Source organism: Crotalus tigris, unplaced genomic scaffold (genome assembly GCF_016545835.1).
Source record: "Crotalus tigris isolate CLP2741 ecotype Arizona unplaced genomic scaffold, ASM1654583v1 scf7180000024506.7606697, whole genome shotgun sequence".
Classification (NCBI taxonomy): Eukaryota; Metazoa; Chordata; class Lepidosauria; order Squamata; family Viperidae; genus Crotalus; species Crotalus tigris.
The window spans coordinates 2,622,483-2,766,661 of record NW_024100678.1 but is presented as its reverse complement, the minus strand read 5'-3'; the positions used below and the strand labels follow the sequence as shown (position 1 = coordinate 2,766,661).

The 144,179-nt window shown below is 38.6% G+C and overlaps 3 protein-coding genes across 12 annotated transcripts; 2 read left to right on the top strand and 1 right to left on the bottom strand.

Annotated features, from left to right (window-relative positions):
* Positions 1-55,748: 55,748 nt before the first annotated feature.
* On the bottom strand, positions 55,749-74,967 carry MAFF (MAF bZIP transcription factor F). 6 transcript variants are annotated; one of them, XM_039333599.1, is made up of 4 exons: positions 74,710-74,967; positions 62,457-62,635; positions 61,954-62,036; positions 55,749-59,094 (listed from the first exon to the last, which is right to left on the bottom strand). In XM_039333599.1, the coding sequence occupies exons 2-4, from the start codon at positions 62,566-62,568 to the stop codon at positions 58,681-58,683; spliced, it is 609 nt and encodes a 202-aa protein (XP_039189533.1). In that variant the 5' UTR covers positions 62,569-62,635; positions 74,710-74,967; the 3' UTR covers positions 55,749-58,680. The 6 variants fall into 6 exon arrangements, with proteins under 6 accessions (XP_039189533.1, XP_039189535.1, XP_039189534.1 ...); XM_039333601.1 differs by having other exon boundaries at positions 74,717-74,967; XM_039333600.1 differs by lacking the exon at positions 74,710-74,967 and adding an exon at positions 73,303-74,695.
* Positions 74,968-80,385: 5,418 nt separating this feature from the next.
* Positions 80,386-110,694, top strand: PLA2G6 (phospholipase A2 group VI). Of its 3 annotated transcripts, none has more exons than XM_039333549.1 (17): positions 80,386-80,545; positions 84,568-84,815; positions 85,518-85,733; positions 87,880-88,063; positions 90,010-90,197; positions 94,014-94,110; positions 99,074-99,256; positions 100,132-100,240; positions 100,652-100,789; positions 101,461-101,551; positions 101,843-102,006; positions 102,925-103,075; positions 103,449-103,585; positions 104,653-104,807; positions 106,349-106,516; positions 108,110-108,183; positions 109,399-109,593. In XM_039333549.1, exons 2-17 carry the CDS (start codon positions 84,607-84,609, stop codon positions 109,442-109,444), a joined length of 2,310 nt encoding a protein of 769 aa, XP_039189483.1. In that variant the 5' UTR covers positions 80,386-80,545; positions 84,568-84,606; the 3' UTR covers positions 109,445-109,593. The 3 variants fall into 3 exon arrangements, with proteins under 3 accessions (XP_039189483.1, XP_039189484.1, XP_039189482.1); XM_039333548.1 differs by having other exon boundaries at positions 80,418-80,545; positions 109,454-110,694; XM_039333550.1 differs by lacking the exon at positions 100,652-100,789 and having other exon boundaries at positions 109,454-110,694.
* Positions 110,695-110,828: 134 nt separating this feature from the next.
* BAIAP2L2 (BAR/IMD domain containing adaptor protein 2 like 2) lies at positions 110,829-139,433 on the top strand. 3 transcript variants are annotated; one of them, XM_039333552.1, is made up of 15 exons: positions 113,876-113,914; positions 117,311-117,386; positions 118,095-118,181; positions 120,372-120,433; positions 122,602-122,673; positions 123,003-123,119; positions 123,956-124,102; positions 125,407-125,547; positions 129,973-130,096; positions 130,798-131,029; positions 131,887-131,940; positions 132,514-132,700; positions 134,326-134,408; positions 137,167-137,207; positions 139,296-139,361. In XM_039333552.1, exons 1-13 carry the CDS (start codon positions 113,876-113,878, stop codon positions 134,404-134,406), a joined length of 1,419 nt encoding a protein of 472 aa, XP_039189486.1. In that variant the 3' UTR covers positions 134,407-134,408; positions 137,167-137,207; positions 139,296-139,361. The 3 variants fall into 3 exon arrangements, with proteins under 3 accessions (XP_039189485.1, XP_039189487.1, XP_039189486.1); XM_039333551.1 differs by lacking the exon at positions 134,326-134,408 and having other exon boundaries at positions 110,829-113,914; positions 139,296-139,433; XM_039333553.1 differs by lacking the exons at positions 118,095-118,181; positions 134,326-134,408 and having other exon boundaries at positions 110,829-113,914; positions 139,296-139,433.
* The last annotated feature ends 4,746 nt before the right edge of the window (positions 139,434-144,179 follow it).

Genomic DNA, 144,179 nt, shown 5'->3' with positions numbered 1-144,179 from the left:
GCAATAAGTTGTCCTATAGAGAGTTGGCCATAGAGAGTTGTCCCACAGCGAGTTGGCCGTGACAAATTGGCCATGGCGAGTTGGCTGTGGTCAGTTGGATGTGGCAAATTGTCATAGACCCTATTAATCAAGCTAAGTTTATCTATTGGGCGAGGAAGGCAGAGTTTCAGCTTCTCTAAAAGAAAAACATGGGAACTATATTTTTAGTCAAGTAATTTGTAAAGAATATAAAAAATACAAAGTTACTAACAATAACTAGCATAAAAGTAGAAAACCAGCAAGGAGAGTGTGCACTCCAGCTTATTTCATAGATTGTCAAGTGTATAGAGCATTTTGCCATATGGGCATAAGTTGTGGGTTTTTGCTTGGTATAAAGAGCTCCTGATTTTGAAGGAACAGGTCTGTTTCCTTCAAATCAAGGTGACTGAGCTGAATATATTTAGACGATCACAGTAATAGATATATGAGACCTTTTGAGCTAAGATACCTTTATTCCTTTCTAGGATAACAGCTAATTTACTGTGAGTTAGAACATGACTTTTGAGAAACAACAGTACCATTTCAAGAATAAAGGCAGCACAATCAATGGGTGATAAATCTTTATTATCTCATACCAGGTATATTCCTCTGGGAAGGTGAGAGATCTTTTGGTGGTAGGTAGATCATTAAAATACAGATATTATGCTTTGTAAAACTTACGTAGATTCAACAAGAATATATTTTTGGAAATTATTTTGGCTATAACATTAACCAAGGTGGATTTTGCCTACTTTCTAGTATATCAATGCAATTATCTACAGAGTTGGGTTTTTGTGATTTCTAGTAATTATATCAAATATTATTTACATTTCCAAAAATATTTTTAAATATTTAGAAATAAATACATTGAAACTTTAGAAGAAATTGTTCTAATATTAATAGATGGATTGAAATTCCATTAAGTCTGTGGAGTAAAACTGATGCTGTTGAAAAGAACATGTTCCTTTATCTGATTGATGACCTGAGAGGTATCCCAATGTTAATTCCAAATAAATATTTTCTTATTGATCTCAGAAATTGCCATGACCTTAGTGGAGATAAGTAACTTTCCAGCCAGACCCATGGAGGATAATATTCTACTAAATTTTCATTCCAGATATTATGTGTGACAATATACATGCTCAGTGACAATTCTGCACGCAGAAAAGGCATCTTACTTTTAGAGTATGTGCAGTGAGAAATATTTGGGATTTACTGGATCACAGATTAGATTCTGATACTGAAACTAATTAATATTTAACTCTTTGGAAGAATTCTACTTTAAAAATAAGTGGTACACGTTTTAATAGAAATTATGGGCAGAAACTCAGAGGGTCCCCCTTTTTTGTATTCTTTTTGGCTGTTTGTTGTTCAGGGGTTTTTATAATTAATTAGCTTTTTAGTAATTCATTGTTTCATAATTTATTTTTGCATGGTTTATTTTTTATAATCTTTCTATAATATTGGAATTGGTGGCTATGACAAATCTATTGCAACAACAACAATTAAAGGAGAGAGAAAAAATTGATTTGCCTGGTATGCTATAAATGTTGTTATGTCACATGCTATTTAAATAAGCTGTCACATAGAAGAAGAAGAAGCAGTAATTTATGCTTGTACAATTGGAATTGTAGTTGATCAGTCCTGGAAGTCAAATTTAGCCTACTAAGTAAGCCATGAGTTCATGGGTAAAGATAACAATCATGGAATAAAAAGAAGACAAAACTTCTGTGGAAAAGGGTGATGTCAGAAACATTTGAAAAAAGGATATAATGTATAGGTGTTCTCCTACTGTTAGAAGTCTTCAAACAAGATGGAAGAATTAGAGGACTTGGTTGTAAATAAAAATATATAATGGAAAGCTATAAGAAGTTGGTGGTATAGAGAGAATCAAAGAATACACATATTTTTGGAGACAAACGTTATAAAAAGAATATGAAGGTAATGTTGCTTTTTATACAAAGCATAGTATTGTTGCTTGAAAAGTATTGTAGACATATCTGCAGGAAGAAGGGTAGGGGCTGGATGACAAAAGACATGCCATAAACCTACTCCTTTGGAAATGCAACATGACAATGGTGCAATGCACTTCTTTGTCATTGTGATGAAAGCAGTGAGTTTCTTTGACTGCATAAAATCATGGAAAAATGAAAGGCCAGATTCTTTCACAGAATACCCTGTGCCAAGGTCAAAGATCCCTTAGCTCATATGGTATGGAATACTTATTTTACTATTTTAGTTCAAAACTCCCTCTAATTTATTAATTCATTAAGTTTTTATCTGCTATTTTCTCTTTAGGAGTTTAAGACAGAGAACATAATACCTTTCTATACTTCTGTTCCTAAAAATTAACTGTGTAATGTAAGTTAGACTGAGAGGTCTAACTTACAAAGTTCAAAATCACACAATAAATTTTCAAAGCCTTCATTTTGCATAATGTTTGTCCTAATCACCCTTCTGTTAGCTTTTTGTATTAAATGTATTAAGGAATTTTAATGCATACTTTGAATAGTCATTGTATTAACTTCATATACTTAATACAGAATAACAGAATAGGAACCTTGGAGGTCTTTTAATCCAACCCTCTGCTTAAGCAGGAGAACCTATACAATTTCAGACAAATTCCCTTTTTAAAAACCTTTAGTGATGGAGCACCCACCATATTTGAGGAAAGCCATTCCACTGATAGTTCTCACTGTCAGGAAATTTCTCCTTAGTTTTAGGTTGGATCGCTCTTTGATACGTTATCGTTAGTTACTTCTTGTCCTGCTCTCACGGACTTTGGAGACCCTCTCTTCTTTGTAACAATTCCTCAAATATTGGAAGACTATCATATCATCCCTAGCCCTTCTCTTTGGTAGACTGCAGTATATATACCCAATTCCTCAACCATCCATCATATATTTTAGTCTCCATCCCCTAATCATCTTTGTTGCTCTTCTCTGCACTCTTTCTAGAGTCCCAACATCTTTTTTGTATCATGGTGACCAATACTAGACATAGTATTCTAAGTGTGGTTTCATCAAAGTAGTATAAAGCTGTACTAACACTTCACATGACCTTGATACCATCCCTCTATTGATGCAAATCTACGACTTCAAGTATAGTCACTTCACATGATGATGATGATGATGTCATCTAGTAGTATTGTGCTTGCTTCAAAAATAAGTCCACTTGAACAATTACAGCATTTACCCATTTTTCACTGAAGCAGTCCACTGTTTTCAAGATTTTGCAAAAGCCTGCAAAAAGAGTATGTTAAAAGTTGCATTTTTTTCCAGTTTTGTGCAGAAGCTTGATAAAAAATTAGTTACTTCCAAAGAGATGGTATACGCTTGTGCTTCTGCAAAATTTTTCACTTTTGATGCATTCAGGCCCTATCATCTCAACTACATTTAATCAGGCTAGATGATTGTTCCACAAAATGATATGGAGAGCACTTTATCACTAGTATTATTTCACGGCTGATTTTATTGATGTTAGTAATATATTCTTTTTTAGTTACTTTTGTAAGTCACCTTAAGAGGGTTGTCAACATTTTAAATAAACTGTTTTGTGGAAATGAGGTAAATTATTTCCTCAAAAGACTCAATATCTACTAAAATCTTGGTTTTTAAAAAGGAGAGACACTCATTCACGTGATGTAAAGATGCTTCAGATCACAGTAAAATTATGTCTTCTTTGCCAAAAGGGAGGGCATAGATCAAAAGTCAAGATGGTGAACATGACAATACATGAAAAGATGTGATTTCAATCATATTTTAACAACTACCATTTATTTTTTGATCACCATCCCACAAACAAGCTGTTCCATTATCAGGTTTTCAATTCTTCTTTTTCCTCATTATTCTTTCCAGTTTAATATTACTCTTACTCATTTTTGGGTTTTCCCCCCCAAAATAATAGTCTAGAAACCATTCACCTGGTCTGAAAATTTCCAGTTATTTAGGGAAGTTGCTTTTTACACGATATTAAATATTTTTAGACATATTTTTATTGTACCGTATGTTTCTTTGCTGCCCAGAGTTTTAGATCCCACTTGAATACTAGTAAATGTTACAGCTTTTTTTTCTTTTTTCTGTTTTTTCTGCATGCCAGTTCCTAAGTTGTTGTTGTTGTTGTTTTAAAGCCCATCAGGGTTTGTTATGTTAAAAGCAGGTAAAATGGCTTGTGCTAACAAAGAAAAATGTTGTTGTCAAAAGTAGAGTAAGAAATCTTGTGTTTTTTTATTTGGAGCCTTCTCTTTCTAATAGACACTATGTATAATGTACGGCTGGGTTATTTTTGCATCAGTCTATCCATATTGCATGTGCTTATCCATGCTGCAGTTTTATGTGCTTCTAAATGATGATGTACAAGTAAACAAATAAATACTCCCTTAGCTTTTAGGACTTGTACAGTATGTGTGTTGCATGTGAGTACCTTCAAGTCTGTTTTTGACTGCTAGAGATTGCTTGGACCAATTCCAGCATTTTTCTTGTCAAGGTTTTCTTAAGTTGCCATTGCTTTCTTCCTAGGGCTGAGAGCCAAGACCAGCCAACTGACTCATGTCTAAAGCAGAACTAGAATTTATGGTCTCCCAATTTCTAATCTGATGCCTTAACCACTACAAACAAACTTATATCCATCCTAATACTATATTAGAAGATTGTTTTTTCATTAATTTAGGCACTTTTTAAAATGCATCCTATACTAGATTATTGCCTATACAAAATAGCAAGTACACAATAATCTTTAATGTGCATTCTGTCTGCCAATGTCTTCACTCCTTAGATCAGAGGTAAACAGCAATCAAACAAGGAAATGACAACGAGACTCTATTGTTAAAAAGCACCAGGCAACTCTTGCTATTGAAGTTCACCAAACGTGGATCTTGATAGATGCCTTATTACTTTTTTGACATATAGCTTTCTTCTTTAGAGCTTCAGAGAAAGAATAAATCTCTCAAACCAATGTTCATTCCTTGATCTAACCTAAAGATGGTGAAGGAGAAGGCACTCATAAATTGTTTGCTATCAAGAAATTTAGGCCCTTAAGAATAAACAATTATCTATTATTATTATTATCTTGAGTTGAGCTGCTCCAGCAACCAGCTGTGTTGAAATATGTCTTTGCTTCATTAAGATTTCAATGCAGTTAATTCTTAAGAAGTTTTTAAGCAGATAAACACAAAGTACATGTAATTGACCAATAACTGAAAATTGTTTGAAATTGATCATATTAAAAACAACTGTAAAAATGCAAGTAACATTTTTACAAATAAAAAATATAAAAATTCATGTTCATTTTTTTCTAAATATGAAAATATATTTAATATTAAATGATTTTAAGAAAGATAATATATCCTTATATTTTGTGAATCAGCTGTTTATCTATGCTTACTATAACTCTAAGAAAACCATTGTAAATACTGTTTTAGAATTTAGTTAGCAATGTTTCCCCCCCCTACAAAATACTGCATGGGTTATGTATGCCTTTGTTCTCTGATGAATCAATGCTTTCAAGAGAGCAATACTTGATCAGGTTGCCATCTTTTTTAATGCGGGCATTAGATCAGCACTGGCAAATCTGTATAGATTGACCATGGATGCTGGTCTAATATTAAATGCTTGGATAAAGTTCATTGCTTTTGCATCAGTTCAACTGTAAGAAAGACAAAGGACCTAATTGCTGTGCATCTCAGTCAATTCGCTTTTCACACAATTTTATTATACAGTACATATGATCCCAACTGATGGAATGACGGGATTTTTCTGTTCTCCTTTCCACCCTTGATTTTGAGTGTTATTTTAAATCTTGATTTCCCAATAAGCCTACAAAAAGTTTAATTAATAATTAATTAGAAATAATCTTAGAGAAGCATTTCATGAATCCCAAATTACAAGCTATCTGGTTTCAACTCACTAGATGTATGCTGTTAATAATTATTATATTGTCTACATTAACATAAACAAAGATATATTTATGCCAAATACACTTACATCCAGGGTATCAACTTTGCTATTTTTGCTTTAGAGTTCCTAGGTATCATAATATGCCATGGTATATATGGTATATATATATATGAATGAAGTAAATATATATATATATATATATATGAATGAAGTAAAATATATCATAGTGTTGTACACAAATCTTTAATGTAGCATAACATGCATTCTAAAATGTTGTCTGGATTTAATTCCTAATACAGAAATTATATTATATTGGATCACCTGTATAACATTATGAATGTCCCATAACTATAAATCATATGGCAGGTAATTATGGGCTTAGTTTACATGTTTAATTGTTTTAGGATACTTATTTCTACTAGGATTATTTTATACTATGAAATTCTTTATCTTTCAGCTTGATCTGTAACCAATTTAATATATTTAATCAGCCAGGTTCTCAAAAACATATTGTCTTCCTACCAATAGTAGACATTAGTTGAAGAGTTTGTGTTGTTAAGAGTCTGAAAGCTGGAAGTGTTATAACTCAGCAACCTTAATAAAACTGTTAATTTAAGAAAGCACTTTTCATGGGTAATAAAAAGTATTTACTGCTCAATAATTCAGAAGGTGATAGGAAAACTGCTAATCTCTAATAGCATTCAATTACTAAAGTTAGGCAGGGAACATGAAAAAGGATAAAAAGGGATAGTGGCAAACCACTACCATAATGTCAGAAAAATAATATGATTGTGTCTGGATTAGCATCAGATGTAAAACTTAAGAATGTATTTTTGTTTAAAAGTTGGAATAATTCTAATTGTTCTATTATTTTCTCCTAATAATAATTCTATTATTCTAATAAAACAGAAAATACTAAGATTTATATGAAAAGGATTATATGTTTCTTAACAATGAAGTGATTTAAATTCAGAAATGGTTTTGAATTTAAGCTTGCATAACTTTTATTTTTTTAAATGGAACTTTTTTATTTAGAAATGGTGATGAATAATTAGAGAGATACTTTTACAATACAAATAATTTAAGAAAAATGGCTAAAATACTGTTATGTATTTATGTAGGGTGACTAGCTTCTCACTATTTATGCAACTTTATTACAATGAGACATTTAATTATAAATGATAGATTGAGCACTTTTTCCTGAGATTCTTTTGTTTCAAAGTTGGCTTAATTAGGTCAATATGATCCAATTAAAACTTTGGACAAGAAAATATATATACTACAATACATCTGTATTGTATGCCCCCCCCATTCTTTTTGGTCAAAGCTTTCTGATGAACTAGATAAGGTAGCTTAGGGATTCATGCCCTCCTTGGCTGCTTTAGATAACTTGGGGAATGCATGTTGCTGCTATGTGGGAATGTCCTGAGGGACGAGGTGAAGAGATACTGCATAGGGAAGGAGAGACTAAGAGGGCAAAAAGCCAGAGTTGCTTAATAGTCAGAGAAAAAAATTAGGAAGGAGCCATCCTAATTGATTAGGTTATAAAAGAAGATGGCAGGAGATTTGTACTTTTAGACTTACAATATTCTATTAAAAGTAGAACTAGCCTGTCTGGTTTATCTGGGAAGGTTGACAGTAACTGATAAGTCATACCAGACATCCTAAAAGAGGAGTTGGGATGTTCCCTTCAGCTATAAACACCCTTCATGGTCCTGCCTATCAGCAACATTTTGTATCACTGACTTTAGTACATTCCTCCTCCCCCTCCTCCTCCTCCTCCTCTTTATTATACAATAACATAATTAAATACAATAATAGAGAAACCACCTGTGAGATTTGAGAGTTCAGTTATATTTTTCAATAGTTTTGATTTTCTTTTAAGCAGGCATACCAATTGGTTGTGGTAAGAATGAGTGTCTAATATGTGTTCCCTTGGAAACTTCCACAGGATGGAATTCTATCATCTTTACTTTTTTAATATTTACCTGAAACTCATTGAGAACTTATCTATAGAGTTGAGATGAGAAGCTGATACTCAGGTGTATATCTCCAAACCAGGCCAGACTGGAGATGCTGTGAAGATTTTGACCCAGTGTCTAAAGCAGGGGTGTCAAACTCAATTTCATTGAAGGCCGCATCAGCATTGTGGTTTCCCTCGGGGGGCCGGGTGGGCATGGCCTACTGTGGCTAGGGTGGGCACGGCCTACTGGGTGGGCATGGATGGAGTGGGTGTGGCCTACTGGGTGGGCATGGCCAGCTCTACATCGTTCATGTCAAGAGTGCCTGTGGGGGCCTGGGCAGGATTGGGACAGACCTGAAGGTCCCTGGCAGAAGAGGGTGGGACCAGGGCAAGCGCCAAGGCATGTTCCACTGGAAGAGCCTGCTGAAACCCCTCCCCTGGAGCCCATCAAGCCGGATATGTGAATTAGGCGAGGGCCATTTGCTGGCCACTTCCAGGCGATGGTGCATTTCTTCATTCCTCACAAAGGGTGACACCTCCCCAGTGCGCACCCAAGGGGTGGGGCTGATGCAGCAGGGGTTGGTCTCTTGCTGTTTCCAGATGGCCTTGTGGAGCTAAAACTGAATGCGTTTCAGCATAGATGGCCACCACAAAATTGTACATTGGCTCCCGGGCAGCCAGGGCCAGGGCCAAGGCAGCGGGGGCCATTCCCTCACTGTTTCCAGGATGGCTTTGTGGGCCACATGAAACCATGTCATGGGCCGCATCTGGCCCCCAGGCCTTGTGTTTGACATGTCTGGTCTAAAGGCTGTAGGAACCTGGATAGGATGAAGCAGCCTGAAATTTAAATATAGCAAGACAGGGTTGTTATTCATCCAGAAACCATTTCAAACTAGAACCACTGTAAAGCAATGCTTCTGATCTCTAACCCCTGCAGAAGGATAGCATAGTTTGGGTGATGAAATAGGACCAGAGAGCTCTATCTCCCCATTCAAGTGCTGATAAAAGATACCAATGCCATTTTGAGACCAATGCCATTTTGGTTCCACATCTTGGTCTAAATCCTGACTGAAAAGGGTCCATATGATCTGTATCCTCTAGATCTCTCTGCAACAATTCACAACATTCATTCCCAACAATATCTTTAAAAAGAAAAGGTGGAGATCAGGCATTAGATATCAATGCTGTTGGTTCAGAGAAAGCCTCTTCAAAAGTGGGTGCACCACAGCATATTAAAAGGCAACCAGAGCAATATCCTTCAGGACAGAGATATTATTAACTTCCAGGATTTAATTATTTACATCTTCCTGACAACCCACAGGAATGAAAAAGAACAAGAGTTTAGACCAGGCATGTCAAACTGCATCACACCAAAACAGTGCCCACCCCATTGCCTGCAATGGGGAAAAAGTCGTGATATATCGCGTGACATCACGTGACATCTCAAATTTGTCATGCCTGGTTTAGACTCTGTTTGGTGAAGGTCATGACATAAACCCTTTATTCATTTCCTCAAAGCTAATTAACCTGAAATGTATTAAAGTAGAAGATTTTTCTCTAGTTCCTTTATCAAACTCTGGTAACATGAAGTCAAGATTTGGTGCAGATGAGTAAACTGATTAAGTGTTGAGCAAAATCATTGTGATGATAGAATGATAGAAGTTGCTAATTAGTCCTCCTTAAAAGGGAACAAGTAACTTTAAATAGGGCCACTGGGTATCCTGCAATTTCAATGAAAAATGAGAATATTTGTTTGCCTTTATCTCCACAGGATAGATGCAAATACGAGTTCTTACCCATATAATGTGCTCCAGATGTTGTTTTTGTCACCATCTCTTGAAGCTTTTCTGTAAAGCAGGAAACAATCTGAAAACTGATAAGAGAACGATGAGGAAGCATTAAAGAATTCTACACTGTAATAAGATGGAAGAATAGCATGGAAAGTCCAAAACAGCCCAAGCATTAAGGTTCTGTATTAAGACTGGGGATGGTACACCTGCCAGAAGACTATTGTCATAATCTTGCATGAAACAAATAAAGCAAATGCTAATAAAGTTGCAGTCACCTCTGCCTGCTTATTGCTGCCAGACTCTACAAATATTCATCAAACGAATGATGAATGAGAATTAGTGATCCCTTCAGTAAGTTCAATAAATTATTAAAAGCTGATTATTAACATTCTGAGGTTGTAAGTGAAGGAAACTCTGATGATCTGAGAGACAAATGGAAAAGGCACAATAGATTATGGGAACAATGACCGGTTTAATGCATGACAATCTCTTTCTTAATTTAGCTTAAAGCAATGGCAGAACATCCCAGAGAAAATGCTAATACTTGGATCATGAATCATGGTTCCTAAGAAAATATATAATAGATTTTAAATAATAGGATCAAGGATTTTTAAGTGGATATCCCAGGGATTGTAACCTGCTCTACAATAATGCAGAAAAAGGAGAAAGTAAACATTTTTTAAAACAATCAAGCGCAGTGAAAAAACAGCAGTGTCAAGCACAAGGACTTGACCTCTAAAATATGAGTCAGAGTTCTTTTTAAAAAGTGTTGCCTCAGATAAATGGCCCACTCCCAAACCTGATTGATTCTAAGCATTAGAAGATGAAGAATCACCCATCTCAGAGAGTTTAGATAAATAAAGAAACAGAGACACAGGGTTATAACTTGAGCAAAAAGATGGATCAAAAAGAGTTTCTTCATCAAAAAATAAAGAAGACCATCCTTAAAAGAGTCTGAACAAGAAGCAGGATTAAAGAACAGTTTGTTAAATGAGTAACATAGGACCAAAACCAAAACAGAAGAATACAATAAAGGAAGAATGGAATAGCATTAGTAGTGTAAAGAAGAACCCTCCACAGTTTGTTAAATATTTTTTTCCTCTGAAAAAGAGATAAATTCAAAGGCAGAAGAAGTAGAAGAACATTGAATATTCTGAATTTTAAAAGGAAAGTTGGTTACCAGTTCTTTCAGACACATTGAAGGGATGAAGCAGAAACTGGAACAATGTTAACAATCAATATCAAACTTAAAACATCTGTTTAGCACTAAAGTTATGGTGTTTCAAGCTAGAGACATTTTAAACTAATTATTTTCCACATTTATACCTTTTAATCCAGGAGGTAACACTGAAATCAGCAGAACAGTATTAGGGAAAAAACTATCAGGAGTTCTTTATTCACAAAAAAAGAGATACCAAAAAATAGTATTCTGATTGTAGGATTCAAATCCCAGAATGTTGCTTAATTAACTGCTATACTCACAAAGGCATGCTTTAATATGGAACAATATCATATATTGGCTTTGTGTAAGAAATGATCATTCTTTCAGTTCAAATGATTAAATGCCTTTTATTTTATGCACAATGAGAAATGTATTTGAAAGTTTTCATAGGCTCTTAACATTAATCATAGCTATGAAAGTGAGAAAATGAAAGAAGACAAAAGATAAAATTTTTATCAAAAGAAAAAACCCATCGTTCTTAAGTAGTTAGGCATTTATCCACAACCTATTTAAAATTCTGAGAATAACTCAGTTATTGTATTCACATATTGCACTAACCTATATGGTACTTCTATTGTTTTTTACTTAGTCTATTTTGCAAAACCAGTCATTTGCTTTATCTATCATGGTTTATATCCTAGAATTAAGTATTAATACTATTGTGGCATGCTTCATTAATAACAGTTAAAGAAATTATTGCTTAGTGTGTATTAATGTAGCCCATTTTGTACTAAATTTGAGCCATTCTTTTCAGTGAAGAAACAATCCAATGAATGTTTATCTACATTCCAGTTAATCAAATAGTGTTCATTTCTACATAAATATTTTTATAATTCCTGCCATGGAAATTTTGATTTTATTTACATATACTACTTAAATAGAAATTTTGATTTTATTTACATACAGTATATTACTTACAGTATAATACTATTTGTACCTAATTATTAATAATTAATAATCACTTTATATGTTTGTATATATTTATTATATAGACACACACACTCATAAAAACTTCACAATATAAACCAAAAAATATTTTGTTAATATATTTTTGTATAATGTGAATCCATTGTACAAATACATATATTTGTGAATTATGAAAACTGGGTTGTTATGAATAAGCCATTGATCGAGGCTTAATGTTAAGTGCAAATTCAATTAATTGGGTTTATATGTTGCAAATATTTTTTCTCTTTAAGTGAATAACAGTTTAAGTGATACGTAGCAGTTTCTGATTATTTAGCAACATATATATGAAACAAGTAGCAATATAATTTAAAATTATAATTGGACTGGATTATTTTGTGAATATCATAAAACCACATCACATTTCAAATAATGTTTCTGTATAGCTACATATTTCATCCTTAAAAGCACTTGCCATTCTCTATTATACTGTAATAAAGGACAAGGGGAAAAAAACCAGGGGTCTTTGGTGCTCTTTGAGTTTGGTTGTTTTCTTGCCGATGTTTCATTACCCAAACTAGGTACTGTGTTTCCCCGAAAATAAGATCTGGTCTTATATATTTTTTTTGCCTCCAAAAGAGGCAGTAAGTCTTATTTTGGGGGGATGTCTTATTTTTTCCCAATACATGCCTTGCCTTGTGGTGGCAGCACCAACAGCCCCATCCAGCAGGAGCCCGCGGGGCTGCTGGCCCACTTCTGTGGCCACTTGTGGCTACTCATGGCAGGCTGCATGGCTCACCATACTGTGCCACCATGAGGCGAGGCAGGTGGAAGAGGGGGTGGAGCTGCCTCAAGCACCCCACAAGCACCCAAATACTTTTTGCCTAGAGAGAGACTGGAAGCTTTGTCTGCTTGCAAAAGGGGCCCTTAGAAACCGAGCGATTTGCTCTATCTCCAAGCAACTCATTTGCAAGCAGATGAAGCTTCCAGTCTCTGTCATTTCTCTGTCCAGGTGAAAAATGTTTGGGTCTGTATGGACTTTGGAAATGGAGTGCTCCATTTCCAAATGCCCCACGGGCGCCCAAACATTTTCACTCAGAGGTGTGCTTACAAATGGGGCACTTGGGATCAGGGCTGATCGCTCCATTCCCACGTACCCCATTTGCAAGCTGACAAAGCTTCCAGTCTCCCTTTGGAGAAAAAGTGTGTGGCGTGTCTGGATTGCCTGCCTTCCCCTGCCTCTACCTCCACGCTCGGACTTATCTGCACTGTGCCAAGGGGCCAGTGGGCTGTGGTTGCTGCTAGATATCTTCAGCTCCCACATGCTTATTTTTGGGATAGGGCTTATATTAGGCCCACCCCAAAAAATCAGACTAGGGCTTGTTTTGGGGGAGGGTCTTATTTTTGGGGAAACACACTAATATCATCAGTGATATTTGGGTAATGAAATGTCAGCAAAAAAACTCAAGAGCATCAAGGACTTTTCATTTCAACCCTGAGCTACAAATATTCTCCTTTATTAGAAAAACAAACAAGCAGCTCAATTTTTTTTTTCACAGCAATTTGAAATTATGGAATTTTTTTCAGGGATGCATATTGATCTAGAATCTTAAAAGTGATGTGATTATTTTCAGATTCCCAGATTATCTCTGGATTATTGAAATGATGTACATGAAGTGACATAAATATGGACTGTATGTTAACATTAGTATGTGTCTTCCAATATAAGAACTTTTAAGGCCTGGTGGTACAGTGGTTAGAATACAGTACTGCAGCTTAATTCTGCTGACTGTCAGCTGCTAGCAATTTGATCCTCACCGGATCAAGGTTGAGTCAGCCTTCCATCTTTCCAAGATCAGTAAAATGAGGACCCAGATTGTTGGGGGCAATATGCTGACTCTGTAAACTGCTTAGAGAGGGCTGTGAAAGCACTGTGAAGCGGTATATAAGTCTAAGTGCTATTGCTACTGCTATTTAGGGTATCCTTTAAAACTATGAAGTATGAAGATTTAAGATGGATAAAAAGAAATACTTCTTTATGTAATATATAAACTGTGGAATTTTCAGCCATCAGTTTAGGTAATTTAGGTAATAGCTAATTTAGAAAGTTTTAAAAGGTGAATTAATGGAAGATTGGCTTTTGATTTTTTTTTTGCCTCTGAAATCACATGGACCATACTTTAAATACTAAAGGAAGATCCATAACTCTCTGTGTTACCTAATGCAGCTGGTTAGGTCCTGGGACATACCAAATGTTGGGATTAAATGATTCATTGGCCTAATTAATTATATTCTTGGTATAATTATATATTATTTAGAAAATATAATAATAATAATAATATTAATACTTTTATATTTATTACCGTATATGCTAGCGTATAAGATGACTTCCGGAAGTGCTAAAATCGGCGCCAAAGACGGGGGTCGTCTTATACGCCGGGTTGCCTAATACGCCGGCATATACGGTATATTTTATTATCTTGAACGGCTTTCACACTTCCTTCTACAAATTTTTGCATTGTAACACATTATCAAGAACAAAATGAAAAATCTGAGACTTGATAAATATTTCAAAGTTGCATTTATTTCTTGTTTTGGATTATGTATCAAGTTAATCTTGAATCTTTGCAACCACATAGAAAGACCCAGGTCTCCTAACAATATATCTATTTGCTGCAACTGAGTCCATCTACCTTGCTGTTGGTCCTCTTCTTCTCTTTCCTTTCACCATTCTGAACATTATAGAAAAGAGAGTTGGGCCTTTACATAATAGAGCCAAAATACAACAATCTGAGCCTGTCACTTGTGCCTCAACAAGGAATGCTAGAAAGGCAGAAGCTATTCATTGTTAAATCTAAGATTGTTTGCTGTACTTGTCATTAGTTTACTCTTCATTTTATTTAACTTTAGTCCCATTTTTCATTATGATTCTTAATTTTCATTACTAGAACTTGCACATCATTTGCTTTTTCAGCTCTGAGACTAGTGACATCAGCAGAGCTTAGATTATTAACACTTCCTCCAGTGTTAATTTGAATAAGTAAGCAGGCCTCACACAGCTTTATTTCACTCCTTTGCTGACTTGGAGCTAGTCTATTCACCGTGTTCCAAATGGGCTGTGGAGTTCAAGTTCTTCCTGAATTGGACTATACTACTTCAAAATAGCCCTATCAACATCCTTCCCTGCAAAATGCTTAAAAACCCACCACTTTAGCCATCTGTTAAAACTTGCCTCCCCCTGGGCTCGGTCCCATTCCATATTTTTAAAAAGGTAACATTTGAAGCCAAAGAAATGTACTGAGTTTTTTAACATGCTCCATATTAAAACTGTAAGAAATGCATAGGGCATAATTGTAGCAACAATTTCTGGCTTCTTAATTGGTGAGTGCAAGTGGGTGACTGAAGTCTACCCCTTTTTACATGCATACAACGGATGTGATGTACATGTAGATGTCCCTACACAGCACCATTCTGACCTCATTACTGCAGCATTTTCAAAGCAACATAGCTGTGACAAAGATGGTGTTAGAATTCTCAAAACTCTAGCTTGTACTTTCTACTCATTCTATCCAAATTGCACCCAAGACTCACATTTTTATGGGGGACACAATGGGGGAGAGGACAGCATCAGTCTCAGATCAGTGAAGACACCTGTGGAAGGAAGTGGAGGAGGGATGCAACTGGAAATAGCAACATAACTCCAGGCTGCAAACTTGCCTGAAAAGCTGCACTGGGTGTGAAGCATTTGATTCCTAGGGGAACTATAAAGTGCTTTCTTAGATCTGTTAAATAGCTGGTCAGAAAGTTTGAAATTGAAGGGAAATCTCACCATCAAGTCAGGTGTCCTACTTATACAATAAAATAATACAGAATTGTTATGTAATAATTACAACTTGCTCCTTGTTTTTCCTTCCAGCTCTCCCCTCCTGAAAATTAGGGCAGCTTTCAAAAAACCGATGTCCCTTTGACAACATAATTATCAGCATTTTTAGAACCAAACCGTGGATTAAAAAGCCTCTTTAATTCATAACAGAAAACAGGGCGAGAGAGAGATACCGCAAGACGCCTTCTCCTCTACAAGCAACTAGATATGCTCCCTCTTCATCTGTTTTGGCGGATAGAAGCTGCTTTCGTGGTAAACCCCGCCACGAGGATAATGAATAGCTCCTCCCATAACCAAGACCGTAGGCAGTTTGGATTTGGGCGCTGCTTAATCCCTTTCGATCCCGGAGCCCTTGAAAAGGCGTATTGTTACTTTTTCCGTGCATGGCCCTGCCTTGTCGAACTGAAGCGCATTTCTTCTCCGAACAGCCTGAAGAACGTGGGGCACAATTGTTGTCTCCCTGCCTGCCTTTTATTTATGCAGAGGGTTTCTAACCAGTAGTCTTTAAATTAGAAACACAAAACGAGCTGGAGACCGACAAGATGCCTCCCTTACTACTTCCTCCCTTTTCTATAATGATAAGCGAGGGGGGAGCGGGGGAAAAGAGAGATGAGGTTGGAATAAGCAAGCAGGGAGGTCTGGCAGCGTGACGTTGCTCACAGCTACCAATCAGATCGAAAGTAACCCTTCTGCTCCACCCCTCGCTAGAATTTATGCCGCTGTCCTTTTCCAGGGCTAGCGGAATCTACCGATGCAAGGCGTGATGTAGGTCATATGGTGGGATTTATTGCAATTTAGGGGTAGCCGGTTCGAGAATATTTAGCTTCATTAGTTATTGTCTCCAGGCGAAACTGAACTTTACCTCACCATTTTGACGGCTTTATGTCAGATGGGCCATCATGACAGCGTGAATTAAATATAATATTACCTCCCATACACTTTGCTCGCTTGATATAGTCTAGCCCTGTTTTCAGGCGCAAAGCGATCCCCGCTCTATTGACTTTAGGAAACAACACAGCATTTTAAATAAACGAGGCATGGAAGTTCCTTAAAGAATGTTGGCGAATCAAAATATTTTTTTTTTGCTTCTATTATTTATGATTGAAGGTGTGATCGATCTGTCATTCCTGACATTCCTCGTTTCTATCATATAAACATTAAAGGAAACGTTAGTTTTTAGCCAGTTTTATTATGATTTAGATTTTAGCGTTCGCTGCAGAATGATCAGGGTGAATATACCTGAAGATTTTTTCCAAGTGGTCTACAGCTGAACCTTGAAACTGCACATTCGTGGCACGTTCTAAGTGATTTCGCACCTCTTCGTAGTTATCTGAGGATAAATTATATAAAATCCATGGGATTTACTTGTTTTCTGCTACATTATCGCTGGAAATAACTTCTTGGATTGATAACATAGTCCCAACATTTTAATTTGTGCCGAGACGCTCAAAAACAAGAGTGGTTCGGTGCTGATTACGGTGAGTAAAATATGAATAGCGAGACTTTTTAAAATGTTATTTCCAGCTATCCAATATGAAAGAATTTAAGCAACACATGTTTATTAATTTAAAGTAGAACTTTGGGGTTTGCTTCGCTCTCATTCCTTGAATTTCTATTAGCTGTACGGTAGCTCACTCATGACAGATTTCCGCCCCTCTTGTTTTATTCCAACTTAGTGATTCGCATATTAATTAATCACCTCCTTGCTGTGTGCCTCGGTTTCTACGATCTGCCTCTAGTCTAGAAGCAAGGAAGTTAGGGAGATTTAGACGTATCAGTGCCCTCGTAATAAGAAGGGATGAAGGCAAAATTTTGCGATCGTGCAGCTTCACAGAAGCGGACGGCTAATTTCAGATAACACTGAGAAAGAGAACGAAGGGCTTCAGAAAAGGAGCTGCTCGGTAGTGCTGGGGAAAACCCCTCACTTCCCAATGAATGGCGCCAGGGCTTTTAATTGACAGCATCGCGAAAACTTCCTTCCGTCCCATCAGCATCTTCGCTCCCCTTCCCAACAGGCCACTGGGGAAAACCCCCTCTTGTTGAGCTTTCCGGATCCGTCTTTCTCAGCGTCCGCTCCACCTGCAGCAAGTCGGTTGTTTCAAAGCGACACGCGGCTGAGCGGCCAGATTCCCCTGCCGCTGATCGGGGGGGGGGGGACGGCACTGGGAGAGAGAGGGGGGGGGGACGGCTGAAGATACCGAGCGCTCTGGCGCGTTAGTTCCAGGATTACGCCTGCAGGCATGGACAACGCCTCTAGATTGGGCAGCCAGGCGAAGAAGCGTCGCGGCCGCTGGCGACTCTAGAACGGGCTATTCTGGCTCCTTTTACGGGGATCTGGCACTGCTGAAAAGGGAATCGTAGCAGCTTTGGCTTCTCTCCTTTCTCTTCCTCCTCCACCAGCTGGAGCTTTGTTCTTTTTCGTGTTTGGATGTGCGCAGCGAAATATTCCGACCCCTCCGCCGTAATTCGGGTCTCTGAAAAAGCCATCCTTTCCTAGTTTTGAGATCTCCACAGACCGCAAGCGGATTCTCGCCCAGAGTGCCACCTGAGCCTCCATGCATTGGCTGCTCGTCTCCGAAGCAAAAGGATGGCTGCTTTTTCCGAAGCTTCCTTTAACTGAGCGGATGGGAAATATTTGGGAAAGAAGTTTCCTGAGGTGATTTGGAGGAGTTAAAAGTCCGCCGTTTTCAGCAAGAGGCAGCAGTCAGTAAAGTAAGTACTTCTGGTTATATTGTTACTAGGGGAAGCCCTGCCCTGTGTAGCGCATTTTGGTTTTGAAATGAATTTGGTTCTCTTGAGAGTGGAAAGAGATGGGAAGGCTCTGCCCCTGCATTAAACGCAGCCCATACATTTTGAGTGATCCTGGTCTTCGTTTGTAAAGTCTTTGATGCAATAAATGTGTTGTCCAGCTGAAAAGCAGATTATAGGTGCTTATGTTTCATTACCTTAACGTTGCCTGGAGAAACCAAGGTGCTCTAAAGGTGCAGAGGTGTGTGCTCCACACTTACCATTCATTAGGGAAGGAGACAAATCTACTGCAAATTAGACCAAACTCGGCACACGTGCAGCATTTGCTAAAATTCTCTTCTGCAGCTTTTCTTTTCTCTTAAATTCACATAGGCCAATTCTAATTGCCACTTTCTGTTGTCCTCATGGGCCAGCTCTGGTATGTCTGTCCATGTCTCTGGCATGCTCCCACATCAGGCCTTTGGTGCACACCTGCTCTGAGTGCATCGACTCTGTCTTTTCCATCATCTGGCCACAACATAATGGCCAACCAATGTACTAATGTAGCTGCTCCCAGTCTCTATTTGTAAACATCCATGCACATAAATGTCACCCTATTTCTTCCACAAGTGTCAGAAGCCTACCATTGTTTTCAGTCTATGCAACCACATGGCAATGTATGTTATTGCAGTTAACCTGCTCCTATATTTTTTTTATTGCAGTCTTTGATGTGGTATCATGAAAAGGTTTCACCAGGGACTGCTGCTCCCCTTGATCATGTGGTTGGTCAGTTTCTGAAGCCAACCCTCCTCCTTTGGGTTTCACATATGCCATGTCTGCTAGGACTGGGGCCTACAGTGGGCCTAGGAAATTGAGATCTTCTTAGAGCTGGTTATAGATTCAGATAAAGAGGTATTCATTGTGAATAACACCTCTCTAACCCCTGCAGCTGCATATTGCCACATTGGTCATGGTCTAGGGCAGTTGTCCTTAAATTATTTGACCCAATTTCCTCTTTTCTGGTCTGAAATAATGTCATTATCCTTCTTCCTCCAAGTCTCTTGCTTTACACAAGCATCTCTGCAGCAGCTATCCCCACTTGGATCCTCAACTCACAAATGAGCAATTGCAAATTGTACTTTTATCTCAGAATGTGTCTAGACAATCCCCTCAAGAGTAATTTTCTCCTAGGAAAAGAACCACTGTTCAAGGGAGAAAGGGCTTTGAATGGACATTGTTGTTCATCTGTACCATGGATTGACCAGGGTCTTGTCAAGCTCTTATTCCAGTATGTGGAGACAATGTGCTTCTGGATGGGGAATGTCAGGGTCAGGTTCAACTCTGACATGATTTAATATTTGGGTCTGGACATTCTCAATCTTTGCTCCTGATTAGGGTTGCAGTTTCCCTTCAGTTTGATATCTTCAAGAGCAGGTTCCAGCTGTGTATAAACTGATCTAGTGTCATTTGCACCATGTCTGACCAGAAGTCTCTTATAATGGTCACTCATGCTTTGGTCACCTCTCCTTGAACTACTAAGTATCTTTCTATACAAAGTTACCCTTGAAGACCACTGGGGAGATTTAACTGATCCAGAACACAATGGCACAGACAGTTATGGACATGTCAGAGCAAACCCACTGCTTTGTGAGTTGTATCAGTTACCAGTAGGATTCTGAGTGTAATTCAAGAAATTGATTATCATCTATAAAATCCCTTATGCGAAAGGGCCTAGTTACTTGATAGAATATCTTCCATAATTGTTGCTCATTCTATACAAACTGGAAAGTTGGCTTACTCTAGGACAGGGATAGGCAACCTTGGCTGTTTTATGACTCGTGGACTTCAACTTCCAGAATTTCTGAGCCAGCTGGCTCAGGAATTCTGGGAATTGAAGTCCATGAGTCATAAAACAGCCAAGGTTGCCTACCTCTGCTCTAGGATCAGTTGATCAAATAATGTCACCTCATTGACTTAGGAGATGAGCTTTTTTTGTTGTTGCACTTGCCTTCTGGGAGGACATTTACCAGAAATCTGTTTAGTGCCCACTCTCAACTTATTTAAACTAATGCTTAAACTCTGTTCGTCCCCTGAAGCTTAGCAGAGAGTGGATGGTGGGCCCATTGATGGATGATTCCTCATTTGGATTGTATTGTTTTTTCTGGATGTCAGAAGGGGGAGACTATTGCATGTCATTGCTTTCTATTGTATGATGTCAGAGTTGCAATGGAATTGGGTGGTTTGTAAATCTAATGAAGTATAATAGGCTGATTATAGAATTTTACAGGTTTTACAGTTTGCATGCGACTTTTAGTTTCAGGTCATAGGAGAAGCCAGGTTCAAGTGGTTGTCCTAAGGTCACATTCTGTGAAACTGGGGAATATCTAGGGAAATATTGAAAAAAGACACTTGGGAAAGATGGTTTTACAGTGAGGAAGATAGCAATGAACTCTGCAAGAGTGGCCCCAGTTAACTTTTTATGTCATAAGTTGGTGTTTTGGTTTCACTTACCATTCTCAACTCTTCTTGGAAGCAGAAGGAGGGAAAAGCCATCTGTTGCCCTTATAAAGAAGTAATCACTGTTGAATTGTCAGAGATATGCCTGTAAATCTTAGGAACATAGAATTATGGATGGCCTGAAGTAAGAATGTAAAAAAAGCACCAAAGAGCTAAGTACAGGGAAAGCATAGGTTAATTTCTTAGGTGACTTGATGAATGAACAGTCAACTGACAAATGGCAGAATAATCAACTATGGCTAATCTCCCAAAAGCTAAGAAGGCTTAGACTTTTAATATGGATATTTATTATATAAACAATAAACAGAAGACCACCAGAAACATCTCAAAACATTAGAACAGATTGGGAATTATAAACAACAGTTAACAGAATAATCAGTGGCAGGACCAGTTGCATATTGCTACCAATGAAACTGTATAGACAACATATTGAGTTTCATAGAATCATAGGATTGGAGTCCAACCTTCTGCCCAAGACAGGAGTCATTACACCAGCCCAAGCAAATACTGTAGTTGTTCAATGTTTTCTTAAAAACCTTCAGCAATGGAATGCCCACAACTCCAGGAGGCAAGGTGTTCCACTGTTTAATAGTTCTCACTGTCAGGAGGCTCCCTCTTATTTTCAGGTTGAATCTGATGAACATCCACCCACTACTTCTTGTCCTGCCCTCAGGTGCAACGGAAAATAAATTGATGCACTCTTTCCTGTGGCAACCCTTCAAGTATTAGAAGGCTGCTAGCATATCTCAGTCAGTCTTCTCTTTCTTAAACTAAACATTCCTAGTACCTTTAGCTGTTTTTCATAGAATGTAGCCTCCAGACCCATTATCATCTTTGTTGCTCTTCTCTGCACTTTTTCTAGAGCTGTTTTTTGTATTGTGGTGACCAGAACTGGATATAGTATTCCAAATGTGGCTTCATCTTTGAGGTATAGAGCGGTACTATCACATACCTTGATCTTTGTATTATCCTTCTGTTGATGCAGCCCAAGTCTCCACTGGCTTTTTTGATGACTGCAACACATTTGATTCCAGGGAATCTTTTTCTTTTTGAAAAGATGTATGAATTGCCATGTACAGAAATATGTTATGTAGATAATTCTAAAAATATAATAAGTTTGCAAGAAGTTATTGCCTGGTAGTGATGCATCCATAATGGCTGCCTAGTAGCCAATGGAATTAGTTGTACAAATGTATATTAAGGTACATCAATTAGAATTTGAATCTAAATTTACAATATTGAGATATTGGAATGAATCTGTACTTGTTCCTTATAGTGACCAAAACTCTTGCTAGTTTTCCTATTACTTAATTGTTCTCTAGAGGCTTAAATTGAATACAGTCTGCCTCTGAACTAGCTGTACATACTTATCATAGTATTTCTCCATATTGTGGCAGTGAGTCAGTCTTTCACTAAAGTATGTACAGTAGAACAGTGAGCATATGTGGAACTTGGGGTTTGTTTAAAATATGTCAGAATACTACATGTGGATTACTAGATACGTCTATAGGATATGGTCAAGAAAGTCAAGATAACTACTATGATGGTGTGATGGAAACTCTGCCTGTTTTTTTTTTTAATGCGCAGCTCATGTGCATAGAACAAGAACTTATGAATTATATCAGAAAAAAATCATTTTAAAATGTAAAAGTTTTGCTGATGACATTTAACAATATAATACTTTCACAGAAGATCTTTTGTAGAATTATATTCAAGGTTTATTAAGATAATATTGCCATAGTCACTAGAAGAAGTGATTCTGAAGTGTCCATACTTAAGTAACTGCAGGTAAGCATATCTGAACTAAAAATATGCTTAGTCTCAACAGTAGGCTTATAGAAGTTTATACAGTTTTAAACTGTAGCTTACAAATTCTTATTAGGAATACCTACAGTTTATGATTTAATTATTTGTATAAGTAAAACTGTAAGGAGAAGCTTTTTTCCTAAACATGGGGCACGCAGGGAATTTCAAACTGTCAGCTGAAACTCAAAGAAAGTACATTATGTTGTAATGTGCATGAACCTCACAAACTACAAGTAAGTCAGTAGGAAAATGAATAAAGAACATTAAGAATTTTAGAATGGTCAAGTCAAAGTTCTATCTTAATTCCATAAAGATGCTGTGGAAAGCCCTGTAATGAGTAGTTTATGCTACTCATATATTAAATGTTACTAAGTTGAAACAGTTTGCCATAGAAGGTATACCACTATGGGAGACTGATCACTAATTTAGGCCAGTACTTAATTGCCGCTTTGGCAGTTACAGGTAGTTACTTTATATAAGAAAGAAGTTACTCTTTCACATGTGGTTGATTATGTTTGTGAAAAAATGAAGAATCAAGCCATGGTGAAATTTGTTCACTCTTTTTGGACCCATATCTTTGCCACTGAAATTATTAGAGTTTTGGGGAAGACGGACACAATACTTAAATAACTTTCAGTGGCAAAGTTAAGAAACATTTAGAAATCTCTCAGAGAGGGTGAATACTTTTTTCTGTTTGCCTCTTGTTTATTTCCTAATTTTGTATATGAATTTTAAGTGTCAATATTACAAAAAATTGAGAAACTTATTTGCATTTATCTAAGTTTGTCTTCTTCTTAGTTTTTATTGCTTTTAAAATAACAAAAGAAAAAAGAACAAAAGGAACAAAATACAAAAATACATACATTATTAATAAAATACCTAACAAATGCTTAAAAATAAAGTGAAAAAGATACAAAGAAAAACAATATGAAGAATATTTTTTTATATTGTTAGAATATAATATTGTTATGTTATTGTTACATTGTTATATGTAACCATATAATATTCTAACAATAATACTTACTAATTGTCATGGTACTAATTGTTCTAACAATAATACTTACTAATTGTTAACTCTCTATATAATTCCATATAATATTCAAATTGAGTGGTGTGGTGGCCTAGTGGTGAAGACTCTCGCCTCCGACTCGGAAGGTTGAGAGGTCAATCCTAGGTAGCGGCTGATATTTCTCTTTTAGGGTACAAAGAAAATATATCTTCTGGGAACTCCATGTAGGCATCAGGAAAGGCATCTGGTCAGTAAACACACAGCTCCATTTGCCCCAAATATGCCCCCATTTAAGGGACTACAGGGTCATAAAAAGAAAAAAAAACTAATTATTAAATGAAAACATTGTGCATGTATACAAATATATTTATTTGTAATACACTTATTGCTTTTTTAAAAACTTACTGTATTTTTTTATAAAGGAGTCCCATATTTTATCCATAAAAAGGCTAAGCTTATAGGCAATCTACTCATAAATAGCAAGTCTAATCAAGTCTTCAATCCATTGAGTAAATGAGACCATACATTTATATTTCCAGTGTTGCAATATGAGTCTTTTAGCCATAGAAAGAGCTCAGAGAATCCATTTACATTTTCCAGTTGTTAATTTCCATGTACTAGATAAGTAATTCAAAAGAATTTTAGCCTTTGAAAATGTTAGCTTTTATCACACACTCACATTTACATGGTCTACTACTTTCTCCCAAAATTTAGGAAGTATAGGACATTATAAAAATGTGTTTTAAATAAGCATTGTCCTTATTATATCTCCAACAAAATGCTATCCTAGACAATCCTTTTCAATACAAGCATATTGGAGTCCAATAAATTCTAAATATTTTTTGTTTTATAAATCATGCTTTAAGGTCTTGCTATAAAAGTTAAGACTCTTTTTCATTGTATAACTTTTCTTTTTCTGAACCTCATTAAATGTATGTTCAGTACTGAAAGCTTAAAGGGTCTTTCAAAATTGATTTTAATTACAGGCTGCCTATTGCAGTTTTAATACTAGAAGTATATGAATTATACTAGTTCTCTATGTACGGTAAAATATTTTTTGTAAAGCAATCATATGGTAATGTTCTTTTGGCAATTAAAATAATTAGCAGATACTTTAATAGTCTTTTATAAAGTGCCTTATAGGAATGTTCCATTTAATTTTTATGCTACGGTATATTGTATAAGTTTGGTTTTATAACTGCTGAAATAATAAACATTTCTGTAAAAGTGTATATTTTAAAGGCATAATATAGGTGAGGAAAATATATGAGAACAGCTCCTAGAATTTACACTCTGTGATCAAAAATTTAAAAATGGCTTCCAAACTGCAAATGTATGAACAGCATTCTTGCTTTGAATTATGGGTTTGCTTGGATTCTGATCTTGTCAATAATTGAGGACATAATTCTTTTGCATCAAAGCAGCCTGGATAAATGTGATCCTTATCTAACAAAACTATGTTTCCATCCATTTTCCAGTCAGTTTATTATTACATTCTTTTTCCCATGCTTGCTCTTGCTGCCAATTTTATGTTATCATGTTCCCATTACCTCCCTAACATAAAGAACATTTTTTTTCCAGAAGAGTTTAGACTCCCTTGTACAATAACCAGGGCTTTTTTTTCTCATAGAATGCCCAGAATGGAGTTCCGGAACCTTTTTTGGATGGAACCTTGTAGGGTAGGCAAGGCGGGTTGTATGATGTGTGTGAGTTCCGGCACCTTTTTTTTTTTTAGAAAAAAAGCACTGACAATAACTATGACAAAACCGTATAATATTTGAGCCATCGTTCTCCTTCAAGCCTTATCTGTCTTCCCTGATGACATAGAAGCTTCAGCTGCATTATTGTTTCTGGGGATGATTCAGACTTGTACACTGTGATCTTACTGTATATGTTTTAACCTCAACTATGCTAAGTGCTACATATTTTTATTGTGATTACTTTTGGAGTCAATAAGATAGTAAAACAGATATAAACCCAGAAAAAAATACATTTGGTGAAATGAGTTATCTTCACATATTAGTATTAATATATGAAGAATCACTTGTTGAGAAGGGCGGCTATATACCCTACCATGTCCAGTTGGCCTTGCCATCTTCCTCTCATTCCTAACCAAGTGTGCCCAGACTGGTCCTAATTGAAGCAGCTACTGGCCATGCCAAGCCTTCTTCCCAAGGCCACTCATGCTGTTGTCCAGATAATGTGCCCCATTCTTACAATGCTTTGGGAGGCCTCAGAAGCTTTCCAAAGGCTTTTCAAATCATTGCAAGGGCAAGGCACAGAGATGGGAAGGGGGAAATAAGTGAAGGACGGTAGTTGATGTGCCCCTGTGATTATACGCACGCATAAAAGCCTGAACTTTTATCATTTAACCATAGGACATGCAATAGCCCTGCCATAACTTTGAATAATTGCAGTCCTAGAGACATAAATCAAGGACTGCACACATGATTCAGTTGTTGGTTTATTATTCCCACATTTTTAGCCAATGGATGTTTACTTGTCTTGTATTCTGAACACTTCTCTTTCTCTGAAATAATATTTTTCTATTTTGTATGTTTCTAAAGGGGAGGGGAATAACATTTTGATTATTTGTGTAGTTTTCAAAGTATATAGAAAATGTTGTTAGAAAGGTGGATAACATGCAGTTGGAAATTTTTAGCCTCTTTTGGGAGGCGATGTTACTTCATAGTTTTAACAACCATTTAGTGATGCCCAACAAATAGAAATTGTACAACTAAAATTGGTATTTTATCTTCAAATTTAGTGGCTGAATCTTGAAACTTGGAAGCACAAAAATAATTGCAGGACTGTAAATCCCTTACTCCTGATATGTGTATTTATATACAGACTCATCCTGAAATGTCTTTCAGTTCAATTGTCACCTTGTTATGGGATTTATAAATCCTGGAGTAAAAGCTATTAAATTAATGGTAGGCATAAAAACACTGTTGTGATAATGAAATCTATAATTGTACCATATACATATTAACTCACCTGATATTTTGGAGGTTCTTCCTGATTTGAGAGAATTCTGTTTTCAATTTATGTTGCCATACTTTATTGACCAAGGTAAGAGTGCTTCCAGAAGACATGCTATTATTTAGTTTTTGCCTTACAGGGTCCAAACAGTAACATTTTCCACTTGTACTTTTAAATCTTCTCAGTTCCTTTTATCCTTTTTTCTTATCACAAAAGGCACTATAGGTTACTCCCCAATTATTTCTTTTGGGTATTTTTGTGGATTTTGATGCTAAAGAAACTATTTTAATGTTGAATTTAATAACAGCAGCAAGATTATTGGTGGGTCAATATTGGAAGAAAGACTCTCTGCCTTCTTTAGAAGAATGGGTATTTAAGGTTTCTAATTTAGAAGAAATGGCTAAAATTTCTGCTTATTTAAAGGATCATTCACAAGAGAGATATGTTATTGTATGGAGAAGATGGATAGAATATGTTCAGAAGAAATATGGAACTACAAAGTTTCATTTATTTTATGAGTAATGGATTTGTTTATAAAATTATGATGTTAAAGTTTGAAGAGAGTTAAGGGTTGGTATGATTTTGGTTATTGTATAATTAGTAAACTTAAGTAGATTATGTTTAATATGTTTATATAACCCTGTACTTGGTTCTGGGAAGTCATGGGGGAGGGGGGTGGGGGGTGGGGGGAGGATGGGTCGGAGGTTAAATACGTCAGATAAGTAGAAATAGTTTTATTGTATATAATATTGATGTTTCAATTTGGAGAGAGGAATTGCTTGGGCTGCATCCAGAGTGAGAAGATAGGAGGAAGGGGAGAGTAAGTAGGAAGGTTGAGGAGAAGGAGGAGAGGGGGAGAGTGAGGAAGAAGAGGGAGAAAGAGGGAAGTGACAGAAGAGGTTAGAGGGTGGATACGGTTTGGGGGGAAATGGGTGAGCAATACCGAAAGTTGTGTGTATAAATTTATTTTATTCTTTATCTGAAGTACTTTTTATGAATGTAATGAAAAATCGAAAATAAAAACTTTTTACAAGAAAAAAAGGCACTATAGGGAAGAAAAGAATAGCTACCCATGGATTAGTAGCATTTATTCAATATATCTGAAACTGTAACCTAATGAATTCTCAACATAAACATATCTTCATAGGTTTGTGTAATTTCCAGGATAAAGTATACATATTTTAAAAAGACTTGATATCTTGTGCTGTGTTATGCAGATTAAACTTGGCCCTGTATCAGTTTTGTAAAAAGCAAACTAGTCTGTAGCTTTCCTAATCGAGATAATTCAAATAATAAACAACTCTGTTCAAAGAAGGAACCAGGAATTTGTGATATTCCAGTTTTTGTTATTAACCTACAATAACTGCTGTCCATGCTGGCAAGTGATGGATACTGAAGCTGTAATCCAGGGATCGACCTCAGGTGATTGGAAAAATAGCAAAAGAGTGCAATGCTGGTCTTTAAAAACAACAGCACAGGGAAAAGTAGAAAGGTTAGAGAAGAAAAACAAAGTGGTTTAAAGAACTATGCATAAATACTAAGTATGCTTCCAAATTTGTAGAAAGATGTTGAGTTTAGCTTTGTATCACAAATCAACTAGGTCAACTTTTGTTCACTTAGAGACTAACTGGAACATACAGTTTACCAAAGATGCTTAATTTTGGGGCATGAGGCTTTTAAATGACCACTTATTACATGTATATGGTTAAAATAATACTGAACCAAAAAGTCATTGATGTCATTACTCTTTGCTTTATGCAAATAATTTAAGCTCTGAGTGTATAATTAAATATTAAAGAACATTTTATTTCTGAAAGTTATATGTATTTCTTTGCATTAAGAAGATAAGAAGGTTTTTCCCATAAGAAAGCAAGGTTTGCCTTGATCAGTCCAAGAGGACCTCATGCATTCAGTTCTAACCATGTCATTTGAGAGCTCTTTCAAGCATTACTTGAAAAAAGCTGCTCTTATGTGTTGGATTATTTCTTTGCTGGATTTATATCTTGCTTTTTTTTAAAAAAGCAGGAACTGAAGATGGCATAGATACCACTCCCTCTGCCTATTTTTTTCCAAAACCACAAGCCTGTGGCAAAGCTTGGGCTGAGAGAGAGTTTCTGGTCCGTAGGTTTTTTGATGGAAACTAGACTATAAGTGGACTAAAACGGACTAGAATATTGATCTCCCCAGTTATAATCCAACACATTAATCAGTGTGAAGCCCAGATAATATTTTTGATTTGTACTAAATGGTCAGGAATTTGAGAAACTTTTTTGGTTTTCTTCTCTGCCATGAGGGAAGTATGTGCAGTTCCTGGAAGGGAACTGGCTCTTGAGCTGCATCCTCCATTCCATCTCTACTGTACATAAAAATAGAGAACACTGAGGCGACTTGGCCTTTCTTCTAAACTTTCATAAATTAATGCTTTAAGCACTCTGTCTCATGATATTCCTGCTAAAAGCAGTAACATTATTTGCTCAAGTCTGTTTTACAAAAGGTCTTAACCCTCGATGTCTTTCTCTGATTACTTATGATAATGAGTTTTGTTCTAATACTTTGTAAGTTTTTAGTCATAGAAAGAGCTGTTATAAACACATCTGTACATTTTATGCACATCTGTTCAGAACTGTTGAGTGGTCCTTTTTCATAGCAAAATTTACATAGAACTTCAGCATAAATCTTCCACATGTCTCTTTTGATAGGGTTAATATATCAGATCTAAAAATTATCTTTCCCTATTATATATTCTGATGGTTTATATTATAATATTTTTATGGGACACACAATATGTATGTTAACACATACACAATGTGTATGTGTGTATCATAATTGGCATTGAAACCATAGGCTTGAATTATAATGTAGGGAGAGTATCCATGGAAACTAAAATTCGTAGTTACATATCATCAAATATGAAATATGGTAAAATCCAGATTGCTTCTTTCTGTATGATATGCAGCACTGGATAATACCAGGAACTATATGTAAATTTCAGCATCAGTCTTGTTAGGAAACTAGGTTTAGTTGGGACACTCACAGATTCCAAGAATCCATCCTGGTAGACTGGCAGCAGCAGGATTTGAGTAAATTATAGTGTGGCTAGCACTGCAGTGTTTGCCACTTATACTGAAGTTACTATAGTTGTTCTACAAAACCCAAGATCAACTACTAGATGTCATTAAAGAGTAAGTTCTGGAATGCTGTGACCAGTATATTTTACTTTAGACCCTAGGTTGCATACCTCAACCCAGAAGGTTCTAAGCCTCCACTTTCTGCCTATGTACTCTGAGGGCAGAAAGTAAGGTGGAGTAGCACAGCTAAGGATATGATAATTTAAATACCGTAGTCCTACTTGGGAGTTACTGTGAAACCTAGTCTGATCAACATCAATTATAACTGGGCAAGATTGCAGGATTGTTTAGGAAACCATTTAACTATAGCAAACTGCTAAAACCATATAGAATTTTCTATGATTCTCAAACATTATTCTCAAACTGTGAAAAAGTTCCTGGCACTGATTTTGCCTTCTCTCTGAACTCTCTCTATGTTATTCCTTCAGATACTTTTTTCTCAGGGAGTTCTCTGGAATTGGAACTATGAGATTTCCTCGATGGATTTTATGAATTTATGAATTAATTTAAATATGAATTAATTCATGTCAAATTTAGGCCAAGCAGCCTCTCAATTTTTCTTAAATAATGAGCCTTTTTTCTTGCTTAAGCTGAAAACACACATCTTCCAGCAGGACTATGCATATGAAATACAGTATGATTTTTCAGAAGAAACATGTTTCAGCCAGAGCTAAGTCAATTTTAATTTAATAACAAAATGTTGATCTTATTCTGTGAAGCAATTCTAGCCTCATCAACTATTTTTAAAATAAAACATGCACTAGTTTTCAGTTGATTGTGCTAAAAGCTTTGAAAGCAATTGAGCAGCTGAAGATTCTCCTTTGAAAACCAGTGGTAATACATCAGCTATTGTGTACATCAGCTATTGTTCATATGTAATGAATAAATATGAATATTTAAGAAACCTTTAAATGCTTGAACCTTCCTTGCTCCCTCTTGCTTTTCCCAAACAACATCAACAAATCTGAATGTTATGAGATTACAATGTAAAGCATTAGAATTAATGAAGTACTTCTTGTTATCCCTGAAGTTAAATCAGATGCTATTAATGAAGCGTGCCCTGCTGGATACTAAACACAATTTGTTTCAATAAACTATGTAAGTGTAGAAATCACAATTGTCCAGGATAGCCTGTGGGATGCTGTATAATTCAGTAAGTTTGGATGCATCATTTCCTTATACTAAAATGTTTCATGGTGCAAGACGGAGGAAGAATCATCTCATGTTTTGCTTTTCGCTTCTGTTTTTCTACTGCTATATTTATAAAAACAGGAATTAACAAAAAAAAAATCCTCTTTTGGATGGTCCAAGTCAAGTACCACTGTATTGTTTCAAATGTGAAGTCCTGTGCCTTTTGATATATAAATACTGAGAATCTAGAAAGATTGTTGTTAAGTCTTCTGCCCTTTTATCTCTTGTTTATTGTTCATGCCTCTCTGTCTCTTCCTGGTTTTAATACATTTTTGCCAGTTAAATGTTTTTAACGTTTTAACAAATAAATGCTAAGTTATATTTCTTCTAGGTGAACTGAATGATGTGTGTGCGTTTGTTCCCATCGGGATGTAGGGACTGATTAAGAGTCTGCTGGGTGCAAATTAACTGGAAATTACCAATGAGAATTTTCTAACTCATAATATTTAGAACAAAGAAAATCAATATCTGACAATCTCATATACTTATACAAGGACATATTTTTCTAGTCATGGTTGAATTTTGGCATTACATAATATCCTGACTTGGATTTCTTGATTTTAGATTATATAATTCATGTTTCTCTTAACCTAATCTATTATACACAGTATTACTGGTATTTGTCATAAATTGTTTATGTATTTTCAACTACTTTTAAAATGAATATTTGCAATTATGGCTTTCAACATTGTGACTTTTTAAACTTTTTAATTGATATATTTCAGGATTTTGTCCAGAATCTAAAAGAAAGAGAGGCTTTTGCTACTCAATGCATAGAATATTTAATCACATGTTCTTTTGTGCCTATTATGATAGGGCTTTTTTGGGGGGGGAAATCCATGTTAATAATGGATTTATGCATCATCCCCTAATTTATTAATTTCATCTTTCATTTTTGCTTCAGTTTGGGAAGACCACCTCAGATTGCTGTATACAGAGGTGGAATTACTCCATATGAAGAGGGAATTAGACTATGAAGAGCATCTGTTGCCCGTTCGGCTCTTATGTCAAGATATGAAATCTGATTAAGCAGCTGAAATCAGACAAAGCTCCAGAATATGACTCCATTTTGGCAGACATCATTTGTAACAATTTAGATTGCTGGATACCCATTTTGGTTTCCCTGTCATCTGTATTGACAACTGTTGAGTCCGTTGCGAAATGGTAAGACACGAGAAGCAGTTGTAATTCTCCAGTACAGGAGATGGATAATCCACGGATGGATTTTCTCTGTCTGCCTGCTCTTGAGACCAAGTAGTCAAAGCTTGACACGCCCCCACTTCCTGTGGAGTCCATTCTTAACTTGGTCTCTGCTCGGAGAAGACTCGTTTTGGCGTGGCTCTCAGCTTATCAGGTTAGACAAGAAATCCATTGATTGATTATCCCTTGATAATTGGCTTCCCCTTCCCCCAAAAAATTTTTCCACCTATAGGAATTTAACCACAAAATTTTCTGGGGATCAGTCCTGATCTCAAACCTAAAATTAAAAAGGGGATTGGTGGGGAGGGAAATTTCCCCACAGATATCAGCCAGCCCCAGGGCTCTGGGGGGTGAAAAGGGGGGGAAGAAGGCATCAGCAGAGACTACTTGCTGAACCTTTTCCCCAATCACTAAGTTTTCCTTGGGATCATCCCTGATCCTATATTAAAATTGAAAAAGGGGGTGTGGGGGGGGGAAAACTCCCCACGGATCCCAGTCAGCCCCAGGGCTCTGGAGGTGAAAAAGGGGGGGGGGAACAAAGGCATCAGCAGAGACCACTTGCTGAGCTTTTCTCCCCAACCTTCCAAGGGATTTTTTCCTCAAATTGGGGAAAAAAATAACAATCTCCAGGTCCGGATTCAAACTTGAATTCGGATCATCGGAGATTCCCTAGCAGCCCAGGGCAACCGCGGGCGCCATTTTAGTTGCCGTTTTCAGACAACAAAGGCAATCCCTGGCTGGGATTCCCTTAAAACGTCACAGCGCGCCAAATTTAAATCCCCGGGCACAAGCAGCTTCTGGGAGGCTGCGGAGCTTATCTTCAGAGGGAAACGAAGCACAGGAAGGGAGTAAGCCAACCAAGAAACGGAGGCTAGAGAACCCTCCTGGGATCTGCAAAGCCCTTTTTCAGGGAGAAACGAGCTGTGGCTGCCATCTCTTGCCAGAGAAAGGCAAACCGAGCTTAAGGAAGCTCTACATCATATCTGGAATCACTGATAGAGGCGGAATAGGAGCACACAACCAGCGCTCCACCCCCGATACACACATATAATAATAGGACAAAATATAATAATAATAAAAATAGATACATAAATTTTAAAAGCGACTGCAGGGCCAACAGGCCTAAAGACAGAACACACAATATTATCATCATCACCATTATTGTTGTTGTTGTTATTATTATTATTATTTTATTATTATTGTTGTTCCTATTATTAGTATAATAGTAATAGTATTAATAAGAATAAATTCCGCTCTAGGTGACCGCCATTTGATACCTGCTGTGTATTAAGTTAGGCCTACAGACCCTTTTGAGGTCGCCACTGATATTTTTTGCCTCCCTTTTCCTTTTTCTACTGGTGCACGTTGCCTGGTCACCTAAGGCCTCCGGGCGGAACCCAAAGAGTGGTTCCAAACGTGCCTTCGGTACCTCCCTCAGCTACCGTGACCTTAGCCCAGAGAGAATATTTTTGTTGTGGTCGGGTGATCAGGGGAACAGTCCTGGTACTTGTTCCAATTTCGCTCCCGCCAATACTTGCCTGCCTGAGCGTCTTCTCAGTTTTTCTGGGACTGCTCAAGCGGAATGGAGGGACCCTCGTTGCCTCAATCCATGAGCACGACCCCTCCACCTCCCAATTACGGCTGCAACACACCTTCTGACCAGAAGGCGGCAGGCAAGTGCAAAGCGAAGACAAAACACTCGCTCAAGAGGCCCTCCAAGTTGGCGGAAAAGCAAGCCAGCCGTAGGCACCAGGCCCTGGAGAAGGAGTTCTCCAGAGCGCAGAGGCAGGCCCAATTGGAATTGGTTCAAATAGCGGCCACCGAGATGGAATTACCATTGGGTCCATCCACATCAACCCAGAGCGCGTGGTCCATTCCAGGAACACCGCAACCACTGGATCCACCATCTACATCAGCCCAACAAACAACCACGGCTGCAGGCACAACCACTGAGTCCAACTCTCCACCTGCGGTCACCACACCCAAAGGTAATGACATAGGGGACATCTGGGCAGATGGACGGCTAGAGGCCCTATTAACCAAAGTGGTGGACCGAGCCCTAGCACAGCGCTCCACCCACCACGACCAGGGGCCCTCCATCTCAGCCATGCCACACTCGGAACTCCCCTCAGAGTCCTCAGGCATTCAGGAACCCGTCTCCCCGGCCCAGTCCTCCATGAGTGGTTATTCTTCACCACAAGATGAGGATCAACCTGGGATCTCTATGTCAGAGGATGAGGAACTTCCCCCTGAGCCCCCCTCAGGGGGATTATTTACTCCCAACCGCTTCCTCACGATACTACGCAAGGCCACAGCCATTGCGGACATGGGGACGGATCAGTTTTCTCAGCCGCAAGCGACACCGGCCACCACATCCAGACCCGTATTCGTAGAAAAGGTGACAACGCAACACCATATACCTTGCCCCGCCATTTTCCTGAAAGGGATCAAGAAGCCATGGGACTCTCCCGCTTCCTTCCCATCAGTGAGTGGTACGGACAAAAATTATACAGCACTGCCACAGACCTCAATGAGGCCTTAGAAATTCCTAAAGTAGATGAAGCCTGGACCCCCTTGGTCTCCCAGACAGCCATGGCTGGGGACCTAGTGAAGGCCCTTAAGGCAGATGACAAAAAGTGGGAACAAGCCTTTCGCAAAACCCACCAGACAGCGGCATGGGCCATCAAAGCAGCCACCTCGGCCTCCTTTTTTGTCCGGGCCCCCCTCATCTGGTTGCAACAACTACAAACCATAGTTCCTATGGAGGACATACGAACACACCAGGACCTGGCTAAGATGGTAGCAGCCACGGAATACGCTGCAGACGCAACGTTCCAATCGGCCATTTTTTCATCAAGATCCATAGCATCCAACATAATTGCCAGGAGAATGCTATGGCTAAAACACTGGCAAGCTGACACCAAGGCTAAGTGGCGGCTAGCGACCGCCCCTTACTCAAGCAACGGTCTGTTTGGGGAGGCCTTGGACCCCTATCTTGTAGAGAACAAAGACAAGCGGAAGGTCATGGCCCACTTGAACAAAAGGTCAGACAAACGTACCACACCTTACTTTCGTAGGCAGTCCTTTCGCCAACCGACAACCACGCCTATCAGTCAGGCACCCAAGCCATTCACTCCCAGGCAGAACAAACCGTACGGCCGCCCCTACGACAGACCGGGGTTCCAGCCCAGACAACAAAACCAGTCGAGACGACCCTTTCGTGGAACGGGTCGTCCGTACCGGAAGACAAAATGACTCCTACATAGACCTACCCATTGGAGGAAGACTAGCTCACTTCTTCCACCAGTGGGAGCAGACCTCCACGGACAACTGGGTACTACAAACCATCCAGTCCGGGCTGTCCCTGGAGTTCCTGGTCACACCCCCAGACCGACTCATCAACTGCTCGGTCTCCAGGAACCCCACCAAACGCAAACTCATGCAGGAGGCCATCCAACACCTGTTGGACATTCAAGCAATAGAACCGGTCCCAGCAGAATACAGAGGCAGAGGATTTTACTCCATCCTCTTTGTGGTTCCAAAGACTTCAGGAGGATGGAGGGCAATCCTGGACCTAAAAAACATCAACCGCTACATCACATACAAAAAATTCAAGATGCAATCCCTTCAGTCCATCCTGGGAAGCATCAGAGAAGGAGACTTCCTGGCATCGATAGACCTCACGGAAGCCTACCTTCACATCCCCATCCACCCAAACCACCGCCGGTTCCTACGTTTCTGTTACGGGGGAAAACACTTCCAATACAGAGCTCTCCCCTTCGGTCTATCTTCGGCACCCAGGGTATTTACCAAGATACTAGCAGCGGTAGCCGCCAAACTGAGAAAAATCCCAATACGCGTCCAATGTTACCTAGACGACATACTAATCCAAGCAACATCCCTACAGACAGCTCAGGCGGCCGTAAGGACCGTCATTCGCGTCCTCCAATTACACGGATTCTCAGTAAACTTTCAGAAGAGCCAGACAGTTCCCTCGTCCAGGCTGCTGCATCTGGGGGCCATGATAGACACAACCAACTGTATGGTCTATCTCTCCAAGACCGGGTGGCCGGCATCAGGGAACTGGCTCGCTGGGTTCACAGGCAACGTTCAGTTCCGATACTAACACTTTCCCAAGTTATTGGGCAAGATGGTATCGGCCATAGCCATTGTACCCTGGGCCAGGCTCCACCTACGGGAACTACAGTGGTTTCTGCTCCCGTACCAACGGCAGAACACCAACGCATCCAACCACCTAGTCAGGGTCACGGCACAAATCCGCAGGGCGCTACGCTGGTGGTGCTCTCGGGCCGTGACCAAGGGGTCACCCTTCAAGGAACCAGTCAGAGTTACCATCACTACAGACGCCAGTCTGTATGGTTGGGGAGCCCATCTGGACTCCCAGTTTGTACAGGGACGTTGGTCCGCCACGGATCTGAGAAATAACATCAACTGGCTAGAACTCAGGGCTATCCACCTAGCCTTGCAACAATTCAAAGACAGACTCAGAGGCCACCACGTTCTAGTCCTAACAGACAACGTAGCAGCCAAGGCGCACATCAATCGGCAGGGGGGGACCAGATCAAAAACCCTGATGACAGAGTCACGACTCCTATTCAGCTGGGTAGAGCCCAATCTGAAGTCACTAAAAGCGGAACACATATCGGGGGTCAACAACCAGCAAGCGGACTTCCTAAGCCGCACCACAGTGGACCCTTCGGAGTGGGGGCTACACCCGAACTTGTTTTTAGACATCTCCCGCAAGTTCGGGTACCCGATCCTCGATCTGTTCGCATCATCAGACAATGCCCAGCTCCCCAGATTTTACTCTCGTTACTTCAACCCGCGAGCAGAGGGGACGGACGCTCTGAGAACTCAGTGGCCTCAGGGTCTGCTTTATGCCTTTCCCCCACTACCACTCATACCGGCGGTCATCTGAAAGCTGATTCAGGAGCGGGCAGAAGTGATCCTAGTAGCACCATATTGGCCACAGAGACCGTGGTTCGCCGACCTGATGAACCTGTCTCAGTCGCCCCCATGGATCATTCCCCCTCATCAAGTGTCCCTACACCAGGGAACCATCAGTCACCCGGAACCCCAATGGTTACAACTGACCGCCTGGCACTGGAGCGCCAGATAATGGCACAGGAACTATTCTCTCCCGGGGCCATTACCATAATTCAAGCTTCACGCCGTCCGGCAACAAACCGCATTTATGACTCCACTTGGAAAAATTTTTGCCTTTGGTGCAGGGAACGGCAGTTTGACTTACACAAAATCTACATCCCTCAGATAGTAGATTACCTCTTGGAGGGACTAGACAGAGGCCTCGCCCCCGCGACCATCCGCAGGCAAGTGGCGGCCTTGTCCACCCTCCTCACCTGCACGGATTCGGTTCCCTTAGCTCACCACCCCAGGATCCGCGCATTTATCAAGGGCGCCTATAACACCAGACCTCCAGTAATTCACAGGTACCCGTCCTGGGAACTACCGCGAGTCCTTCACGCACTCACTCGGTCACCATTTGAACCATTGGCGACCGTTCCTTGCGACACCTGTCGCTAAAGGTGGCGTTCCTGATTGCCATCACATCGGCCAGACGAATTTCGGAACTGGCCGCACTGTCAGTCAGAAACGACCTATGCATTTTCCACAAGGACAGGGTGGTCCTTAGGTTAGATCCTGCCTTCATACCGAAGTTGAATTCACTCTTTCACAGGACACAGGAAGTAATTCTCCCAAACTTCTGTCCAAATCCAACACATGACCGGGAGCGGCAGTGGCATACATTGGACGTCCGCAGAGCCTTGCGGCGTTATATAAAGAGTACAGAACCCTTCCGCAAATCGGAGGCCCTATTTGTGTCCTTCCAAGCGGGCACCTTGGGGCGGAAAGTTTCCGCGGGCACCATTGGAAGGTGGATCCGAAGCTATATCGCAGAAGCTTACAATGTATCATCCCTGCCGCCCCCAAGTCATCTCACAGCCCATTCCACCCGAAGCGCTGCAACTTCGGCGGCATGGGCTACCCAGGCGTCAATCGAGGAAGTTTGCAGGGCCGCGACATGGTCCTCGCCTTCCCCGTTTATACGACACTACAAGATAGAACGCTTTGCATCGGCGGACGCCTCCTTTGGTAGGAGGGTCCTCCAGCAAGTTGTCTCAGAGATCAATCTACTGGCCTTATCTGTTTCCCACCCCTTGGGACAGTGAGGCTTTGGTACGTCCCATCCGTGGATTATCCATCTCCTGTACTGGAGAAGGGGCGTTGGTCTTACCTGAACGCCTTTTCTCAGTACGGAGATGGATAATCCACACCCCCCCCAAGGCCAGCAGGCCGCTAGTAGGGAGCTGAGAGCCAATACCTCGTCAATCATCAGCCAATTCGCCCTCGTTAAGAATGGACTCCACAGGAAGTGGGGGCGTGTCAAGCTTTGGCTACTTGGTCTCAAGAGCAGGCAGACAGAGAAAACCCATCCATGGATTATCCATCTCCGTACTGAGAAAAGGCGTTCAGGTAAGACCAATGCCCCTTCCGATGGTCTTAGGCAACTCCTATGAAAGGGTCGTTCGACCCCCAAAGGGGTCGCAACCCACAGGTTGAGAACTGCTGTACTAGTGGAAAATAACATGTATCAACCACTGGTAGACCTTTAGATTCCCCATATACCTTAAGAGAAGATTGTTTATCATGTATATTCTTGTTTCAGTGCTTCCTCTGACTCCAAAGGCAGTACAGGAGAACCATTCTTTCCCATCCTTCTCTATTTCCTCACCATCAGAAGCAAAATGTCAAGGTTTTTCCATGTCTTGTTCTATATCCATCATTTTAAGACACATTCTCATAGCAGTTTTTCACTTTATTTCCATCCCTTTAACAACTGTCTTAGAATGTTGTTAAACCAAAACCAAACCCACTTGGTTCCAATCTGTCCAAAAGCGAAAAATAATTTGCTATTTGAGAGGAGCAGTGAGGCAAGCATTCAAAGCTGGTTATTTATATAAACAGAAGAAATCAAAATGGGCAGATTTTTTTTAACAGATTGTGTAATTGACTAGACTAGAGGCTTCAGTACTAGGATTCTTTGCATCTTAACAGCCACTGGATTTTTTTCAAGCAGATGAAGCATGGACAGGATATGAATGAAACGTATAGAAGGAGTAGCAGTACCTCTTTGGCTAGAGTAAGAGATGACATTTTTGTTAATAGTGGCAATTTCAAGCATGATGTTGAATTATGTTCTATGCATCCCCCTACTGATCAACTAATTGAGTTATGCTGCTCTCTGGCTAATCTCAGTGTTTTAAGGCCAGCAGAAGTAAAAATGATTTGGGGTTGACTTCAAACTACTTCAGAGAGTGGAAATGGTAGAGTAATATTGTGGAAGTTCCCCTTATCTATATTCCTTTAACAAGAACTTATGTTACATCTCATGACCTCAGTATGTTTGGCTTAATCCCAACCCTTTCTCCATGCAGTAATGATAATGATATAAATATATGTAAACTTCCCCAGGTCCCTAGAAGGCCTATGACTATTTCTGGCGACTGACACCTAATGATGAGACTACACTTTCACTTCCCCAAAACTTGGTGTCAACGGCTGAGTTGTGGTATACTGCTGGAGGCGGTATTTGTCACATTGTTGACAAACATGAAATATATTGTCAGTGATCCTTTCTCCTTCAACCAAGAAACTAAATTTGATATCATTTAGTGTAATTAAAATTTAAGTAATTCAATATATATTTTAATACAAATGTTATTAAAAGTCTTAAGAACAATAATATGAACTATAACAAACTAAATTGGAGCAGAAAAAGTGAAAAATAAAATAAATAAATAAATAAAAGTGCAATAAGAAGATAGATGTAAATAGACTTCCGGTGGATTTTGCGTGCGTGATGGCGGCTACTTTGTAGCCGTCCTCCTGGGTAAGTGTAAGAACCGCTATGAACAGCAGATATCAGCTGTTCAGCGGTTCAAAATCCCCCTCCCGGGCAAAGGGGGGGGGGTAGAGAGTGTCTGAATAGTGGTAGAGCCTCTTTCGCACCCCCCAAGTTTTTTTTGGGGGGGGGTGAAAGGAGTGCTCCCACGGAGTTCAGACTTGTCTCCGCTTCCCAGCTGTTTTTGTCCTCAGGGACAAAACGAGCCGCCGCAAACACCTCCGTGCTTAAAGAGAAATGGTGAGTTTTTTTTTTTAAATGGACAGAGCTGAGTAGAGGATTTAGTTTTTGCTTTCTTTGACTTATTTGGATTTTAAGTTTTAAGATTTGTTTCTATTTTTATTCTCTCGTTTTATTTTTTTTCTTTGTTGAAAGGGAAAGTAAAATGGCGATCGGCAAACTCCTCGGTGTTTTTTTTTCTGGAAGTTAGAATGCTGACCGGCAGGCTTTTTGGTGTTTTTCTTTCTTTCCTTTCCCGTTCTCTTTTTATTTCCTTATGATTGGAATGGTTGTTTTTGGTATCTATAAGTATTTTTTTTGGAACGGACTTTTTTTATTTAATTATTTTTTTTTTCCCCTTCTCCCTTTTTTTTCCTTTGAACTCCCCTTTTTTTTTTTATTGTAATGACCCTTTTTTGAAGGACTTTTTTTCTGTTTAATTTTTTGTAATTTTTAAGAAGGAGTAAAACTTTTTTTTAATTCTTTTTATCTTCCTTTTTTTCCCTTTTTTCTTTTTATTATAATGACCTTCTTTGGAGGGAGTTATATTTTTGAAGGAATTTTTATAATTGCTTAAGAAGGACTAAAGGTTTTTCTTTAAGATGGCTCCAAAGCGTCCAGGGATTTCTACAGTTTCTAAATCAACAGTTTCACCCTCTTCTGGGGGTCAGCTAATAACTATGAAGGACTTGCAAGACATGATGGGAGATGTTATAATTCAAATTAGGGCAGAAATGAAAAAGATTTTCGAGGAAAACAATAAGATCTTGAGACAAGATTTTGTTTTGGCTTTAGAAGGTGTTGCTTCTGTTCTTGAAAAGGTGAACTCCCATGTGGAAGAGGTAGCTGAAAAAGTGGACATAATGGAGGGGAAAATTGAAAGTATGGAAAAAGAAAGGGAAAATGAGATTCTTATGCTTCAATATGGACAAATGGAATATGCCTTAAGAATTAGAGGCCTGGGAGAGTCTTTGCAAGGAGATCTGAAGGAGATGGGTGCAAAGGACTTTGCATTGATTTTGAATAAAGAAAAAGAGGGAATACTTAATGAAATTGAAAAATTATTTAGGGTTAACTCTGTGGTGGCAGCACAGAAGAATCTGCCAAGAGATGTGGTAATTTACTTTGGTAAAAGATCTTTACGCAATGAAATTGTGCAAGCCTATTATAAGGAGAGATTTCAAATTGCTTCACAAGATGTTATAATTTTTAAAGAGATCCCATCTAAAATTTTAAGAAGAAGAAAGGAGTTTGCTTTTTTAGCAAATGAACTTAAAAAGAGAAAAATTTCATTCAGATGGGATGTTCCGATTGGAATGGTGGTGAATTACCTGGGGAAATGTTATAGACTTAATACTGTTTTTCAAGCAAAAGATTTTTATACTTCGGTCCTGGGGGTATGTGCATCGCCATCAATTAAGTTTAAAGCTTTGGAAGAAAAGAATGTAGAATCACAGTTTGAAGAGCCTATATTTATGAAAACTGGAGAATCTTTGTGTGAGAGGCCTCACCAAGTCCAGGTTGAGGAGCAGAAGACAACTTGTGCAGTATATAATCCCAAAGAAAAGCAGCAACAGAAGAAGGTTAAGGAAGTTTCATATTTAGTGGTTTCTGAATCTCTGGGAGATGTTAGACCTACAAATTCTTTGGAGCAATCTTTAAGGGTGGAATTGTTGCCTGAAATGGAAACTGGGAAATCTCAGTCTGAGGGGCATCAACAAGAGAGGAATGGGCAGAGGATAACTTGTACAACTTACAATTGTAAAGATCAATACAAGGAGGAATTTAAGGAACCCTTATTGGCTTCGGAGTCGATGGGAGATTCAGGAATTTTGGAGCAGTCTCCTAAGGCAGAACTTGCAGCATTTCTTACGAGTTTGATACAAGAATGGAGAAGGGAAATGGAAGAATTGAAGAATGGAGAATGGAAAAAACTGGAATGTGAATAATTAATAATATTAATATAATTGAGATTGATAAGGATGTAGTTTTTTACGGATGGAATTAGTTATTGGTGAAGATTGAAATGTATAATGTGTTTATTAACTTTGTTGTTTTAAGTTTTGAACCTTTAATGATAATATTGTTTAAATTTGTGTTTTGAAGGGATTATAATTTGCTTATTTTAGTGAGTGGATTCTAATATTTTAAATTTTAAAAATTTGTGGTTTTGGAGGGAGTTTATATAGAGTGATGATTGTATTTAGATTTGTTTAGGATTTAAAAGTGTTTTTAGTTTTTAAATATTATTATTAATATTTTTAAGACAAAATAATTTGTTTAATTAAATGTGCTGAGATTTGTTTAGGACTTATAGGTTTTTTAAGTTTTTGTTTTTTTTTTTTTTCTTTTTGGATAGGAGAGAAGATTATGAAGATTGAAGGAAATATGTACTTACTTTAAGTTCTTTAAGAGTATTTAGCTTTAATGGTATAAAAAAGATTTGTATGTTTATTTTTTCGTTTTAGGATAAAGAAAGAGGGAGAAATTAGATTTTATATTATAGATATAGATATTCAAAGAAAGTAATGTTTAAATTTGTGTTTTTGGAGGGAGCTTATATAGAATGATGATTGTATTTAAATTTGTTTAGGTTTTAAAAGTGTTTTAAGTTTTTTTTTTAATTAAGCCTGTACTCAGCTCTGGGAAGTCCAGGGGAGGGTTTGGGAGGTTGGGAAGGGGGGGGGTTGAGGTAGGGGGGGGTATGGGAAGGGGATTTGTTTTTGTAAAATGTAAAAATTTTCAATAAAAAAAAAAAAAAAAAAAAAAAAAAAAAAAAAGAAGATAGATGTAAATAGAAAAAATTAACCAACAAGAAATATTACATTTTTTTAACTTTTATTGTCAATTTTTTACTGTGGACACACTGGCATACATTAAAAATGAAATTCTGTTTCCTGCTCTCAAAAGTGTACACATACATAACACACATTGTACATATATATAACACACATGTTACAATCTCAAGAGAAGTTTTATAAAAAGATGTATTATAGAATAACAAAGTTGGAAGGGACCTTGGAGATCTAGTCCAGCCTGCTGCTTGAACAGCAGATGCTATATCAGGGATGTCAAACTTGCGGCCCACGGGCTGGATGTGTCATGCCGAAACCATGCCCACCCCTTGCCGGTAATAGAAAAAAAGTTGCAATACGTTGCAACAGGTCACGTGATGTTGCGAGTTTGACACCCCGCCCTATACCATTCCAAACAATGGCTGTCCAATCTCTTCTTGAGAACTCCAGTGACTGAGCACCCACAACTTTTGGAGGCAAGCTGTTCAGTTGATTAATTGTTCTCACTATCAGGAAATTTCTCCTTAGTTCTAGTTGGGATCTCTCTTTAATGATCTTCCATCTGTTACTTCTTGTCTGTCAGCTGCTTTGGATACTAGATTGACTCCCCCTTCTCTGTGACAGCCCCTCAAGTACATATTATATCACCCTAGTCTTCTTTGATAGACTAGAGCATTCCTAATTCCTGCAACAAATCATCCCTTGTTTAGCCTCCAGACCCCTTAACATCTTTATTGCACTTTCCTGCACTATTTCTAGATCATTTCTAGGACCTAGTGTCTTTTTTTGTATCGTCGTGACCAGACTTGGATATAATATTCCAGTTATGGTCTTACTAATGCAGTATAAAGCAATATTATCGCATAATCCTGTTGCTAGACTGTGGGGGAGGGGGGTTGGCAGCTGTAACACACAGCTGGCTCATACTTAAGTGATTATCTACTAGGAAACTTAGATCTCTCACAGTCACTATTGTTGAGCCGGGTACAGCCCATTCTATACTATACTACTATATTATACTACTTTTCTTCCCTAAGTGTAAGATTTTACTTTCATCACACTGAATTGTGTTTTGTTGGATAGGGCCCAATGTTCAAGTCTATCAAGAGCCTTCTGTATCTTGAATCTTTCTTTTAAAGTGTTGACTATTTCTCCCATATTGGTGTTGTCTGCAAATTTGATTAGATCCCTTTCTATTCCCTTGTCTATATCATTTATGAAGATATTAAAAAGAACTGGGCCTAAGACAGAACCTTGAGGTACTCCACAGCATGCTTTCCTCCATTTAGATGTAGATCCACTGAGGATGACACATTGAGTGTGGTTGGTCAGCCAGTTACAAACCCATCTGGTGGTGTCTATCCCACAGTTTTCTATCTTACCAAGATTGTGGTCTACTCTGTCAAATGCCTTAATAAAGTCAAAGTGAACTACATCTACAACATTTCCCTAATTTAGTCACCTTGTAAAATAAGGCAGTAAGGTTTGTGTGGCATGATCTGTTTTTTAACAAATCTAGATTGGCTTCTAGTTATCACTTTGCTTGTTTCTAGATGCTTGCAAATCCACTACTTGATTATCTTGTGTATATTATACATGAAATCAGAGAAACTACCTAGATCAGTGATGTCAAACTGCTGGCCTGCAGGCTGGATGCATCATAGTAAAACCGTGCCCACCTCATTGCCAGCAATGGCAAAAAAAATCACGATATGTCGCAACACGTCACGCGACATTGCGAGTTTGACACCTCTGACCTAGATGTATAAAGGCACTTCAAATGTATGCTGAAAATGTGAACAATTAGCTTGGCAAACAAGTCAAAAAGTTAAAATGTGGTCCAAATAAACTTACAGGATTTTAAAGACCAATATTCAAAAGAAGCCAGAATTTTTTTTTTTAGGATTAATAAATAAACAGGAAAGAAAGACTATGGAAGATTATTTCAATATATGATACTGTGTCAAGAATACTATATGCATAGAAATGGAAAGATTCAGCTATGGAGAAATAATTACTGAAAGTGATAGAATTTACTGAACTAGATAATTTCTTCAATTAGAGAAAAGATATTATCTACATTATTGGTGATTGGAAGCCTCTTAAGGATTTTGTTGTATAAAAATGAAAAAAAAAACCCTTCTTGTTTAAAAGTTTTAATAAAAATTATATAAAGAAGAAAAAGAGCAAAGACAAGAAGAGATTCATATTCTTCATAGCAATTATAATACAATTATATTTTAACCTCTCTGTCAGGTGTAAAAAAACAGGTCCAGATGTGAAGGTTCAGTTAAATTGATTTATTGCTAAAGCCTAAGCACAGGATTCAATTAACAGTCACCACCTGGTTAGAATTAGAAAACAGGCAATGGAACTCAAGGGCTGTTGGACTTAATTCATTTGTGGCTGTGTAACAATTCTAGGCTGATCCCCCATTTCACTCTGTCCCCAAGTTCTGCAAATCCTACATCCTCTAAATTTATATCATGATTGTCATCTTTCCAAAATGTATCCTGTATGAAATTTCTACTCACCAATAAATGCAGACATTGTCTTTTTTTCTAATCAAAGAGGTTAGTTTATCCATCTGAGCAAGATCTGTCAATTTCACCAACCACTCCTCTATTGTGGACAATGTTGGATCTTTCCATCTTACAAGTAGTTCTTGAGTTACAATTAGGACCAGAATTTTGGTCATAAGTTGTTGTGATTGTAAGCTGAGGCACTACCTGACCGAACAATTGCTTTTACAAAGGTTGTTAAGTAAGTCACCTCATCGTTAAACAAACAGATAGGAACTTGGAGGTCTTCTAGTCCAACCCTCTGCTCAAGCAGGAGACCCTATACCATTTCAAACAAGTGACTGTCCAATCTCTTTTTAAAACCTCCAGTGATGGAGTATCCACAGCTTCGGAAGGCAAACCGTTCCATTGATTAATTGTTCTGTCAGGAAATTTCTCCTTAGTTCTAGGTTGGTTCTCTCTTTGATTAGTTTCCATCCATTGCTTCTTGTCCCGCCTTCAGGTGCTTTGGAGAACAAGTTCTTTGTGGCAGACTCTTAGATATTGGAACACTGCTATCATGTCAACCCTAGGCCTTCTTTTCATTAAACTAGACATACCCAATTCCTTCAACTGTTTTCTATCTGTTTTAGCCTCCAGCCCTCTAATCATCTTTATTGCTCTTCTCTGCACTCTTTCTAGAGTCTCAATTTTTTTTTATATTGTAACAACCAAAACTGAATGCAATACTCCCGTATGGTCTTACCAAGGCATTATAAAGTCGTACTAACACTTTGCATGATCTTGATTCTATTTCTATGTTAATGCAACCTAGGACTGAGATAACTTTTTGGTGATTGCAGCACACTGCTGGCTCATATTTAAGTGATTATCCGCTAGGACTCCCAGATTCCTCTCATAGTTGCTAGTGTTGAGCCAGGTACCACCTATTTTATACCTGTGCATTTGGGTTGTTGTTGTTGTTAACCTTACTTTTCTCACCATTGAATTTCATTTTGTTAGCTAGGACCCAGTGTTCAAATATCTCAAGATCCTTCTGTATCTTGAGCCTATCTTTTGGAGTATTGATTATTCCTGCCAGCTTGATGTTGTCTGCAAATTTCATGAGTTCCCCTTCTATTCCACCTGTTGAAAAAAATGATCATGTAATCATGTGACACTGCAAACAGTGATGGGATTCAAATATGTGAACAACCGGTTCTCTGGGTGGATGCCACTTCCGGAAGTCCATTCTGGGCCTGGGCAACAAAAAAGTAGCTACTGGTTCTGCCAAACTGGTGCGAACTGGCTGAATCCCATCACTGACTGCAACAGGTTGTTTTGGGAAACAGCCATCTAAGTTGGAAGGAGGAGTGAAGCAGGGACCCAACTTGGAATTGTTGCACAGCTGCAAAAGGCATAAGCTTGACCTCCCCCAGGATCCCTGAAGTCTTATCTGGTTGTTCCCAGGGAAAGGAAAGCTGCCTCAGGAGATTCTTGTAATATAGGCTCTGGTTGCTTGTGCTGACAAGTTGTAAATGCAAGCTGGTTGCCAAGTTCCCAAAATGTAATCACATGACTGAGGGGTTGGGATGGTATGGCAGTTGTAACTTTAAGGACAGGTCATAAGTAACTTTGAGTCCATCAAGGTTTTGAACAGTCATTTAGCAATTGGTCTTACATCAAGGACTGCCTATATAATCTTGCCACAGTAATCATATATTGATTGAGTAATCCCATCTTACATGACTGTTCTGTGTATCCATCAATCTTAAAAAGAAAAGTTCTGCTTTCATTTTAATATTCATCTTTAAGATTAATCTATATCAGTGTATGTATTTGAAACTGTTTTTTAAAGCTTTATTATATGTCCACCAAGAATATCACAATGTTCATTCATGTTCATATTTCCAACATATATTAAGATAAGATAAGATAAAATAAGAGAAGAGAAGATAACCTTTATTGTCATTTTTATACTGTGGGCACAATGGCACACATCAAAAATGAAATTTAGTTGCCAGCTCTCAAAGTGAAACACATACATGACACACACCTAAACATACTATGAACATCATATGTATAGACCCACATCCCTACATATACATAGCAAATAAATATTAAATATTGTCCATCTTGAATATATAATGGAAGGAGGAAGCTTGAGAGTTCGCAAGATTAATGCTGTATGGAATGAAACTCTGGCTGAATCTGGATGTTCTGCTTCGGATACCATGAAGCCTCCTCTCAGAAGGTAGCAAGGAAAACAGGTCGTTTTCTACATAATTTCTCTGGCATCATGTACTAATTATACATCATTTTATAAAAATTCTCTTTAATACAACGTAACTTTCAGCCATTTTAATCACACATTTTCCCATTGATCCATCTCTATGGTATAACCAAACTTCTTATCCTGCTTTATCCTACATCAGACATGTCAAACACAAGGCCTGGGGGGCGGATGCGGCCTGAGAAGTGGTTTCATGTGGCCCGCGAAGCCATCCTGGAAACAGTGAGGGAACGGTCCCCCTGCCTTGGCCCTGGCCCTGGCCGGCCGGGAGCCAATGTACAATTTTGTGGTGGCCATCTATGCTGAAATGCATTCAGTCTTCGCTCCACAAGGCCATCCAGAAACAGCAAGGAACCAGTTCCTGCCACATTGGCCCTACCCCCTGGGTGCATGCTGTGGAGGTGTCACCCTTTGTGAGGAATGAAGAAATGGACCATGCCTTGGCGCTTGCCCTGGTCCCATCCCCTTCTGCCAGAGACCCTCAGATCTGTCCCACTCCTGCCCAGGCACCCACAGGCACCCTTGGCGCGAACGATGTAGAGCTGGCCATGCCCACCCAGTAGGCCACACACACTCCATCCATGCGCACCCAGTAGGTTGCACCCCCCCCGGCCACACCCACCTGGCCCACCAAGGGCAATCACAATGCTGATGCGGCCCTCAATGAAATTGAGTTTGACACCCCTGTCCTACATTCTTTAATCTGGTTTTCCTTTCTTTCAATTTTCAACAAAAGTTTATACATTTTGGCAATTACATGTTCTTCATTGTCAGTATACAATTGTACCTCAAATTCTATTTGTTCCATACCATTCTTTTTGTCCATTCTGGATCTTTTTGATAACTGTAAATGAGAAAACCATTAACAACTATTTCCTTTAGCTATTCACTGCTCTTTTGATTGAATTTTAAATTTCCCTTGATGATTTTCCAATAATTTCTGGTATGTCAACCATTTGTCTTTACCTGCTGTTTCTCTTCTGTGGCATACTTCTTGAGCTGAGATCCACAGAGGTATTTTGGGACATGACTTAGCTATATATCTATACTATATTCTCAGTGTGGTATAGCTAATTAAATTGTTTTTAAAAATCCACATTTTAACTTCATCATATCATAGGTATCCATGCTATCCAAACCGCAGGTGATGATCCTCTAATTCTAAATATCTTATGTTTCTCAGCAGCATCCATTCTTTCACCCAGACCAACGACAAGTTGCAAAATAAATCTCAAATCTATTAAACTCAGTCCTCCTCTTTCTTTTACATCTTGTTAATTCCAAATCTCCTTTGTAAAATCTATGTTCCAGAAGGTTATTTCCTAAAATAGTTCCACTTTCTTTGAATCTAAAGTTGATTTCATTTATATGATGTCCCAGAATTGTGGTTGGGTTTCTTTTTCAGCCATAAGGTTCATTTGCTTTAGTTCACTTTGCAGTATATGGATTTTATAGGATTTAAAACGGTTACTGATCATGTTCATATCTACGATGACTTTAATCCAGAATATTTTCAAGATTATAAATACCAAAACAGCCTCCAGATGTTGTAGGAATGCACATTTCTCTCTGAAAGAACTCAAAAGTGCTAAAAATCCCAAGCGGAGATCTTTTACAGAAAAATACACCAAATGGCTTAGTAAACATGGTTCATTTGGCATTGTCTGAGTGTAACTGGATCTGCCAAAACCCACTAGCTGCATCAAGTACTGAGAGTATCCAAACACCTGCAAACTGTGGAAGAACATCAGTTGTAAAGAAAAGGATACGCATTTCTTTTTTGACAAACTTGTTCTGCTCTTTCTGGTCTGAGTTATGTACAGTATAAATGTGATTTGAAATGATTCAGAAAAAGTGCTCTGAACCTTGTGCAAGCATTTTTTTGCCATTTGTTTTATGAGGGCCATTATTTCAGAATTCTTTGCAAACTTGCAAAAAAGATGCTTTCAGGAATGCAAATACAAACACTTCCATTTTTCTTGAGTACCAATGATGTGTTGATTAATTGATTATTTCAAACCTTTCACACTGAATTATCCTCTGGATCTATTTTTTACCTTGGGCAGTAGTATAGATGATTCCATTGTGGCTCTATGGACTGCATATGGAATGGGTTCTTTTTTTAAACTACCTGCATGGGAGGAAACTTTAAGCTTTCCATTTCTTTGTCAGGCTCTACAACGAAATCTTCATATACACATACATGTTGCTTCTTGGCCTAGTGATGAGTATTATGTAGACCAGTGTTTCTCAACCTCAGCAACTTTAAGATATGTGGACTTCAAGGCCTTGAATTCCTCAGCCAATTGAAGAATTAATTAATTAAGCCAATGCTTGATTCAAATAATATTCCTGTCCAAAGGTCTGACCACAGAGTATATACATCTTAGATTCTGTTCCTCTGATTTTGGAACGGACTATAAAATACCCAAGGCAATATGTGATCTTCTTCTGGGGTCAAAGTTGGAAATAAAATGTTTTTGAAAACTTTTGCAGAAAGATTTTGTAGAAAGGTGAGTCAGGCTATTCCCCAAAGCGCCTGGAGGCAAGACAAGAAGCAACGGATGGAAACTAATCAAGGAGAGAAGCAACCTAGAACTAAAGAGAAACTTCCTGACAGTTAGAACAATTAACCAATGGAACAACCTGCCTCCAGAAACGGTGAATACTCCAACACTGGAAGTTTTTAAGAAGAGACTGGACAGCCATTTGTCCGATGATGATCTCCAAGGTCCCTTCCAACTACTTCTTCTTCTTCTTCTTCTTCTTCTTCTTCTTCTTCTTCTTCTTCTTCTTCTTCTTCTTCTTCTTCTTCTTCCTTCTTCTTCTTCTTCTTCTTCTTCTTCTTCTTCCTCTTCCTCTTCCTCTTCCTCTTCCTCTTCTTCTTCTTCTTCTTCTTCTTCTTCTTCTTCTTCTTCTTCTTATTATTATTATTATTATTATTATTATTAAATCAGTGACAAAAGTATCAACTTTAAGACACACTTCATATACACTGATTTGCAAAGATACTTTCCATAGTCTGGCAGAAAAATTAAGGGCATACAACTGCTCCTCAAATGAAGTGTTTTATGTTATCACTGTTTTTATTTTAATTAATTTCTCCTACCACTTTGGCACTATAGATAGCTGCAAAATATTCTGTTTATGAACGTTCTTCTTTCTCAGAAGAACGTTTCTGGCTTCTGTGCATGACTTCCCCAAAATGAGATTTCTAGTACTTCCTTCAGTACTAGTGTAGATTTACTGATTTTTTTTATTTATCAAATTTATTGACTGCCCTTCTTACCACGGGGTAACTCTGAAAAGTTCACAATATTAAAAGATGCCCTTGAGCATGGCACAAAGTTAGTCTGATGGGGTTTTTCCATTTATCTATAGCTTTCTTTGAATGTCCTTGATGGTTCAAAGATTGTTGTTATGTCCACTGCCCTGCTACAGCTAAAGCAGCTTTCATTCGTAACTTTTAGGATAAATCCTTCTGCAAAATACGATCTGCCTATCTGTAATAGTTTCATTTCTCTTGTCTCTCAACTCAGTTGTCTGTTTTCACCCACTTTTTAGATAGTTTTGGGCTTTTGTATGGATGGGGGGGGGTTGGGGGAGACAAAAGATTTTTTTTTTCATGAGAAAGAGTCATTGTTATCCGCAGCAGCAAAAATTTGCTGTTTACTCCTTTTGGTCCATGATAGAAATGAGGATGCATATCTGGATTCCTCCATTTGCCATCAGTTTGCTAGCAATGTTGGACTCAACAACTGCTTCCAGTTATACCATCTAGTAACCTACTGAAATCAGTCTGGTGGAAAAATACCAGGAGGCCAAGTCTCAAAAGTGAGAGGATTTTAAGTTTCATTTCATAGGAATCTCTATAGTTGCAACGTGGTTTACACTGTTGGCACTATTTTTGTTCTTTACAAACTGGCCTGAGAGTTAATTGCAAGTTAATTGCAATAACTAAATGTATAAACTGTTTGTCATCCTTCATCTGTTTTTTCAAGAAGATGGTCTCCTTCATCTGTGGGATCTAACCATAAATAGAATTGGCAGCTCTTTCTATTCACTTATTAGGATTGTATTTCACTACAGCGATGCATCAATTCAGATTCATTTACAGCTCATTGTAAACTTTTGATATTTAGCCTGGCATTCATTATTTTGCAGGACACGGAGATTGCAGGTTGTCTTTGACTCCTAAGCAGAAAATATATGGTACCAGACTGGTGATAGAGGAAATACTGTTCCAGTATTTATGTAAATACTACTTAACGTGGTTTTTGCCAAGAAAATAATTTGTTAAACCTTCCCACTCTGCCCCACAGGTTTTTTTTCAAAACTGTGACTACTGTAGTCATGTTTCATTTAAATAGGCCAAGTGCAATTTACTTAGAAACCCATTGATTTTGAGCTGCTAGTAGAACCAGTCCCTTAAGTAACTTCTCTCTCTCTCTCTCTCTCTCTCTCTCTCTCTCTCTCTCTCTGTGTGTGTGTGTGTGTGTGTGTGTGTACACACGCGCGTGCGCGCATGCTTTTCCCCTGTATGCAAATAGGAACCTTTTTATAATGATGATAAGTCTATGGAATGTGGAATAGGCAAGTCCAGTTGCCAAATTCTGACCTGTAGGCCACATTCCAGGAGGTGTTTCTTTTCAACTGCCTTGCTCCATGTTCATTTCATTTTAGAACTGCTTTTATCTGGCACAGATTGCTCATTGATCTGCCTATGACAAGAGTCCCCGTGTCACTATCTTAATATTTTTGCGCACAGGGCAGTTGTAATTTTTTCTCTGCTGCTGCTTTTTTGGTTAGATGTGCACAGCTGCAACTATTGTGGTTTCCTTTAGTCAGGAACCTATCTATTAATGCATGGTCATTCTTCAGTATCAGTGAGATCTCATTTATCCTTTCAAAACTATTTCATTCAGACATTTTCTTTGAGGACATATGCCATTTACTTGAAAACCCCCAGACTCACTTGCATTATTGAAAGTGCTACAAAAACAGTGAAGGGCTAAACTAAAAGAAATGCATCTCAAAATACAAATGCTCTGGATGAGGCTATTTATATGGTTCTATTATTAGTATGTTTTAACATACAATGAGTTCTGTATGCAAGAATTTACCTGTTTGTTTATAAGAAAGGCCAATTCACTTCTTTACACTTCACACCATGCTTCAGCAGTAAATCACTGCTCTTCAAACTTTTAATATCTTATTCAGAACTTGGCAGAAGATGCTTAGATGTGACTCAGCTAAGACATAATTATTATTGCAGACGAGGAGGTCTGAACACAATAGTTGATTACCCACCACAAAGTCAAGAAGTCGAGCCTTCATAAATACTGTATATATTGCTCCGGAGTTTAAACTCTTAACTTTTTCTGTCTGCCCTTTGAAGCTAGGAGATATTTGATTGCTTTCTTGATACCCTTAGGAGGCCATGAAATATATTAACAGTCAAAGGTCTCTAGCCTGGGAACTGCTGCTTCTCAATCCTTACAGCTTGTGTATTAGCTTGATTCAAAACTTTTACAGTGTTTACAGTGGATTGGTGTTTGTTGTAATAGGGTAAAACAAAGCTACAAATGCTTCATTTTGAGAGAGTGAGCAAAAGGGGTCCTTGGTGCTCTCTGAGCTTGCTTGCTTTCTTGCAGACATTTCATTACCCAAATTAGGTAAAATCATCAGTGCTAGTAAGGAGTGCAGTTTGCTGTCAATTTATATTCTAGTGGCTTGCCTGTCTGTGTTGGTGGGGGTGGATTCCTTGGTTGGGCTGTTTGCTGTTGGTTTCTTTAGCAGTTTCTTGATTGGGGTATTGTTTGGATATTGGTCTGACCACCCTAAACCAAGCCAAGTCCAAAAACGCCAGTGAATTTCTAGAAGACTGGCACTCTTACAAATCAGCCATCAATAGACACATAGACATTAACAACATATATAGACCATGCAAAAGAGACTATTACCCATCCTAAAAAGGAACAAAAAGACCCAAGCATCTCTCCATCAGCAATCAGCACCGAGATCAGCAAAGATTAACTCCAAGGTTAATATCAGACCAACAATCAAGTAAACAATACCCCAATCAAGAAATCAAGGACCTCCTCATGTCAACTCTGAGATACAAATATTCTCTTTTATTAGTACAGTGAGCAAAGTGGTCCATCCACCATGAAATTACCTGTGCTAGGGTAAGAAACATATTTGTAGTCCTCTTCTCTTTTGCAGATAAAATGCTCTACGTATTTATATTTAGAAAGTGATCCAAAAAAATGTCACCAGGTCACTGCCACAATTTTTCCCCAGGACTTTGGCACTCTGTCATCCATCAGAAAAGAAAAAAGAAGAGTAAATGACTCTGACTTTGCTCTCAGTGTACAGAAAGAGAGAAGTCTTGATAACTCAGCAGAGTAATCATGAGAACATGAATATCTGTTGCCATCTAGTCATTCCCTGAATATTTGCAGTCCATATATACTGAAATGTTGTATTTATACCCAGGTATGCCTGAGGGTCATGGGGCTGAGCGTGTTCCAGATGCATGAGAAACCATACAGGCTTAAAGGTAGTCTGGAAGAGAAATGGGTAACTTGGATGAGGGGTTCTTGTGTGCTGCATTTGGGTTGTGCAACTGTGAAAGAAGGATACTGAATGAAGGTTAGAAAAATACATTCAAGACTTTGGGTTTGCATTTTGGATCTCAGATTTCACCTCTGCCACAAAATAATGGCAAGCAAATTATTTCTCTTTAGCCTCAGAAGGTATTTGTAGGAGTCAAAAAATGTAGTTTAAATGAGCAATTATGTATTCCTAAATTCAGACCTGTTTCATGTTTTTATTAAAATTGGACTAATGATTTGTATAGTATTGTAATCTCATTGGCTTTCTCACAAAAATGTGTTTTGTGATTGGCCAAATCACAATAGCACTTTGTGGTGCACTTAAATAAGATATATACCCATTATCCTTAAAAGGTGGAAAATACTCCCAGTAGTGCAGTGGTTCTCAACCTTTTTAATGCTGTGACCCCCAACTGGTCGTAAGTCGAGGACTACCCAACCGGTCGTAAGTTGAGGACTACCCAACTGGTTGTAAGTCGAGGACTTTCCCTGCCCGGGAGCGCCATGCATGCATGGTGCTGCCCCCTGCGCCGCCGAGGCCTAGCTGGCAAGGGGCAGCTACGGCGCAGGGCAACCACTGGCTGGGCCACCAGCTGGCCCAGCCCAGGCAGGTAAGGCACCCGCCGGGCCCCACGCGCGCCAGCAACCCTCTCTGCACTCGCCAGCCTCCCACCTCCCACCCCTGGCCCTCTTTTACTTACTTTTAATAGTTGCTGAGCAGGGAGGGAAGGTTTCCTTGCAGCACCGTTTGCAGAGTGGGGCTTTTGGCGGTCTCAGCAGGGCAGAGACAGCCTGGACAATTCCTATTGGTTTTTGAAAGCCAATAGAATTAGACTCTATTCAAGAGAGTCTATTCTATTGGCTTTCGAAAGCCAATAGAATAGTCTCTTGAATAGAGTCTATTCAAATGGGGTCCCAACCCACAGGTTGAGAACAGCTGCAGTAGTGGCTTCCCGTCCTCCCAACTTCAACCAGCATTGACAAGTGCTGAAAGTGCAGAGCAGATTGCCTATGTCTGCAAATGATCAGCAGACATAAAATTAATGCTGTATAATTATTCATTTTCAATGAAATTCCCAGAATTGATTCCTAGATCTTCAACACAATCTCTTTCATTTTCACAAGAAAAGAGCACATATCACTTATTTTCAGTTTCTCCATTTTGGAAAAAAAATCTGGCTTTATTTGTAAATTCTACAAAATACAGAGGAGTCTGGCAGGACACTTACTGTAAGTCAGAAAATAAATAAGTACTTTTTTTCTTGCTCTATAGAAGATAAAATGTGATTTGCATATATAAAATATAAAGTACAGCTCTGTACCAACATCCCGGCCGGGCCACAAGGCAGAACGGCATAAAGAATGTGAAAATAACTTATATTCGTGCAATAAATAAATCACAGGGTAGGAACAAGGAAAAATAGGGTGTCAAGGGTAGAAACGTTAAAGAGGGAATCCCCATTAAGGATCAAAAGGCTGGAGGGGAAGGATGGACAACACTGGTTTGGAAGCTGATTCCATGTTAGGGGTAGAAGTCACGTCAAGCTGCAGGATGGGTAAACCCATCCATATGTCTTTTTTAAAAAATGGATCATACTTGCCACATAAACAAGTCACTGGCACATGCCTGGAAATGATTACCCACAAATACTCACTGGTTCTTATGTTAGCAACGTATATTTAATGGAAGAAGGTACTTTCCTAAGTCTTCTAATCTAACCCTTCTCCATGCTTTCTACAAAATTACTGTATCCATGTCTCCCAGGTGTATAAACTTCCCAGTTTCTTAAGCAATGGAGCTGCCAGTGTCTCTTGGTACAGATGTGCTATTCTCATATTGTCCATGCTTGGCATAAGATTTCATACCCCCTTTAAAACGAGAAGGCAATGGGCTAAAACTGCTTGGCCAGAAAGGCATACAAATGGGTAGTATATCAATAGTTGATTCTACAAGTCCAGTGCTACTAATATTCTGTGTGTACATGCAGGCAGCTTGGTTTAAATGGCATATGGGATTCATGAAAGCATGGCAAGGAAAGGGAAACAGTACACTGTTTAAGTTTGTGTGTTTACTAAGTTAGGCTTTTGAATGGTATCAGTTTTCTCTAACTTGTGCTCTCTGCAATTCACAGCATTTGCAGTCAACATGGCAGAATGCATCTGGAGAACCACTGGATGGTATAAAAGCTGCTACAATGAAAGGGACGAGATTGTAATTGTAAACATTTTTAAAAATTAAACAGTGTGGTTTTTACAGTAAATCCTACTAAGTGCATATGAGAATATTATCTTAAAAGAACAAGAGACAAATACAGTGGCATCTAGAAGAACTTGACTTTGCCATTGTGCTAGCTTAGATTAAACTAGGTTTTATTTTCATGACAAAATTATTTTTGGCTATGGTTCAAGTTATTTTGCTGCTCTTGTGAAAATGCATCCTGTAGATATAAAGAAGCATTTTGAATTTCATCTACTACACTTTCCTCAATAAAAATGTATCTTGCATTTTACACAACTAAATAGAGCAAAAATTAGGCCACAAAACAACACAGAGGAACTATATTCCTCACCAATGGTGTTTGCAACTGAAGCCTCTTTTCCTTGTTCTGTGTAAGTGATTGGCCCTCTCTCAACTTGCTTTTGGGGAGAAAAAAAGAAACTGAAAGAGATGTGCTGGGTTATACCCCATCTCTATGATTAGGATTGATTCTGAATACCTCAGAACCCCACACCCCAAGCAAATAGCCTGTACTGCTTCTTGGCTTGATTCCCTTGAACATAAAATGTCTTAATCTCTGTAATAGTTGGGTATATTTCTTTCCTGAGTTTCTATTTCTAGTCTTTTGCCAATGCAAAAACAGAAAGAAAATACAAAAGGCTCTCTTCATTACATTTTGTTTGTTGCTATTAGTACCCCTCATGAAACTAATTCTTTTAGAACTCAGTTATCTTCTCTAGAAGTTCACTTGCAATTCTGTTGTCCCTTCACTATCCATCAGTCTCACTTGCTTTATCCATGCTGCTCTTTCCTCATTTAACACACTCCCTCTTTACTTTTCCCATTTTCTTCTCTCTCTCTCTCTCTCTCCCTCTCTCCCTCTTTAGAAAGCTGTTTCTATTTTGTCCATAAAACCTCAGCAGAAGAACACTTTCACAATCAAAAGAGTATTTGGAGCACAATTGCATCCACAGACAGTTGCAGAGAGATTGTCTCTCCAGTCACTGCAATGTGCATAATTATTTCTTCCTAGGGTGGGTTAGCAGCAACTAATTCTTTTCTTGACATGTCCCTTTTGTGATCTGTTTTTCCACCACCGTTGCAGTCACCAAGCAATAATACTTTTTTATCATTTTTAAATGTCTACTCATCAGAGGCTCAGACTGATTCTTGTAAAACAACAATTTCATGCTGAAACGATCAAGAGACTCTGAATTAAACAGTAGGTAACTGGGAACTATGGTTTACAACAAAAAGCAGACAGAGTTATACATGAATACCTAGACTTATGTCTGAACAGTGCACCAAGAAACTGGGAAATTGATATCCTCTGATAACAACTGGATTATTATAATCACTAGGTTTTAGACCTTAAAAGAAGACTTCAGTCTTGGCATCTTTTTTTCCAATCAGATAGAAACTATCTGCCTTTCTCTATAATTGCTGTCAAAATTTCTCCGACGCAGCATTTTCAACTAAGGTAAAGATCTCATCTTCAAATCTATCTGTTTTACATTTAATCAGTCATAAGGTATGAAGCAGCAGAGAAGAAAACCTAACAAATATAAAATGGAAAAGGAAAATAGGAATAACTGGCCATTGTAATCCAATTCACAAATAACTGACAGCTAAAATTACACAAGTTGGACACCACTTTCCCACAATCTTCCAATGAAGGCAAGGACTAAGGACAAAGTTCAACATTTAGCCATTTGGTCTTCAAGTCAACTGTGTCTCCTCCAGTGGGTAGAACAAAAGTGGGAGAAGGAAAGAGCCAGTGCAGCTACAGCCGCTTTAGGTAAGAGCTGTGCAGAGGCATGGCAATAGGACTTAGTTCATGGCTTGGCTTGTAAGCACTAGGAGTAGGTGGCCTGGTTGGAACCAGATTTGACAATTGTGATAACGCTGGCAGTTGCCACCTTTGCAGCAGTGCCATGAGCAGTGACTGTGCGGGCAAAGCCCTGCAGCGCTTCATACTTGCCACGCAGGGCGTCCAGCTCAAGGCGCATGGCAGCGTTCTCCCGCGCTAGCTTATCAACTTCCCTTTCTAATTCCGTCTTTTGCTTCTGCAGCTCCTCCTTTTGACACACCCGCTTCACTCGGCAGCTGGCTGCATAGCCACGATTCTTTAGAGTGCGCCGACGTTGCTTCAATCTTGCTACCTCTTCCTTGGACAGGCCTCTCAGATGGTGGTTAAGTTCCCGCACTGACAGTCCCATAAGCTCCTCATCTGAAAGATGTGGTGTGTTCTCACCCATCTCCCGTTTGATCTGTTTAAGAAAAGGATCGAATAGTTGAGAATCAGATGTACAAGTATAGAGAGAATCCAGAAAAACCCCCAGCAACAACTGGAAAGAGAAAGGAGAGCCTAGAACAATTAAAAACAAACAAATGGGAACATTTTGTAGCAGTAGTATGTTGGCATTGTTTTTATATATATTTGTATTTGTATATATTTTCTACAATATTCTTTGAGTTAGGGTTTCCCCCCCTTATATTGTAATAATTATATTATAAATTCCTCATTATAAAAATTATGAATTTATTATAAGGGTTTGAAATTTGAAGACTTGAGTAAGATCTTTAAACCATTTAGCCAGGACTAGCTGCCAATGAACTCAATGGAATTTACTTCTCAGTAGAGGGGGTTGTGTACTTAAATCAGTGTCAACTGAATCAATAAAAGTTACCCATCAACTAAATAAGTAGGATCAAAGTATGACTAGCTTAGTCTGGATTTATGCTCGTCACTTTGTTTCTTTAAAGACTTTTTTAATTTTCTGTTTTTATTATTGCTATTATTTCACAGCAGCAGAAATTATAACTAAATATAAAAAATTGTATTTCTTATACGTAATTCCCCCATAACTTCACTGTGTTAACCCATTGATCCAGTTTATCGATTAGTATACAGAAATTGCTTTCTATACCAATTTCATTTTTTTATTTTATAAAGCACTTTTGAAAAATAGAGTTCTTTGGATTCAGAGGAAAAATTCTAGAAGAGCAACCTGAATATTTTAGCATTGGGTCTCAAGTAGCTCTTTGGGAAAGAAGTGCCACAATCCAGATATCATTGCAGAAAATATTCCATTTCTGGGATTAATCAGACAAAACTGATTCAGAGAGTACTCAAAAACAGGATCCAGAATGCAAATCTTAAAATTGGTTTGATACAATCCTTTATGTATGGGATCACAGGCCATTTACAATGCAATTCTATGCAGACTATGTAGAAACAGAAGAAAAAATCTGTTTCCAAACTCTATAATTCAATGGAGGAAATAGCTACATATATGAGATGTTAGCTTTTGAGAACATCCAAGATTATCGTATAACACTGACTAAGCATTGCTTAATATTGGTGTAAGACACATGTGATATTTTCTTGCTGCTGTTCAGATGCTACTGTCTGCATTCCAGATCAATTTCCAAACACTTCTTATGAACAGAATTTGAAATTTCTCTGCTTTAAGGTGTTTCTAAGCAAAAGTTAGTGAATCAACACTTCATTGTTCTGACTTTTCCAGCTTATGGGAACACAGCAAGAATACCCATTCCTATTCAAACTGTTTTGGGACATTAAATAATTAGAAGAAACAGGAAGTGACCACTTGGCTAAGCAATCCAACCTAGTCTGAGTTTTCACACTTAGACCACATATTGCTTGAAACTATTTAGTTTAATTAGTAGACAATTTCTAATAGTGTCGGGAAAACAAAGACATGTAAACAATAGCACAGCATTCTCTTGCAGATCAAGCATTGCTAGAAACAAAGTTATAATTGGATATTATCATTATGATATTATCATAATTTCCTAATACCTGCTTAGTTACAGATCTTTTAACAAAATACACCAGCTTCCGGACAATAATTGTTGGCTCCCTAAAAAACCTTGGGGTGAGCATACCTACCCCTGACTGTTTCATACAAAATCTGTTCTAAATTAATGTGCTTGGTTTCCTCTTCTAGAACAGCTAAGTAGGTAAATACAGTTCCCACAATTACTGCCCTGGATTTTTGTTTTAAAAATCTTACTGCTAGAGACTGGCAATGAAGAGATGCATTTCTTTAATATAAAGGAGGGCCTGGCCTCCCTTGACAATTTGTGTGACTTCTCTGCAGGGCACACCTCCATCAGTCCTTACTTTACCTGCACACAATAATGGGTTGCTTCTATCCTCCAGGTTTGTGTTTAAACAAGCAATGTGACAATCTTAAGAATGAGGAGGCAATAGTTTCAGTTTTTGTTGTTTCTTTTCTTGGATACAAGCAGGGAAAATACATGGAGAAGCAAGTGCTGTTCTTCAAATATTTCTGAGAAAATTAAAAAGGACCCGCTTGTCAAAATGTGTTTGTATATGCATATACATGGCAAGAATTTATAGTTCACATTAACAAAGCGACATCAGTGCAATAATTTTCAGAGAGGAAAATTATATTAGGAAAGACACAGAACATCCTTCCCCTTTTTGGCTCAATGCTGCTAGAAACATTTGCAAATATGCATCCATGTGTGCTTCAGCAACTGTATGGGTTACAGACTGACTATTCTTTAAAAAGAAGTCCTATATCAACTATTGAAAATAATTTAATTCCATACAAATTTCCACACACATGTTCACCATTTCTGAAAAGAGGGCGAGGGACAAAGGAGAAAGTGAATAACAACACAAGCAGGAAGAAAAAATGGTGAAATGGAGGGAACAGAGAACAAGGAAGTAAGGGCACAAAGAAGAGGAAAAGTGAAAGGGGGGGGTAGAATAATTTCAAAGAAGATCAGGGGAACGTAGATGTACACAAATTGTGCAGAAATTCTATAGAGTCTGTAAGGTTCACTTTTCTTCCAATGAGAACTCTGGATGTTGTTGTTTTTTAATGCCAGATAATAATTATTCATTTAAGTCATGATGATCAGTCTCTTATAGCAGAATACCAGAGTTTTATAGAAGGGAAATGTGTTTTTCAAAACTACTAGGTCAGGGATATCAAATTGCCGGCCCACGGGCCAGTTGTATCATGCAGAGGCCACGCCCATCCCAGCTCCGGTAATGCAAAAAAAGTCACGACACGTCGCGACACGTCACGTGATATGGCAAGTTTGATACCCGTGTGCTAGGTCCTTACCTTTAGGGCTTTGGTCGACAAGCTGTCAGATGACATTTTCTTGTGCGCTCCTGATAGTCCCCCAGAAACACCCTGTAATTGAACTGAGAGAGAATAGATCTGTGATTGCTATTCATTTTTCAAAATTGTTGTTATTTAATGCTTGTCCACAGGTTGTGTTTTTCACGAAATTTCCATTCCTTTTCATCTGTCCACATCTTCCAGTCTCATTTTCCTACTATCCATCCTGCCTAGTAGAAGGATACAGGATGCTGGCTTTTTTAAAAAAATAAAATAAAATCCTGGAGTCACAATTCCTTACTTCAGCGAGAGCAACTGAGACCCCAAAGTGCTGACCCAGTATCTAAACGATTCTATGGATTTTTAAAAAAAATAAATATTCTGTAAATGCTTTTAATTTCCTCCAAAGCAGTGTTTTTCAAACTTGGCAACTTTAAGATATGTGAATGTCATCTCTCAGAATTTTAAGCCCGAAATGAAATTTTTTGCACAAAACAGCCTACCTAGCCACCCAAGCAAAATATGAGGTATCTCCAGTACATCCTCTCCTCCACTGTATAGTGACTCTATAAAGGACATGCTCTGCAGTTGCCGGAAACACAGAAGGGCAAACATTTCCTGAGAAGAAGGAAACTGAACAGTGGAGAGCCAGCTGACGGGTGTGTCTCTGAAATAGCAGGGCCTGAAAGGAGACACGAGGGAGGGAATAAAAGCAATACATTTTGGTCGTTGGCAGCACAAGAACTTCAGTCCACTGGGGGGGGGGGGAAACAAACTAAGAGTGACTAATAAGTCAAACCCCTACATCCCAAAGGGCAGATGTATGTAAACCGTCACTACTAAGAATTATGCATTAGAAGAGTGTTTGAAAAACACTGCATTAGAGACCTGTGTCTGCAGTCAGATACATCTATACAATCTGTTGATCAGCTGTTCTCCTCAAAAATCAGGATTATCCTCAATTTCTCTCTTTGAGGGAAGCCCATATTTTTACACTGGCAAAAAGGATTCTTATATATAGTAAGGCCAATGGCAGCATCTGATATCTTGGAAAATTATGGCCCATAGTTATATTAATCCTTTTCTTTCTTCTCCCCCCCCCCCCCAGACCTAGCACCCTGAAAATACCTGGTGGCTGAGTCTAGTTGCTCTTTTCACTTTGCACAACAGTACTGTGAGGACAGCAGGCCACCTCAAATAATAATCTTTTAATTAAGTCCTGGAATTCAACATATGACACACCATACGATGCATGTTAAAAGGTTATACCAGAGGAGCTGTGTCCCAGGATAGTCCACCAACAATCTACAGATACATCGATGTTTAGATGGACACCTTCCAAAGCAGCTTAAGCAGAAGTAGTGTATAAAATTGGGGACAAATATGTAGAACTTTCCATCCTTTCTTACCATCCTTTCTCTTATTTTCTTCAATGAACCTGGCATTTTTCTGATAGTTCATCAATGAAGGGGACATCTCGCTGACATTTGACTCTTTGTCATTCTTCTTTGGAAAACTAACCTCTGATACAACTGTGCTATATAGAGATTGTGGCAACTAGCAGTCACAACATTGCATTTTATTCTTGAAAGCTTTCTGGAAACAATATGTGAAGCTCAGACTAAGTATTTTATGCTTTACTAAATTACTATTCCACTTCAGCTTCAAGGGTTGAGAATTTGTTGTTCTATAGATGTCCCTGGATTGCAGTTTTCAGCATTCCTCAGAACTGCCCATGAGGTCCCTAGGAATTGTAGTTCAGCAACAGCAGACAGCAAGGAGATTCCTTTCTCCTAATATAGAGTTTCTTAATCTTAGCAACTTTAAGATGTGTGGACTACAACTCCCAGAGCTCCACAGTGTTGAGAAGCACTGCCCTAATGCTTAATTTCATCATGTATGTATTGGTACCTAGTGGCATCATATATTCATCTTCACTAAATTTGTTCAAAAGTATAGGCATGTTTTAAGAATTACGCCCTCCATGTCACTGAGCTCTTAAGAATATGGATAGAATTTTACTTTATAATAGTATGATCTCAAGCAAATGTTTCTAGTACTGTCAATGTTCTTAGAAGTTCCCAATCCAGAACTGTAGGATTAAAGCTCACATCTATGCTACATGGGAAATGTAATCTAGTGGGTAGAAGTCTAGATTTCAGTTTGCATAAACTATTCATATATGGGAAGATATATGAATATATGAATATGCCCAGCATATTGTATGAAAAGATCAGACCAAGCTGATATATCTGGTGAGCCCTTGATGACTTTGAAACACCTGCTGTTCAGCCTAATTCTTCCAAGATTTGAAATGAGGTTAAAATGTGAGGGATATATTGCCTTAAATTATTTTATTATTTTTAAGTATTATGATGTGGCGAGATGTGAGCAGGAAATTCTTTCAGATTCATGGGAGTGATCAGATATCTCTACTCCTTTGTTAATTTTCATCTATTTAACTCTTTTAGGAAACTTTGATTGGGAGCTCCCCAGAGTTGATTATAAGATGGGTGGCTATATAAATATTTTAAATAAATAAAACAAATACAAACAGATAAATATTTTGAACTTTTATCTACCCCTCAAGAATCTTAATTCCTTCACACTAATGAAAATCCAATTATCACTAAAATGTTTAACATTTGCTTTCAGATATTAATATGATATTTATTCTCAGTCCAGGATTTGGGGATGTGAATGTAAATGGAAAAGCACAGAATAAACAAGAGCAGTCTTAGGTAACATTGAAAATGTTTAAGGGAGATTCAGGTTTGTTTGTTTTTTAAATCTCTCATTAAGTACAAACACTTAGTATCTTAACTTCAATCTCTGAAGTCAGGATTTCTAGACTTCTCACTTCACCTCACAGGCTTTCTGGAATCCAGGGATAACATTTGAAGCATAAGATCATATGTATATTTTTCAATCATCTGCAGAATTAGGTCACCGCCCTTACAGAGTAAAGCAAGGATCTTCAAACCTGGCCCTTTTATGACTTGTGGACTTCAACTCCCAGAATTCCTCAGCCAGACATACTAGCTGAGGGATTCTGGGAGTTGAAATCCACAAGTCATAAAAGGGCCAAGTATGAAGACCCCTGGAGTAATGCATAGAGTTCATGGTTCACAATATGAGAGATGGCAAGGGAATATATCCCAAGAATATGAGCACATCAAGGAAAGTTGTCCTTTCATTCAAAATCATTCAGAATTTAAGTAGTAATTTTTAATTTCACCCTCTGGCCAAAATTAAGTTTTTAAGTGCCATTAGTCATTTGGCTATAAACCTAAATAGTTATTGTTAAGATCCATTCATACACTTGTCCCACTGGGAAGCTTAATTTTTCCTTTTGAAATTGGCAGTACTATTATATAGAAACAACAATCCTTCAGCAATCTTAAAGGCTGATATTTATTATGGCATGAGGTTTAGTTACTGTAGATTTATATGGTTGCCCCACTGGAAATCATGAATATTCCTTTGGCCCCCTCCTTCAGAGAAAGAGCTTATGACTCCAGAGCAAATAATGCTCTCATATTCTTAATAAAACTACCTTGGTTGAAACACAAGTGACTTAATTGAATATTATACCTTCAATTTTTAAAATATCTTATAAATTCCCCTGCTTGCAAAACAATAATAGGGATAGATTATGATAGAAACAAATAACTAACCTCATTAGAAACATGCCTTAAAATATAATCACCCTTTTTCATCTCTAGAAAAACATGGTTTAATTAACAATTAAATTAACAGTTAATTAAGCAAGACCTTGCAGAAGACCTATTTTTAAATCTAGCCCAACTAATTTATGGTTTTCTTTCCCATGGACTCAAATGTCTTACAGATGAATTTACTAATTTTTCACACTTAGTTAACAACCAAAGGATAAGGTTTTTTACATTTAGTCTTGAACCAATTTAATTTTATATACTTATATATAATTTCTCAGCTTTCTCATACCATCAGGATAGGATGGGCTATTTCTTTCAATGTGTTTCTAAAGCCCCTTGGTCAATGAAGGAAAAAAAAAACTATCTCACTGTAAAAATCAGCAGAAATAGAAATGCGTTACCATCTCTATTATGCCTTTTGTCATTACGGGAAGTGGAATACAGGCTGTGAAGTATTCAGGCAGATATATAAATGTTGTTGTCCAAAAACCTTGCAGAACTGATAAGACATCTTATAAAAAACAATAATAAGTCAGGTAAAGGAATTGAAGAGAAAGGGGGTTGCTATAGAAACATGGATTACTTAAAAATTGCATGAATGACACTGAAGAGATTCCAAGATTTGTACAGTCTAGAACAGCAAGTGATGCAAAGCACACATTGGACTATAATACTGACAGCATTTTTGAAGGTAATCAGTTTTCATCCTCTGCTTATCCTCAAAGCAAAGTTGCACCACATCTTCTCGGGTGAAGAGTTCTTGAAGAAAAGTCAGCTAGTCCACGGTAAGATGCTTGCTATAACCCATCAATATAAAGATAAATTTCAGTGTGTAATCAATATGAAGTAATGATGTTTTCTCAATGCTAATTAAAAAAACCTAGGAAATAAATACTCCTTAATTGTGAGACCGTCTCATCACCGAAAAAGGAAAAGGCAAAACTAAATATGCATTGAGAACAACTATCCCCCTGAGAGCTAACAAACTGAGAATCAAGAAGTTGAGATTTATAATATAAACCCATCATCTGGAAATTATGGTGCTTGTAGTACATTATTCCTGGAAGATGGCACAATAGAATGCCACTCTCTTAAGTGTCAACCTAAAGCAGTGCTTCTCAATTATTTTCTGTCATGCCCCCCTAGGAAGAAGAAAACATTTCGCGCCCCCCGCGCGACTGTAAAAATTTTTTTTCTGTACAGAGGACCGATTTCCGGGTCTAAAAGTCACACGGGCGGGTTTGGCCAATCAGGATAGAGCATCATGTCTATCCAATTGGGTCCTTTGCATGTGTCATGTGCGTTGGCGGTCATGTTGTCCTCTGCGTCGGGCTGCCGCTTGTGAGTGAGTCGGATGATCCGATCTAGAAATCCAATATGACAGTATTTGCCAAGGTCAAACGAGCCCCTCTTTATGGAGCCTCGCGCCCCCCCTGGGGGGCGCGCCCCACTATTTGAGAAGCACTGACCTAAAGAAATGTGAAACCATCCAATTCCTGATAGTGGCACTATCCCAATCCAATGTTTGCCTAAGCCTCTTTACTTTTTAGTTACCTTAGTAAGACTGGAACTAGTTCACGGTTTAGACTAGGCCACTGGTTGCTTAAACAATGCTGAAGAAATCATAATCAGCTAGAACCCAATAAATCATTAAACAGGGTTTAACAAATCATAAGGCCTGACCCTGTGAAATCATGACTAAAAAAGCATTAAGGCTCAGCCACTTTTCTGAAGCTGCAGTTCTTAAACACATGGTTTGTAAAACACTTTAACATAGAATACTACTGTGAAACTTACTTCCAAAGAAATACAAATATGAATGGGGTAGGAAGTGGAAACAGTGTTGATAGTATAATAACTTCTTTAATTTAGAGACAGCAGACTGATTATGAGAATTATCTAAATAGCTCAAAGCAAGGCCCTTGTATATTCAAGCATTATAAGATGCTAAGAATTGTCTTCACCATAGCCATTCTGTCCATTTTCTGTACAATGAAAACTTGCTACAGCTCCATTTCATTCTCTGTCATTCCTGTATGCTTTAACTCAGCACCAGTAGCTCCATATGCCATTTCTATAGATACAGAAAAAAAATTCTTGCTGTTGGGAAGAGTTCCTTGTAGATTTATCTCACTATTTTAAATGTTTATTTTTTTAACAGAATAATCAACTTGGAGGGGACCATGGAGGTCTTCCATCTTATGCCCTGCTCAAGCAGGAGACCCCATAACATTCCAGACAAATGGTTGTCCAGTCTCTTCTTCAAAGCCTCCAGTGAAAGAGCACCCACAACTTCTGAAGATAAGCCATTCCCCTGGTTAATTGTTCTCACTGTAAGGAAATTTCTCCTTAGTTCTAGGTTGCTTCTCTCCTTGATTAGATTCCATCCATTGTTTCTTGCCTTGCCTTCTGTTGCTTTAGAAAATAGATTCACCCTTTCTTTTGGGGGCAGCTCCTCAAATATTGGAAAACTGCTATCATGTCACCCCTAGTCTTCCTTTTCACTAGATAACCCTAACCCTGCAACTATTCTTCATAAGTTTTAGCCTCCAGCCTTCTAATCATCTTTGTTGCTCTTTTCTGCACTCTTTCCAGAGTCTCTACATCTTTTTTATAATATGGTGACCAAAACTAGATGCAGTATTCTAAGTGTGGTCTTACTAAAGCCTTATAAAGAGGTACTAATACTTAATATGATCTGGATTCTATCCTTCTGTTAATGCAACCTAGCATTGCGTTGGCTTTTTTGACTGCTGCTGCACACTGCTGTATATAATGACTATATAATATTATGACTATATATCCCAGCAAAGAAAGTAAGTTGGAATATGTATTCTCCAAATATATTTCTGCTCAATGTTTGAAATTTCTGTGCAGAATCAGGGCAGAATGGAGATGCAGAGTACATTTCTGTATGTTTATAAAATTAAATAATGTACCAAATTCTTTCAAATTGGGTAGTTCAAATACAATAAAGGGTGTGTGTGCAAAACTAATTCTTCTTTCGGTACAAATACATTCTTACCCCTTTGTGACCCTTTTCAATATATTTTAAAAGGAAGTTCACAGAGTGCTGCAAACCATTATATGTGGAGGAGGGTAGCAACTTGTCCCAGACATCACTAATTGCATCAGAGGGAATGTCCAATAAGTCTCCATGATACTTGTGTAACCACATTCCATGAAGCAAATGGAACATGTTTGCTAGATAAGGGAAATAGTGGACCTCTTACAACTCATTGCTCAAGAATCAAACAGTAAGAACTTTTGCCTCTGTCATGATATACTGTATAACTCCTATAAATGAAAGCGCAAATAAAAATAGTATTCCCATTCTGAATATGATTCCTTGAGCCTGACAGAGTTCCTCCTGGAATGTTCTAGCATAATGCTGAAAGATTTTTGCAGTTTGCCCATTCAATTTTCAGAGGAAGAGAGTAAAGCAAAGATACTCCTCCCGTTTCAGAAGTATAAGAAGATCAATGTTTGGATAATTTATTTGCTAACATAATTCATCATAACTCTATAAATATATAGTATAACAGCTGTTTGCATAGTGTATGCAGTTTTTATGGATTTGGCATCCAGCATTAAGAAGCTTATTATTTTGCTAGTGTAGAGAACTATTGCAAAAGTAACAGACTTTTCCCAAAATGGTATATTAACTTTTCTGATGCCAAGATGTGCATTTCTATGTGCATACACATCTGTATTCAATAAACTTTTCATATAGGGTATCCAATATCCAAGACAACATGGAAACAGCAAGGAAACAAACATATATCTTTGTTTTGTAAATAGTAAACCTGTTTCCAAACAGGTTCACTATTTTCAAAATGATGCATGCACAACTTTTAATATTTTGCCTCAGTTCATCTATTCAACATTTTCCAAATTAATAGCCTTTATAGTTCAACAATTCTTAGGTGGGCAAAGGAACAATTATTCCATTTTCAGGACCGAACTTTACACAGATATTTGCTCTAAGAAATCCTTGTGTATAGAGTCTATATGCAGTTGTTGCTTCTATTCTGCTATTGATACACATAGCTTGGAAGTATGGGAATTGAGCTAACATACCTATTGCAATATCTAAAACTCTGATAAACTGAAAGGGAAAAAAAAATCAACAGTCATGACTGAGAATAGTATCCCCTGATAAAATGCCCTCCAGGCTTGATCCACAGTCATGTCAACAGCACAGAATTGTTTAGAGGACGGGAAAAAATACCTATACATTCTAACACACAAATTTGCCTTGGTAAAATTGTGATTGTAATGAAATGAATAAAATTGTAATGTAATGAAATGGACACTTAGCAAATTTAACTCAGAAATTTTCTTCCACCAAGGTCAAAGGGATTTATTCCTGAAGAAATATGCCTATGTCCAAGCTATGTATTTAGCATTCATACACTGATGTGTTATTTCAATAAATACGATTCTTCAGAACAACATGTGGAGCCATTTCCAACATAAAACCCAAGAAAACCTATTAGCATCCAACTGTCCGTATATGGTTTGCATTTTCAGCACCAATGCAGATTTGCTTTTAGATTTTTCTTTGATTTTAAAAAATATATATATTTATCATTTTACTTGTGAGCCACCACAGTACTGTGCAAATGAGTGGTCAATAAAAATGACATACAGAATATGCACCTAATCTGTAAAATATTTTCAGCACAAATATTGGCACTTTGATTGTTCCCTCCCCACTCAACTCTTCCCTTCCTTGATCAAATTATGATAAAGAAAGCAAAATATAAAGCGGTTCTGTCAGTATGCTATACATATATACAATCTGTTCTTCATTCTAGAGATTTGTAGTCATGCAAACAAGTAACTTGTGGTAACTTTAAGGACCCTTAAAATACACTTCGGGCACAACTGTTTCCTCACCATAACAGGCATTACATGCCAAGAAATGTAATCCCAGATTACTTTGATTAGAGGCTTCCCATTGTAAAAGAAAACTTCCCAAGAGTTGCAGCTATACAAAAATTATCAAGAAACCCAAACCTAGGATTTGATATGATAACGCCCATAGTCACAGTGGCATTCTTTATAATCCTCCCCATTCACCTCTTTAACAGATGTTCCAGATTTCATGTGACAATCAAATCATAAACAGCTGCCTTCTTGGGGATCCCTTAACCAGAATGGCATTTTTGAGGTTGCTGCAAATTCTAATTATAGTAAAGGGATTTGGGATGAGGGCTTTTTAGGATCTATAAGGCATAACAAGGAAGTCTCATTTCCAGAACTGGCTTAATATATTGTGTAAACCCAACCACTATGGTTATAAATCATAGTTACAACATAGTATTCTCCCACCTCAGCCAGTTACATTTTATTTTGTAAGATATGGTCAAATGAACCACGTCTTAGCATGATTTGTCCACTCTTTCAATAAAATGAGTTTCACAGGTTTATGTAACAGCCTTTTTTAATCACTGTACTCCAGTATTAGACTATAGTTTTCACCAGAATGGTTAAGATAACTGCAAAGGATGAGAATTGGGAAAGCTGTCTGAACATCCAACCCTACATAGAAATGATCATATGAAACACCACATCACAGGTAGCTTTAATTCATTTCAGCACTCAAACTCTTTCCACAGATTCTCTGGTGAAAACAAAACAAACTTCCAGTTTATTCTTTAAATAAAACAAAGAGACCTTCAATTATAAGAACTACTCAGTTTTGCTATAATTCCAAAGTCTACCAAAGACAATCTGATGTAAGAGACTTGCATATAAATTAAGATATTCCCATTCCTGGCAATTATATCAGGTACAAGCAAAGTTCAAAGATCTTCTCTGCACAAACTCTTAATTATCCCCAAACTTCCTTCACTCTGTGCCTGCCATATAATTTTGATAGGAATAATAGATTTATTTTGTTACTAGAAATGTGCATTTATTTTGTTACTAGAAATCTACATTCTGGTCCTCAGTGTTGTCTCTCATACAAAGGTAACAGCCTTGAAATGAGCTAACAAAAACTGCAGGTTTACATATTTTTAACTTGCCTACTAAAAAAAGCAACCTGCATTACCAGACAGGCTTCAAAAAAGGAGAAGCTGCCTCCTCTGAATTGAACCTGGAAATGAAACTACATATCTGTTAGTAAGTTAATAACCTTGGTTAAAATGCTTCTGCTCAGGAAAAAGACTGTTCCTTGCTAGTTACTGAGAATCTCCCACCCCCACCCCCACCCCTCTGCTTACTTACCTGCACAGAACAGCAAGTTGACTTTGGAAACTAGGTAAATTGCTAAATACTGGATGGTTACTTATATAGATAATGGGAGCCAGGAATCTGCACTTTTTACTATTGCTTTTCTTGATCTAGTCTTCCAGGTAGAATCCTATAGATATCTATTCAGATGTAAACTCAAATGCAGACTGTTTATAGTTATAAAAGCCAAGTTACCAGGGATTTATGAAAAATATGACTGTATATATCTGGTGGGCGCCAGCCTGGAGAGAGTTAATGTAGTTTCAAAAAAAGATAGACACACAAGGTGTTACTAAATATAGGCTTAATCAGAATAATTAAAAGATGGAGCACATCACCAGTACAGGTTCTTTAGTATCTATAAACAAATATCACCTGTAGTTTATAAAAGGAATGTATGTGTCATTATGAGAACTGTAAAATCTAACTGTATTCTAAAACAATATATCTTGAGGAATGTACATTTTCAAAACTGTGATACTATACAGGTACACATGGTAGAAGTTAGAAAAATGGAAGATCTCTTTCAATATGTTCTATGTACTTTTACAGAAGAGAAAGCCTACAAATATATGGATAGAAATTGTTGGGTCTATAAATTGGAGCAAGCAGAATTAATGCAAAACTGTAACTTTGTACAATATTACAGTAGTTCCCTTTTGTTTCTTAGGCTACATTAAACTAGGACAGAGAATAATTGAAATTGTACTTATTTTGGTGTCTAGATGGAAAGGAATCTTTATTGCTGCTGAATTACACATAACCAAAAACTCAACAATGCAAGGCTTATAAAGTTTTTGTTTTACTCACAAGTGAAGGCAACTTTGAGATCAGATTAAATCCTTTTCCTAAATAAACATTTATGAGATACATTTTGCCTTGGTTTTCTTGTTTCATTCTACCATCTGCAATTTACTTATAATTCTCTTTCTCTTTAATGGTTAACTACAAACCACCTGCTCCACAGATTAAACATAAGGCTTTCAAGTGAATTGGCACACCAGAACTTTTGCAGAACACAAAAGCAGAGTTATTAAACAAAACATCCAAAGAATTCAATAGCTTAATAATCACTGAACTATGGTTAGAGCAGCATGACTATCACTAAATATAAAATGCAACTCTATGAGCCTGTCCTCAATGAAATTCCAATGCAACATCTAACAGAGATGGTATCCTTTCGAGAGAAAAAAAGTTTCTTCTCTACCCTGCAGACCTTTAGATATGTTTGTGACTACACTGGCTGAGGATGAGAGGACAATAGCCAATGTATTTTGGGGGACACTGGATTGGAAAGGTATACCAAGAGGCTACAAAGCTCCAGGGGAAAAGGCAATTGGCCATCTTTATATAAAAAATAATATCAAACACTTTATCCAAAATGCATGCTCTTTTGTGAATTAGTAACTATAGACTGAAATCACAATACCTGTTGATGCCAGTCCTTGACTGAGTGTCTCTTAGATTAGCAGTACATTAGTTATCCAATTAGCCTTGGATAACCCTGGCTCTTCTCTGCAGCATTTCCTTATCTGTTGTCCACTCTCTCCAGAGAAATCCACCTGCTGCTATGCTGGTTGCTTTTAGCACTAGGGAAAGACTTTACAGTACTCCTCCTTTGTGACTTTGCTTTAAAAGCACTCTTTCAAAAGATGGCTGTTCTACTTCTGCTTTTTCTCTTTGATCTGTTTTACAACTTTGTCATTTATACTGATGACTTAAAAAAAAAACCTGTAGAAAGAATTAAACCCCAAACAATCCGGAGATCTTTTTAATCCCAAACTGAAAACAAAGTAGGATTGTGCATTTGTTTATTAATCTAAATGAGGTGCACCAACGAGGAAATAACCCCAAATTAAAACTGAAGACATCCCTCTAGATGTGCGTAAATAACAACAACAACAACAACAACAACAACAAAAGCCTTCATGATCTTCAAGGAGTTTAACCAGATAGGGGTGGGTGGGGGATTAATTAGGACCCCTATGCATGGAAGCAATCCCAGGGTCTTCCGATAGAAAAAAAAAATCAGAAGTCACAAGTTCAGGCCAAGTTTTGTTTAGGTTTTTAAATGCCGATGCAGAAAATCTATACGGTTGGTTCCCCAAACTCCCAAGTCACCCTTCGTTTGCTCTTCACTTTCTCTGCGTCATCAGGCATTCAGCCCTATTCTGGAGGTTCAGCCTATTTCGTCGGGGACTCCCGAATTCATCTGAATATTCCTCTGAAGCCAATACACCATCGTTAAAATCGAACCATTGTCAACTCGTATATTATTGGCGGGATAGGATAGGAAAGGAAAGGGCGGATTTACACCAATTCACATGATTTTCCAGCGGAATCCACACCCCACCCGCACATCGGAACTCGCTTTGGTGCCAAACGGCTTCTTACATGTGACCGAGGCCTCAGCACGTGCAAACACAGGACTAATATGTAACGAGCAACTATTTATTAAGCGATTTCCTGTCTCTTTATAGCTGCCTCGCAACTGTGAAACGAAAGCAAATCAACACAACACAGCTTCTTAAAAAAAAAAAAAAAAGCTTTGCTCCAATCCGGATTCTTTCTTCATAACAGAGCTACGCACTGTACATCAGCTAAATTAAACCATCTCCCGAGAAACGGCTATTACTGTCTAGCTCTGAGGAAAATCAAGACCAGACAGCCCCTCCTCACCACACGGAAACAATCCACAATGAACCACACTGCTACAGTTTTCTCCATCGCTTTCACCTCTCCGCATCTGACATTAAAAGCCTCACTTTGGAATAGTGCAAGCCACCATCCGTTCCTGACGTCTGTAAACTAGATTATAAAGGAAATATTCACTTACTGCCTACCAAATCGTCCTTTTGTTTGCTGTTTTCCTCTTTATGCAATCGGAGGGGCCGCGTTTTCTTGACAATTAAGCTTTCCAAGCGCCTTGTTTATTTCCCTAAATGAAGTTGTTTTCCGAAGCGAAGGGCTGAGTTGGGCGCTGCGCTGCGATCTGCTGAGTTGTAATATGAGTTTCCTGGAATTACTCACTCACAGGATTCTTTTCATTCATAAAAACACAGTCATACAATGACATCATTCTTTCCCCTCCCTCCCCATCTTGGTGAAGGGCACAGACTGAAGAATGATGAAAGGAAGCTGCCATCTTGGTACTGGGCATTTATTTTTAAAGGGACCAACCAAATGTTTTACAATTGGTAGCTAGCCTTCAGAATCAATGCTTTGCTACAAATAGATATTTCTGTGCAAAAATAAACGCTGAGGAATGCTAACAAGCTACTACCAAACTGTATACATTTTGTTTATATCGGGAGGTGTCAATTTACACGATCAATTTAATTTGCCCTAGATCTACTGCAGAGCAAGGAATCTGCATACCAAAGCCCTTCAGGAGACTGATGCTTGCTGGAACCATCCTGTTCAGGCCCCATACACAATGTAGTCTCATGCATCTGCCTTCATCATTTGTAATGTTGTGCCGTCCAAAACCATTACTGGGCAAAAAATTAATTGGTAGAACCTTTGGGTCCTTCTGACCAGATTCTTCAGAGCGATGCCCTCCCTGGCTCTGAGAGGCAAAAAAGAAAACGCTATTGGCCATCCATCACTTCTTTCAGTGATGGGCATTTTCATAATACTGCCATAATTTATTTTTACAGGTAGTCCTTTACTTACGACTACTTGTGGGATCAGAATTTCCATTGCTAAGCGATGTGATCATAAAATGAGACAGTTTGAAGTTACAATGGCGTTGAAAAAAGTGCCCCCCAAGCCACAGCTGAGCAAGACACGTGCCTGCCCACCTGACCGCGCTTTTCCTCCTGGCCGAGGGTTCCATTATTGTGAGATTTCTGTTGAGGATTGTCAGCGGGGGTGGGGGGTGTTTGGTTTTTATTCCCCCCATCTGCTGGGTGGTTGCAGCAGGTTTTGGTCACTTCACATGACCCTGGGACACTGTGACTGTCATAAATATGAATCAGTTGCCAAGCATCTGAATGTAAATCACAAGAGCCTGAAGATGCTGCAATTTTCCAGCTGATCGGCATTTCTTCAGGGCTCAGTGGAAGCACCAGGATCAGCGCCGAGCTCCAGCTGGAGCCTGGCGCTGATCCTGGCACTTCCACTGAGCTCTGACAGCCCTGCAGCTCCAGCCATCTCTCACTCAGGCTTGGGCGGTGCTGCCACCGGTTCAGCTCATTCCCCTCCCCTGCTACCACTTTTCTAGGATGGTCGCGTACCACCTGCCAGGTGCCAATGTACCACAATGTACCTGTACCACTGGTTGAAAAGCCCTGTTTTAGATTAAGGTCACATCTGCACAATGCAATTTGCATATCATGACCATCTGGAAAAGAAGTTTTACTGGCCTCCCTGAACTCTGTTTACACTTTGATAAATTAATAGAGGCTATTGTCCTTCAGTTTTCAAGAACATTTTGTTATATACTTTTTGCTGATCTAACTATTCAGTGTTAAAGAGGCCGTGTGAGCATCAGCAAAAAAACCTGGAATGGGGATGAGGGAGGAATGCATAATAAAGAATACAGATTTTAATTAAAATGCATGTCAGTGTGATGCAGTGAGTAATAGCATTAGACTAGGGATGGGAAACTCCACTTTCACTCTCAGTCATGAAAATTTACTAAGTTCGTCTCTCAGTTCAAGTACTTGCACAATAGTTGTGAGTACAAAATAAAAACAGATTCCAGGTGCATCCATAGGAGTTGAAGTGCTTTCAGAGGTCAAGGAAGAAAGGTAGAGTGTATAATGTAATTGATAAATACACTTCAAAAAATCACCTCTAATGTTCACCCAAGCACAGAATTTATATTTAATAACAAACTACTGTAATAAGTAACTAAATAAAAATAACATACAATTACTACTATTTAAATAGTAATATAGTATCTCTGACCACAACAGAGAAAGCTGTAATGAAATGAACTTTGTATCTATTAATTTGTGTCTGTCCGGGGGCTGTTGTTGTGCTATGCTGCTCAACACAATGAAAAGTCCTTGCTATTCACCTGATTTTCTTTAAACTAGATTTGAACTCAGCAGTCCTAGAAGATGGAGAGTTGTCCTCTGATGCATATCAAAGTCTTTTGGTGGAGTAGGGTATCTGAATATTCAAACAAGAAGTCTACTACTTAAAGATGAAGAAATCATATCTGTAAGTTCATAGTTTTATGATGGCTTAAAGATGAAGAGGACGTGGTAGGACCAAACTGCTAAAGGCTTTAAAGGTCAAAATCAGTACACTGAACTGTATCCAGCACCCTACACAAAATAAAATCCCAAAGTAATGCTGTAATGAACTCTTGTGATCTACAGTAGCAAAAGACTGGATCAATATTTCTCTCAGAACAATAAGTATAGCTTCAAGTGTCTTGCTTCAGAACAGATATTTCTATAAAAAGGACGAACCTTAGTTATTATCAATTAACATTGGTGTAACCAATACCCCATTGGGTCACTATTTCAGAGATACATTATTTCCTTTCTTAAACAGAGACACAGAATGACCAAGGATAGGCAAAAAAGAAGTGTGAGCAGGAGTGATTTCCTGTTGGCTTCCCCACTGAGTTTTCTCATGGGAATCTGCCAAGAGTGTCAGAAATCTTCTTCCCTTCCCTTTCTAGCAGGCAGCTTAAGTGGCTTCTGCTGGCTGGGGAAGGAGCAAGGGATTGCAAGACTTGCTGGAAAACTGTTATAGAACCCTGAAAATGAATTTGACGTGACTGCAATAGCAGTGCAGCAGCAGCCAGTAGCATTGGAGCAGCCACATTTTCCCCAAATTTCATTTTTTCAGGAATAATGGGCCCCAGATTTTAGACTCTTTCTGTAAATTAGTCCATTGGAGATAGCCTTATTTCAGAAACTGTTGCCCTCTACGCACCATTTCACCCAGTTAAAGTTCATGATGAGAATTCTAGTAGCATATAGATATATTAGATTTGTACTACTACTAAATTCCAAAATATATCAGATTGCAGTGTTGGTGCTTCGTCTTTTAAAGCAGGCTATGGGAAACTGTTTCAACAATAACAGGTGTTCAGAATGAATGGGTTGTTTTCCAAAGCACTGCAATTTACTTCTAAAGGGATTCTATTGTTTCCTCTGAAAATGTTTGAATAGCTCAAGGCTTGGCACTTGGATAGATCTGTTTGAGTCCACCTTTTCTAGTATTGGAATACAGTACATCTGTAGCTAGCATGCCCATTATGGAATGCTTTACATTTTTCTTAAAGAGGACTGTGGTCTTTCATAGCCTCAGAAATGGCATTCAATGTTACAAAGCAAGAATAGGAATATTGTGTAGGTAAACATCTAATATTCCAAATTTGCACCCAGACCTGCCTCACTTCTAGACATGATTAAGAAAATGTTGCTATTTAAACTCAACCAACAAGTTCCATTTCTTCATACCAAACAATTTTGTTTTGTTTTTTAAAGTTCAGCTTCATTCTTACATAATAGTAACATAAAGTTAAAGACAGGAATATGTGCAAGTAAATGCTGGCTTTTTTGAAGGATGATTTTCATGACTAACATTAGTCACTAAAATGAGTAAGAATCACCACACCATATATCATCATGCAGAACAGTATCATCTGTGTGTAGGAAATTCATTTTTTATTACACTGATTTTTATCATAACTTCTTTTATCATACATTAACAAAACAAACCAAGGCTATCTAAATAGTGCCCACTGGAACTAAACTGAATAAAATGATATTAAATATATACTGTGTAATTTTTAAAACACAGTTTGTTGAGTAAGGCTACATTTAGACATCATGGTAAGTAATATTTATATGTACACATATATTACAATGGTTGGGTGCATAACACAACACAAACCATATTATATCATAATATACTGTGTGGACTCAAGCTAAGTCTTTAACAATGTTGCTGGGTTAATGTTTATGTAAGATAAAATATTCAAAATTGTAGAATTTAAACAAAATCATTGATAATCACTGTGATAAGGATATAAAGACATCTCTCCTAAATTGGTAACGAAGTTCATCTTGTCTACCTACTACAATAAACAACCAATTCCTGTCGGATGTACATTCGCTTGTTCAACAACCTTAACAACTGGAACTGTGTTTACAAAATATTTCACTCTGAAAGGTGATTGGATATTTTATCATGAGACCCCAGTCAACATAATCAGTTCAACAAACTATGACTTTACTATCATGCATTAATCTGTTGTAAAACATAACCTTTGATTTTGGAAATATATAGGCGCCATTGATAGCCTTACCCTCAGTAAATGTGAGGTTCTTACCAATTAATATCAATCACAGACTTTTCATTTTTTTTGCAATTTTCAATTACAGTTGCAGTTATTCATGAGTTAATGTAATGATATATAGACATTTGTTTCTCCTTCAATATACCAGTTTCATGATGCAGAGAAGGCAAAATGATGTATGCTTATTTTTAAAATTTGTAATCCTTATCACATCAAAATAGTTAGAAATATAAACTCAGATACTGTTATTATCAGGTGTTTGGAAAAAAAAACACATGTACAGGTATACCCAGTGCTTTTTTTCTAAAAAAAAAAAAAAAGGTGCTGGAACTCACACACGTCATACAATCCGCCTTGCCTACCCTACAAGGTTTAATTCAAAAAAGGTGCCGGAACTCCGTTCTGGGCATTCTATGAGAAAAAAAGCCCTGGGTATACCCAATTTTATTATACTTAGCTTTATTGCACTTTGCAGATTTTTTTTTTAACAAAACCTTCTATTATTACCATTCTTTAAGATTTTTTTAAATTAAGATATGTACATCTTTTTAGATATAGTGAACACTTTATAGACTACAGTCTAATATAGATACCACTTTTATATGCACTGGAAAATCAAAAAATTAATGCAACTCACTTTATTGTGATATAGACTTTATTGCCACAATCTGGAACCAAATCTGCAATATTTCCAGGGTATGCCTGTACTAGTTCAGCAATAATGGGGATGCCACAAGTCATAAATGTGAAAAATGATAAATAAGTCACTTTTCAGTGCCATTGTAACTAAATGAACTGTTGTAAGTCGAGGACTACCTGTACTACCCATAAAGAGCCTATGGTGCCCGAATCAACTTTAGCCTGACTCAGTCTCCGGTTTGCAGTGCTAGCGGGTATTGCATTCAGTGGGATTTAGGCTTTGCAACCTTCGCACCAATGAGAAAACTTCATTTTTATCTATATCCCGCATTTCATTCTGGGAGTCTTTATTTTGCATCTTCCCGTTGTAATCCTCTGTATACATTTTCTCCCATGCTTCTAGTCCTCAATAAGCTTTTATTATTTGCTCTCGACTCAACACGTCGCCAACGTTACGACACCGTAAACACGAAAACAGATTAAGATGGAAGCAGAACTCTACGTCCTACACCCCACCCTTTACAAACATGGCGGCTTCGGTTCTACTGTATTAAACTAACATCCGCCTGGCATAAAGATGGCTGATTTGCTTCCTCCACGTCGAGGCGTAATGGTCGTCCGTGCGTAAGCATTGCCGCTCTGTTAAGAAGATCCTGTGAGTCATCAACGAGGCAGCAGTTCATGATTGGTAGAGACGCGATCACGTGAGGCAACTGGGACTTTGTTGGCGGAAATAGCTGGGTGAATAATAGCTAAGTAGGAGGTGAGTCCGAGGTTTCACAAGAGAGAGAAAGTTTGGGAGGCTTTGCTTGTTAGCAGTATTTAAAATCCGGATTTTGCTTGTTGGAAAACATTTCTGGAAGCAAAGGGGATCAGAAAAGGGTATTAAGAAACTGGTACCTCTGAGCTCCGAAGCACAACCTAGGAAATTAGTTCAACACGAGTTTTCGCATATTATTCCTGGTTTCCTCCCAACTTTCCTTTTAAAAATCCTCCAAAGAAGGCCTTTTGCCGTTAGGAAAAAGAAAATTGTGTTAACCTATTGCAGATTATTCAAAGATGCCTCAATAGATTCCGATATACCTTCAATCCGTTATTTGGTTCTGGGGTTGGAGAATTATAATACTTTGACATAGTCCTTAATTTACTACAGTGTGAGTTTATCTTCCGAAAGAAATGCTGGATAGGGTTTCTCCTTCGTAATTTTACAATCCTCAGCCACTCTGGAAATGGGGACTTTCAATTTAACCAAAAAAGCTTTGGAAGTGTGAGGTTTTTATCTCCTGCAAAATCTTAAAGGAAAAAACCCTACCAGGAAAAAGGGTGGTTTCTAAATAAAACTGCATAAATTATATTGGCATATTGTGGTTAGCTAGAAATTAGGTTATTTGATTTACTTGGTGAGCTATATGAATCTAGTTAATCGTTTTTTAAATAAACCAAAGATGACTTTATTTATTTCAAGGGCTTTTAAGTCACTTGAAACACTTGAAAATACAAGGATTAATATTTCTCATGCCTTTGTTTGAAAAGGTAAAAAGTATTGTAATCAGCAGCTGACAGAATAATTAAAATTTTACAATGATAAAAATCATCGTTTCCACATATATATCGGTCTTTTCAAAATTAACTTACTGATTTAGGGACATGTGCATTTGTTTCATTAAACAAGACTTAGATAATTTATTTTATCTTGAGGAAATTTGTTAGAACTTTCTTTTTAAAAAGCCACTTAGAAAGGGTTGTTATTTTAATGGGTTCTGAAAGGGTTGTCAGCCTTAACTGAAAAAAAAAAAAGATTTTGCATGGTGGTACAGAATATGTACCATTAAATTCAGCAGTGAAGAAAATGCTCTTCTGATGTGAAAAGTTTCCCCTTTGGTTCCATGGTATTCCTTTTAGCATGAAGAACAAGTTTCTGAGTTACACTAATAGAAGCTTGTATATAATTCAAAAGCATAGAAATAGACAAATGGAAATATTTGTGATGTCAAAAAATGCTTTATCATAATGTTCCTTAAATGCTTTCCCCTGTTCCATTGTAATGCAATAATAATCTCCCCCCCCAGGAAGATGCAAGGTTAGATTAGTAAAGAAAGAAACACAACAAATACTACTCCGAAAATTCCAAGAATAGCTTTCAAGATTTTGCTGGTTTTTTCTAATATTGTTGAATTAGATTTCACTTCTCCTTTTCCCATGTATATTTTTAAAGAGTGAGTAGAAGACTGCTTCTTATATTTTTCCTTGGTCTTGTGCAAGTAAAACCATAAAACCAAAGAAAGAAGAAAGTAGTCTGAATAAAAATTAGGTACACTTGTTCTTGTCATTGGTTTGTATACTCAAAGCAAATCTGTACTATGAATCCTTGGCATAGAATCATTTAAAAAAAAAGCATACAAGTCCAGCATATGTTATGATGTACACTGCAAATTAGTATACAGTGCTGAATTTGTTCAGATATACTAGAGTTTGGATATGGCTTCCCAATGTTTGCATACCAAGGAAATGTTGTTGTTGTTAATTGCGAAGTGTCTGACCCATCGTGATCCCATGGACAACGTTCCTCCAGGTCTTCCTGTCCTCTACCATCTAAGTTCACACCTACTGCTTCAGTGACTCCATCCAGCCATCTCATTCTCTGTCGTCCCCTTCTTCTATTGCCCTCAATCTTTCCCAGCATTAGGCCCTTCTCCAGTGAGTCCTTCCTTCTCATTAGGTGGCCAAAGTATTTGAGTTTCAACTTCAGGATCTGGCCTTCTGAAGAGCTATCGGGGTTGATCTCTTCTAGGACTGACCGGTTTGAATGCCTTGCAGTCCAAGGGACTCGCAGGAGTCTACTCCAGCACCATAGTTCAAAGGCCTCAATTCTTTGGCGCTCAGCCTTTCTTATGGTCTAACTTTCATAGCCATACATTGCAACTGGGAAAACCATGGCCTGGACTATATGCACTTTTGTTGGTAGGGTGATGTCTTTGCTTTTTAGTATGCTGTCTAGATTTGCCATAGCTTTCCTCCCCAGGAAAGCTATGGCAAATTTCTTGGTTGCAGTCCCCATCTGAGGTGATCTTTGAGCCCAGAAAAATAAAATCTGTCACTACCTCCATTTCTTCCCCATCTATTTGCCAGGAATTGAGAGGGCCGGATGCCATGATTTTGGTTTTCTTAATGTTGAGTTTCAAGCCAACTTTTGCACTCTCCTTCTTCACCCGCATCAAGAGGCTCTTTAGTTCCTCTTCACTTTCTGCCATTAGAGTGGTATCATCTGCATATCTTAGGTTGTTGATATTTCTCCCGGCAATCTTAATTCCAACTTTTGATTCATCTAGCCCTGCCTTTCTCATGATGTGCTCTGCATATAAGTTAAATAGGCAGGGCGACAGTATACAGCCTTGCCGGACTCCTTTTCCAATTTTGAACCAATCAGTGGTTCCGTGTCCAGTTCTCACTGTTGCTTCTTGACCCGCATATAGGTTTCTCAAGAGACAAATAAGGAAATGTATTAATATATAATTAATTTAAATCAAAATTGTTTGCCATTTTTTCTTATAAAAAAATTACCCTGAAAACAAATAGAAGAAAGCAGAACATAATTATACAAACATTAACTACAGCAACCCAAACTATTTTTAACATTGCTTCAAATAGCATATAATCTGCCAGAATGTTTTTGGTTCAAAATTTACTTTAAGAAAAGACTCAAATTATGTCTCTTAAACAATATTTATAAAGAAGAATCTACTGCATATTAACTGTTTTGTCTTAATGAAGAACTCTGCCATGCCCCAAAATGCACTGATTTCACCAAAAGGTCACTGCACTGGAGATTAATTTTGTGGAGAGCTGCTCCCATGGAAGTGAAAAAGGAAGATCTTCACCAGCTGAATGGTAGAATGATTCCGCAGAGTATAGTGCAGGGAGAACAGACATGTTTTCTACTAACTAAATCCTCCAGAGCTAAAACAGGGCTCCAAAATATCAGTACTAATATTTTCATTGCAAATAGTGCAATAAATCACTATTTATTGCAAATAGTGCAATAAATAAATAATCTATCCAATGTGGTTTGAATTACAAATTACTTAATATTTTCTGTATTAAAATTAAATTAATGTATTAACATCTCTTAGAAGGAGTTTGCCTTTGGAACCAAACTCTTAGGTCTATGAAGGATGCAAGGATATTAAGTAAAGTTTCCTTTTTAATTAAATTCTATTCAATGTAGACTTGTAATATGGAAATAGGCTGCACAAGCCAAACTGTCTTGTTCATTTACGAAGACTGGTCATAAAAGACCATTTTTCAGCCTGTTGATCTCTGGTCCTCTTGTTTTGGCTACTTAGTTGCTTCAGCATTGGATGAATTTCATAGTAGATATTTCTAACCAGAGTCTGCTTGTTTATTTGCTTTTTTTTTATTTAATAACTCAAGGTGGCAAACACACCCAGTATTCCTTTTTCTCCTATTTCCACCACCACCACAACCTTGTGGGGTGAGTTGGGCTAAAAGAGAGTGACTGACCCAAAGTCACTCAGCTGGCTTTCTTGCCTAAGGTAAGACTAGAACTTATAGTTTTCTGGCTTCTAGCCTGGTGACTTAACCACTAAACCAGTTTGAGTTCCCCAATCCAGTGAACATAAGTAGTGGGCTCCATACAAGTAAGGCTGATCCATCTTACACCATTACACACTGCAGTAACTGATGGAGAGATTAATGGTTATGCTAGATCAGAGTTAGTGAATGTCCTTGATATTGTGGGAATAAAGAATTTTTCTTTGTTGCCAGAGTATTGAAAGAAGATTGTTCAGGACATATTTTTGAGGCATGCAGTTCTTTGAACGACTTGTCCATACTCTGAACAATGTCACTCACTTGTTCACAAACCCTCATCGGGTAAAGGAAGTATCCCTGACAGAATATACTTCTCGGAACATCGTTAAACAAGAAGATAGGTTAGTCTTGTATGAAAACAGTTCAGCTCGATCCTGGGATTGTCTGCTTATTCACCCTCAGAATCAAAGTTCTGCCTTAAGGTAGGTAACAGATTTTTTGTTTTATTATTTATTTATTTATTAATTATCTTTTATCTATTCATATGGGAGGTTGATAACAGAGAAATGCAAAAGAAGATGTGAATGATGGCTTGGAAGGCATGTAGAGGAACAGAAATATGCTTTTTGTTTCTGGTTGCTGTAGGTGAGTGAGGGAATTGGCTTCATATCTGACACAGAAACAAAAGACTGGATTTGTTCTTAACTGCTTGATAAAAGGTGGTTTGTTCTTTGCAAAATGACAAAGAAATTAAAACGTGCTTCAGCACTACTAGTTTCTTGGTGAGATACTGCACAATTTTGCAACCCAGTAAATTTTTGATTATGTACATAGCTGGCAGGTAATGAGAGAACATAATATTTTTCCTCTGCTTTAGTAAAGGCTACAGGTTTTGAAAGAATAAAGAAAATATTTGAATTTCCTGTTGCCATGCAATTTTTTCTTTACATTTGTGAATTATTTGGCTTCCTTGTTTCATATTTTTTATGCATATACTTAGCTCTTTTTAATAAAGTTTATATGGAACGGCTTTTGAAATCGATTGTGAGGTGCCTCAGTTTCTGTTCTCTCAAATTTCAAGATTTGGGGTGATTTTTGTGGCAGTTGCATTGACTTCCAGTTTATTTACAGCCATAGAAAGGTTATAAAAGGTTATAAAAGTTCTAAAACCTTTTCCTTTGTAGGCTTTTTCAAGTTGACAGTGAACCAAGTGCACGTGAATATTTTGATTTGTATGCAAAGCAGTTGCGTCCCTTCTATGAGAGCTATCATGATCCTTTGCCTCTGGAAACTTTGCAACAGCTGACCGACTGTTTGCGAAGTCACCCCAGCTGGTCACTAGCACACATAGCTGTAGAGTCTGGACTTCTGGGAAGCTTCCGACACAATCTCATTCTGAGGTATGATGTGGGATAGGCCTTTTGTACCAAATAGTTTGACATGGGCACAAACTCCCCAACCATCATAGGTGGAGTAATCAAATCTGAGCCGACCAATAACAAGAGATCTTGGAGTCATGGTTTATAACTTGGTGATAATGTCAATGAGCACACAACTACAGGTCGTCCTCGACTTATAAACCACAATTGAGCCCAACATTTCTGTTGCTAAACGAGACATTTGTTAAGTGAATTTTGCCCCATTTTATGACCTTTCTTGCCACAATTGTCAAGTGAATCACTGAAGTTGTTAAGTTAGTGAAATGGTTGTTAAGTGAATCTGGCTTCCCCGTTGACTTTGCTTGTTAGGGGTTGCAAAAGAGATTATATGATCCCGGGACACTGTAACAGTCATAAATATGAATCAGTTGCCAAGTGTCTGGATTTTGATCACGTGACCATGGAGATGCTGCAGAGGATTTAAGTGTGAAAAATGGTCATAAGTCACTTTTTTCATTGCTGTTATAACTTTGAACAGTATTGAGAAAACAAAGATAATCAGATTGGAATGATTGGTAAGGGAACTGAAAATAAAACATTCAATATATAAATTGAATGTTAGTAGAACAATTAATCAGTGGAACAACCTACCTCCAGAAGTTGTGAATGCTCCAACACTGGAAGTTTTTAAGAAGAGACTGGACAGCCATTTGTCTGAAATGCCATAGGGTTTCCTGTCTGAGCAGGGGGTTGGACTAGATGACCTCCAACATCCCTTCCAACTTTTGTTGTTGTTGTTCTGCAAAAAAAGAAAAAAGAACTAAAATACAAGTACTTAGAGCAGCTTCTCTGTAAGAAAAAGCCACAGTATTTGATTTTTTTTCCTACTTAAGCAAAGATGGGTCAGAAGAGTCCTGATAGAATTGTATAAAACTGTGCTTGGACAAAGAAATGTTTTTCTCTCTCCCTTTTAACCTTAAAAGTCAGGTTCACCCATTAAGCTAAATATATAGAGATTCAAGCCTAATAAAAAGTATTGTGAATTGACTTAACGTATAATTAAAATGTGGAATTTGCTGCCATGAGATGTACTGTTGGCCAACAATTCAGATGGTTTTAAAAAGGAAGGGAAGAGTCAAGAATGGGATTCCAGTGATTACAGTAGTAGGTTTGATGGCTATTTACTATCTTCATAACCACCCATAGCCAGTGTGGTTACTGTTAGTGCCAACTGCTAAGAAACAATAGTGAAAAAGGCTTCCGTCCTCCTGTGCACATCTTGTTAACTTCCTGAATGCATATGGTTAGACAGCATGTGACAGAGAATGCTGGACTGGATGGATTATTGGCTTGATCCAGTAGACTCCTTCTTTGGCTCATCTATGGTATGGATCTGGTTGGCTGTGATGTATTAAACCAGAGGTCTTCAAACTTGGCCCTTTTATGACTCATGGACTTCAATTCCCAGAATTCCTCAGCCAGTGTTCCTGGCTGAGGAATTCTGGGAGTTAAAGTCCATGAATCATAAAAGGGCCGAGTTTGAAGACCCCTGTATTAAACAGTAATTTAGCATGAAATGTGAACCCAGTTATGAGCTGATTTAAGGCCGACTTTAACTTTATTTTATTTTATTTTATTTAAAACCTAGCAACTTGTCTGTTTGAGCTAATAACCTAATACTTTACACTGATTTATTAAAACAGTACATTATTGTATTATTGGAATACAAATCAGAATGATTATAGAACACAATTGAAAAGATCTAAAAAATTGCTTAGAAAAACCACAAATTTCCAATTTTTGACCTATTTCAGATTATTCAGAAATCTACCAGTACATAACAATGTATCTTCCATTCATGGGTGGTTCAAGATACTTCAGCAGTAAAGATCCAGAGTCTGTTGTGTTTTAGCTCTTAAGTAAAAAAACTATAATTTTTAAAGGATTTCTTTTATCATATTGAAAATGGTAGTGGAAACACAAATGCTTTACAAATGTTCAGCAATTTATTTGCAATTATGACCTGAATCACAATAAATAGAAGAAGCAGCAAGATTGAAAAAAAATCAGATAATGCCACAACTTTTGAAAAAAAAAAATCTTTGGGTAGGCTGGCTGGTTTTGTACATAAGACTGCATACATAGCATTACTCTTTCTTTGTTTTAGCTGCATAAATAGCAACAGTTCTGACAATGAATGCACCCCACTTCACTTAGCCTGCCAAAAAGGTGATTTTGAATGTCTGAAGGAGCTGATGGAGGAGTGCCATGCCCGTGTTGATCTTACAGACAGAAATGGAGAAACTGTCTTCCATTATGCTGTTCGAGGGAGCAACCCAAAGATTATAGAGGTGAGAGTTTAAGGAGTCTCCCACTAGCAGGAGGAAATCATAAGGTAGAATGAAATGGTGTAAGTCTAAGGAAGGGCGGAATGGAGTTTTGCAAATGTGGAAGAGATGAAGAGTTGCTCGACTCTTCTTCCCAGTGAAGCTTGCTTGTGATTCAGTAAAGTGCAACAGAACTGCAAACTGTGAGATGTATGATCCTGTTCTTGTCTTGAATTGTTTTACACAGGGGGAGTGAAATTGTTGGGGGGGGGGGGAAATGAATGACCATGAGGGAAGGAAATGCTTGCCTTTTCCTAGCCTATCTGAAGTGCAGGGAAAGCAGAAGTTTGCATCTATGCATCTTATTTATATATGCACTCCTCTATATATGTGCACATATATGCACTATATAGGGAAACTGTTTAATGCTTGTCTCACCTATGCGATGTATTCTCCTGTCCATCAATTCTGTTTTCAAATATTCCCCATCCCCAAATTCCCACAATGGGTTTGAGGGTCTGTTTGCAGAAATTCGAACACTGTCAATTTGAACACTGAAGAAAAGTAAGTAGTAACTTTTGTGGATGATGGGAAGAATTTGATTATTTGCAATGTAGTTTTTTTTCTTTTTGGATATAACATGAATTATTATATCTTTGATATGGTTCAAAAAAGGTTCATTTAAAACTAAAGTGCTTAAAATCAGATATTAAAATATATTTAAACCAAAGTTGTCCGTCAATATTTGCAATCACAAAAAAATCTTTACAAGTAGCAAGACAGAATAAATGAAAATTAAATTTATTTTCAAAATTAATTTATTTGCAGATGAAGTACTAGTAATACTTCTATAATATTATACTTTAAGAGACTTTCCTATTTTTAATGGATAATGGAATACACAATAAAAAGATTTATTTAGCACTAGCTGTACCCAGCCACGCATTGCTGTGGCTCAGTCTAGTTAAATGGAAAAGAAAGAAAAGAGAAAGCGCACGTTTGTAATATGTTTAATTTCACAATGCTTGTGGGTATACAATATTTTTTGTTGTTCCATTGTCTGTGCAGATATAGAGATTGTCTGGTTTGCTGGTGCTGTTTTTCAAAAAAAGGATGTTTTTACCTGTCACAGGAATGACATCTATAAGTGTGATATCTAGTAGGTATATAAAAACACACACTTATTCGAATGCAACGTTGTGTCAAAATTTCAAAGCAATCGGTGAAGAACTTTCGGAGATTTAAGATTTTGAACAAAATCATCTGTATAATTTTGAATTACTCTATGAAGGGATTTATAGTATATATAGATTAATGGATAAAAAATGAACATGAAAAGGACAATAATGCTCTACATCAGTGGTTCTCAACCTGTGGGTCGGGACCCCATTTGGGGTCGAACGACCATTTCACGGGGGTCGCCAAACAACGCATTACGCCATTTTTTTCCCCTTTTCCTTAGCTGTGCTACTCCCTTTTATTCTATTGGCTTTTGAAAGACTCTCTTGAATAGAGTCTAACTCTATTGACTTTCAAAAGCCAATAGGAATTGTCCAGACTGTCTCTGCCCTGCTGAGCCCGCCAAAAGTCCCATTCTGCAAACGGTGCTGTACCAGTTGAGTAGTCCTCGACTTACAACCGGTTGGGGGTCGCAGCATTAAAAAGGTTGAGAACCACTGCTCTACATAGATAAGAAGAATTTATTACCAGACTCTTTCAAGAACTATAAACACAGCAGTGTATGTTACTGTAAAGAGTCCATATTAGTTGATTTGTGTCTCTTAAAAATCATCAACATCCTTATCAAGATAAATGATTCTCTTCTGTATATATTTCAAGAGGTTTGAAATGATTCTGAGTAATGCTAAAGCATTCCCTTAAGTAAAAGTAAAATGTTGACTGGGAAATTGGGGAGAACACATCTGGAAAGAGGAGTTGAAAGTCACAAGTGAACTTGTTTAATTGTTCAGCTCCTAGGCAAGAAAGCAACTGTTGCTTTGGACCATCTGAATAATGAGGGGCAGAGTCCATTGCACCTGGCCTGCCAGCTGGGCAAAGAAGATGCAGTCTACTCTCTTCTAAAGGTTCATGCCAAGTGCAATAACTTGGGAGCTCTGGGCTATCCCATCCACATTGCTATGAAGCATTCTCAGAAAAGGTAACTTTGCTAGCTTTGTTGGGATCAGAATATAAACACTTCTGTAAATAGATATATATGTTAGCCAACTGTAATAAATATGCACTTGTTCCCCTTTATGTTAAGGTCAGACATGGTATATCTGTAGTCAAGTAATGTAAGTTATTTATGTGATATTCCTTCCAGATCATGCATATCTGGATATTTTTTGAAGCTGATCTTTATTAGAATCCCCAATGTAGACTGCATATTGAACAAATGGTGATTTCAAATATCATTTATATAGATAATTCCCGAGTTATGAGCATTCACTTAATGCTCGTTTGAAGATATGTGATGAGCGCCTCCTAGTGTTTACGAGCAAGTCCTGAAGTTATGAATATTGCAGCAACATGGTAGTCATTCGCCCTTAAGAGCAACCTGAGTGGCACTGCAACATTCACCCTGTTTCCTTCTCCCTCCCTTCCCCCCACTCCTCACAACTGCTTTCCCCTCCCTTCCTGCCACACCGGATTCATTTATCTTACAAATATCCTCTCTGCTGCAGTTTCTTTCCCTTTGAAGGAGAGGAGAGTCGGCTTGGAAGTGTTTTTTTGCATTGAGAATGGAAGTTTCTGGAGTCTTTGATCTCAAGTGAATGTTTGAAGTTGTGCCAAATCACGGACCTCAGAGACTTTCATTCTCTATGCAAAAGGTGCCTGTCTCCTGCTCCTGCCCCCAACTCCTTTCTGTCTGACAGCAAGCCTGAAGCTTTCAACTGAGGGAGAAGGCCAGGCTCCTCGCACCCGTGCCCAGCCCGCCAGAGCTTGCTGCGCTGGGGCAGAAAGTGACCCCATTGTCCCTGGAGCCTTCCTCCAAGCATGCCTTTCAAGGCTTGGATCAGGCTCTTGGAAGCTCCGTTCTAGGCAGCAGCAGCTTGGAGCAGTCCTCTGAGGGCTGGATCCAGCCTCCATAGGCATGCAGAAGTCTCACCCAACCTCCGTTCCTGGCGCAAACAGCTGCTGCCACCCAGAATGGAACTTCCGAGGGCCTGATCCAAGCCTCGGAAGCGTTTTCCTAACTGTTTGCTCCAGGAACGGAGGTTGGGGGGGACTGCTGCATGCCTCCAGAGGCTAGATCTAGCCCTTGGAGGACTGCTCCAAGCTGCTGCTGCTTGGAACGGAGTTTCCAAGGGCCTGATCCAAGCCTCGGAGGGGTTTTCCTAGCCATTTGCGCCAGGAACAGAGGTTGGGGGCGACTTCTGCATGCCTCCGGAGGCTTGGATCAGGTCCTTGGAAACTCTGTTCCAGGCAGCAGCAGCTTGGAAATCCCCCCCCCCGATCTGGGATCTGGAGACATTTCCAGGCTGTTGCGGCCCGGATCTGAGGCCGGGAGAGACTTTCGCGACGTCCCTGTGTCCCGATCCAGGCTCCTAAGGAGTTTTGTAGGCCGCTGCGGCTCGGATCTGAGGCCGGGGAATGTTTCCGTGACCACCCCGCAACCCAGTCGGGTCTGGAAAAGACCTTTAGAGCCTGGATTGGGCTGTGGGGGGTGTGAAAGTTTCTCCTGGCCTCAGATCCAGGCCACAGCAGCCTGGAAAAGGCCTCCGGAGCCTGGATCAGGCTGCAGGGGGGTTGCAAAAGCTTCCCCGGCTTCAGATCCGAGCTGCAGTGGCCTGGAAAAGGCCTCTGGATCCGGGCGGCAGCAGGAACTGTGACAGAAAAGAGACAGATCTTTTCCAGGTGAGTCTGGTGCGGCAGGAAGGGAGGGGGAAGCATGTGGTATCTTACTGTGTCGGGGAGGTCTTGGGGGCCTGTTTCAGCACTAGGCCCTCCATGCCTTTCCCCACCCTGAGATACCGCATGTTTATTTAATGAGCCATGTGTGTTTTAACAAGCAAGAGAGTAATCTCGCTAAAGGAACAAGATTCACTCTACGAGTTTTCGAGTTACGAGTGGAATGGGAAGGCTCCATTACACTCGTAACTCAAGGACAACCTATACTTAGTCATTATGTATCTGGCTGGTCGCTCAGCAGACAGCCACTTAAATATGAGCCAACAGTGTGCTGCAGCTTCCACAAAAGCCAATGCAGTCCTAGGTTGTATCAACAGGATAGTATCGTGATCACGTGAAGTGTTAGTACAGTTTTATACTGCACTGGTAAGACCACACATGGAATACTGTGTCCAGTTTTGGTCAGCATGGTACAGAAAAGATGTTGAGACTCTAGAAAGATTGCTGAGAAGAGCAACAAAGATGATAGGAGACTGGAGGATAAAATGTACAATCAATGGTTGCAGAAGCTGGGTATGTCTAGTCTAATGAAGAGAAGGATTAGGGATGACTTGATAATAGTTTTCCAATATTTGAGGGGCTGCCACAAAGACAAGAAGTAAAGGATGAAAACTTACAGAAGAGAGATCCAACGTAGAGTTAAGGAGAAATTTCCTGACAGTGAGAACAATTAATCAGTGGAATGGCTTCCCTCTAGAAGTTATGGAAGATCCATGACTGGAGGTTTTTAAGAAGAGATTGAACAAATGAAATGGTATAGGGTCTCCTGTTTGAGCAGGGCGTTGAATTAGAAGATCTCCAAGGTCTCTTCCAATCTTGTTATACATTTACCTTCAGTTTCCATCAACTAAGACCTTAGAAAAGAAATGCCATGCTAAAAACAAGGAACAGAGGATTGCTCCATAGGTCCTGAAGAAAGAAAAAAATATCCCCCCTTCCCACTCAATGAAAATGGAAATAAAATGTATGGCTACTTTCCTTCCCCACCTCCAAATCCATGTTTTTATTTCCTGCTGAGAGCATTTCTCTAAACCTCGAGTGATTCATGTGAAAGCTTCAAAACCATCCAGCCACCCTTTCTGTTGAAATATTTGGTAAACCCAACTGAAATCATAAAGGCAAGATGCAGAGTGAGATAAGAGTTACAAATGGGGAAATGAGCTGTCTACAAACTCAGCAGAGGGACACCCTTGCCTAGAAAACAGATTTTCTCTAGTTTCAAAGAAAAGGAAAAATCCAAAGTTCTTCAGTCAGACCAAAGTCATGCATGCTTCCAAAAAGGATTTCAAACTGGGGAAAGTTCTTGCATGGAAGTGTCCTCAAAGTACACATCTTTCACTCTCACAAAACTGGCAGTAATTTGCTTGTTTGAATTAAAAGCGGAACTTTGTAGGATGCTGATCTTATACCCATTTTTCTACTTCTAAATGTGGCTGCAAAGTAGCTGAACAGTCAAGAGTCCTGGGAGTGTCCCTTCACAATTAAATAGGTGGGGAAATGCCATTGTTGCCTTAAAAGACCGTTGTATAACATGCCAGCTTGGGGGGGGGGGAGAGGGGAAAGAGATGTGCCAAATCCACTTATTGTTCATAGCCCCATTGGATGGATTACAGGAGTATGTATGTGTTAGTGGAAAGTATTGCCTCCATAGGAAAAATACTGAAGGTTTTAACAAAACTCTTTTAAGATGGTCAATGGGCTCCAGGAGATTGTGGCAGAAAGCTGACTAAAGCAATGAAGCTCCACAGTCAAGATAACAGTGCAGCAGATAGTATAGGAAGGCAGAGAGGACAAGAGGGGACTCATGAATGAGTGTAAGTGATAATGCAATGAAGTCAGAGGATATGATCATTCAAAGGCGTGGTATTTCAAAGTTGCTTAATTATATTTGGCTTTACTGCATTCCCAATAGGAATCCTAGGGCTTTTAATATACTTTATGTGCTTGATACTGGAGCTTTGAAAAGTAATTTCCATTCATACTAAAAATGCAACTATTTATAAAGCTGACCAGGACATCTTTATGGCATCTTTTGTTTATTTCTCCTTCCTTTTTCTTCCAGATGTGCAGAAATTCTTCTTGATAAAGAAATAAACCAGATTCAGTTTCTGGATCCACGATATGGTGCTACACCCCTTCATTGGGCCAAAATTGCAGAGGTGAAAAAGTACAATCTCATTAGAGATGATAAATCATTTGTTTTTAATTTTGCTTTTACTACCTGGGAGCCATTCTCCTGGGAATAATTCTTTCCCCCGGTCCATTGTTAACATTTCACTATGTATGATCTTGCTGGGTTCTGGGTTGTTAATATTTGTGTAGAACCAGGAGACCTAGAAATATTCTTCTGCTGTTGTGTAAAAATTATGGAGAAACAGCATTAGTTGTATTCCACCTTCAAGAATCCTACTTTCAAAGTACCAAATTGAATATAGAATAATTTGCAGCATGCTTGCTTCAGCCAAAAATCTTACTTATTAGACAAAATGAATACCCAAGAATGATAACTTAAGAGAAGACTGTAGGACACTAGGTTAAGAAAGTTTTAAAAATGTGGCTATATTTTTCTCACAGAAGAAAATGAAAAATATTTGCACATATAAAAGTGCAATTTTATTCAAGTGTCCCATCTCCTTATAAAAACAAAGGAGTGATTGATTTGTTTACCCTTGTAAGTCTTCTGATTCTGATATGACTCACTCCTCTTCTTGGGGTAAATTTGTGGACTTTTCAAAAATAATGGATCCTAAAATTGGGCAAAATTGATATCTAAACCAAGCCTTTGAATTACTGAAAAATGTGTCTCCTATGATATAGCTATATCCTTGATTTCACATCTCAAGTAAGAAAGATTGAGTGCCTAGGTTGCTCCAAACCACTTTGTTGTTGTTGTTGTTGTTGTTAATTGCGAAGTATCTGACCCATCGCGACCCCATGGACAACGTTCCTTCAGGCCTTCCTGTCCTCTACCATCTTCTGGAGTCCATTTAAGCTCACGCCTACTGCTTCAGTGACTCAATCCAGCCACCTCATTCTCTGTCGTCCCTTTCTTCTATTGCCCCCAATCTTTTCCAGCATTAAGTTCTTCTCCAATGAGTCCTTCCTTCTCATTAGGTGGCCAAAGTACTTGAGTTTCAACTTCAGGATCTGGCCTTCTAAAGAGCAGTCAGGGTTGATCTCCTCTAGTACTGACCGATTTGATTGTCTTGCAGCTCCAAACCACTAAAGAGGCTTATTTACTTGTGGGATGAACAAGATTGGAGTGTCATAGGGCTGTTATGCTAGTTACTTTTCCTCTTTTATAATTTCAACCAGCTCTATATGCTAGAACAGCGGTTCTCAACCTGTGGGTCGCGACCCCATTTGGGGTCGAACGACCATTTCACGGGGGTCACCAAACAACACAGTCCGCCATTTTTTCCCCTTTTCCTTAGCTGTGCTACTCCCTTTTATTCTATTGGCTTTTGAAAGCCAATAGAATAGACTCTCTTGAATAGAGTCTAATTCTATTGGCTTTCAAAAGTCAATAGGAATTGTCCAGGCTGTCTTTGCCCTGCTGAGCCCGGCAAAAGCCCCAGTCTGCAAACGGTGCTGCAAGTTGTCTGCAGCGAAGGCGAGCTGTCTGGAAGTTTCCACCCCTCCCTGCTGAGCAACTACTAAAAATGTAATTAAAAGAGGGCCAGGGGTGGGAGGCTGGCGCGCATGGGGCCTGGCGGGTGCCTTACCTCCCTTGGGCTGGGCCAGCTGGTGGCCCAGCCAGTGGTCGACCTGCGCCGTCGCTGCCCCTTGCCAATTATGCCTCAGCCGACGCAGGGGGCGGCACCATGCATGCGTGGCACTCCCGGGCAGGGAAAGTCCTTGACTTACGACCGGTTGGGTAGTCCTCGACTTACGACCAGTTGGGTAGTCCTTGACTTACGACTGGTTGGGGTCGCGGCATTAAAAAGGTTGAGAACCACTGTGTTAGAAAGTTCATCACATTAAGAGCTGTGATAGGGCAGCGATTAGAATGCAGTATTGCAGGCTGATTTTGCTGATTACGAGCAGTTTGATTCACACCGGCTCAAGGTTGACTCAGCCTTCCGAGGTCGGTAAAATGAAGACCCAGATTGTTGGGGGCAATATGCTGACTTTGTAAAACCCCTTACAGATGGCTGTAAAGCACCATGAAGTGGTATATAAGTGCTATTGCTATTGGTACTAAGGAACTTTATATTGGCAGAAAATACAGAGTTTACTTCTCTGAGGATTTGGAACATGCTAAAACTTGTTATATAACTGAAATAGATGGAAGATGAAAATATATCTGCTAGAAAATCTCTGAGTGACATAAAATCCATAGTGTGGACCCCCGATTCCAGATTATTTAATTAAAGCAGTAACAAAATAAATTATCTATGCAATTGTATTGCTGAAACACAGGTGAATGATCAGAAAAATTGAAAGTGGATTTTTGTTTTGAAGTATGGTGAATTTTGTTTAATTCTGGCAACCAAGACGAAATCCAAGGCATAGGATTCATTAAATGTATGTCTTTTGTGCCATAATTCAGTAGGCTAATATCAGAATGCTGATTAAAACAACAACATTAAAATCCCTAGCTGTGACTTCCGGTTCCGGTTCGCAGCGTCACTAGTCGCACGGGGAGACTTCTCTCCTCATCGACTAGGTTTCCCTCCGTCGGTGGACCCTTATATGGGTCCAAAGTCACCCTGGAGGGTGCGACTTCCGTCGAGGAGGCTGCTGTCCATCTGCGGAGGAGCGGCGGCTCCAGCTTTCTGGATGAATCTCCGAGGGCTGACAGAGAAGAAGATCGGCCACTAAAATGGCCGATCGCCCTGCTGCTTCAGACTGTAAGTCAGACAACATCTAAGCTTTGAGTGCCCCCATGGTAAATCCAGGTGAGAATTTTTTCTTATTTTTCTCTCTTTTCCGCCTTTTTTCGTTTGTGTACCTGTAAGAGCTTTTGAAATTATTTTCCTAGCTTGGAAAGGCGGCTTCTGCTTTCTTTGGGAAGAAAGGCATTTTACAAACACTGAAAGGCTATATTTTACTTTTATTTGGACATTAAAAAAGAAAAAAGAAGGAAAAGGTTTTCTCCTTTCTTTTTAAGAATTTTACTATTTCTATTTCTTAACTCACTGAGGGCATCTAGTGGCGAAAATTTAATATTGCAACTTTGCTTATTTTTCTGTTGAATTTCAAAACACTAACGATAAGCTGTGCACCTGTGAAGCTGTGGGGGTGGATGTTTTTACATTAAACAAAGCCTCTACAAAAAAGAAAAAGAGATTTCCTTTTAAGCATTAATATTAAAATGGAGAAACCTCAGATACAACTGAACTGTGCACTTATATTGGAAAAGATTTATGAGGCCACTGCAGAAATTTGTGCTACATTTAAAAACTGTACTTTAGAATTAAGATTCAGAGATTCTACTACATTTGCTCAAACTGATGTCCAGGTTACAACTGATCATGGCATAAATCAAAATGTACCAGAAGAGGAATTTACAGAGATAGAAGTGGAATTTATTTCATCTGACAATCCTTTCTTCAGCAACTTAGAGAACCAGAAGAAGCAAAGACTAAGACCTCAAAATACAAAGCAACCACACTTCAAGGAGAACAGAAAAAGAAGTTTACTGCAGAGGAAGGGATTTATATTTTCTCAAAGATTACTACAAGTAACAAGAATTGATCTATTGGTTGAAAGGGAAAAAAGATGTTTACTGCAGAGGAAGGGACGTACATTTTCTCAAAGATTACTACAAGCATCAAGAATGGATTTACTGGTTGAAAGGGAAGCGCTTTTATGGAAGCCCATGTGGCATAGAAAGAAACCCAGAATTAGACTGAAAAAGAAATTTAAAAATGTTTAATGGAGCAAAAGGCAATGTTGATTTTCTGGATTGTTTTAAGGATAATGATCTAGAGCTAGAACTAAGAAAAATGCAATTATATACATGCGTGTTTAAATTAGTAAGTGTTTAAATTGATTAGGTGATTTTTGTGTATAATAATATGATCTGATAAGGTATGATAATTAATTGGATGGAATTTGAAGTTTGTGTAATGAATTGAAAGGAATTAAGGTTTAACATTATTGTTTTTTTCTTTTTTCTTTTCGCTTAATTAAGTCAGTTATAACTATATACATATGTGTTTAAATTAGTTAGATGGTTTTTTTGTTGTATGGAATGGTTTGGATAAAAGAATCTTGGCTCTATGGATTTTATTAAGGATTGGCTCTATGGATTGTATTATGTATGTTTTTTACCTTGTTTGTTTACCCAAACACCACGGTGTGTCTAAAGTACTTTTTGTTAAAATTAAAAAAACCAATAAAATATATTTTTTTTAAAAAATCCCTAACTGCGAAAAGTTAATTTGGTTGTCGAAGGGATAAGAGCAGTGTCTTTAGTTCTTGTTGTCAGAAAGCGACACAAATAAAAAAGATTGGCCCTCTGTGAGAATATTTTAGAAAAGTGTTGTTATGGTCAACTCTGTTTTCCATTTTTATGCACTAAACCAGGGGTCTTCAAACTTGGCCCTTTTATGACTTGTGGACTTCAACTCCCAGAATTCCTCATCCAGGCAAGCTGGCTGAGGAATTCTGGGACTTGTAGTCCAGAAGTCATAAAAGGGCCAAGTTTGAAGACCCTGCACGAAACACTATAAAACAAAGTATGAGAGGAAAAATCATTGTAACCTTCAAAAAAATGTATTTTGTAAATTGACTGAAATACATTTTGAGGTGCCTTCTTGTTAAGTAAATAAGTCTAGATAGTAGCTGCCTTGTTCAAATGTTGATCACGTGACTGCAGAGGAGCTGCAACAACCAAAACTTTGGGGACCAGGCACAACTACCATTTGTTTAGTGCAGCTATAATTTTCAATGGTTGGTGAACGAATGGTCATAACTCGAGGACTACCTGGACAAGTGAATGATTTGGTAACTAAAAAATACAATTTTCTTTTTAAAAAAGAGCTACACATATTTAAAAGGACTGATGACGCAACCTCTGTCCCATCAGGAAAAATATCACAGGAAAAACTCTTGGAAGGAGAGAAGGGCACATGCTGCAATTCCTATTTGTCATTTCTCCCTTCATGACTCTAGATAACCCGGATGCTTATTGAGTATGGCTGTGAAGTGAATGCCCTCAGTTCATCAGGAGAATCAGCCCTTCATATTGCTGTGCGACGTGGGCGTTTGGACTGCACAATGGTGTTGTTGACACACGGAGCCATGCCAAACACTAAAGAGAAGAATGGCAACACACCACTTCATCTGGCCATGCAGGTGGGCCTTTCATCATTTGGATATTTTTCTAGCAGATGGGAAATTGAGAGAGGTGCTTTCTTTCTAAAATGCAGAGAGCAGAGGCTGAGCACAAGGTATTTCTGGAAGACTTTTGCAGCAAAACTACCTGAATTTCTCGCTCCCATTTTTCTAGCAATAGGACTAACAATGTGCCCTCCCTGACTTTAACAAAGAAAGTTTGCTTTGCATGTGTGAAAGAAAAACTAAATTATATTCTGATATTTCAAATCTATCTTTGGTTTCAAGCACCTTTAAACCTGTCTGTATGTCTTTTGTACCAATTTCCAGTTGGTAGAGTTCAGTGTTTTTGTAAAAAAAAAATATATATATATATAGAGAGAGAGAGACAACAAATGTAGGCTATGCTCATCTCTGCAATGAGCATACTTTCTACATTTATCTTGATACATCAATCACTCGAACCAATATGCTTTTATATTTATTTATCTCATCACCGCCATTCTTATCTAGATAAACCAGCTATTCGATCAAAAGAAGGTTGGAGATCCCAATCTGTTTGAGATAGATAAGCCAATTGGCAGTTTGTATGGTGGAAAATCTATATCTAGGCCTCTCCACTTTATTGGGCTTCTGGAGCTTCATAAAAGATCTCATCATTCAAGAGGGTTTTTGAGGATGTGGAAGTTTAGCGTACCCTTGAGGAATGGCATTGCAAACTTTTAACCCAAAGTTTGATATTCTTTAACCAGCTTTAGACCTACAGGAAACCTAGTGGCCTAGAAACACAAAAAGATGGTAAACTGGGTGAGCATTTCAACATAGACTAGAAAACAATGGATGGAGAGGATTAGGACAATTATGTTTCCATTAACAAGTTCCTTTCTTCCCAATAGCAAGATCATATAGAAATGATCAAGGCCCTTATTGTGTTTGGAGCAGATGTGGATATCCCCAATGATTTAGGGGAGACACCTGGATTGGTGGCAGCCAGGACAAGCAAAGGTAGGAAGAACATTTGGATAAAAGTAGGGTGGTGGGAGGGTTGACCTTGGTCTACCCAACTGGATTTGGTTAACATTGTGAACAGAATCCATGTGTATTTAAGCCATGGATCTTGGGATTTAGGGCATAGATCAGTACTTCCTAGTGAAGGTCTACTATGGAATGGAGATTTAGAATCATAGATAAATAACCAACAATAGAGGGGAGCATTAAGCACTAGGCTCTATAGCTACCTCATAAAAATTGCTCTCCATTGCCCTTGGCAAGCATATTCACCTGTCTTTCAGATACAAGCTCTTCCTGGGTACAAGAAATAGGGTGGCTCAGAGCTTGCAGTAGTGACTGATTTTTTTTATTTATTTTAATAATTTTCTGTTTAAATGCATGTTATTCCCACCTCACTTATGCAAGGTGCCAACCGGAAGGTTCTTTTAGATCTGCTGAAAGTTATAGGGATTGAGCGCTTCCTTCCACCTGGCACATCTGCCTCATCAACATCCACTTCCACCCTCCCAGAAAGATCATCAGCCCCACGGAGTTCTGGCTTAGGTAACCTACCACCTAGCTCTGTGTGCCTTTCTTTCCTTTCACTCTCTTGGACCACTTCACACCTTAAGATTTCCAACATGGTATTGCACTTTGAATGTCTGAGAATGCTTATGTGTAAATGAATGCCAGTGTACACATCCAGGTTGCCATCATAATCATTTCGGTTGATTACAGATTTCCAGTAGTATGTGGATGTGCTAGAAAAGTGATCATGGCATTGGAGCAATCAGGACAACCAATCTTGTGACTGCTTACCATGTTCTATAGTAATTCATCCTATTATACCCCCAATGTTTTTTCCTTCACTTTTCCTTCATATTCTTACAGCTATAATAATATCTATTTTAAAAGAGATAGATTAATAAATAGCTCTTTTGCTAGCCGATAGGGTTACTATATTCAGGATAGACAAAGCTCTTATAAGCATTGCATACACGGAAAGTGATTTGGCAGGTATGATTTACTGTCGCTGATTATGGTGACTCTGGAAAGGCATGCCTATCACATCATTTCCTTCTGGGCAATGCCTTGAGAAATAGAAACTCCAGATTCTATCGAATCTGGGTACTACAGTGACCGAGAAAATACATCTTAAACTCTCAGTTCTAACCCGTGCCTGCTGTGTCCTGAAAATTAAAAGTTTTATGTTTTGTTGCTCTATGTTTTTCTAGAATACATGGACGTCATCCATGTTTCAGCAGCTCTTGGCAACTTGCTGAGGAGACCAGATGTGGTGGATTCTGCCCCTGAGAAGAGGAGAAAGTAAGCAAGTAGGGTCAGTGAAAGTTACATAGGGGGTTTAGGTGTCCCTGCATGGGGAAGATCCAGTAAAGATCTTGGAAAGATTCCTGGAAAGAAAGGCTCCATGCCTATTGCTTCCCTTTTTCTGTGGCTCAAATGTACTCTCAGGAACAATTGCTTCGATACATTAGATATATTATATAATGCATATAAAAATTTAACTATCTCCCTGAGTCATCTTAATGTGAAAAACAAGGCAAAGTTACTTCTGGGACTGACACTTCCCTTGTTTTCTCTGTTCCTCTTCTCTAGCCAGGACCGCCTCCTGAGTCTGGACGGTGGGGGTGTTCGGGGCATTGTACTCATCCAGTTTCTCATCGCTATAGAGAAAGCTGCAGGGCGTCCCATCTCAGAGCTCTTTGACTGGGTGGCGGGGACTAGTACAGGGGGAATTCTGGCTCTGGCTATTATACAAGGTAAGAAGTGATGTGAATAGCAAGTAATCCCATGTGGAAATGACTCAGTGTGGGAGGGGAACGGTCACTGAACGGGGAAGAAAATGGGGGAGGGGTTGCTTTTAAAAACCCTGATCAGAATTGGGCTCCAGATTTCTTGTCAAACTACCACATTATATAGCTCTTCGTGCTCTTGTTTAAACCATTTTCATTGCTGCATTGGCTTTGCAATTTTTTTTGCTAGATAAACTCATAGGCTCAGTTCTTGTTTAGTTAATTTTTACTTCTAATCTTTAAGTAGGTAATTAACATGAGTTCAGTCTACAAAAGGGCTATAAAAAGCTTTTTATTGAATAGAGATGAAAAAGAACTAAAGGTTCCTGACCAAAAATTGAGATTCAGTGTTATGGTTCCATTGCTGGGAGTAGATACAAGACAACCCTAGTTTATACTGTATTACCCCCAGTACACAGATATATTTTGTGTCTGCCCATCAAACAATTCTTCAATTGTTCTTTACCATTCTTCATTGGAAGCTGCCATGTTTTATCATGTAATTAATAATAATTTAATCATTAGTCCTTATGGTCTGTATTTTAAATGACCAAGTGTTTTTCTAATTTTTCTACCAGTCTCTCAAGAGATTGAATCTGGGATCTCCTGCATTCAGAGCATGCAATATATGGAGCCTTTACACAAAATGGCTCATCTACATTGCACTCTTGCATCTGGCGTAGCCTTATGTATTCCTTCCTGCTATTGAACATTTGGTCTGGTGTTCCCCCTTCTGTCACACATTTGGTGATTTCACTCATTGCACAAAACATGGATTTCCATATTTTCACCAAGCTGTTTAGATAATTTCCCGCTTGTTTCTATCAGGTAGATTGGAACCGAAGGTGTTCTATAGAAAACCAATAATACTGTTCTTCTTCTCAGGGAAACCCATGGACTACATGCGCTGTGTATACTTTCGCATGAAAGATGAGGTCTTTCGAGGGTCACGGCCCTATGAATCAGAGCCTCTTGAAAATTTCCTGAAAAAGGAGTTTGGAGAACATACCAAAATGACAGATATCAAGAGTCCCAAGTAAGCCAAAATGAAAAGCATTGGGATGGCTTCCTGAACACCAACTTATACTTTTTGTTAATTAGCTCTGCTGGTTATTTATTTTACCTTCCCTTATTCAATAAGGTTTGGTATCTCATCAGTATCTAAATGGTAAATTGTCTAACAGAGTTATAATGCCACTTTATGACCCATAGAAGAATGATAACATGTGAATGATCCATCTTTCTTACTTCTTTCTATTAAAAGCATTTTTTATCAAGTAGTACCTGATCTCCTTTAACTAGAAGGTTGAGTCTCTTACCTTCTGCCTGGAGGGCATAAGTATTGCTGCTGTGCTATGGTCTCTGCCTTGCAATCAAGTTGAAATTTTGTCTTGTTCAACATTTTACAGAGTCATGTTGACAGCAACACTATGTGACCGACAGCCTGCTGAGCTCCATTTGTTCAGGAATTACAGTCCGCCAGAAGGAAGAAACAAATCCCGTTTCAGAATGATAGGCTCATTTCAACCAATGACCAAGCCAGAAGGTAAATACAGGTAGTCCTCGACTTACGTCCACAACTGAATCCAACATTTCTGTTGTCAAGTGAGACAGATGTTAAGTGAATTTTGCCCCATCTTACGATCTTTCTTGCCACAATTGTTAAATGAAGCATTGCAGGCATTAAGTTAGTAAAACAGGTGTTAAATGAATCTGGCTCTCCCATTGACTTTGCTCATCAGAAGGTTGCAAAAGGTGATGACATGACCCCAGACACAGCAACCATCAAATGTATGCATCAGTTGTCAAGCATCCGAATTTTGATCATGTGACTAAAGGGATACTTTTTCATAAGTGTGAAAAATATAAGTCACTTTTTGCTGCTGTAACTTTGAATGGTTACTAAATGAACTGTTGTAAGTTGAGGACTACCTGTATCCATTCCCACAGACCAGGGATCTAAGTTGCACTGGGAGTGAGTGATGAGTGGTAGGAGGAACCTGTAAGGAATACATCATTTCTGCTCATTCACCACCTTGTAAGGAAGTGGATGAAACAAAATAATCATACACTTAGCATATGTCATGTTTGGAATGAATGTATACTACATATTGTAAATAAGATTGGAACACATGACTTTCTCATGATCTTCTGCTCATAACCAAATAAAGACTGGTTACATATGCAGTGATATTTTTCTCCCATCAGAAGGATAATTTATGTATGGGGAAAAAAACATTTAGAGCAGCCCTAAGCTAAAAAAAGTAGTATTAGACAACTTTGCTAAGTATTGTAAAGGAAGCACATATGGAACTATCAGTGTCTTCTGTTTGATGGCATTTGCATTGCCAGAAATTTTGAGGAAATATTTGTTATGCACCATAATGTTTTGGGGTGTGCTTTTTTATTTCTTCTTAAGAATTAAAGTGTAATCAAAATAATGTAAAGAAATCTTTTGGCTTCGCTACTACCACCAAATCTTTCCTTGATTTGAATTTTTCTTGTGTTTATTTCCATTTCATAAATAGCCAGATAGCTTTACTTTGTTTTTATTATAATATTGATATGCATTCTTGCTGATAGTCACTACTTTTTGTCACTACTACCTTATAGATCAACTGGTGTGGCAGGCTGCCCGTTCCAGTGGAGCTGCTCCAACATATTTTCGACCCGTAGGACGATTTCTGGATGGAGGGCTGCTAGCCAACAACCCCACTTTGGATGCCATAACTGAGATCAATGAATATAACAAGTCTTTAATCCAGAAAGTATGGCTTTATTCTGCAAGAATATTTATTAAAGAGAAATTCTAATTTGCACATGCAATTTTCTAAAATGTCTAAGAGTGAACCATTTTTTCCACCCAGAGACAGTATTTTTACTTTAAAAAACAGGTTTCTAAAGAATTCAGAAAGTGGTGCATGTCTCTAGGTGGCTAAAAGGGGAAATGTTTCAGTTGGTTTTGTTCATGGTTCCGACAGACGAATCCGATCAAAAGTGAAATCAAGTCTGGAGACACACATAAACAATTCCCCAATACAAAGTTGAAAATCCCACCCCTAAAACTATGCAAGCAACTACGTTCCCCAATACATCTTCTTGGCAGGTTGCCTGCAGTCTCTGGAGCAGCCGATGACCTTGGTTCCCAAGGGACAAAAGATTATTTTGGCTAGCGAAGTACCTGGCAACCCCCCTCCCTCCATTCTATGTGGCAACCGAAAACGAATAGGAAAAATGGCTGCAGCCATGCTCATTTGTAGAGTTGACACTGTGGGGCAAGAAGAACATAAAGAAGAACATAATTTCTGCTGGAAATAAGGTGTTTTGCTGCCAAATTCAGCAGTATAATTTGTGGGTGCTCCTGATCACTAATGGGATCTAAAAGAATCCGGCAAACAGAACATTTTCATCAACTTCCCTCAGAGTAAACTGCATCAACCAATTTCTAATAGAAGCCATATCATATAGCCAGCACTTTAGTTTTACTGCTCTCTCTTTTGTTATTCATTTTTTTCTTTTAAAGTTTAATCCAAGTAGAGAAAGATGGTAATTAGGCAAAATGAAAAATTAGGTATGCAAAATTAAAAGCCTGCATGTCAATTTCTGGCTAAACATCATGGAGAGAGTGACATGTTTAATTAGAAAAGTAATCAAGTACCAGCATACCTCTTGTATATGTGCTATCCTATTTGTGATAGGATTTTTGTATGAAAACAAACAATTCCTAAGGATATATGTTCCTAAGCTCCTAGGGCTTTTTCCACACTATGCTCTGTGATATATGGCATGAAACCTTGGTTGCTGCAGTTTGGAACAACTGGAGTTTCAAAAATGTCTGCAAAACTAGCCAGAGCATTTTGCAATAATCTGCTCAGCTGAACTAACTAAAGCAAGTCTCTACAAAAAAAAAAAAAAAAGGGTTGGCAAGGTCCATCATATGATACAGGGAAAGAAAAGGTTCCCTGAGGTTTTACCAGGAAGGTAATCAAACCTTGATTTGTAACTAAATAAACTTTCGAGCTTTGTGTATAAATTTATTCCAGAATAAATGTGTAAGATGTGTAAAATGTCAAGCTACCAATCAGTTTTGTAAACAAGTTAAAGAACTCACTTACTAAATCTCCATACCTCTTTGAAGAATGGAAAAGAAAAGTAGAATAACATTCCAAATACCTATTTCATATGGACTATGCACATGCTTCTTTTGTGCTATATTCAAGCAAAATATGTGAACATGTTGGTAAGATTCCTGCCCTCTTTATCTTTGGAAGCTTGAAGTACTTGCTTGTTTTTTTTCCCATCTTTTCAGGAACAAGGTGACAAAGTGAGGAAGTTGGGAGTTGTTGTATCTCTTGGAACTGGCAGAGCACCAAAAGTGCCCGTGAGCTCTGTGGATGTCTTTCGTCCCTCCAACCCTTGGGAACTGGCCAAGACTGTCTATGGGGCTAAAGAACTAGGCAGACTGGTGGTGGACTGTGTGAGTATGAGATACAGAGAGTAGGCATCATGATATCAAATCTAAGGTGCAGATTTCTACATTTTGCAAATAAAAGGAATGTTTTGGATAGTTTGTAATACAACAATTCAAAAGCCCAATAAAGGGGAAGAAAATAGTTTTCCTAAGGTAATACTAGCAAATGTTGACCCAAAGATGCTTTTTCACAAGGCAACTCGACTTCCTTGTTTTCCTTTGAAGACATTTCACTTCTCATCCAAGAAGCTTCTTAAGCTCTGACTGGATGATGGGGAATAGAAGGATTTATACTCCTTGCAGACAGCTGGTCATTTGCTGGTCTTTTAGAAGGTCGTTGGGGCTACCTGGACATTTATCTGTGTCATCAGGATCACCTGAGTAGTGCAAATGGGTGTGGAGTCTGCAAGTGGCCCCAATGACCCTCTAAAAGAATGCAAATGACCAGCTGTCTGCAAGGAGTATAAGTCCTTCCATTCCCCACCATCCAGTCAGAGTTGAAGAAGCTTCTTGGATGAGAAGAGAAATGTCTTCAAAGGAAAATGAGAAAGTCCAGTTGCCTCGTGGAAAAAGCATCTTTGGGACAACTATGACCTGGATGACTGAGAGTCCTTATATTCTTTGAGCTTGGTTGTTTTCTTGTAGATGTTTCATTACCCAAACTAGGTAACATCATTAGTGCTAGTAGGGAGTGGGGTTTGCTCTCATTTTATATACTAGTGACTTGCCCTATCAGTGTTGGTGGGGATGGTTTTAGAGGTTCTTTGTCTGGCGTATATACTGTTAGCTTGTTTGGCAGTTCCTTGATTGGGATATTCTTGATTGTTGATCTGATGTTAATCTTGGTGTTAATCTCTACTCATCTGGGTGATAGCTGCTGGTGGGTAGGTGTTTTATTGTTCCCTTTTTGGCTTGTTGATAATCTCTTGAATGCCATGCAGATATTGTTTGTGTCCATGTGCCTATTGAGTGCCAGGCTTCCAGGAATTCTCTAGACTTGGATTGGTCTAGGATGGTCATAATTTCCCAGTTGAAATGTAATGAAATGTAATGTAATGAAATGTCTGCAAGAAAATAACCAAGCTCAGAGAACACCAAGGACCATTCAATATACTGCTCCTAAACATCTTATAATACTTTTTAAACAGCTTATCTGATCCACAGGAGCTATTCATTTTTTAGTTTCCTAACAGATTCCCTTGCTTTTTGTCCAGCTGATGAAAGCCTTCTTCACATATTTTTAGAAATTTGGAAATACAATATTTGTACGAGATAAGCTTGGTTTATATACAATGTCTTACAGAGGTGACCATTTTTATAAAGAACCAAATACTCTCCTTTATTATGTATCATTCCCCTCCGCTTTTTGTTTCTTTTTCTGTCTTATTAAGTAGGAAAATCTTTCTCGTTCTCAGGAAAACTCTGCATTGCCATATATTTCATATCTCTGTTGTTCTTAAAATTAAATTATCCAATGTGTGCTTGCCCAAACCTGCTTGTTTTTCTTTTCTTTTGAAGTTTTTTTTAAATTTGTACTGGAAATTTGTTCTGTAGAAAAACTGGCATACCTTGAATAACGTATTGGTTTTATTTTTGCAGTGCACAGATCCAGATGGACCATGTGTTGACCGTGCAGCTGCCTGGTGTGAGATGATAGATGCCCATTATTTCAGGTACAAGCCATGTCTACTGTAATACTGTGTCAGAAAAATCAAAGCGTGAACTTGTGAATGTGATTTCAGAATATGAGCTTATATAATAAACAAGGATTACCATACAGTGGCTCTGTCAGTCACGTTAGTTGAGGATAAAGCTGATTTATAGTTGAAGATTATTATGCATTCTGGCAGCCTGCACAGGCAGAGTTGAGCAAGTTCTAAATCTCAATATGTTGGTAAGCTGAAGCTTCCAGCATCATTGGTCATGTTGGCAGTGGCTGCTGAGAATGACAGTTCAGTCACATTTCAAGAGTCACAAGTTCCCTGTCTTAATAAATAGTCGTTTTTCTAGGCTGCTTTCTGCTTTTTAGGTGTTTTGTGTAAGTGGCCCTTGCAACTTTTTAATGGGACAGGATTCAACTGAGAAGTAGAGAAATATAATTCAATTATCCCATGTCTGAGCTATAGTCAGAAGGTTTTATATAAAACCAGGTTAGTGTTAATTAAGTAGACAAGACTGTGACACAGGATAATGCAAGAACAGGAAGCAAAGTTTCGATGAGGCAATGACTCAGTCCTTGATCAGAGAACTTTGCACACTAAAAAGTAGGGAAGAGCTCAAAATATTTAAATGGAAGAAGAAAACTATACAGATAGTCCTTGACTTATGTCCTGTAGTTTAACAACCATTTGAAGTTATGATGGTGCTGAAAAAAGTGACTTATGATATAGGTCCTTAAGTTTGTAACCACTTCAACATTCCCATACTCACATGATAAAAATTCACATGCTTGGCAACCAACATGTATTTACAACAATTGCAGCATCCTGGGGGGGTGGGGGAGGGAGGGCTCCCATGGTTGCCAGTTGTGATCTTCCCAGGGAGCTTTCTACAAGCAAAACTGATGAGGGAAACTGGATTTGCTCAACCATTGTGTGATTCACTTAACAACCACAGCAAAAAGTTGTTAAATCGGGTGCAACTGATCCAATGACTGCATCAGTGATGGAAAATAAGGTCCCAATTGTTGTTGTAAGTTGAGGACTATTTGTATTGGCTTTTTCTGTCACCAGGTTTTGTCAGTGATATCCTGAAAACATGGGTGTGGGGGGGGAAGCTTTTGGAATCTAAAAGTGAAGGTCCTATGATGCTCCTGTTGTACCCCATTGTTCCCCTTGTATTTTGTTTTCTCTGTTGAACACTTCTTTGCCCTACATTCTTACCTTCAGTTGCAGCATATGCACAAAACTGCTGTTCTTGTTAACATCTTGCTGATGCCCACAGATTCAGTCCCTCTTTTGAGACAGACATAATGCTGGATGAAGTGAGCAATACAATCCTGGTAAACATGCTCTGGGAGACTCAGATCTACATTTATCAACATTGGGATAAATTCGAGCAGTTGGTAGAGCAGCTCCTAATTAAATAAAGCTTTGTGAAGATTTTTGGTACAAATAATGCCTGCCTTGAGCTGCAGCTTGGATTATCAATGAGAAGTAGCAGAGTCTGCTGGCCAGTGGCTTGCCCCGTTGTCTTCATACCAGAAAAATCAAGTAGAAAAATATAAGGATTGCTCCCATCAAAACATCCTTCAGCTGTTCTGTATCCTGTGACTGTCTCCCACCCCACCTCAATGTGCTGCTACACCAGTAATCTTAAAGGTTTAGATCATTTCACTTTGTTTGTTGATCAGAATTGGATCATTTCTGCCTGCAATCTAAGATTAGTTGTATGCTATGAACTAATTACTTATACCTTTGTATCTAAGGTTGTACATAAGGACTTGAACAATTGAAATTGCTCTTTTTTTCCTATTTACAAGTCATGTCTTGAGTTTTTTGTTATATGGAAGGTGGAGATTTTTTTTACACATGAGAAAACCTACCATTCCCTTTCAACATTATTGGTACTAGGCAAACTCCTTTGCTCATTCTAGACCAAAAACCATCCTAAATACTTGTTCCCTTACTTCAGACTCCTTTTTTCTGAATCTTCCCACCCCCAAAGAAGTCACTTTGCTATGAGTGGCACTAAAGAATCCTGGAGGAATGGAGGACAGGCTTCCTTACAGGAGGCAGGCTTGGACAATAGTCTTCTCAAACAAAGACATTTCTGAATAAGGATGAAAAATGTAGGAATGGGCAGAGATCAAATAAGGAGACATTTGATTAACAAAGTCAATAATTGGGCCCATGTTTTTATGGTTGGTTTTTCTGTTTTCTCATACTCTTTCTTCCTTATTGCATTAATTTTTCTACTTATGAATGCTGTATTTGCTGTTTTGTTTAGGCCAAAAATTTAAGGTACTACTGTTTAACAAAAATGCACTGTTTTTCTAAGATTTAACTGACTTAATAGGATGCATTGGAATTGTTGAAAAACTGATGAGGTGAAAGTAACAGGAAATACTTCACTCTCCCATTATTTTCATAAGTTATTTCAGATTCAAATGAAAATTATGTTGACGTTAAAAAGTCCTTTTCCCCCCAAAAGCAAGTATTAAATAAAAACACTATTTTCTGAAATCTGATCATTCTTTGTCTTAACTCTTTTCATTTAAGATGTCCTAATACAAATTGCAATCTCCAATGCCCAGATGCATTTTTGCTTGATTTTATTGCAAATTGAGCACTTTATTAAAAAAAAAACCCTCTTAAAAACTGGCAATTCAAACTGCATAAGATCAACTTTAGGGAATTCTTAGCCAATATCTGGAAGTCACCTGTCAGAGAAAGGCTACTCTGTATGACATAAGTGAATTTTTAAATATTTTGTGGTGTGAGAATTGCTGTATTTAACCTAAAGAAAGATGAGGGGGGTTTCTCCAAATAAATCCCTGTGAGTGGATGGATGCATGTGTATCATTTTGCATTCAGTGAGTGAATGATAAAAAGAAGAGGTGATGGTGAAAGTAAATAAATTGAGGGTGGGAGGTCCAAATCACCAAAGTAAGTAGCTGAAAGTGAACAAAGCTGTCACTGATGTGTTTTCCTATTCCCTTCCATGGGTAAAGGCAAAGCTGCTCTATCCATTGAAACCACATTTGGGAAGGAAATTAGGGCAGTTTGATTAATATGGTAGCTGAAAGGAGGTAAGGAGCCTTGAACTCAATGAAACCAACTATACAGTAACTATGGATGGGTTTCCTTATGCTTGCAATGGAGTACAAAGACTTTATTGATTTATTTTTTTTGCAAACAGAAGGGAAAAACTGCTTAATGTTGCCTTTCCTGAATTTCTAGCTGATCTTACCTAGAGTAAACTGGATGAAGTGATCCATCCAAAGCATAGCATCACCAGTCCATATGAATCTGGGAATACAAGCCATTCAACTCAGTAAAACTTACTACAGAGTAAACACACATAGATTTGCTATGTACAACGTAATGTGTAAAATAATGGCTTCGCTTCTTGTTTCCGTTTTTTAAAGTGTGCAGCTCTCCCTGTCTGCCACCTTGAGTACAAAATTGACAGGCCTCAAGATGTATTTTATTCTTTCACTGCCCAAATTAATAAAGAAGACCCCACATTTTTAATAAGATGCCTTCTGGAAAGGAACATTTAGTACAAGATTTAAACATTTTTTACATTAGCTACAAGCAGTATGACTGAATATTTCTAAACCCCACCAGGTGTGATCATGACTGAGTCAGAGTCAAGAGGGGCTAAAGATGTTGATCCTCTTCCATTTTGAACGAATTTAATATCTAACAAAATTGCATGCCACTGTAAGCTATGCTAATATTACATAATATTAAAGCAGGGCTTTATTTAGATCACTAAAACAGAAAGAAGCATATGTTGTTCTTGCTTTTCATTTGGGAGTAGTACTGATCATGCATTGATGACATGGGAACTGAAGAGGGGACTAAGTAACATGTGACACTATGTTTTATATGACTAGGCTAGGCATGGTATTTATCTAAAAGAGAGAAATCCTTGATTTTTTCCCCTTGGTCATTGGATAAAATAGTTCCCTTTTGTGCCAAATGTGGCATGCTCTTCCTGTAAAAATCTCAATCTAGCTGCATTAATTAAATCCCTTTTATCTACTAAACCTAATGCCAACCCAATTGTGCCTAATTAGGCCTTCCCCTTAGTAAGGTTTTTCCTTCAGTTGCTGTATGTTTGTGCAGATGGGGAGCAATTTTATGAAAGGCTACTTTACTTCACAGGCAATCAGTACTCAATAATTAATAGTGGTGGGCCTTTATAAGTGGGTTCTATGCTTGTTTGGAATATGTCTGTGCATAGCCACTTTGTGGCTTTGGTTAATGTAAATTTGGCCCTTCTGACTCAGAGGTTTACTTGGAAAATTGCTGTGGGTGATACACTAGGACCTATCAGATAAAGTCACTTAGATTCATTCCAAATTGAACTCTTGTAGGTTCTGTGGAGGTGATCAAGGCTCAGTCTGGCTTGGTTATCTGGGAGGAGTTTGATCCTTTTGATCCTAATGACAAGGACAGGGTTCTTGGAGTTACAAACTCAGGTACCTGTACTTTAGATCCATGTCTCTGTCAGTTGGGTAAAATGTCCTGGGAGGTGACATATGGCTAGGTTCTGATGATGGTGAATTCTTTGAGAGGGGTGATTCCTCTGTCCCTTAAAGAAGTGGTAGTTTGTTTACCTCTCACTGGACCCAACCATATTGAACAATTTTCAATTAGTATCCAACCTTCCCTTTATAAGGAAGGCTGGAAAGATGGTGGTCATATGGCAACTCAAGAAACCTTGGAGAAACTGGATTATCTGGTCTTCTTTCAGTAGAGGTTATAGCCTGGGTAAAATGGCATTGATTACATTTGATGGAAGTGGGATGTGTTTGTGCTCCCATCTCTGCTTTTCTTGACTACTCAGTGGCTTTTGATCTCATTAATGTATCCTGCTGGATTGTCTCTTTGGAGATTGGGAGTAAGTAGATAATGTTATGCTGGTTCTCTTCCTTTGGGGCTGGTTCCAGTCAGTATCAATGGGGGAAAAGTCTAACCATGGCCCCTGTTTGTGGAGTTTCACAGAGCTTGGCTCTCTTTTCACTCCTGTTTAACATCTACATGAAGCCATGGAGTGAGGTATCATCAGTATGCTGATGATATCCAACTTTATATTTCTACCTATGGCCACCTAAGTGATGGTATCAGAATATAAGTGAAAACATTACTTAGCACTGGAACAATTAAGGGCAACAAGCTTGTTCCACTCATGGACTGAAGATGAAATAAAGAACATGTCATGAAGATGTAGCAGAAAAATGCTACAGCCTGTATGTGTATTGCCTGGTTAGGCAGAAGTCAATCCAGAGATAAGTTGTTCAAAGTGCTCAACTTCATCATAATTATTTCAGTTAAGATAGTTTGATGGAACAATGCTTCACAAAGAACCATATATAGAAACTGCAATACATAATTAAGGGTGAAGATCATATGACCTCCATAGCTGTCATAAGATTCCGCCTTACCTGATATCTGATTACACCTAAAGATCAAGTTCCAACAGCACGACATGAGAATTAATTATTAAACTCTCTGGCAGTGTGTTTTTCTTTTTCAAAGCAAGCCAGCATCTTTGTTGTGCCCCACACTTGCGGAAAACTGTCTTTCAGCTGCAATTGGAGAGCTGGATTCATAAGTATTCTTTAAGATTGCATATCTTCTTAAACATCTCCGTTCCTGGAGAAGTGATTCTTGGGTCTTAAAATATTTGAGGATGGAGCAATCCTACAGATCGACAATCACTATTTATAAGGTGAGGCTTGGTTTTCTTTGTTCCTTGGATTGTAACAGCCTCTCTTAATTGGCCAAGAGAAACATGTGGTTTAAGAAGACTTTCCTTAATGGATTCTGCAGGAGACAAAATGGAGTCGAAAGAAGTTGTTAAAATATAAATGGAGAAAACCTTTGATTATTAAAAGCCGTGACAGTATAGCTTCTAAGTGCTATAGCTTTAAAAACTTGAATAAGTTAATAATCTCTGTTTTAAGTTGTGAGAGTAACTGAGGAACTTAATTCTTTGAATCTCAATCTGCTTTAGTTACAAATTTAATAGTATGGAAATAATTTATTCACATTATATGCAGCAGTTGTGTTTGTATCCAGATAGTTTGTTTTATATTATCAGATCATGCAGCCTTTAGTAGTAGAAGCAACACTGATTCCTTAAAGACCAGGTTCATACATCATACTAGGACCTTCTGTATTTTTAAAATATTTTTATTGCTTTTTAAAATAATAAAAAACCCCAAAGATGCAAAATACATAATAAAAATTTATATTAAGTGTTTAAAATAAGTGAAAAAATACAACAAAAAATATAACGTATACATTCCAGTAAACAGCTATAACTCTATATAATTATCTAATGCAAACATACATAAACACAAATATATATTTTACACACATACACACAAATTCATTTCTAATACATATGTACACTATTTTTTTAACCTACTATATTTTGTATAAATGAGTCCCATATTTGATTAAACTTAGCCTTACAAAGCGAATAATTGATTTTGATTTTCTGATTTGGGCATCTCATATATTATATATTACATATATAGCATCTTTGGTTGGATGAACAAAATTAGAATCCAAATACAATAGAACCCTGTTATCTCTGGAAATAATGGTATCTGTTAGAAAGCTGTGGATTGGAATGTCTAGTAAACATAGATACAATCTTTTTTCCTATACTAAATTGGAAAAGAGATTAATGGAATTTATTGGACTCTATATAGAAAAGTTTGTTAAGGACAGTGCTTTGTTGGAGGTGTAATCCTTCCCACAGTAGGAAGGACATCCTCCTTAAAATATATGTTTTTACGTCTTCATTTAGTGTTAGGGGAAAGTAGTGGACTATATAAATATCACTGCAACAAAAGCTAAAATTTTCAGAGGATAATCTTTTGCATTATGTATTTAATTCTTGGAACTTAATTTTTGGACAACTAGACAACGAAAATATATTCTCTGTGCCCTTACTATAGCTAAATGACTGATATTGCAACATTGGAAAAATAAATTTATGGCCCCTATTTACTTACCATTAAATAAATTGGAGACTTGATTTCTCTTGCTACATATGAGTGGATTGCCTATAGATGAAGATAATCTGTGTTTTGTTTGTTTTGGTTTAGAATATTATGTGAACTCCACTAATTTTGGTTTATTCAAGAAAGATAACAAACCATGGCATTGCCCAGTGGGCACATCTAAACAAAGAATGAACCAACTTTCCAGTTCTTTAGGTGGCAGAGGCAGAATTTGGCATTTTGTTTTCATTTTAACACACATTCAGGCAGTGAATCTTATATTAGTATTAGTGAAGATTTGCTAGGATCAGCTTTCTTGAATCAAGTGATCTGCACTAATTAGCCAAAATGTCTGGGATGATGAAAGATGTAAGTCAATATATTTTGAAGGCTGTGGTCTGGGAAAGATTATTCTAGAGCATAGGTGTTAAACTTGCCACGTCATGTGACGTGTCGCGACATATCCTGACCTTTTTCTCATTGCCGGAGTTGGGGTGGGCGCAGCCTTCGCATGATACAACTGGCCCATGGACCAGCAGTTTAACACCCCTGTTCTAGAAGAATTCTGAGGAATTCTCAGTAGTTCAAGAACAACCATTTGTAACTTCTAACAAAATGGGATGGCTTATGCCAACTGACAATTCTGTAAATTACAACCCAACCCATCTGGAGATGCTTTTGAGGAAGGCTGCTTTTGATATACAAGCTTGAAGAGGATTAGGAAGTGAAAGAAATAGTTGAAGATAAGGAGATGTTTTGAAATGGGAAAACTTACAAATTAGTAGGTTGTTGCCAACTGGGACTGTAAGAAGCATCTGACTTCCATTTTTTCTATTCTGTGGTTCCTCAAATATTTTGCATTTCATAGAATCATAGAATGTAAATCTTGGCTGACACCTGGTTTAACCTCATGCCCCGTGACATTTGGCCTAGCTAAGCTGAAAAACTTAGAGGCCAAGAAGTTCAGCCTAGAAGTAACAAGAAGGTAATCCAATATGCAGTGAAAACTAACTGCTAGATGAAAAAGAAACTACTTGGCTGCCCAACACACAAAGATCGACATCTTTTGTACACTTACTCAACAGCAAGCTCATTGATTTACAATGGTATTTATATCTAAGTAAATTTAGCAAGGCAAGGCAATGTTTATGCAACATGCTGGTTCATGGTTAACTCTACCCAAAGACACAACTACTATTGTTACCATTAGAGAATATTGCACATGGAGAGGTATAAGTGAGACTGGTAGCCTAAGCTACACCTTTTAGAGAAGATGTGCAAAAGTGTTATGTACAAGCTTCAATTGACAAAAGCCATGCAAGGCAGCAGATGTCAATATCCATAGGTCCTTCTGGTAATGGCCACAGCATATGGAAGATAGCAACTTGGAAGGTAAGAAGAATAAATGATGATGTGTTATCTGCTCCAAGAGTTTTTTCTCCACATATATAGAGAGAGCTCTTGTTTGGGGAGGGGGGGGTGAGAAAGGAATTTGGCCAAGGAATTTGCAGGAAGAGAGAGCTGTGATGGAGTTGGAAAAGCAGAAGAGAAGATGATGGTTAGCAAACTCAATTGTATTTAGGCAGTTCTGGCTATTGAAGAATAGCCTGATCCAGTATGACTGAGACATCAAAAAGTTCCTGGGTGAAGGGAAGATCACTAAAGTTGAAGAAAGATGGTGTGAAATGGGATCATATTAACTCAGTGAACAATCCCCAAGGGAAAAAGGCATCCAAACATCCATTTTACTAGTAGATACATTCTACTAGCCATGGAAGATAGCTAACTAAGCATAATTAATGACCTTGATTAACTCGGTGGGGGGGAGAGGGAAGAAAGTGTTGTATATACCCTCATTTTGCTGACTGGTAACATTGGATCCCAACATAGCACCACCTTATGTTGTCTGGCACCAATTTGCTTCCAAATTTACGCCAGTAACTGTGGTTAAGATATTTGCAGCTTAACATACTTTTAAACCTCATGAACGGCCCACTTGATTGATTGTCTATAGAAAGCAATAATGCCTTACCTACAGTAGTTTTCTTTAAAGAGACCCAGAAGTTGTATGTAAGATTGTTTTTATTTTTCTTCATGTGGATGGATAACAGAGCATCCTGGAACAGTTTAATCCAGCTTTGGAGAAGCTGATATATCTGGGTAACAAGTATCTGCAGGCTTTTTATGGTAAGTACACAGGTAGCTGTATGTCTACTTGCTTACAGTCTGCAACGCTCTTTCTGACAATGTAGCACACACATTTTGCCGATACTCCAAGATTCCTTGCAAAACTGGCTGTCCTCCTGGGCATAAACTTGATTGCCCATTAAGTTATTTGATCTTCTCTTTTTCACTTGCATGATTTGTTTCATTATTTCTTATCGTTCCTTGCTTTTAAAATAAAAATAAACTTCCATAATCATTTGGAGTTGGACAGCCATAACGTAGCAAACAAATACTATATCAGTTTCAATTTAGTTCAGTAGAATTTCATATATACATGAGAGAGGAGATGATCTTTCTCACCACTCATGGATAGAGAAGAATACCTGTGCAGACAAATCCATCTGTATAATCAGGTGCACCACAATCAATACTGTGCATACTGTAATGTGTATAAGACATGCACAGCTTTGCATGCTCTGCTTGTGGATAACACGAGATTAATGGAATTTCCAAGCAGTCCTTTTCTTTGCCCAATACAAACTCCAGAAGATTTGCAGAGAGGCAGTTTGGGGGCTGACCTTTGGCAGAGGAAAACCCAAGGAATGCATTTTTTTAAAATGCTTTAATAATTGAAGAACAATTCTGAGAAAAATAAATTTTAAAAAGAGAAAAAGAATTCTCAGCCAAAAATACATTCAAATTGTCTTCTTTTAAAAAAAAATCCTGCAGCATTATCTGAGGCAGCAGATGTATATTTTACAGCAATTCAGAAGATGGGAGAACAAGCTCTTCAGAGTTCTACTTCACAAATTCTGGGTAAGACTTGGGTTTCCATGAGGTGATATATGATTGTATAATAATAATAATAATAATAATAATAGTAGTAGTAGTAGTAGTAGTAGTAGTAGTAGTAGTAATGACAAAGTTGAAACTGTTTCACATCTAATCTGGGAGTGCAGCAAAATCATGCAAACTGATTACAAAGCTAGACATGACCGAACTGCTAAATTAATCCACTGGGCATTGTGTAAAAAATCCGACTTGCCTATTTCCAAAAAGTCGTGGGAACATAGGGTGGGAAAAAGTTGTTGAGAATGAGAGGGTGAAGATCTTGTGGGACTTTCAAATACAGACAGATCGCCATTTGGAACACAACATGCCAGATATCACAGTTGTAAAGAACCAAAGTGTACAGCTGATTGATATCGCTGTACCAGGAGATGCCAGAGTTGAAGAAAAAGAACTGGAAAAAATTCCAAATATCAGCGGTTCAAATCTCACCGGCTCAAGGTTGACTCAGCCTTCCATCCTTCCAGGGTAGGTAAAATGATGACCCAGATTGTTGGGGGCAATGTAATATATATATATATATATATATATATATATATATATATATATATATATATATATATATATATATATATATATATATATATATATATACATTGCTTACTGGTGTACACCGCTTAGAGAGTGCTTGCACTTAAAGCGGTATGTAAGTCTCATAAATAAATAAATAAATAAATAATGAAAGAAACGTGTAACAGTGATACCCATTGTCATCAGAGCACTGGGAACTATGTCCAAAAACTTAGCAAAATACATCAAGAAACTGCAGCTTCCTGCAATAACTCCAGCAATGTTACAAAAAAACTGCGCTACTTGGAACATCTTACATTTTAAGGAGGTACCTGGTTGATACCTAGGATGCTGGTAGCAACTTGTGTCAACCATCAGCGCCAGCCAATTTGAATGTTCAGTTGACTGCGGTTCATGTCTAATGAATAAAAGATAATAATAATAATAATAATAATAATAATAATATGTAATAGAGGGGGCTAAATATACTATGCTTGCTAATCATGGGTTCAGCATACAACAATATTTTGTGAGTTTATATCTAGATATTGATCCATCCTTTTCACAGTACACTCGTGTTTCAAACTGATATAATTCAATCTATGGAAGGACTGTGTAGCTGAGCTAGAATGCAGACTTGTATATCTAGATACGCTGATCAGTTTATTTCCTATTTTGGACCAGTTCAAACATACTCATCTGACTCACTTCTGCTTTTATGTGCAAGTTCTTAAAGTTCCTATTTTTTTAAAAAAATAAAAATTGTCTGACAAAATAATGTATTTTATTAATTTTCATATATTTATTTATTTATTTTTAAAATCTGGGGTCAAATGCATTCAGATGTGTATTTTGAGTTGAGAACTGCATGGGCTGTGGTGGCACAGTGGTTAGAATGTGGTATTGTAGGCTAACTCACTGCTCACTGCCAGGAGTTGATTCTGACCAGCTCAAGGTTGACTCAGCCTTCTATCCTTCTGAGGTCAGTAAAATGAGGACTCAGATTGTTGGGGACAATATGCTGGCTCTGTAAACTGTCTAGAGAGGGCTGTAAAGCACATATATCACTATGAAGTGGTATATAAGTCTAAGTGCTATTACTATTATAAAATTTGGAGAAGTATGAAATCTAGATTATTTACCTCTGGTCCAGATAATGCAGATCAGATCAGTAATACTTTTTACAATTATTTTTACAATTATTATTTAATATCTTTATTTTTTGTAACAAAACAGTCTTTAATTTTAAAAACAGATAAAATTTTCAAACAGTTAAAAGGATAAACCAAAAATACAGAAAAAATAAAAAATATATTTTTTAATCACTGGTTTATCAATGAATTCACTATTATAAATAATGTAAGACATTATTGTAAGCTATTGCAGCCATACTAATACATATTGCTGCATCCTTTGATTAGTGGAAAGTACAGTATTGCTTTTTTCAAAACAGATCACAATTTTCTGATGATCATTCCTTGACATCTGGAATAACCATTTTTCCAATTTCCTCCCCCCACATGCTCAATAAATCACAATTCTTAATGAACAGTAACATTGGATGTATTTGGAGGTGCTACATCTTTTAGAATTCCCAGCCAGTGCCAGTAGAAAAATAATTAAATGATTTTTCTTTATCTCCTAAAGGTGAAATTTTGATACAGATGTCTGAAACCCAAATGCATCTGAACCGCAACTTGGAAATAGTTGTAAGTATCTTGGAAAAACTGCTATTAATATGCTATCATTGCTACTTTGACAGGAGAACTATGACTAAAAGTTCTGCCAATTACAGTTGTGACCATTTGAACATATTTTTCTGTTGTCCTAAATAATTACTGAAAAGAGAGTTTATTTTCTTTCAGTTGCTTGCTACCCAGATTTTATTTATAGGAAGGTATTTGGGGGGGGGGATGTGCAGAAGCATACAGTTACGTAAGGTATCTCTATTATAGCCTGGTCATATATGTGTGTCCTATATACTGTATTCTCAACCTAGTTCCCTCTAGATATATTGCATTTCAGATCACTTAATCCCCATCTAGCATGACTAATGGCCAAAGGTTGATAATTTACACATACAATTAAAAAAAGAGGAAATAATATCATGTTTGAAAGGTTGAGTCTTATCTTCTTTTTTATTATTTTATAAGCCAGTCTAGCAGCCTTTCATGATGAAGGGTGGAAAATAAATACTTTACATTCCTAACTAAATACAATTATGCTTTTTAATTTGCACAACGTTTTGAACATGGTTATGTAGAGATTCTCAGCCAACAACATGTTGTTGCCTGAATACAATACAGTACACTCATAAACATGTTTCCATTTAATATACCTCTAACATTCCTGCAAGTAGTCCTTAGTCATTTGTTCATAAATACATTCAATAACCAAGGAAAATGCACACATCCTTATATTACTTACCACTCAGTGTTGAACTACTGAATGTTCCCTCCCTTCAGTTTTATTCCAAATAATTTCATCATTGCTATTCTGAATTCCATTCCCTTTGTTGAAGGCTCCTTGTTTAATCCTTTTTACCCATTTCTGTAATATTTTTAAAAATTATTTCCATCAAAATCACTCTGCATTTCTTTGCCTGTTTTCTCAATTTTACAAATACAATTACAAATATTTTTCTCTCATTTCATTCATTAGAATAACTGTTTGCCAGTTATTTCTTTTATATTGTAAGTTCCGTATGCTTTAGTCATCATTAGGTAAACCCAAAAACAGTGGCCCACCATCATGGCATTGGCCAAACAAAGTTTTCACATGTTGCTATTTTGGTAAGATAGAGGTATCACCTGAGTTACCAGTCCTAGTAATACTCATGCTACATGTATTTTTTTCCTTCTAGTTAGGTTTGACATGTTTTGATCACGGCGTACAGTTTTACATTATTTTATGCTAGGTAGTGGAGGAGAGGTTAAGATGCTGGGCTTGTTGACTAGAAGGTTGGCAATTCAAGACCCAAGTATCACATGATGGGGTGAGCTCCTATTCTTGCCCCAGTTCCTGCCCATCTAACAGTTTGAAAGCACGCAAATGTGAGTAGGTAAATAGGTAATGCTTTGGTGGGTAGGTAACAGCACTTCGTGTTCCTTGGCATATAGTCATGCTGACTATATGTTCATGGAAGTGTCTTCAGATAATGCTGGTTCCCTTGGCTAAGAAAAGGAGATGAGCACCGCCCTCTAGAATTGGACATAACTGGACAGGGGAAACCTTTACCTTTGGTTTTTTTTTTTTTTTAATGCAAGGTAGTATCTCTAATTTAGACACTTCCTTGCAAGTCAACATACTCTATTGAAACACACAAGGAACATTGGGCGAATGATTTCTCCATATTTTTCTAAGTGAAGAAAAAACTCTCCAACAATAGAGTTGTAACAGCAGCTCTATTACTGAAAAAGGCCCATGAGAATCCCCCTTAAATACCTGCCCTTGGAATTTAACTGGAAAGTAGGAAACCAGGGAGACTCCAGGCAATTTAGGAGATGATTGCTCAAAAAATCCAGAACATTCACATGCAACACTGCTGATTTTTGTAAGCAGCATTAGTCATCAACTGATTTTCAGTGCACTGCATATGCTATTTGATCATAATTGCAAATGTGATCCCTGAGTTGCTGCTGTTCTATGTCTTGATTAATAGTGGGTCCTCTGGATGTTAGGCAGAAAGATGCTTGCTACATGGCTCTAATTAAGGAGCTGGAGGTGCCTGATGTAAGAGATACTTACTTAATAGATACTGATGTAAAGGATGAAGTATGTCCTCTACCTACTGAATGTTGATCTCATCCCCTTTTAATGCCCAGGCACGCTAGATGAGTAAGACATGATTTCTGACAATGCCTTCTTTTTTGAATAGGCAGAGACCTTCCATGTAGATTTATTGCAGCACATGGAAAAAAACACGAAGCTGGATGTACAGTTTATTAATGTAAGAGCCAGACTGATCCTTCTCTGTTTCTTCTTAGCTTTCTCTCTTTATTCTCTACTGAACAGCCACTGTAGGTTCTCTGCCCCTTGAATTATTCTTATCTTTTAAAGTTGCTATGTATAATATACTAATGCTTGGGCCGAGCAAACAATTTATTGTACATGAAGCACACAGCTGTGTACACAATGGCTGGTACTTGATGTTAGATGCCCAGAAAATCTAACCAGCCATACCTATAGCCTTTGTAGCTACCACCATATTTATACTGTTAATTTTTTTTCTGAGTCCACAATAAAGATTTTATTTATTTTAAACATGTTCACTTATAGGATAGTCGCCAACGATATGAGAAGGAATACCGACGTAGAGTAGCCAGTATAGATAAATCCATGATGGACCTGCGGAGGATGGAGGGTCGTCGAGATAAAAATGTCTGGGAGCTGAAGGTAGGAATCAGGCTATCTGGTCTGGTGTAAAGTATAAAGTGGAAGAAGACTAGAGGATCCAGCTGTGGCAAACTAAATGCTTCAAAAATAGTGGAATAATCCCAGAATATTGGATTACAATGGAGAGACTTTGGTTTAAATTTCCACATCCATAAAGTGCCCTGGATGGATGTATCCCTATAGGAAACTTTAGTGATTTTTTTGAAGCTAAATTTGTTTCCTGAGAATTCTTTTCTTCTTTGTTTTTCAAAATAAAAAAATAGAAAGAAAGGATCTTGTTAGTTGCCTTGAGTTATTTTGAGAAACAGTAGGATGCCAGTGTAAACACACGTCTAAATCTGTCTCCAATTTCCCACAAAGATAGGTCATACATAATTCCTACCAGAGGATTCACAGGAGAGCTTCAAAAAAAAATCAAGATGGCAACTACAAGTGTATTATCACTTTTGTAGATATGTTATTCATAGTCACCATCTTGACTTTGGACACCCTCACCAGGGATGTCACTATGCCCTACTCCTAAGTCTATTCCCTATGAAGCAAACATCAGGCAATATAATGGACTGTGAGAATAACCTTGGGAGACAGGAGGAAGAACTGTGGCCTAGATAGTGATCTGATAAATAAAATCTGAGTCTAAAGGAGGTATTGGGTGGAAAAAGTATCTCAGAAGGGAATGGACCTTGCATTGCAATGATTCAATGATTGCTATAAAGGCCCAGTCAACTATAAAAACTCAACAACACCTGGGATCTTGAAATGACATTCCCTATTGGAGAACCTGGTTGACAGGGATTTCTTTTCTCCCCACCCTTTCTCTCTTTCCTTAACTCCAGGAGAACATGATTCATTTGCGTAATGAGCTGCAGGTTTTCGTCAGTGAAAGCCAACAGGCTGCTGAGCTGGAGGAGAAACGCCGCTATCGCTTCCTGGCTGAGAAGCACCAGTTACTGTCCAATACTCTTCTCCAGTTCTACACCAAAGTGAGGAGTAGGGGAGGCAAATGTAACATGGGGAAGAGATGGAGACAAATGTGTGCATTGTCATAGCTTGGTTTTTATGTGAGATACTTTTATTTTGATTTTAAAAGGTCCTGGATATGGTATTTTCTGGTGGGAAGAGAGAAGGAGCAAGGATCTTAATATATGCTGTTTAAGTTAAATACAAGCATGGAATGTTTGTAGCATGAATGAAGATATGATAACATCTTAACACAGTGGTTCTCAACCTGTGGGTCGGGACCCCATTTGGGGTCGAACGACCATTTCACGGGGGTCGCCAAACAACGCAGTCTGCCAATTTTTTCCCCCTTTTCCTTAGCTGTGCTACTCCCTTTTATTCTATTGGCTTTTGAAAGCCAATAGAATAGACTCTCTTGAATAGAGTCTAATTCTATTGGCTTTCAAAAGCCAATAGGAATTGTCCAGGCTGTCTCTGCCCTGCTGAGCCCGCCAAAAGTCCCATTCTGCAAATGGTGCTGCAGCAGTTGAGTAGTCCTCGACTTACGACTGGTTGAGTAGTCCTCGACTTACGACCGGTTGGGGGTCGCGGCATTAAAAAGGTTGAGAACCACTGTCTTAACACGACAGAACCCCAAGCCCATATATTTAAATGATGCTGACCTTCTAGTTCTCTTTGAAATGGATCAAGGAACAGTGAAATAGCTTAAAATGTAAAAAGTGAAGGAGAACCCAGTGGCCAAATAGTGCAGACTTTTTAATTCCAAAACAAGGTTCCAGCCCCTTTTTGTGATGGCAAATGCTTGTCTGTCACTAAAATTGTTGAGTTTCAACCTGTGTAACTTCAAAAGTTTTGAATCCTGGTAAATGAATTGAAAGGAAAAGAAGAAAAAAACATTGTGCAAAATAAAAATAAAGATACCTACAAATCACAAGATTAACATTATTGATTGTCTGATATTATTTATTTTTACATTTATATCTGCCATTCTGCCCCTGGGCACTCAAGATTGGAGTACTTTGAAGGGGGTCTGCAGGCAGATCAAAAAGTCAAGAGGGCCATAATAACCATGTGATTAACCTCAACCTTTTAACCTCACCCTACTCCTTCCTGGAGAACTGCTCACTTTAATGGAACAAGAATGCATTTCAAATGTGTTCTTTTGGTACAGCATATTTTGGAATATTTTAAATCTCCTACAGCTTTTTACAGTAATATTCCGGTTGAAATCTCTTTTTATTAGCCCTATTAAAACTCTGCAACTGATGACTCCTTTCTCTTACCTGTCTTCAGATGAACTAATGTTTTAATTAATTTGCTTCTGAAGGCTCGGACCTTCATCCTGAACAAGGCGCCACTGTGGAAAGAGGAATTGGAGGCCTCTCACAATCCTGTGCAGAATGTGCTCAACTCCCCACCCAGCCAGACACCCCCCTCTGGCCGTCTCACTCCTACTCACCTTGAAAATGTAAGAGAAAGTGGAGTAACGGAGCTCTCTGGGAAGGGAGGGTGCTTCAAATGAATGACTTTTAGGATAGAATTAGCAAGGAGTGGAGACCATAGTCTCCAACATCACATCAATATGAACAATCCCCAATACTAGAATTTTTATGCAGCTACTTTCACTGCAATTCCCTTCACCTACTGCAGTTCAGAGGCACCTGGACCTGTTTTTATCCATGTGCAGAACGTCTGCAGTTCATAGACAGCACCTTCATCCAATTCATACACCAGCTCAATTTAGCCACTAGAACAGGGCTTTTCAACCTTTTCACCAATGTACCACTTTTAGGATATGGCAATATCTGAGTACCACCAGTCGCCTAGCAAGGTGTCAAAAACTTGATGACCCCCCCCCCCAAAAAAGGAAAAAAGTGATAAAGTACAGGTAGTCCTCGACTTACAACAATTCGCTTAGTGACTGTTCAAAGTTACAATGGCATTGAAAAAAGTGCCCCCCCAAGCCACAGCCGAGCAAGATACCTGCCTGCCCACTTGGCGGCGCTCTTCCTCCTGTCCGAGGTTTTCATTGTTGTGAGCATTTCTGTTGAAGATTGGCAGTGGAGGTGGAGTGGGGGGTGTTTGGTTTTTATTCCCCCCATCTGCTGGGTGGTTGAAGTAGTTTTTGGTCACTTCACATGACCCTGGGACGCTGACCGTTATAAATATGAATCAGTTGCCAAGCATCTGAATGTAAATCACAAGACCCTGAAGATGCTGCAACATTCCACCTGATCAACGCTTCTTCTGGGCTCAGCAGAAGTGCCAGGATCGGTGCTGCTTTCCAGCTGATTGGTGCTTCTTCAGGGCTCAGCAGAAGCACCAGGATCAGTGCTGAGCTCCAGCTGGAGCCTGGCACTGATCCTGGTGCTTCCGCTGAGCCCTGACAGCCCTGCAGCTCCAGCCATCTCTCACTCAGACTTGTGTGGTGCTGCGCCGGTTCAGCTCATTCCCCTCCCCCGCTACCACTTTTCTAAGATGGTTGCGTACCACCTGCCAGGTGCCAATGTACCACAGGTGGTACCTGTACCACTGGTTGAAAAGCCCTGCACTAGAAGACAGAGCAATTATTGGAGAATCAGTCAACCAGTCTCCATTCTTTCTATTTCAAATGTGATGCTTGTCACAGTTCTCCCCACTTTCTGTGAAATGATAAATAATAAAAAGACAATCCAAAGCTTAAGGAAAGGCAAAAAGAGCTTCAAGCATTCATCTGTCTTGCAATCTATGAATTTATCCTCTTGTATCTGTGTTTATGTGCTTTGTGAGTGCAGTTGGGCAGATTGCTTTGGGAAATTATATCTGCTTCATCTGCTGATGCAAAAGTTCATCAGTGCCTGCCAAAGTTACATGGCGGCTTTCATATTACTACAATACTACAGGAAGTCCTCAACCTATGACCACAATTGTGCCCAACATTTCTGTTGCTAAGCGAGACAGTTGTTAAGTGAATTTTGCCCCATTTTACGATCTTTCCTGCCAGAGTTGTTAGGTGAACCACTGCAGTAACACAGTTGGTAAGTGAATCTGGATTCCCCATTGACTTTGCTAGTCAGAAAGTCACAAAAGATGATCACATGACCCCAAGTATACTGCAACCATCATAAATATGAGTCAGTTGCCAAGTGGCTGAATTTTGATCATGTGACCACGGGGATGCTGCAATGGTTGTGTGAAAAACGGTCACTTTTTTCAGTGCTGTTGTAACTTTGAATGGTCACTAAATGAACTGTTGTAAGTCGAGAATGACCTGTATTTCAAGGCTTATTCTGGGCTTGGCTGGGACTGAGAGAAACATGAATTATGAAGTGGAGGAGACGGCGAGCCCACTCAGAAATCAGGGACTTTGGATACTGAAAATGTTCACATATGATGGAAGTGCTGAGGAATCAGAATCTGTGAAGATTTAATGAATCTTGTAGCAATTTTGTGTCTGGAGACATGCATTGGTCGGAGACTTAAAAAGTAGTCTATAGCAGTGGTTCTTAACCTTTTTGAACGAATCGCCCCCTTGAGCCAATGAGGAAGTTGTCATCGCCCCCCTCCCCCAACATAACCTCTCAATCACAACATAGGAAATAATTCTTCAATTTATGCAAACACTTTTTTTGTTTTCTTTAAAATTGTCATCAGGACATATCGATGCAAATAATTTATTTCCAGTCTTTTTCCCATATCTCCCATATTCTGGCCAATGGCGCGCCACTGTATGAGTAGAGGCTGCTGCGCAACGCGCATGAAGATAAGCGATGTGTCTTTACATATGTACAGCATTCTGTACTGAAGCTAGCTGGAGGAACATTTGAAAACACAATTCAATTCATTCTGATGTTTTTGTATGACAGATATACAGCGATTCACTGTACGAAAAAGTCTCAAAAGTGTCCCCAAAACTTCTCGCTCCATCGCCCTCATATCACCCCCTTTTTGTTCCTTTGCCCCCCGCATTAACCCTTTTTGTTCCATCGCCCCCCTGAAAAATGAAATCGCCCCCTGGGGGGCAATATCGCCCAGGTTAAGAACCACTGGTCTATAGCCCTCAAAATCTTCAGGATATTACAGTCTGTGCAATTTTATTAGCATATCTTAAAAAGAGGAAGAACCTATAAAACCAAATGATTATTGGACTAATAAAAATGCTTAGAATGTTTCACATACAGAAAATAGATGGTTTGGAGAAAACATGATATGAAATTATGGTTAGTGTGGATATTAGTGTGCTCCTTTCCTCCTGAAAATATAAGTTGCTTGACAGTTGATTCAAGGGGAGCAGTAGGTCAGGGGTCAAGGGAGCTGAGGTTCCCAAAGGGGGGCTTTGGATAAGTCTCTTAATCCAGCAAGGAGGCAGCCAGCTTTAAAACTTGCTTTATGCTTCCTTGAAGTATCTACATCTAGTTGTATGTAGGTTCTTCTGTTAGGTCACTGCTTTTCTCAGCCTCAACCAAAAGTGGTTAAGAATAATACTGTAGGAATGCATGGTAACTCCGCAGCAACTGAAAAAAATTGAACTCTAACTCTAAATTATTTTTTCAGGATATTAGGTACAAAGCAAATGAGGGATAGTGTTGAGAAATGAGGCTTTTCATTTCATTGCTTTTCAGTATTTTTTTTACCCACACAAATTGTTGCATAGGAATTCAATTGACAATGAGACAGAAATATAAAAGAGTAAATTAGGCAAGAGTTATATGCGTATTGCTCTGTGATCACATACACATTTTTAATGTTCATTTATATTTCTTTTATTGGGATATAGTAGGGGGAGAGAGATATAATGCACACATACAAATGCTGTTGATGCTCCTGAGCTTCTTGGTTCTTTCCCAAATACATATTTACAAATGTAGCTTTTAGACATACAAATGAATTATAGTACCTTTTTGCACATGTAACCGTGTTAATTATTAAATTATAAGTTTATATTTTATAAGCTCATTTTACTTAGATGATATTTAGACAACCAAGTAGCAACTGTAGCAATAAAAGGGTGAGCAAAATCACTTTGTAGTTCGTTATTTGGTGATATTGTACTAGATTTAGCCATATCCTAGTAGAGTTAGGAGTTTCCTGTACTGAAAGAAATAATAATCTTCACATCCTGTTTTCTCATTGATCCATTTTCTAAACCTTGCTTACTATATATGACTGTGCATCCTAATTTTCTATCTTGGTATTTGTAGAATTGTTAAAAAAGAATAGGGCAGTGATGGCGAACCTTTTAGAGACCGAGTGCCCCAAAACTGGCCCCGACCCCTCCACCCCCTACCCCTGCCCCCCTATCCCCCACCCCACCTGCCCGCAAGGCCACTCACTGTCTCCAGGGCCCACCGCAGATCGCCCAGGCAGCCCAGCAGTGCCATGGCCACGCACTCTGCCCGCGCCCCGCAGCATCAACTGTGCAGGATGGGGCATGAGGGCAGAGTCTTGTCTACGCTGCCTGACTGCCATGTCCTTGGCTGCGCTGCTCTGTGTGGGCCACATTTCAGGGCGACTCTCCTCCAGGGGGGCTGCTGGTGGGGTCATGGGGCGAGGTGAAGCTGGGGCAATGGCACGTGTGCCCACAGAGAGGGCTCCAAGTGCCACCTCTGGCACGCGTGGAATAGGGAATTTATTTTTCCGGCACTAATGGAGAAGTATATGCATAATTCAATTTAAATTATATATTAATTATATTAGTTAACAATCATTTAATTTTAAATTATAATTTAAATATCTTTAAAATAATTGAAGAACATAAAGGAAATGGTGGGCCTAAACCTCCTAGTCCAGACCAACAGAAGATATGGCAATTTTGTGTGTAAGAGTATCTCAGTCACTGCAATTGGAACTTGCTTTCTTGAATGCTTTTCTGGAAGGATTCACTCTTGCTGTCCTTCTTTTGCTATAACTCCAGAGGCTGCCAAGTGATTTTGGTCCACCCATGGCAGGACAGAGCTTCTCCCAGGAGACTGTACAGATGGTGCCATCCTTTCAGCCAGAAACAAAAAGGAAAACAATGCCAAGAACTCCCTCACTTGGTAAAACTGTAAAGGGATAATGTAGGGATTAAGGGATTAAGAATCTCTGCTAAGACATGTTTGCTACAGATGCCTGTTGTGAGTGAAATAATGGACATTTGTATTTATTCTAGTCAGTCTGTCAGGATGTAAATTACCTTACAGCATTATTGTGAGGATCAAATAAAGCAATTTGGGATTACATAAAAATAAATATAATTAAAGCAATTGTGACAAATGAATTGTACTTACTTACTTATCAAATTTACATACAGTAGCTGCCCATCTCATCAGAGGACTCTGGGCTGCACACAGTAATCAAATAAAGCAACAATATAAAATCAATCATAAAAACAATCATTATAAAATTATGGACAAGCATTATCATTTTTAAAAAGAAAATAGAGTATAAAAACCACAAAGAGAGGAATAAGTACAGCAACCACATATCACCCACAATAGGGAAGCCACCTCTAATGTCTCTGGTTCTCTAGGATCCCCAAGTCTGTTGGCATAACCAAGTCTTGAGAATGTCCTGGATTAACAGAGATGGAACTCATTTAACTTCTGGGGCAGAAAGTAAGGAAGACAGAAACAGATTTGCCTCAGGTGGCATCTTATGAACCAATCATTATGGAATTTGGGTCTCTTTTGGAGCAATAGTGGGACTTTGCTGCAGCAGAGTAAGTTAATGAAGAATTTTGGTCTCTCATATGTCACAGGCTCTGCTTCTCCTGGTCTTTCTCGCTCCAACTCCTTCGGAGAACAAGCAACAATGAGGGCAGAGGCTGATAGTAAAGAGGGGAACCATCTGCTCAAAGTGCTAGCAATTGTGCCTCATGTCACAGGTTCAAACCAGACTCTTTTGCCATTTGGCACTGGAGATGTGGTTACTGTCCTCCTACCAGAAGCTCAGAATGGCTGGCTGTATGGCAAGTTGGAAGGCACATCAATGTAAGTCTGAGCAGATTTATTTTTGCCAGGTGGGATTGGGTGGCAGATGGTAAACTTTGATGCAGCTTCCAGATCTCCTCACAAGGTAGCCACTATGCAGTAATTGGTAATGGGACAGAAGGCTGAAATTATTAAATATAATTACATTTTATTTAATTTTATTTGTTGCTTAATGAAAAGAAGGATTAGGGGTGATATGATAGCAGTGTTTCAATGTCTAAGGGGCTGCCACAAAGAAGAGGGGGGTTGAACCTAGTCTCCAGAGCACCTTTAGGTAGGACAAGAGGCAATGGATGGAAATTAATCAAGGAGAGAACCAACCTAGAACTAAGGAGAAATTTCTAAACAGAACAATTAATCAGTGGAGCAACCTGCCTCCAGAAGTTCTGAATGCTCCAACACTGGAAGTTTTTAAGAAGAGATTAGACAACCATTTGTCTGAAATGGTATAGGATTTCTTGCTTGAGCAGGGGGTTGGACTAGGAGACCTCCAAGGTCCCCTCCAACTCTGTTATTATGTTATTCTGCTTTATCAAAACAATTAGTGTTTTTGTATGTAAAACAATGGTGAGTCAAATTATATTTTTGAAAATTCTGGAACTTTATAGCATTAAAAAAATTTCAAAAGCTTAGCTCAAAATTGTCCCTCTTGCCCTAAAAGCCTAAGTTAAAATTTTGCTTTAAAAATCATATAGATATACTATACTATCATATAGATTTGCTATTTCAGCATTGTATAAGACATAAAAAAGAATATAAATTTTATTTTTGTAATTCAATTTTAATGTAAATTTATGTCCAAATTTTCTCCTGGTTCCACATCAAAAGTGACTCCTGCCTTGTGCCTTTGATTTCAGAAGTGGCTGGTTTCCTGAAGCTTTTGTAAAGTCTTTGGAGGCATCAGCCCCCAGGTACGGTACTCCCAGCCTGAATTGTGTATGTGGTGAAGTTTAGGAGACACGTTAGATTAAGAAAACCTGGCTAATGAGCTTGAATGAGTAGCTGTCTTATCTCTTTTCATGTATTGCTATACCACTTCAATATGAAGTTTCCACTCCGTTGAGTTGACACAAAATGGAATTTGTAACCAAGCCCATTTCAGATGCCAGCTTGTGCAAATTCAAACTGACATTCACTCCAGAATGAGATACAGTAAGCTTCAAATCTTGGCTAAAGTGTAGTGTGGGAAAGGGGGTAAACTGGGAAAGGTTTGACCAACATGGAGTATTATAGAACCATAACCTAATACTGGGAGTGTTCAGGTTCAAATCTTCCCTCAGTCCTAAAACTATTTCCAATTGCAGATTACTGCATATTAACTTGTACAGATTACTGCATATTAACTTTGTGATGATACAATAAGGGAATGAAGGAAGAGAAATAGGTATATTGCAGTTAAGTGGCAGGATGTTTGGAGGCTAAGACCAAATAAAATGGTATGTTTACTCATTTCCTTGTCAACTTTTTTCTCCTTTCTTGCTTAGAGGTTTCTCCCTGAGGAGCAGCCGTAGTGTGGACAATCTTCTAGGTCAGTCTACTGCTTCAGTGCCAGATGATTATTGGCAGAAATCCAGTAGGCCTCAGTCTCCGGTATCTTCTCTGTCTTCGGTGAGAGCAGGCAGTCTTCCAAACAGCATATCTAATGCTGCAACTCCCAGCATGGGCTCCAAGGTAAAGTTGTACATTAATGAGTAGTATTTGAGGATCTTTTCAGCACTCCAGATTTATTCATAGATCAGTAAATTTGGATGGATGATGGTTTGCAGCAGACATCCTCAACCTGGCCTTCCAAAAGAGTTAAAATGCATCCTGGTTGGAAACTCTGGTAGTTTGGCTCCAACACCAGGTTGGAGAAGCTTATTCCATAGAGATCTTTCTTTCACTGTTTGATACAGTGGAAGAGTTGGCTTGTGGTCAGATCATATGATTTCCTATGATTATTTAAAATGTGCTAGAACCAATCCAGTGGCAGCTGCATTGTAAATAAGGACAATCATATGGTCACCCACATTTTTTTTAAAATTGGAGCACAACATTATGGAAAATAAACACAATCTGGGCAACATTTTTGAATAGTCCTAAATCGGAGTAGGTGTTTTTGGCAGCCACTGTATTGTAAAAAAAATAGCCTCCTATTGTTTACTTCTCCCTCCAGCAGCAAACAGCTCTGCAGCTTGATGATGATTATGAGTCTGAGTAGGGCAAACCTTTGAGCAAGACAAGGTCTTGCTGGGGACAAATAGCTTATGATGGGAAATGTTTTTACTGGCCCTTCCTTGTGCTCTCCTACAGGAAGAAGCGGGTGGGTAAGGTAGACCTAATCATTTCTGATCAGCCCATATTAGCTATTAGAGATGTTAGATGTTACTTATTAGAGATTAGAGATGCACGAGTAGAAATTAGGCCATGTATCAAAGGATGTAGTTGCACATTTAGTAGAGTTTGGTGTACAAAAATAATTACTCATCTACTGTATGTGGCATGCCTGTCTGCCCGGGAGTGAAAGTGGGGCAGTAACTAAGTATCCAGTTCAGGATAAAGTACTTCCAGAGTTTGAGGGCACAGCAAGTGATGCCTGATCATATCCCAAAGGTTGTAAAGTGGTGTTATAACATATACTCACTGGCATGCCTGCAATTAAACTGAAGATCAGGCTTGGGAGGGATATAAGATAGCCAATTAGATTATGAACCCCACCAATTGAGGCAAAGAGAGCGACTGCCTTAAAATAATATTTTAATATGATCTCTTTATTGGACCCAATGCATAAAATACCCATTGCACTGAAGACAATAAACATGGGCATTTATTGAAAACACAATTAATACTTGCAGGGAGAACACCCCCACACAATGGTCCCACAAGAAGTAGCAGGCATGGAAGAGGTGGGAAGGCAGAGTTTATTAGTTACTCCTTGCTGTGGTCTAAAATGAAAATTACTTTCTTAAAGCTGCTATTTCCACGAAGGGACAAATCTTGCATGTTGGTTGTGTTCCCAAAATCACACCTAGTTTGACCCCAAATGGTTAAGGAATTTCCCTTTTCATACCCAGTGAACTCTGTCTATCATAGTCTCACTGTAGCCTCCCACAACTTCTCCAATTCCTCTTGATAGATTAATTTACAGTCCCTACTATGAGGAAGTTTTCAGTCTTCTTTGGAGCTGTTGTTCTCCTTCCTTTTTTGTGTAGAAGCATAATAACCTATCCTTCCTTGCAACTCATCCATATCAATTTTGGTCCTCTGCTCTTCTGCCCGACCAGGAGAATCTCAGTCACTTCTCTTTCCCTTCTTAGGGTCCCTTCAGTTCTCTCCTCTTCTCCATGACATCCCAGCCTGATTTCTGGTGGCTTCGGGGCAGCAGCTCTTTCTGCTAACAGTAGGACCCTTGAGTGGTGAACATGGACTGGGATGGTGGTGATGGGAATGGGCCAGCTGGGAAGATGTCTCTTCCTTGGCTTTCTTTCTGGGTTGGGCACTTTGGGGTACCTCTTCCAAAGGGGTTTGATTTATAAAACAATGCTAGTTTTATGGTGGTCCCTGCCTCTAGAAATGAAAAACAGTGTTTTTGTTTACTGTTTGCTGTGGATTGAGAATTAGGCTGTGTTCACACGAATGGTTTAAAAAATGTGCTTCAATATTCTTTAACTCTGACATGAGGAAAGCAACATTTGAACTATCTATTTTACACTCCATTATGGCTGGAAACCACAGAGAGTAGAACGTTAGTTGGTGGTCTAGAGTAATATTTCTCAACTTTGGCAGCTTGAAGATGTAGGGACTTCAACTCCTAGCATGCTGGCTGGAGAATTCTGGGAATTGGAGTCCATACATGTTCAAGTTGCCAAGGTTGAGAAACACTGGGATATTGATAGGAAACATCTTCAAAGCTTTTCCTTCTAAAAAACAGTTTATGACTGATCCCACTGATGGCTACTATGTAAATGGGCAACTCCACTCCACCTAGGATGTGATCATAAAATACATCTTGGGTTCCTCAAAGTTTGGGTACTCACTTTTTTCTTTAAAAGAGGAGTTTACATTGCCCACATTGAGCGCTTTTCTCCAGGACTTGCAAGTGCTTCTGTGGGTAATTTTTCTTGGGATCACAAGGAAGGCCATGCCTTACCCATCATGGGCTGTGTCATCCTTCTCACCTGCTGTTTAGAATTCAACACTGATCCATGGATCTGAAAGTGATGCATTTAGACTCATGTGCAGTTTGACCCCATGAATATGCTCATCGGATCGTTAAAGGAATTCTGTGATTTCTTCAGATAACTTCATCTAACGTGTATGATGGAAGGAACACATCAGACTTTTCTGTTTCCATCTTAGCATAAGTGAACACTCCATAGACAAGCGCTTCTCTCTTAAAAATGAAAAGGTCACCTTTCCTGTTCAGACATCACAGTGAACACATTTTAAAACTTTGCAAGTTCTGAAAAGAGGATTTATATTTCCTTATACAGCTTTTTAGTCAAGGAATATCTATTAAAAGACATGCCAGCAGCAAAGCTGGAAAACATTGCAGCTGTAAGACCTTGAAAAGCAGTTGTCCAAGAAGGAGCAATCTGATTAAAACCACCTATTCTTCTGGAATGGGCAGCTTGCAATATATTTAAATAACAATAGGTTTTACAGGTCCAAAACGTACTTAAGCACAAAAAGTATTACACTACACAAATTATGTATATTGTATAAAATTGAAAGAAGCCCAAAATCTTCAGTGCACACATTGGAAAAGCCATTACCAAAGTATCCAGTGCTGTTCATGTGAACATATCCTTGGGTGTAGTGAGTTTTTCTGAAGTGTGTATATGCATCTCAACAAAGCGAAAAACAAGAAGGAAGTTGCTCACATAACCAAATCTCTCCACATGACAAGCCAATGTTTCTGGCTCACCTGTGTTGTATGTGAAACCATCCTTAATTTAATCTGTCATTTAAAAAATACCAAGCCCATGTGAAGTTTGCACACCATCCAGAAATTCCTGCTTTACTGTGTCCCATCCTCCTGTCTACATGTCTTTCAAGGAGAAAGGGTCCTTTGTGCCTTTGTATTCCCCTTTTAAGAACAGCTGGGGTTTTTGTTTGTTTTTCCACATGAATTGCCAGATGTACACAAAACAAGAAAATGGATCGGGCAGGTGTGTCCAAGTAATTATTTTTATTTCCTTCTTCCATATGATGGTGTGGAAGTGGCCTTAGAAAATTAAAGACCAGTTTTCTCCTTCCTTTAAAAAGCGCTCTACATCTTTCCAAAGATGAGGAAGGTCACCTTTCTACTCGAGAAAGGTCCCATGGTCCTAAAGCTGGGGCTTAGGTCAGACATGTCAAACACAAGGCCCGGGGGCTGGATGCGGCCCGCGAAGTGGTTTCATGTGGCCCACGAAGCCATTCTGGAAACAGTGAGGGAACGGCCCCCGCTGCCTTGGCCTTGGCCCAGGCCAGCCAGGAGCCAATGTACAATTTTGTGGTGGCCATCTATGCTGAAACGCATTCAGTCTTAGCTCCACAAGGCCATCTAGAAACAGCGAGGAACCAGCCCCTGCCGTCTCGGCCCCGCCCCCCAGGTGCATGCTGGGGAGGTGTCACCCTTTGTGAGGAATGAAGAAATAGACCATGCCTTGGCGCTTGCCCCGGTCCCATCCCCTTCTGCCAGAGACCCTCAGATCTGTCCCATTCCTGCCCAGGCCCCTACAGGCACCCTTGACGCAAACAATGTAGAGCTGTCCATGCCCACCCAGTAGGCCACACCTACTCCATCCACGCCCACCCAGCAGGCCGCACTCACCCTGGCCACACCCACCCGGCCCCCTGAGGGCAATCACAATGCTGATGCGGCCCTCAATGAAATTGAGTTTGACACCCCTGGCTTAGGTGGATTGGAGATGTGGGCTGTTCATTTGCCAGACAGCTGGAAATGAAGATGGCTTGAGCAAAGTGTGTGATAAATCAGTTCTAGGGAGAGAGTCATATTGCGGATTCTTTGAGCCAAAAATAGACTGGCCTCCTAGAAAAGCAGTTCTGGAGTCATATGCGTGTATGCATTTGCTGTGTTCATGCTTTTTTCTCTTCTGAATATTTATAAGGGGATTTCCTCCCAGCTTTACCATACTTTTGATTTATTGCAGAAGCCAGCAAGATGGGATCATCCTCCAGAGCTCTTCCCCAGGTACATTTTCTCTAAATTTGAGTGTGAATCAATGCTGTCCATTTTTTACTTGAGTCATTTATTAAGACTCAAGAAATAAAAGCCATCTTCCTAAGTACACTTTTTATATCTGAGGATGGTTAAAAATTCTGCCTTCATACTATTGCAAATGCAATTACTTTGAAGTAAACCAGGGTTTAGATTGAGGTAGTCAACCTTGGCTCTTTTAGGACTCGTGGACTTCAACTCCCAGAATTCCTGAGCCAGCTGTGCTGGCTCAGGAATTCTGGGAGCTGAAGTCCACGAGTCCTAAAAGAGCCAAGGTTGACTACCCCTGATTTAGATCATTCTAACTTATTATTTATTTAGATAAAATCGGTTTAATATCTTGGCTTGTTTCAAAAAGGGAGGAATGGAGAGATTGAGTACACATGCAGAAGACTTGTTCAGGTCAACCAAATTGCAGCAATGTCTATTTAATGAAAAACCATAGCTTCATTTTGCAAACTAATTTTATGTTAGTTTTGATGAACTATTTCAGAACTTGACTGGTGCAAGTCATTTTGCTATTTGAAAGTGAAGCAAAAGATGGGGCTATGATCCAAGGCAGAAAAGAGGCAAAAAAATAAATTAAAAATTAAAATTTCCACATGTCTTTCTCCCTTCATCTAGCAACAACATTTTATTAAGAATAAATGAAAAATCTCACAAACATTCTGTCTTTTAAGTAAAGGTTGCCTGCTCTGGAGTGCTAAACTCTGGATGGCCATTAGAATGAAGCCAACATTTTTGTGTAATTCTCTGCTGCCACCTCGTGGCTGTCTAGTCTTTGGTAGCTGGAAGCACCTATATCTTGCTGCCTGAAATAGCTGCTTTAATCTACCTAATGAGAGAGCTGGCTCTGTCCCAGCCTTATAATACTATCGGCATGTCACAATTATCTTTCTACAACATCCAAACCCTTCATGGATCCCCTCTCCCTGCATCCTCCCGTTCACCCTGATCTACTGAAGATCGTCTCCAAGTTCCTTCTAAAATGAAAGTGGCCTGCAACAGAACAATTAGCCTCATACTTCATTTAGGGATCACCCTCCTTAAAATAAGTGTCCTGGCCCCACTTTTAGTCTTTTTGGATTGTATTAAGCCTTTTTTTAAATGAGTTTTTTTAATTAGCCTGCTCAGACTTAGCCTGCTATATATTTTTATCTTCTGTCCTATTAAGGCTATGGTTTTGCTGTGGTTTTAATACTTCTTGGCATAACTATTTATTATATTTGTTCACTCTCTTGAAAGCTGCTGGATGAAGGGTACTGTACCATGGCTATAGGATTGCATTGTAGAAGATTTATATGTCATGTTTTGCACTCCATTGAAAGAATAGGCAAGATCAAATGTACCATTGTTTTGTATATGTATACGTTATAATTTTATGTTGTGGGTTTTCTTTTGTAAAAAATAAGCAGAACCACTTTCACCTGTTTTCTAAACAATTGAATGGCTTGAGACTTGCTTGGTAAGAACATCGGTTGTTGTTAGATCATTCTCTAGCCTAAGAACTTTGGGGTGTTGAAAAGAGACACGGTTGACATGATAGCAATGTTCCAATATTTGAGAGGCTGCCACAAAAAAGAGGTCAATCTATTCTCCAAAGCACTGAAGGCAGGACAAGAAGTAACAGATGGAAGCGTAATAGAGAACCAATCTAGAAATAAGGAGAAATTTCCTATCAGTGAGAACAATTAATCAATGGAATGGCTTGCCTTCAGAAGTTATGGGTGCTCCATCACTGGAGGTTTTTAAGACAACAACATTTGTCTGAAATAGTATAAGGTCCTGCCTGAGCAGGGGGTTGGACTAGAAGATCTCCAAGGTCCCTTTCAACTGTTATCTTATTCTAAATATGCATCAGGAAAACCTTGAGCACTTATGAGCATTTTACAGCCAGCTGGTTTATAAAAGCCACAGCGGTCTCCAGGAAGACTGGGTCACTGATACATTTCTTACACTTTAGTGCAGCATTTTTCAAACTTGACAACCTGAAGATGTGACATTATCTTCTGTTTTAAGATGGCCCCAGTGACTGAATTTATTTTCTTTTTATCCTTTTAGAGGTACCAACCCATTTGCCACCGTCAAACTGCGTCCGACTATTACTAATGATCGATCAGCACCAATCATCTGATGAAGATAATTTCACCATAAGTCTTATGCAACCATGTTATTGTTCATTTTTATTGTTATTTTTTCCTCTAAAAGATTTCAGTTTATTTTCCAAGCTTGTTTGTTTTCTTGCAGACATTTCATTACCCTAATTAGGTAACATCATCAGTGCTGGTAGGGAGTGCTGTTCTGTGGTCTGTTTATATTCTTTTATCTTGTCTGTCTCCTCTCACAAGAGAAAGCCCACACTCCATAACTTTCCACTACAGTGTCTTCAAACAATGAGGGATGTGACTATAGATGAGGATGAAATCATGGTTTCATTTGATGTCATAGCCTTGTTCACATCTATAGATCCAGAATTAGCCAAAGAATCCATGACTGCGTTGCTTCATAGCACACCTGACTTAATTGAATACATAAGGATCAAAACACCCAGGATTATGGATCTCATAAACCTCTGCTTAACTACATACTTCCAATTTGATGGTCAAATTTACCAACAAATTAAAGGGATACTTATGGGATCATCGCTTTCAGGACTTAGAGTGGAGATTGTCATGCAATGTCTAGAAGCCATAGCACTTCCACAAATACAACTGAAAATATGCATCAGATATGTAGATGACACCTTCACCATAATAAAAAAGGAACAATTAGAGAACACCCACAGAACCATCAATAACATTGTAAAGGAATCCAGAGAAGAAGAAAACAACAACTCGCTATCCTTTCTGGACATCCTGATCAGCAGAGACCACAATGGCAAACTAGAAATGCAAGTCTACACCTATACTAACCAGGTGCTCCACTACCAAAGCAACAATTCCACCTCCCACAAGAGAAGCTGTGTAAGGACTTTATTTAAGCGAGTCCAAACACACTGCAGCAACTCAGAACAGCAAAAAAAGGAAATGGAGCATCTATACAACACATTCCAACAAAATGGATACCCACGCAACTTCATCAAAAAGTCCTTGACCACTCAACCCAATACAGCACAACCAACACAAACCCTAAAAAGAATTGCACTGCCATATATCAAGAATATCTCAGAAACCGCAAATAGACTGCTACAACCACACGGAATCAGCATAGCACACAAGCCAACTAAAGCCCTTCAAAACATCCTAAGCAAACCAAACTCCAGGAGAAAAAAACCAGGAGTCATCTATGTACAACATACAGTGTAAAAACTGTAACAACCACTACTTAGGACAAACAGGCAGAAGACTGGCAGAACATACTCATGAACACCAACTGGCAGTCAAAAGGCATGATGAATTTTTTTTAATTTCACAACATATAGACAGATTTAACCATAGTTTCAATTGGGGGAAATGTGACAGTCCTAGAACAGGCCAAATCCAAAAATGCCAGGGAATATCTAGAAGCCTGACACTCTGAGAAATCAGCCATCAATAGACACATAGACATTAACAACATCTATAGACTGTGCAAAAAACATCAACCAGCCCCAAAGGGGAAAGAACTCCAGCATTTCTCCACCAGTAATCAGCACTCAGATCAGCATAGATTAGCTCCAAGGTCAACTTCAGACCAACAAGCAAGTAAGCAATAGCCCAGTCAAGAAACTGCAAAGAGCCATTAGTAAACAGCTCAACCAAAGAATCCCTAAGACCACCCCCACCCACACAGACAGGCAAGACCCCAGAATATAAACTGACAGCAAACAGCACTCCCTACTAGCACTGATAATGTTACCTAGTTAGAGTAATGAAACGTCTGCAAGAAAACAAGCAAGCTCAGCGAGCACCAAGGACCCCTCATTTCAACTCTGAGCTACAAATATTTTCCTTCATTAATTTGTTTTTCAATTGAATTGTACAGCTTATATCTTAAATTAAAGATGAAAAAAATTCTGAAGTGATTGGTTGGATTTTGTTTTTACATCTCAGAAATGTGGCAGGAGGAGACACTGTCTAGATCAATCCACCCTAACTCTTCTTTTCACTACCTCTATTATTTTGGGTTGTATTTTTCTTTCAAGACAATTACTTCAGACATTCCCAATCTGGCATGCTCCCAAATTTGATACTCCAACTTGTACTTGCAAATCTATTTAAGGATTAGTACAAGGGTAAATAACTAAAGGCATTTTACACCACTACGTTTTACACTTCCCAACCCATTAGATTCAAATTTACAAAACAACCTGGTTGCCCAAAAGCTGCAGGTTGAACAAGAAGTGGGTAGCCAATACTCTTGCTGATGCTGCCTCCCCCCCCCACTCCCACCGCCTGTCCTTGCTGGCCTCCTTGTTGCACAGGGCAAATGGTCACAGGCCATCCTGAATCCTAATGAAAAGATAACCAGCTCCAGGGAACAGGAGGAGAGCTGAGGAACTGGAAAACATGGGTTGGTGAGAGTTTTAATCAACAAGAAACTAGGCTACACACATGTTTCAAGGAAACAAAACAGACGTTTTGTTATAATTTTGTTTAGTGAAGCTGAAGGAACCTGGCTTGGCTGCTCAACCTGGTACTAATGTGGGAATCCAATAGACTGATGCACCTTTGAGATCACTTAAATCCCCATGTGGATGGATCCTGCCAAGATGTTACAGACGAGGGATCTTTTCTGGGGGTGAATCTTTCTAGTCAGTGGTGTGGACTTCCTGTCTATATGTTGCTTGGGGAAGCTTAGCCCTTGTTAAGACTGGAAATAATTTTATGTTTTAAAGATACCTAAAGAATCAAAATTATGCAAATGCATGGGATAAAAATCTATTTGCCAAATAGACACATTTTACTAGTAATTTTTATTTTACTATAATTTAATCCTGTATTGTCAATTCCGATTTTTTCATGCTTGTGTGAATTTAACTAACACTGCACCAGCCACACATGCAAGGAAAGTTAGCTTTGGTACAACTTCAAGGTTTGTACGAATATGAAAAATGAGAGCATTTTTCCATGGAAAAACTAAGTTGAAAATTTTACCCAATATTATCAAAGTAATATTTCAACATTTAATCTTAATAATTTTAATGTCAATAATGTTGGTATATCTTTGAAAAAGAGGTGCCATATTGACCACTGCCTAGCAGAGCTGACTTCCACGCTCCTTGTCTGGTGTTTGAGCTAATAGCCACCGGGTGGCAGCACAGGCTAACAGCCAAAAGGTCTTGCAGTTGATGGGTTATTATTTTTTGGGTAAATCTCCTGCCTGAGCCCATTGCTGGAGTGGATGAGTTGGCAACTATAATAATTAGCCCCTAGAATATTACCCTGAGTCAATTCAGGCTCTTCAGTTAAAATAGCTATTGGCTTTTCTCTGGTATACAGTTTAAGTGCTATTCGTGCCTTCTCTCCATGAGACAATCCTCACCTAATATTTGCTATCTCCCTTGCTAATTCTAGCTCTGCCTCAGAGTAATTGCCATGTACGGTTGCCATGACTGGTGCAAGTGTGCCACTGATTATAGGCAAGAGAAGTGCTGAGTTTTCTCCTCCAGTTTTGCTGCCATCCATCTTCAGCACCGCATTTATCAGCAGGGAAAACCTCCACTGTTGCCAGAAATAGAGTCTGACTTTATGGCCTCTGCTTGGAGTTCCCTAGGCGTCAACATTCTACTGGGCATCTCCTAAATTAAAAATAATGTGAATTACAGATAGATATGAGAAGACATTGGGCAGAAATAGCTTCAGAGAGGCGAAAGAACCACGTTCTGCCTCTTCCATCTGTTATTTCATTGCTCTAGACCAGACATGTCAAACTCGCAATGTCATGTGATGTCGCGTGACGTATCAGAGCTTTAACCCCATTGCTGGCAATGGGGTGAGTGCGGTTTCCTCATGATGCGTCCAGCCCACGGGCCGGCAATTTGACACCCCTGCTCTAGACTTAAAAAATGTTTCAGCCCCTTTTGCCTAAGTAGCAGTCCTCACATACTTTTGTCTTCCTTACTCTCTACAATGCCACACTGAGGCCACAAATTTAGAAAAAAGATAAATGGATGATGGAGCATCTCTCTCCCACGTACTCTTATGATAGGATGGCATTAGTGCCCTGGCATAATAGAAATATGTATCAGGACACATAGCAAAATATTGATCTTATCTATGTCTCTAAACCAGGGGTGTCAAACTCGCAACGTCACGTGACGTGTTGTAACGTATTGCGACTTTTTTCCCATTGCCGGAGCTGGGGTGGGTGTGATTTTGGCATGATGCATCTGGCCGCAGGCTGGCAGCTTAACACCCCTGCCCTAAACTGTAAGCTTAGTCACCGTCAGTACAATCCTAACCAAAACCAAGTATAAATAGTCATCCATTCAGCTCAGTAGTCTTCCTAACCCACCATTGTTTTCATACCTAGGTTAACTTCCATTACAGACTTACAACCATTTGAAGTTACAACAGCTCTGAAAAAGTGACTTACAACTGGTCTTTGCACTTAAGATCATTGCAACATCTGCATGGTCACATGATCAAAATTTGGATGCTTGGCAACCAGCATGTATTTACAATGGTTGCAGCATCCCAGGGTCATGTGATCTTCCTCTGCAACTTTCCTAGTCAGTTTCTGACAAACAAAGTCAACGGGGGAAGCTGGATTCAGTTAATGTTCATGTGATTTAATTATCAGCTGCAGTGATTCACTTAACCACAGCAAAAATGTTATAGAATCAGACTGACACACTTAATTGTCTTGCTTAGTGATGGAAATTCTGGTCCTAACTGTGGTCATAAATTGAGGACTACTCTCACCCATCCAAAACCCTGCTGCAGAATTTTCACTGTTCTCTATTAATTGCAAGCAGAGAAGGGGCGACACTTGTTGGGAATTTCTCACAACAAATTCATAGAT

Coding starts and splice junctions, on each gene's coding strand:
- PLA2G6 (XM_039333548.1), top strand. CDS start 84,607: ATGCAGTTCTTTGAACGACTTGTCCATACTCTGAACAATGTCACTCAC. Junction 99,257..100,131: donor CACTTCATCTGGCCATGCAG/GTGGGCCTTTCA, acceptor TCTTCCCAATAG/CAAGATCATATAGAAATGAT. Junction 103,586..104,652: donor ACCAATGACCAAGCCAGAAG/GTAAATACAGGT, acceptor ACTACCTTATAG/ATCAACTGGTGTGGCAGGCT.
- MAFF (XM_039333599.1), bottom strand. CDS start 62,568: ATGTTTGCCCTTCTGTGTTTCCGGCAACTGCAGAGCATGTCCTTTATA. Junction 62,037..62,456: donor TATTTTGCTTGGGTGGCTAG/GTAGGCTGTTTT, acceptor ATTCTCTCTCAG/TTCAATTACAGGGTGTTTCT. Junction 59,095..61,953: donor TGTCGACCAAAGCCCTAAAG/GTAAGGACCTAG, acceptor TTTCTTAAACAG/ATCAAACGGGAGATGGGTGA.
- BAIAP2L2 (XM_039333551.1), top strand. CDS start 113,876: ATGGAGCAATCCTACAGATCGACAATCACTATTTATAAG. Junction 124,103..125,406: donor TTCTCCAGTTCTACACCAAA/GTGAGGAGTAGG, acceptor TTGCTTCTGAAG/GCTCGGACCTTCATCCTGAA. Junction 137,208..139,295: donor CCTCCAGAGCTCTTCCCCAG/GTACATTTTCTC, acceptor TTATCCTTTTAG/AGGTACCAACCCATTTGCCA.